Genomic DNA, 140,099 nt, shown 5'->3' on the forward strand with positions numbered 1-140,099 from the left:
GGTAGAACTTTGTTGCCCCAAAAACTGTCCAATAATGAAGTCTCAGTTGAAAAGCAAGAAATTCAACTCCATAACAGCTCCAGATCTCTACATAATTTCTTGCAAATATTTGTGTAGCCAATACGTTTCTCAGGACTGGTTCCTGCAAATGCTGTGATTCAAAGAGAAATCCTCTATATGGAAAAATCTGAATGCTGCTTGTAACAAGTAAGAGGCTGTCCCGGTCAACAAAGACTAACTCTGGGGTATAGAAAGAGCTGTACTTTATCTGAGAAATAAATAAGAGTCTCTGCAGATACAGAATCTTCCTAAGCATTAAATTTCTGTGGTAAGCCCCTCCCTTTCCTCTCCATATCTATCCGACTTCCTGCCTTCATCCCTGCCCTCCTTTGCCTCTCCACACTAGGAGTCTCATCCACGACTGCGCTTGCCTTTGAGCCTCACTGCACCATGGCCTTTTAGCCCATATTAGATCTATAACTTCTGGAAGAATGATTGACCATTCTATTGACTATCTGGCTGCCCCCTCCAGACGAGGTGACTGACGCAGTCTGCCATCTTGCTCACCCCTATCCTCCCAGCTTTAACTGCCTCGTGTCTTGATTTAACTCGTCCGATTTTTTAACTCCAGCTGCGCCTGACACTCCGACCCTCAGATCTCAAGTTTCTGGCGCCTTACTGCACTGTGTCAGAATGCGACATTTGTTGTGACATTAATTCCGTCTTCCGTCTGGCCATTTACACAGAAATTGGACAACTGCTTCCAGTAGATGACTTAACCCCTCCATTCAGAGTGTTATTTTAAGCCTGACCTTTGTTTCGCTTCATTGGGTAGGTACACTCCTACAAAAATAATTTCCTATTTTCTTCTTGAACCAACTGACTCTAAACGTAGTATCTACAAGATAAAAGGCAAATGGTTTCTGCAAATAGAAATACAAAGAAACTTGAACTCTGTGGTTTTTACAGAAATCGCAGGCCAAATCTCCCTTATCAGTGTACATTGTCAAACTTCTTGATGGCAGACAAAGCATAGTTTTTTTTAATGAAAACATACATAGAAAGATAAAAGGTAATTCTATCATAATAAAGTAAAAATGGATCTGCTATGACTATACAAAAGAATAATTCAAAGTAAATTTATCCATTCCATGCACAAAGATTTCTGTAGTGACAGTGCCAGCAGACACTGTAAGCAAACCCTCCTGCTTAATTAAAAGACATGTGCGTATATTGTGCCATGAGATTTCCTCTGAAGCATAGAAAAGTCAGAAGTAGGTCAATCAATGCCATTGGAATACACAACATGGCTGAGACATGACTCCACAGTGAAAAACAAATCCTGACAGTTTCTCAACTATGCATTTACCACAGAGACAATGATTTAGTGCACAGTGAAGGAGGTGTGGAATATCAAAATAAAACAGGCGCAGTTCATTTTCCAGGTTTTGTGCAATCCTAAACAGTGGCACAGATGTGAGACAGTAAATGATAAACCAGTGAAGATGGGATGACACCGAACACTCAGAGCCACAACGTCCCTGCTGCACTCAGTCTTAAGCAACACTCTAACCTTCCCAATATCCCATCAATTTCCCAGGAAAGCAACTGCTGTGTCGAAAAACGAATTAAAAACTAACAACAAATTGAAAATGTTGTTGCATTTTACTCAGTATTACACAAATGAAGTAGAAGAACAAAGATTCCTGCATATGAAAAACTTATAAAGCAGTTTCCACTTTTCATGTCTGGCCAAGATCCATGTATTTAATACTGGAGCTTAACCCTGGCACTCATTGTGCCGTCTCAAAGATCAGGACACATTTGTTAAGGCATGTCAACAATGGGACAAAGCAGGGAGCAGGGTGTAACCAACATGAAAGAAACTCGAGTCAGTGATTTACATTATACAAACTACAACAACTGCATGTCTGACAGTCACTGAGGAAGCCTGGATTTCATGGCTGTGTTTGGGTGTATTTCAGCTGTAACAGGCTTGGGCATTACAAGAGCATACATGGACTAAATCACAGAGATTCCCAATACTCTCTTGGGACCAGAACGGATATAGAATCCAGAAGATTTGAACTGGGCCAGATTCTGACTGTAGGAACTAGGCTTAAACTCAAGAGAGAAAGATATAACACTCTTAAGATGACAAGGTCACTTCAGGTGCTATTTCCAAGTGGCTATAGAAACAGCTTCAGCAGAGAAATGAAGAAACAAATAATGTTTACTGAAATCTCTTAATACCCTTTGAGACTCGTGTCTATAAAAGCCCAGGCTGCAATCACTGCCTTATTTCTTGTATCTATTGATAAAATCTTACATTAGAAACTCCACAAAAGAGTCAACAATCATGATTTAAAAAAATTAATGACCATGCATTCTCTTTTATCATGAAGAGAAATTAATTAAAAGGATGCCACCATTAAGGGTACCTTTTTCTTATCGGTAGTACTTACAGTTACTGTCATGTTATCTCATATCAAGTGATATAATTCCACACAACTCATGCAGAAGCATGTAAAGGCCGTCCAGACAGACACAAAACTATAAACCTACACCCACTATAGAGCAGTTCAGTTCTCTTGCCTGCCTTGGTTCATGGATAAAACTAACAAAAGGAGCTATTTCATTGAGAGTTCTACAGAGAAACTCCACTGCTTAAGCATTGTAAATATTTTATATTCAGATATAACTTATTAATAACAGCAATGATTTCAGTTACAGCTCACCAGAAAAAAGCAAAAGCCGTAGTTCCTTAATGTTGCATCAAAAAGTCACTTCTCATCAGTCACTGTAGTAAATGACCACCAAGTTCAATTCATGTCTCAATCCTTTACAGTATGTCACTTTCAAAGATCCCTCCACTCCCCCATATTGCTTTTTATGTGAATATTTTGAACATTAGTAACAGCAGTTGTCTTAAGTTTCCATTTTACATGTACTAAACCTGAATTTACAGTATAAATATATATTAAAATTGTTTCAATGCCATGGCAAAGGAATGCTGGATAATGCTTTGCTTTTAGCACTGTTTAATAAGGCAAAGTGCAAAAAACACTGGAAGCTAAACATCTCATTTAAAGCTTAGCTGTAGCTATACTTAATAGGAAGATATAAGCTCTTAATTCGATCACATTTTGAATCCTTGTTAATTGCTGAGAATAGTACACACAGATTCTTGCATCATCCAGTTTAAAAAAAGAAATAGACTAAAACATACTAAAAACATCGGCTAAAAGCACTAAAGCTTTATTTCCAGTTTACAAAGCTTTCATAATTGCAATTACCACCTCATGGTTTACCAGTTACAGTTCTACTGTCATACAACAAGAAGGCACCTTGCAGAATTAATAAGCCTTTCTCTTGTTCTGACCCTGTCTTCCATTGCCTAGAACTGCAAAATACCCAGGAAGATATGAGACCCTCCAGCTCTGCTGACACAGGACAATTGTCTTTAAAGGTCCTATTCCATTGGGCACTTAGGAGGAAAGGCTAATGAAATGGAAGTTGTTTTTTTAGACTTTTTAAACCTACAGTCTCTAACATTCCAGAGTCTTAATCCTCTAAACTGCCTGGCACATGCTAATAAAAAACTGTTCAGTCAGATCTAGCCATAATGTAAGGAGCCACAGATTGCATCATCCATCCTAAACTGCTCTTATCCTAAGTACCTATAGGTTGGCACAAATCAGTTAGTATAAGTAAACCTATTCTATTCAGCAGGTTCGTGCATTCACAACTGCATGTCTATGTCCTCAGAGAAAAAGCAAGTTCAGGTGCAGATTAGCCCTCAGTATTAGTAAGCCATATAGAATATAATCAAACGAAGCCATCAAGATGATAGAAAGTAGTATTAAAGATTAAAACTGTTACACTTAATATAATTTGATGTCATATTGATAAACAGGTTTTGCACCCTTGCAGAAGCACCTAAATAAACCCAGTTTCCCACGCTTCATAATGATGATGTAGTAGCCGACAGTAAACTGCCTAACGTCATTCACAAGATGTTATCTTTCACAGGTGCTGGAGGAGAGGGGTGCCACCATGCTCCTGTGCCACAGAAACTACCAGGAAAAACAAAAGAGCAGAGCACTCCTGCTCACTCCAGTTACCCGATCTGTAATTCAGAGCTTGGCAGCCTGATGTCTGGGTTTCTTTGCCTGTTGAATGGTCATCCCAACTGTTAGCAGGTCTGAACAGACACTGGCTGGGGAAAGATGGATTATTGTGCGCGTCGCCAGCTCAACCCACCCCAGACACTGGAGGAATAGCCCAGGCTCCTGACTAAAGCACGGAATGTCATCCATCAGTCCGTGACATCGCAGCGAGCCCACGCTGCACACCCTTTTACAATCTTAACTTTCTGAGCAGCGTACAGTGGCATGACCTGCAGCTGGACTCTTGCTAAATAATGAAATACCACTTAAGTGTTTGTTAGTACAGATAATTAGCATGTGCTTGGACTGGGATTATGTGCTCCGATTTGTAATTCAAAATTTGAAACATGGGTGGAAGACCTGTACACAAAAATACAGTGGATAAAAGATCTGGGATGAGATAACTTTACTTTTATCGTTAAGACCTTTCTAGACCTTTGACATTAACAACTTCAATTAAAACTCCCTAAACAGAACTAGTGGCAATTAAAAATGTTGAGAAATGATTCATACTGTAGATATTAAATGACACAGCTGTGGAAAAGGGGATAAAAAAGAAAATAGGGATGGAAAAAACTGTTATTAAATCGATTCATTTGGTGGCCCCAATAAGTTTCCATGTTCAATCTTAATTTTTAGTTAGACCTCGTTAATGGAGGAGTGAAACAAAACCACTAGCTGGTTGCTGTTTTTCAGCACCTCCCATTCTGGGGAGGACCTGCAGCCCACTGTAAATACAGGGGGTCTTTGGAGGCGTTTAGCACCAGACTGAGTAATGCGCTCTCTGTGGCTGCACTCGCGCTACGTGTCATCCTCCCAGCAGGTCAGAAATCACTCCCAGCAGGGGCCCCTGTGACCGGCCAGCCCATCCATCTCAGCTGGGAAGTGGCCCAGCAGCGCGAACGTGCTCCCCACTGAGAGGCAAGGAGGCAGGATCATTTATCACATTAACAGAGCCCTGGACGACATACGAGAGGCATGGAGAAGTCTTTACTTTGGAGCGGGTGGAGCCCCCTTTCACTCAGAGAAACATGCAACAGAAATTCATTTTATTTACTGGACCGCAGCATAGCATAACATAACATACTACATGAAAAGATGCACGCAAGAGGATGGCATTCAATTCGGACAACTGATCTAAGGGTATTTTCTGGCATAATAAGACTTGGGGGCAGCAGCCATTATTTTTCAGGAGTTCAAACCTTTATTTATGTTCTCTGCATTTCTCCGTTTCTCTGTTCTCTGTTTTTCTTAGTCCTAAGTGGTTAAAAACACAATCTGTCAGTTAGGAAGCAATATGTGAATATCCCAGGTAGACTGGGCAGTCACTTACAGCTTACATCGTATTTCTTCATTACTGAAGGCTTTTAATTCCTCACAGGATGTACAACAGAATAAACAAGTTCAAAGAACGGTTTGAGATATTCGATCTTTTCATCACTGACCAACATTTGGCTCCTGTTCAAAACACATCCTCAAACATCATATGGTCGTTCAGCTCTCACCTGCATGCTTCAGTGTGTCCTTGACTCAGACTGGCTGTGTGGTTTCCTTGGTGCTCCTCTGTTCTCCGTTAACATGGATTGTACTGCTGCCAACAGGCTGTCTCTGTAGCTGCTTGGTTTGCACTGTCTGTACACTGTTTTAGATTTTACCATTTCCATTTGCCTGCTTGTGTTGCTTTATTTTATTTTTCAATTAGATTGCTGTAAGCACAAGATTCTTACTTTTGACTTCACATATAGAAGTGAATCACGAAAGAGCAACTTGCTTCACTAAACAGGAAATGATAAAGAGGCATGGAAAGAGACCAATAACAGAAGGAGCTGAAGAGAGGCCTTAAATAATCCTCAGGAAGGTGTGCAGCCTCACAAAAGAATACAAAAATGTTAACTAAATTTGACTTCGATGTTATTCACTGTAAAGATGCAGTATTTACCTTAATGTGTGATAATTCTAGAAAATGTTCAATATATTGTTTTCACTAAATGCCAGAATATTTTGATTTTTGTAGTTAAAGTTAATCATGGCATTAATCCACCATTATTAAGAGGTAGCATTTTGACCTTTATGAATAATGGTCTAAGGTACTTAATGCTACATATATTCCCCAGGGATTCGGAGAGCAGAACCACTACTGTTTTCAGAAGCTGCGGTCCAGTCTTACTCCCCATCCAGTTCACTAGACCACTGCTGAGCTGTTGATACAGGTATACAGAAAAGACTGTATGCAGAAAGTCACATGCACCAACATAGTGAGGCATTAACAAATTTAGAACAAGGGACAGAGAAACATGCCTATATAAAACGTCTTTCCATGGTTCAGTGGCTAAAAAGCCTGCATTTTAAAATTCCAATTTTACAGTCTCTTTGTTTTCCCACCTTTACTTGTTCTGACAGCTTTGATATGCACACTGCTCTTGTGGCCCTTTGGGAAATTCTGCTTTTATGCGACACATCCTTTAGATCACATATTTCATGCATCCATTTTCTAATCGCTAGTTCCACCTCAGGGTCGCAGGACAGTCAGAGCCTACGCTGGCAAGCATTGGGCTCAAGGCAGGGTACACCCCGGATTTGATGCCAGTCCGTTGCAGGACACACGCAAAGACATACACACTCACACTCAGAGCAGGGCCAATTTTTCCGGAAGCAAATTAACGTACCGCTATGTTTTTGAACTGTGGTAAACATGGAGAGAACATACAAACTCCACACAGATAGCACCCCAAAGACTGGGAAATGAACCCATGGTCCCAGCTTGGGGAGGCAGCAATGCTGACTATCATAAGACTTTATTGGCCATATACAATTTTTTGCACTAGGAATTTGTCTTTTCACATACCCCAGCTTGCTCTCCATGAGACACACAGGCGGGGAGAGAGAAGTGTGGGGGCAGCCATTTATACAGTGCCCCTGAAAGCCCCCTTTCATTATTTCGGAGCAGGGCCTTGCTCAGGGGCCCAACGGAGAAGGATTTGCGGGATTTGAACCAGCACAGATCCTTAGCCACAGAGCCACCGCTCCATGTATTCAGGCCCGGACTTTCTGTCACTCCTGAAGAGATGCATATAAACTATTCATTTTCTTGTTGACCGTGTTAATCCAACTTGGATTGTTTACAGTAAAATGTAGCCATAACAACATAGTATATGTACTCAACTTCACCTGAAAACACATATTGTTCAGGCAAACTTTCTCATGCCTGTGTCAAATGTGTGAAATGGTGTTGGTACCTGACTATGAAGAGCTGGAATGTTACTCTCATCTGAAATCACAGAGGTTTCGATTCATACGGTAAACAAACACTAAAAGGAAGGCGAGTGCTCTTTAAATTGTTTTCCACATTCCGGGACAGTGATGGCAGCTCCCATGATGGCCACGCTGAGCTATCTGTCTGTCATCTGTGACCTCTCTGACAACTGTCATCCCCACTCTGTCTCTCAGCACAGACAGACTGGGCTCTGTCCACTGATATCACATCTCTTCTTCTCACTGTTGTCCATATAGCCAACAATGCTTATATGCCCTGTACCACTACTGATGCTCTCCACTCACAAATGGAAACCCTTGCTTATGAAGTGAAACCCCTCAAAACAGGAAATTCTCTTCACACATGTAGTATTTGACATTTAGTGGCAAGATAAGATATACACATTATTGCCTAAAGGGTACTACATTTAATTCCATCACAGCACTTCTTATCACTACTCTTGCATATATTATAAAAATCTTTGCTTATCCCTCCCCCCACACCCGTACTTGTACTGTACCCACTTCACATCTCAGATGACAAGCACTACTCTGACCAGGTGTCAGCTCGGCAGCAGAAAGCCTTCCTGAAAGATTCCTGAAATGTTACAAGAAGATCTCAGACCTGAGAAATATCTGGGAAATTTAACATCCCATGACCTCACGTGAACACCCCCCCCCCCCCCGTGGCCTGAAAGTCTCACGATGGCACTACGGACACACATGGCTGCCAACTGCCTGCGTTTCTCAACTTTGTCAGCCAGGATTATGCTGCAAGCAAACAGAGGCTTCTGTCTCCAGAGAGAGGGGTTTATAGTCTAAACAGCATTAGGGAAATTAGTTCAGATTGAGCTCACCAGGAGGGGAAGGGTGATTTACATGCAGCCTGGCAGGAAGGAAATGGGAAATTAGCGCCAGGCAGGGCACTGGGAGCCGTCAAGTGCTTCCTGGTCAGTGGAGGGTGTGAAGTCTGCCACCAAGGCACCCATTCGGCCTCATGTCAACACAGACTGGCAGCTGCCTCACACTCTGACCCCAGAATGGGCTCTGGCCATTTCCAAGCCTCATTTCCCACTACATCGTGGTTCGACGGTGATTGGGTATCGTACTGCTGCCAAACCTGGAGACCGACGGTTCTGACTATCTGCACCCTGACAGGAGTTCATGCACAGAATATAAAGATAAAACTTGCAAGATTTAAGGAGATGTGAGGGGGCAACACATTTTAAAGAAGGTTTGAAAGAAGTCTGGTTAAGCTGGACTTAAAATACATACAGTATAATGCAGCCACAGTGCTTCAATTACAAGTATGTTTTATGTATGGTGACATTCACAGAACGGTAGCCTCCCATTTAACACAATGACATCACCAGAAACTGCAGATTTCAGCTGTCCTTCATGTTAAGTTTCCACACTTGTTACATACAGACTGACAAAAGCAGCATTACTACGTGCCTGACATCCGATTTCATCACACGCAACCACATTGCCAGGGTCTATCTCTTCACAAATCGCAGTTATTAATTGAAACCACAGGGTGGAGGAGGGTTGTATACATGCACAAAACCACTGTCTTTTTGGTTTCTTTTGGATATATACAAGCAACTCATGTCACACATAATGTCATGTCAATGGAGCTCCATTTTCATGCAGTTAAAAGGAAACACTTCAAATGAACTCTCAAATCCTTTCTATGCTTCCGCCAAACCTCAGTGTTACATAACACTTTCCAGCTGCAAACAAGGACAGCATGTAAAAGATTTGGTATTCCAAAAAGCAATACAGCCATCGCTCTCATTGCAAACAATCTGTGTGTCAGGTTTGTTGACCACATAGTAAATTTTTCAACTGTAAACTGAAAGCTGTTTAGGAACTGATGCTCTTGTCTCGGCATGGCGCAAACAAAGAGAAGTTAAGCAGACAACAATGCTTTTGGGAACAAATGGAAATGTTTTATGTGTTATGGCAGCAGTGACAACTTTGCATGAGATAATACACCTCAGCACAAACTGCAAATCTGACAGCCCTTGACATTTGTCTTACTCATCATTGCCTTGTGTCTTCAAGTGTAGAAAGTCACAAGATTTTTGCTTTCTTCTCAAAGTGCCAACAGTACGTTTATATACAAGTCAGCATTTTGACATAACAGAAGCTCAGTTTTTACAATCCTCAAAGTAATCACAGGAACAGAAAACCAGACTAACAGGGAACTCGCCAGTCCAGTCATGTTCTTATAGCAAGAAACCGCACATTACAAAAATGAACAGTTGCAAAAAAACATGAAAACACTCCTCACATAAGAATATTTTTTATCCTAAGGCAATTAACCACTGGTTAAAAATACTACCACTTCACATGGTTAGCTTGAATCCAAGTCATGTCACTAGCTAACCAAGAGAGGGACTATTCAGACAGTTATACACAGTCTAAAAAGCACAGTCAAAGTTGGGATAGGATTAGCTGGTCAGGATTGTGTTGGCGTTATGGCAAACAGCAACTTCCTGAGCACCAATAAGGTTGCAGTGATATCAGTGAGAGCAGCACCATTCCTCCATTCAGCACCCACTCTCCTATTGGGCACTATGGAGCTTCCAACATATCCAGTAATGAGTCACCCTGCAGGTGGGGATGTCAGAGGAGCATGTTTGCAACTCATTCTCTTTCACAGGAATCATCATCTCAGATCCACAATTACAGATTGGTTAGGTATATAATAAAAAAAAAATCCATTTAAAAATGCAAGTGAATCAATTCTAGGACAAACTAATTTTTTAATTTGAAAAACAGAGCAGGCATTTCACTGAAAGGGAATTTCAGTTGCTTTCATGTGGTAATTAGTGGGCTCTACCAGTATTTAAAATTCATCCAAGTTAACTATATAAAAGACTTTGGAGCCATGACTGTAAGGTTTGAGTTAATAACCCTCCTGGATTCTGGAGTGACTTGGTGGTGATTTATCCTTTGAAAGGAATGCCATAAAGGGCTGGGATCCCTACTATAACCTTTTACCCTCACCAGATGTTCCCTCCGAAAACACGACAACGCTCATCCCTAAATCCCCATACAAACATATCAAATGGCTACAATCTGGTTGTGACTGGGCTAGTAATGGAAATGAGACAGATTTCATACAAGAGTCACAGCTCTACAAAAGGCTGCTACAACTTTTTTTTTTTAAAGGCCCACAAACAGAGAGACGTGGCCAGTTCTGACTGTACACGCTAATGTGAAATTAGAACAGGAAAGCCTGTTGGTTAACTGGAATTGAAATAAATTGCTTGTCATCTGCAGATCTGGAAGTGTAACTGGCTCCAGCAGCCTCTGAAAGATAGGATATCATTTGATGGACTTTGATAGCATCAGATCTAAGAGGGATAAAGACTGTTTATGAGTATGGCAATTACAGCTGGGCAAAGATGCTTATGCCAGGAATCCAAGACAGCATCACCCCACCCCACCCAAAGCCTCATGTGACCGACAGAATCAGACAGAGCAGTATCAGTAATACAGACTTGGACTGCAGCTCAGGACAGTGGAATCAGATCTGGTTAAATTTGTAAATTATTTTGGAAAAGAGATTTCAAACCCAAAACCTAATAGAGATAGGTCTCCCTCAAACAGATATCACAACAGTCAGCATATGTTACAGTTATTCTTGGGTAGAAGCCCAGCACTAAAGGAAAGGGGGTGTCAACATTAAGAGCAAAGTGAGCTTGCAGAGTTAGAAGAGGAAATTTATGTCATCTTCTGGCATGGGGCCACTCTGTAACACGTCCCACTATCTCTCACCTTTCACAAAACGTGCATTCGCAGCCATCCATCCATTATCAGAAAAACTTAGTGTCACGGCAACCCAGAAAGTCAGAAACACATGTCACAAGGTGGGCCTACATTCAGGATAGGAATGTTCCCAGAACATTGCAGGGCAGATCCACAGGTACACAATGCTACTGTGCATTTCAAGTCTAATTCAAGCTAAAAGCTTGTAAGTTTCCTGACAGAAGACAATTCTAGGTATACTCTAATTACAAAAGAAATATTGGTTCTAATTTTTAATCTATGTTATTTAGGCATCACGTCCATGTTTTTATATTAATACAACACAAACAGACAACTGAGTAATTTGCTTGTTCCATCAAACGTTAACCCAAAATAATTTATTTTCATAACCTAGTTAAAATACAAGATTATAGTGAAGTTTCCTTCACATTGTTCCGAAACCACAGAACAAAATTCTAAATTACATTGCACCGAAGCAAAGCAGTGCAGTAAATACGTTCACATTTACATGTAAATCATTTAAATTGGTACAATTGCCTGTTTCGATGGAATTATCTGACAACTGTTGGGTGCCCAAAAGTTCCTGTCGTAAGAAGAGTACATAAAACATTCAAGTTAAGCTACATGGAGGTCATGATAAACTCGAGAAGGACTTACCGTTTTGCGAAATCGGTCTTTTCACCAAGAGGTCCAACAAACAGCAAAACACAAACCTAGATAAAAGACATAAAAAGTCGATTTAAATTAAGTGTACGCTGTCTTCAAAATTCAGTAATGTTCTGACAAATTGTATCACAAGCGATATTATTTAACTCTATTTTGACATAAACTTGAAAAAGAAAAAAACGTACTAATTTTAACTACGCAGAGGCCACTTTTGCAGTTTGGCGTAATTTTAATGGCAAAAATACATTTTAAGTCATGCGTGGATCAGAGTCCAACAATTCAGCTATATCCGGTTTATTTAGAATATACATTTTCGGCATTTCGTGCTTAATAGGATTCAATTATTTTCTGTCGCATGCTACAATATTGACAAACGGCGTTTACTGTAAACAATTTTGGTAGACGCTGTTTAGTTATTAAACTTTTTTAATTGTTTAAAAGTTACTTTTAAACTAACAAATAGCACAATCCATGTGCGGGGCGTGTGGCGTTATTGTTGTATTGTTTTATTTTTCAAACTAAAGCACCTTATTATTCTAAAACACAAATTTCCTTCGTTCCAGGTGTAACCTACCTTCGAATTAAAATTTGCTGAAACAGGTGAAGAGACTTCGCATGCGCACTGACAGCAAATTGAACGTGGGAAACTAAAAATGGAAGGTTTTGAAGAAGAAGCGACGACCTGTTTAAAGCCTAAAATAGCTGCTGACAGTGAAATAAAACTGAAAGTATCAGCAAATTCAAAGTAGTGATAACCTTTAGATCGTCATATTTTCTCACATCTAAGTTGTATGTGAATTTATTGTTGGGGACGCTTTTAGTCAAAACTTTATGTAAACAACAATAAATTCTACAAGACACCGACACTACATAATAGTTCCAGAGATCAGTTTACATCTGTTAAATTCAACAGAATGCTAGATGTTTTTTTACTGAGACAGTTGACCATTTTTTGTGGTAAAACGTACTGTAGAACCTTAGTCTTTGACAATAGGCATGTTAAAGAATGTGCTTGTGTGGGGGTTCAGAGCCTGTGTGATGGAAATGGTCATCTCTGTACATCCATGTCTGCTTGCACACACATATGGATATTTATAGCATTAGAGAAGTTCTGGTGATTGAAATTAAATAGTGAAATTCATCTCATATTTTTTCCAAGTTGGAAATCTATGATACTCCAAACTGAAAATATTTAAGATCCTGTTTCAAGATAGTGTGCCTGTGATGGACTTGATTAAAGGTGAAGAATCTGTAACCCACTTTCGCATGTCAGGATAGAAACAAAGACTAATGAGAAAGGCAGTGTCTCCAGGAACGGAGCTCAGGACCTCAATCTAAAGAAAGCGAGCCTGTGTCTTTGTGGTAGCTCCCTCAAGTTACCCTCTGAAGTCCTTGCCCGGTCTCTTAGCATGCTGCCTAATGGCATAGAGGCTATGCACTCACTGGGAAAAAAAGCAGGCCATGAACCAGAGGGCATGGTTTCAGCCCAACAGCTTTGACAGTCCCAGCCAATATTTTTCACTGTTTAGCGTGCATGAATTCTTGATTCGATGAGCCTTAATTGATTTCATTCTCTTCAGCACTGGCTGTCTGTCAGCAGGCCACTTTCACTTTTCAGGCAGCCTTGGCTGTTTAGCTTATTACCCTGCTTGTAAGGGAAGTGCAATAGGTGGCACTGTCCTTTTGTTCACCTTTAATATGACGCCGTGGGCTCCACATGGCCACGATGCAAAGCAGAACAACACCCAGAAAAAGTGCCAAATAATTATCACTGGCAGCTGCAGAGAAATGAGAAATGTTTGCAGTAATGGGGTGTGCTGTTGTCTATATAGTACATGTAATTTATTTTTTGCTGTTGATTTCCTTTTTTATCTTAAATCTGCACATCTTTTGGTAGGAATCTGCAGATTTATTGTGTATAGAAGTATTTTTTCTTAAATGTGTCCCTTGCAATGTTCACACAATATTTTTAAAATCACATCTAGCCTGGAAACAGTGCAGATGTGATGTAGATGTAACTTGCAGCCCTTAATACTTCATACTGAAATAGTATATTTCTGGGAGCAGACAATAATGTGAAATGTTTGGTACCACTTGTACAAGCCATACATAAACATGCGCATATACTAACAGGCCAAAAAATAAGTAAACACATCTGTAACATTTTACAGGATCTCATGATACTGGTACAGTATAAAACCAAACTCATTTCCATTTAATATTCCATTTGAATTACAAATATGTTTCTCTCGTGCTTTTCACAAACAAGCTTAAGCAGTGGAACCATATACCAGCTGTTGATCAACCCAGTTGGATTCTCTTTATTCTCTAATTAAGCATGTTTATTCTGCATATTTCAATCTTATTAGAAATCATCAAGAAATAGGAAATCATATGAAATGAGGAAATTGCACACAAAGTTAGAAATGGGGAATTCCACAGTGAGCAGAATTGGATTTTTGGAAGGTGCTATATTGGATTTTAACTAAGATGGGCATCTGATTTAGAAACTAAAAAGGAGACATTTCCTTTACTTGGAGTTTGTCAATGCAGGCAAGAAAACAAGCCAGCACATCAGCAGCAGCATAGAGACATGTTGTGGATATATCATGCATGACCAATGACTGTAATATTAGATGATGTTATTCTGTGAGGCACCACTTTATCAGTCTTTTTTCTGATTTCACCCCTTTTGATTTTGACAAAGCAAGTCCCGAAACACGTTCCAATCCAGACTCAATTCATTCTCATGTCTGAGCTCTCGAGTGATTCATTATGTGAATGTAGCTTTGCAAACATTAGTTGATAAACCTGGGTTCTTAAAAGGTTACAAAGATGGAACTAAAGGAACTCCAAAGATGAATCGTTGTGAATTGGGTTCCTATGCTCACAGAGAGGTGCGTATGCAGTACAGCTTAAGGCCAAGTCTGAGGTCAGTGAATGACTGCAGGTGTGTATGAATTCTATGTGTAACCAATTTAAATTTTGTGTTTTTGGTGGAGAAATACTCACACATTTGCACTGTACAATCACAGGGCTTTATGTTTTTTTTTCAACCTGAGCTTTTAAAATATAAATCAAACCACATGCTTAATTATTTTATACAAATTACTAGTCTAGAAATGGGTAATGCTGCACTTTTAACACATTGTCTAAATGATTAAAAATTAAAAGTTGATTACAGCATAATATGAAGCTGAATAAAATAATTCAAAATAGGACACTGAGTGTTTGACTTCTCATTCAGAATAGCATGATGGCACAGGTGATGCTGTGTAAAACCCAGATTAACAAACCAAAGGTTGTCACACTGTGTTAAGAAACACTTCTGGCCCCTTCTGCTACACAAAAGATGAATGTTCTACTGCTAAATCAATCAGGTGTATTTCAAAATCATCTTCTTACTCATTGAAAACAAGGCCTTCAGTGTGCTCCTTCTTTGCTGCCTTTTAAGGCTCATAGTATGAATTCCAGCCTACTTTTCCTTATGATAACATTCTGTTTCGACTCAGACCGCATATACTGGGAATCACACCATTAACTGAGGTGTGAGGTCAAATATGACTCAACCTATGCAACACATACTAGATCACTTTCTGTGTAAGTGGCTGGGCTTCATGAAATCGGTTTGGTAAAATCTGACCGGTGTTCAGCTCACACCTACAGTACATGCGTGTGATTTTAGTCCCATGAGCTTCAAACTCTATACTAAGGCAATAGGTTCAGCCTTTCTGAAGTTTCACACTTGATCTGTAGCACCATTTAAAGCACCTTAACACATTTTTAAAGACGGTATCGGACCAGGCCCCAGTGAAGAAGGGTTTGTGCTGGCCTGGCCTGTCTGATTTCAAGTCAAATCCTCTTCTGCCTACGGTCTCCTCTCGCTGTTCCTGCACCTCTGTTGCCTAAAGAAGTGATGTTCTATTCTCCTAGTGAAGTAAGTATTCACTTTTCTACCGTTTTGGCTGTGTATTTGGGATGCTGGTATACAATGGGACACCATGTGTCACCCAGGTGGATGCTACACCAATCATTTTGGAATCCATTCCTACATAAATGCAAATACTGTAATTAAGCAACCAGTTCTCAATCTAAAAAAGACTTTTCATTCTTTTAAATTGAAAGACCATATAATATCTTTGTCCTGTATTTTTTTACTGAACATGTTGGTTCTCTAACATAGTCCTCTAACATGTTAAGCACTATCTAGCTTTTCTAAATTAGTGCTGACTGTTCCCTATAATCCTATTGTCATATAAATGACCTTGTTCAGTTTTAATCATTGCTTCCCTAACTTTAAATGTAAACATTAAGACTCATTAAACTATAATTACGCTTTATGTTTTGTCACCCATTTTAGGGATGGGCAATAGATCAGCAATTGTTCAGTCACTGGGTATTCTCCCCAACTAGAGTGCTTGTTGGAAGAATCCAGGAATAATATCTTGTTTACCTAAGTCCAATTGGTAGAACACATCAGGACCGGAAGATTCTTTATCATTATCTTATTTAGCAAAAATAAGATTCTGATTTGTATGTGCCTGTCCAACAAAATTAATATACCTACCGCACAAGATAAATTCTCAGTCTTTAAGAAAAGTATGAAAATGATTCATTTTACACTTTGAACAGAGCGTCAAATCTCATATTGCAAAGTAATTCAAATGTTTGTCACTTCCCTGCCATTTTCAAACAATGTGTAACAATGCCTACAGAAAACAAAAAGGCTTTACAAATATTTTTTTGCCGTGGTTTTTAAACCAAGGTTAATAACTGCAAACCTCGGTGTTGCTGTACTCACGTTTTTCATGGAGAAGTGTATTGTTTTCTTCTTTTTTCTTGTGTTTTTATTATTACTTCTAATAAAAGAGGAGCTGAAGTTGTACCTTGGTCGCATGTCAGGACCTGAAGATTATAAAAGCAGCACACAAACATTTATTTTTTTCATCAACAGTTGGAACAAACATTAAAGAACAAACCTTTTAAAAAGTGATGCCTTGTGTTCCCAATATCTATTGTTACCCAGTTGTAAGTCTAGATAAAACAGACAGGAGAATAAAAGGAAGGTCATATTACCTTTCTCTTTTTCACACTGGAGTGCCATGGGATGATGGAAAATAGCCTTGGTAAATTGCTTTCAGTTTGTGTTAAGCTGACCAACAGCCTATTTCCTGTGGTAATCAATTCTCTCTCATCATCTGTGGGCCATGCTGGCAATATGACTGTTGCCTATTGTTTGTTGTCGTGCATTATTTCCTGTTTCATGACATTATGACTTCAGATGTAAAGGAGGAACAGTTCTGCTAAGAGAAAGTCATCCTCAAGCTGTTCATTTTCCCATTTGTCAACTGTCTATGCTACAAAAGTTCAGCAAAAGACAAACTGTTCTCCATTCTTACCATTGTAGGAAATACACTTTTAGGGAAAAAATAAAAACCTCCAATGCAGCATATAGAACATCTCCTTATTTGCTTAGGAGAATTAAATATAATAAACATGTTGTGATCATGCTATGTGCCTCTCACAGGATAAGTGCATGAGAAAGGCACTCAGAAGTGTCTCAAAATACCAGTTGTAGAAGAATGTGTTCTCTCCCAAGAATTTCTTAAGCAAGCCTTTCCTCTGCATGGAATGCGTGTGGTGATGTCACATTAATTATGCTGTTGTCAAATGGCCTTTGTTTCTGAAACAGCATCTGCCCTTCAGTTGTCTGCTGGGGAAAGTCGGTGTCTCTCTAAAAGTGCCCATTTTCATGTTTGCAGCAACTGTTTGCTCCTTTGTGGATAGCAGCATTTCCCTTGGAGGTTTAAAAAGATCCAATTTTTTGCCATTTTAAGATATTAATTGCCTTTTAATGTTTCTTTTTCTGCTTGCCGTTGTGAACAAACAAATCAATGAATGCATGAGCCTTAGTAATTTCCAGCGGGTTGAGGGCCGTATTAGAAGGGAAAAGGGTACAAACCGAAGCCTAAACATGTTTAATAAAGCATTTGTCAAAGAAACTTGAAATAAAAGGACATCCTCACATCCCTTGGCTCTCACTTTAACCCCCCTCCCACGCCCCCCCCGGCCCCATTCGCGGTGATTTTGATGGATTTCACGCACAAAGAAATAGAAGAGAGGGAAAAAAACCACATTCACTCACAGCTGCTCCAGCAGCCGATTCAGACACTTCTGTCAAGGTTATCTACACCAAAAACAGCACTCTTCTCTTTGTTCTTTTGAGAAGCCTGGCTACTGTTGACAAAATTTTAGGAAAACAGCTCTTTTACCTCTCATTTCTTTCTTTAGTGCTTTCATTTCTTGAGGACTGGGGGAAAGAGTGGGCAAAATGTTTCACCGTTCTCCCACTCACCGTAGGGTAACAGGAAGTTCTCAGAATATGCCCCTTAGCCTGTTGGGAATCATTGCCGAAATCTATCAAAGACTGACTCATTAAAAAAAAAATGAAATGGCTCGACTAGCTTCTTGGATTAATTACTGATTAGCAGCCAAATTAATTAGATGACCTACTTTTGTTTTGTAACCTTTTTTATATTCTAATAAGCTATTTAGTCATGTTATTTAATGTAATCTTTGTTTACTGTCGTTTTTACTTTCAACCCGGTGTGTAACTATTCCGGTGTTTACCCGATTTCAGTCATTAGACTGTGGGCCTGTCTCTCTTGTGTGTCACTTATGCCTGCATTCATTCACGACAATTAAATAAACAATTAAACCAGGGGTGCCCAAGTTCAGTTCTGCAGGTTCCACAGATTTTATTCAGCTTGATCTCTTATAGCCTGCCTAGTTACCGGCTTCACTGGCCCAAATTAACACCTTCCATGAATCGTTTAGGTGCTGGTGACTTACAACTAAGAAACTTTTAAGGAGTGTGACCCTGACTGGAATTGTGCAGCCCTGAGTTAAATGTTAAACAGCGGGGTGTGGGCTGTTGACAGATGTTGAACACACTCGTCCCTCTTGCCCAAATCCAAAAGAAATCACGTCTGTTCATAGTTATGAAATCCGGGCATTACAGGAAGAGCAGCCCAAGGCCTGTCACCTTGCTCTCTCTGACAACAAGCTGGACTGAGCAAGGCCACAAGTGGGAGTGGAGTGGGGGTGGCGTTGAGCTTCAGTTACAGGCCAGCATCTGCCATCCGGCCATCAGACAGTTAGATCCATCATTCTGCAACTCCAAGCACCCCCCCGTCTATAAAAACACCCAGAGGAAATGGAGCCTTTCGGCCAGACAAGAATAAAATTAGCTTGATGACTAAGTTCCTCCCCTGCCCCACTGGGGATTGAACCAACATTTGTTTTCATTATTTCCCCTCTATGGAAGACTGTGTTGGCGCTCATTTCATTGTGTGGCGCTTATGTTGGTGGATTCGGGTTCATGGGATGACAGCTTGAAGTGGGATTCTCGCCTTCACAAAAGTGCCTAACCAGTGGCACTTCTCCCTCTGCAGTCATGGAACAGTACAGCAGTGAGGGAGCATAAATGTCCTTCCAAACTTCCCACAGTAACAGCATGCAGGCATTTCGAAGGACATGGCTGTTCTGGCAGAGGTCTCACAGAAGACACTGGCCTTTGCAAAAGGCAAGTGGCCTGACCGTTTGAACTCTTCATGAAACCCAGTTGTGGACAAAACCTTCACAGGGAGAGCCATGCTATGTAGTGCGGGCATGTGGAGCATGTGAAAATGCTTACTTTTAATACACAAACAAGACTTGCTGCTATAGATCATGTGTAAGTTTTTGTTTCCAAGTTAAAATGGGATTATTATCATCAGAACTAGATGAGTTTGCTCATCCATTTAGATCAACAAAATCTCATTGAAAACTATAGACACTACATAGATTAAAATATATAAAAAATGACTGACATTTGGATATTTGTTGCTTTTTAAAAACCCACAAAATCCCATTTCAACAATAGTAGGTTGAACAACTGATGACGTTAAATTCAGGACTATCCACTATGTCCACTATAAGTGCGCTACCTACAAGAGGTATTACACAGAATAAGGGAACTGTTTAATATTGAAAAGACAGTTTCTGAGTGATAAATTTACTTCAAATGTAATTTCTAATGCCCAGCTTCAGCATTTAGACAAATTGTTAGTTTAAATATAGCTATACAAATTTGTTTCATTATTTGTTTTCAAAATGTCATTTTGTTGCATTCATTATATTGTCTTGTTTCCTTTAAGCTTACAAACTTCAAATAATAAAATAAATATCCATTTACAATAGCATTTTAATACAACAAGTGCAATAAATGTTGTACCAGGAAACAAATACCAAATCTTAATAAAAATTGGACTAAGGCATGATCTCGAAATACTGACGGATTTTCTGGATATCCCATCTACAGCCACAGAGGCAAAAGAAGTGCAATGTCTATCAGCCTGTAGATGGCAGGTTCCATGAGGGAGAGGGAAAACACATCAAATGTTATGACTAAATTAGAGACAGAACATTCACAGCGTGATCTATTAGTGAACCATGAGAAGATGTGTTGGAGACGATAGAACCCATCTGTAGTAATGCTGGCGATGCAAAGTGCAATTCAGGAGAGATCTGAGGACGGTGCATGTCACACATCCACCAGCAGGGGTCAGTGTGAAGGAATACTACATGCATCTAACAGGGAAGCAGATGGCCTGAATCAGAGTGGCCACCCCCAAGACATTTTGAAAGAGCTTGGTGGATCCCAAGAGTGGTTCCAGCTTGTACTTCAGTGATGGGGGAGGCAGTGGCGGGGGGGGGGTGTGGAGAACGCATGTTAAGTTCAAAACATCTTGTACGGCTTTACCGCTTGTAGCATTAACACCTCTGCCCCTTGTGTAAATCTGTGTGCTGACCCAGAGCAAAAAGGCATCTGCAGCTCTTTGTACTGTTGCCATAACCCAGACCTTTTTACAAATGTACTACACGAGAGAGCAGGGCTTTTAAGTCTAACCTTCACAAAGGGGGTTACAGGAGAGAAGGGGTGGATGGGGAGGAGGGGGAGTGTGCATCAGAGAGAGGCCTTGAATCACAAGTGTGAACGAAGAGATCTGCTCAGTGCTCCTGCACATCACCCACACTCTTCTCACCGACTGCTCTCCTGATCCGCGGGCCCTTCCAGCTCTCACACATCTTCACCCTCCGCGTTCCCACGGCTCCGAGCTGCACAGGTTTGCTCCAGACTGCTTACCATGACACGGCTCTTTCCCAGTCCAACTGCTGGACAAACACGTATGTCTCCATGTCTATCATATGTATTGTATCAGAAATTGTTTTATTAACAATTAAAAGAAAATCATACACAGAGAATTTCCCATCTTTGAGTAACCTTCACAGAAACGCAGTGACTTGAAAATAAACATATCAAAGCATCAAAAGTTTAAAATGCCACTTGAGCAGCAGATGGGTGATAATCCCTAATATTCTAATCTAGCATTGGATTAGCCGTAGGTCAGATAACAAAGATGGCCAAAAGCAACTAGGTGGTTTTCTTGTGTTCGTTTTCTGTGAAGCTATCCAAAGTTATGTTTCTCAAACAGGCAGAAAGTTCAAAAGCAAGGAAAGTGTTTTTTTTTTTCCCCAAGATGCCCGGCAAGTGGCGATAGGGTGTAGCACTCCAATAGTTGTCATAACATGAAAGGCCGTTGAAAACGTGGCTGTCAAATAAAGGCAAGGAAGACCACGTTTCCGTCTGTGAAGGCACCCCTGGGACATTAGGAGAAGGAAGGTTGAGAACAGGCCGAGGTTACTGACTGTTTAGGAGAGGCCATCCATTGCCTGAGGAAATACTTGGGCTGCTCATTTCCATAGCCAGTTCAAATAACTGACAGTCACCCTTCAATTTTAGTTTTTTTGTCTCACCTTTCTTATTTGTTATTTCTCTCTTAATAGCCGCAATCACTACTAAATAAATTATTTTACATTTGGGATAAAAATTGCAATTGCTCGTGGTCTCAAACACATTTTTTTTTCTTAATCTTGTGTTTTTCTGACCGTTTAAAGCCTGCAATATCATGGGCCCAGATAAGGTACAGAAAAGAAGATCAATATCACATGGTTTTAGAGTTTTGTTGGAGAGCAGTTTTAGCACCTGTATAATGTCATGTTATTTGTTAATTTATGGTATGTATCAAAATTTTTTCAGAAAGCATACTGTTTTGGTACATAGCATAGATTTCTATAGTGCTCCAAAAGTAAGCTTTCATATTTTATGTATTTCACAATGCACTTAAAATATTAACTACCACTTGCTAGAATCAATTAACTTGTGTTAACATGAATGTTCATTATATGCTTTGATAAGCCTATCTTAGCCAGCAATGAATACAAGGCAGATCACACCCTGGATGGAACACCAGTCCATTACAGGGCAGCAGAAACCAGAGAACCCAGAGGGAAACCTGAGTGAACAAAGGTAGATCATACAAACTCCACAAAGACAGCATTCATCCAGGTCTGGAATTGAACCCAGGGCCCCAGGACTGCAAGGCAGCAATGCTAACCACTGCGCCACAAGGCTGCCCAGAATTTTCCTATTTTCCAACTTGACAGCTAGTTACAAATCGGACAGTTTGCCTCTTTTATGTCGAGAGTACAATCTGCACATGTTATTGCTGTTACCACTCTTGTCACTGTCCGTGGCTTTGGGGAGAGTCTACATTAAAAGGTTTAGAGATATGTAGCTAGCCTCAACAATAATGCAGCCTTTTCAAATTCTTCATGAGCTGACTTTCTTTTCGCTTACTTGGGCCCTGGGGGAAGACCAAGACAGCGAGCACAGTGACAACCTCTCAGCCTAAAAGCAGTCCTTCCTCTTGGGGTGACTGAGAGACCAGGACCTGGAAGCACATTCATGTTTAATTCTAGTTGAATTTCCAGATAAGGCTTCAGAAAAAGCCCATATTCAAGCCAGACTACTTCTGACTTTGGATAGGTCTCAGTATAATTTATTTTTGCACAAGGCTTGAACACAAAACACTGACTATTTTTGCAAGGTTTTCAGATGAACAGAACAGAAACAGCCAGAGACGTTTTGGTGATCAGTGAGTTTGGCTGCTTCTTGGTTGCAGTGGGGCCAATAATACTCCCCAACATGGAGACAAGCCATGCACGTGTATATCTAAAAATAATTCATGGTGTAAACCTATTAAATGCAGCCGTGGTGACAAGCGTCCCTAGGCATGTACTCTTACACATTTGACATTCTACCGAGGTAATGTGACAATGTCTTGTCAATGTCACTGGGTCAACATAATCTGTGTTAACAATATGACTATTGCTTCACAGCTAGCAGGTCTGAGAAGGCAGCAACACACTGTATGCCCTAAGAGTGGAAATACATTTCAGCCAACAAAGACACACAATACTGCAGGAATATTTCAGGAAGAATGTAATTAAAAGTTTTTTGGAAAGCAGTCATTTCATCAGTATGTGCAGCACTTTTTGAGATGTTGATATCATCAAGCTATAGTTTCTCTGATATTTTACTTTACTTTTCATGTTAACTGTTTTCCCAAAAACAGATCAAAATACTCTCATGTAATAATTTCTGTTTATTTATATTTAAAACCCGACAGAATCACCTGGGGAGAATCACTGATGGCTGATACAGGTATTTGTAATAAAATGCCTTATAATAACACTGTTTATTTTTATAAACAGGATCACTTGTTGTGATAGTAGTTTTTTAACACAGGAAACACCCCCACAAACTGGAATAATGGAGATAATTCTAGGTTTACACAAATGTTAGTGTGCAGAATTTATTGCCTGCTACAAGACATGAATATATTTTTTCTTAAATTCACTATTGAATATTTCTTAGGGGGTTCCTCTTTTTCTTTATGTGCTGTCTCTGAATTTGATGTCTGACAAATTTGGTATCCCTAATCCCTAATATCCCTGTATTAGAATGACAAATATAGACCAGGGATATACATGAAAGTCCCACTGCAATTTTAAATCAAGAGATTATAAAGTCTTGAAAATAAGATAACACCAGATGCTGGATGTTTCACGCTGTAACTTAATTTTTGAGCTTGCACAGATATAGCAATAATATATAATAGTATACTGCATTCTGCTTCTTAAGTACACAGTACAATAGCTGGTAAAATATTAAATGGATCGAAACTGCCCTTTAATAAGGGTGCCTGTCAAGTCATTGTAGCATCACAGGAGAGAAACGTTCAGTTTCTATGAATGAACACCAGGAGGAGTGAACATTTGGAGAATTTGGTTGTCAGGTTCAGAGTTAAAAAATGTGTTCACAAAATGAGGTGCAACAAGAGCAGGCAACACATGTGCTTGAGCCACTGTAATGGTAAGTAAAAAAGATTTACCATAACCAGTTTCCTGACTCTCTCTTTCCTGTTTTTAAGTCAGCTTTCAGTGATTCCACACTGTGTTTGGACACATTTGAAATAAGTTACCAGTTTGTGTACTTGTAGTTATCTATACAGGAAGTACACAAACACACTACACATATAGTTTCACACGGAAGGGGGGTTAAAGGAGTCTGGATGTCTGTGTAGATTTTTCTAAGTCATCCAGACCATGTCGGGAAGCAAACAAAAAGAAAACAAAAGTTTGGGAAAATGTGTAAATGTAAAAAACTATAATTACAGGTAGATACTTGTTTAGAATAGAGCGATCATTCTGGTTGCCATACCGCAAAAATGTAGCCTTAGAAAGACGGGAATGAGTCCTGACTCAGCCCATAGTCATATACAGTATGGACTGGCTGGAACCTACATCTCTTGAGTCTAGAACAATGGTCTAGAACAAAAGAGACTTGATCAGATTAAATAAACCACTAAGAGGTTTAAGATGAGGATAAACTAGGGGCCAAGTTCATGCTCAGTAGAGAAGCAAGGACACAGGGTCACAACTGGATACTAAAAGGAAATCCTTTAGGAGAGAGAAATGGAGAACCCTGGAAGTATCTGGAACAGGTTGCTCAGAATCATGGTTGAGGCACTAACTGGTTAAGGAACTTGGGGCTCACTCATGGAACAGCTGGGCAAAATTTTAGGTTCATTAACTTCATATCCTCCTCTTGTCTTAACCTTCTCTGTGCTTTTAATCTGTTGCTCGTCCAGAAGGTCTTGGCTGATCAGGTATTCAGAAACCATGGGTTTTCATACAGAAATTGGGTTCTTAGTTTTAGAGGCATATGATGTAAGAGGAGTTGTTTTATTTTTCACAGAAGAACTATAGAACAGCATACTTTTGTGCTTCCCGTGTAATTGCTTATCTGGTTACTTGTAACTAGATGTAACAAGTCCTCCAAAAATGAGATTATAAAGTTTCACATTTCATTATACCTTCATGTTTCCCCTGTGCAAAAAGTGATCATATATACTACCTACTCCTTTTATGCCACATGAAAACAAACCCTTCTTCTTGTAAAACCATGAGAGTTTGTTGGGTTCCTGTGCTGGCAGCATGAGCTAAAACTGATAAAAGCCTGAGTTCTTTTAAAGCCGGAGTCATTACTCTCACACCTCTTTGTCTGGTTTTAATTAACTCGACCAGTCTGTTATTACCCTCAAATGTGACATGTTCATGCTGCAATGCCTGGCGTTATCGCACTAACAAATGCACCAGTATATAAACACTATAGGTGTCAAGGAGTGAGACAGTTTCTCTGGAGTGGTTATTTTACACAAAGGCAATTGCCTCTTGATGCCAAAGAGCTACGCTGCTTCCACATGCTCCTGTTTGATTTGATTAGGCTGAAGTATGGACTGTGTTTGGGGGGGGAAGATATGCACTTATGCACTTTTAGAGTAAATTCTAAGAGACCTTCCTAGCACAGATTTCAGAAATCGACTACATGCTATGACTTTGTTTTGCAATGTTGGGAAAATTATCTTATACTTCAATGATCAATTAGCATACTGCATGCATATGTTTATTTATTCATATTTATTTGAATAAATAGCTGAGCAAGTTATAACATCTGATGTACAAAATGTGGCTGTTGACAATAATCAGATACAGAACACTATTCACATGCTTATAAACTAGGACTGGCAAAGTGCACCTTTGTGGCAGTAATGTATGTTGTGCATTGTTTATGTGAGTAATTTGCACTATTAAAACTAGTGATACTGTATACTGACTAAAGAACAGCAAAGGGTAAAGCAAAAGGATGTGCAATAAAGCACAGTAAAAATATATTAAATTCAAAACACATCCATCCATATTCACAGAGTACACATCCATTAGTTTAAATTTAGAAGCATAGACTCAGAGATTATCAACTATTAACAAATTCAACAGTTAAGGCCAAGGACATATTCCAGTTTTTTAGTAAACATTTTTTTTATTATTATACCCTCTCAAGCTCTGTCATGTTGTAATAAAACAGCACTCCTGGAGAATGCGATGGGTTCCAGGCAGGTGCTGCAGGTGCCTGAATCTAGACTCAGGCTGGGACACAGCAAGCTAAGACAGCAATGTACTGTAGAGGCTGATGTACATTTCAGTGGCCGAGGAGTATCCAAATACCCAGAGTCGAGGTCCCCAGCTGGGTAATCTCCAAGCAGGGATGATCCGGGGTCATGATTGGGAGGCTAAGCAGGAGATCGGTTCACACCAAGCTGAAAAGATCTTACAAGAAGAAGTAAGCGTAGCACAGCATCATGAGACTAACAGGGAAAAAAGCTACACTGACCCACAGAGCTCTAGAGCATGGCAGTCAGGACTTAAATACTATAGATGTTAATGAAGTAATTGCCCATTAATTAGAGGCAGGTGGTACTGACAGTCACAGATGCTTGGCAAGTCCTAAAGGTCACCGTGACACCTCAATCTGGGGACACCACAGCACCCTGGAGGTGCTTGAACAATTGTACTGCTCCAGAAATCTTGGAGAATTCTGAATCATGAATTGACCACTCATATAGTACAGGCATGAAAAAGCAGGAGCTGAACTGCAGAACTGCAACTCTTAGCTCTGAAGTCTCCTCTCTTATGCCTGTTTCTGATGGGAGAATGACTTTGACCTTTACGTGTAACCTTAACGGATTTTCTGGCAGACTTTTCAACAAATCAGCACAGTTCTTTTTTATGTTTCCACAGTGCCTTTTTTAACACTTTGCAGTGTTAGAGTTTCACCGGAAAATAGGAACAGCTTGTGTGGCAAAATGTCAGCATAAACTCTGTTTTATAATAAAAGGGATACTTCTATGGGATTAACATTTTGTATCCTTAACTTTGCATTTAACTAACTACATACAGACAGGGTTTTACCTGAGCAAGTACTGTAAGGTTACATTAATTATAGGTGTGGCTGGACAATCCACTTTCTAAAACAAGAACTGCAGTAACATGATGCCAGAGGGCTTTTCTGGTAGTACATGGCAACCTGATCTAAACAGATCACAGTGTTCTTGAGTCTCACAGAGCTTCTGTGTTCAGAGCAAGTTGTCTTCTGTAAGTATACTGTACGTTCCATGCCCCTTTGAAGAAATCGGCTATGGATTGCACATGCTCTTTCAGCGGAGCCTTGATATCAGAACCCAATTGACTTGACAAGACTGGCAAAACTGAAAGATTTTCAGAATGCATTCTTCCATTCATCCAGTACCATTTCAGCATTTCACAGGAAATTAAGAAAGTGACATTGATATTACAGTTTATTCCAGATTATTTTCATATTCATGTTTCAGCTGTTACTTAAGGATTTGGTATTATGCTGCAATATATAAATTGTACCTTTTTATACAATGAATAAATTGTATGAATTAAACTGGCAGAAGAAAATAAATGACATAATGTAATTCCGAATAATCATTTAAATACAGGCAGCTCCTTACAACGTTTTGTGCAAAACGTTGGTAATCCCATAAAATGATCTGTCCGTCTTGGGATAGTCCCTCAAAGTGCTACTTCAAGCAAGGTAATGGGCTCTAATAACTACAGTCTCTGAAATATCAGGGGCCATGGCACATTCCTCTCATGAGGAATGAGCCACGGAATGAGGAATGAGCCATGGGGCAGCTGCAAGAGTGAAGATGGGGTGGAGGGAGTGACACCAGAAGGGGTTCTTAGCAAGCGAAATATTTATATGCAGGAGAGTAATAGTGGAGCTTGAACTCTGAGGTATACTTGTCCAAGCTTAGGAAAGTCTTGTTTTAGAGAAGTATACATTTTATATAAGAGTACAGCTTCTTTTTTCATCAAGAGTTTGTGAGGTTTACATTTTGAATGCTTCCACTCTCCCTGAGTATTTACTGTAGACCAAAGCAGTTCTTTCTGAGGATTCCTAGTCCACATAAGATTCCTTGTCTTCTCATTCCCAGCATGGCAAAAAAAATTCCAAGGAGAGAATTCTACCAATCAAGAATTTTCTGCTGCATTCTGGACTTTATTCCTCCCATTAAACAATTAGCTCGTCTCTACAACACATGAAAAAAGTTTGATACCCTCCATTTTCACATGACAACCTTGGTGACAAAATGCCTTTCCCTTCACATGCAGGGATTTCAGCTGGACAATCAAGTGATATTTTTTCCTTTCATGAGGAATCTTTCTCTGTCCTATCATTAAGCATCAAATGGCTGGAAAAAGAAGCAGGATGCCACAACTTATTATAGTTCATTGGTCCTTTCCTTTGAAAAAGGAAAATCTTTACTTATTTACAGATAACTTTACTTCCTATTTGCATTAATGTGGGGAAGAAACAAAATATATTGAAAGCATGGTTTCTTTTCTTCAGCCGTGTGAAAAAACCCATTGCCAACTATCATGAATGTATCAAAAACTTCATTCTTGGGTAAATCATAAAAAGCTTTATTTTCTGGAAAGATCTATACAGTGGATTATGCAGATAAAAAAGGGTAATAAATTCTTAATCTTGACCAGTAATAAGGTCTTTGATGTTGTTCTTTAATTAGAATTAGAATTGGATGTGGATAGTATATAGAGTATACATGTTCCCTCAGCAAAGCTATAACAGTTTTACATTATGAGCTGTTACCCGACAATGTCAAGTTGTGACTGACAGAGAAGCTGTCTGATTAAAGTCAGCCAACAGGGATGAGTTAATAAAACAGTCTAGCAGGGATCACGAGACACTAGCTTTGGAGTCACAATACCATATCTGTGTGTGTGGCCACAGAGAGAAGGAGCAGGGTGTTCTGACAGAGGCTGTCAGCAATGGTCATCCCAAGTACCTGCATGAGAACAGAGAAAACATGTGGAAGACGGGGTCAACAAACTGAGGTCAGGCATACAGAAAGTGCACCACACCTTCCTTGGGGATCAAATTTCTGTATGCCTGACCTCAGTTTCTTGGAGATAAAAAGTTTTTTCTTTGAACAGAAACATCTACATCTGATAGAAACACAAAATGCTGATTATCAGACAGCTAAGATATACCTTGCCCCTTCCCAACATTGCATGTTCAATCCGTTGTCCTACAGTTTGGGAATCAGGCTCCAGTCCAGATGACAGGTTTTAAGAGGTTTATTCTAAGCATTTTCAGGTAAACCATGTATAGTACCAAGTACCATGTATAGGGTGTTTAGCACGCCATATAGACGTAATAGTTAACAAATGTTATGATGTTTGATCATGTAAAACAGGTCACTCCTGTGCTTTGGTTTGGTTTTTGTCTTCATCCAACATAATTTGTATCAATCAAATTGTATTAACATCTTATGATGTTTTTGTTGGTAATATTAAACTTAAATATTGGTTTTCTGAAGAAACCAATAAAACATGAATAAAAGATGTGAACAGACAGATAAGTTTGAAACAGAGGACATAAATTAACTGTTCTCTTCTTTAAAGACATCAGTCTACGTCAGTTCCTACCACAGCAATGAAATGACAGCAGCCACCTTTTAACACAAGACAGTAATTTCATGTGAAAGTTGCAGCACATTAAGGAATAGCATGCACAATGAATGACAAAAATCAGAATGGTGCTAGACAATACCTTCTGAAGGAAATTTGTCTGCTATAAATATTAGGAAATATTGGTCCTCTACAACACAGGTTATCAAGGACTGAAATCTGAAGACCTGTTAGAAGGTGATGGTGCTGCACTGCCTTGCCAACAGGAACCTCACACGTTTCAACTCTTTAAGAAGAAAGTGCATGACTTCATGTGTGCTGGTCCATCAACCTGTTCACTGACCCCACTCGTTCTGTTTCATTCTTAGTGCATCTTTTCTTTCTCTGACAGTTCATGCTCTGGAACCATCAGTAACGTGAGAAGTGCTTCAGATTCCCCTCCTCGAGTTTCTGCACTGCTCCAGAGGGAGGGATCTCTTCACTTATTTCACGTGGTTATTGGAAACAGATGGAGGGAGATTACAACATAATGTCATCACTCACACGTGCTGACATTTTGAGCCTGACCCCTCTTCTGCTTTCCTGGACCTTTTCTGAAGCCGAAGCTGTGAATTTCCAAAGGCTCAGGCTCCTTCTACTGTATTCAGGCAGACGAAACTCCGAATGGGCTTACCTGGATTTCCCACAAAAGCAGATAGATTTTCCTACATCGTTTTAGAAGCGCTAATGGCAAATCATTCACAAACACACCTTTGTAAAAAGATGTACCCTAACGCTGCTTGACAGTTGATTGGAGGAAAGACGGAAGCTAATCATAGATATTTTTGACTACAAAAACTGAACTACTATACCTTAATATTTAGTTTGATTTTCCATCTTTTCATTGACATTTTATTATGTTGTTTTATTAAATAATTCCAGTATCCTTTCTTCATCACATTTCATTTGCCTTTACATTCAAAAACTGATGATTATACTTACAGACATTTAGAGTCTCTCTTTCTTCTCTGCCACCTATGTACGCAGGTAGTTTTCTAAAAGACGTTCAAGAATTTCATGCTTCTTCTGCATGCTGATTATCATCAGTGGTTTTAGTGGGAATGAAAGAAGAAAACTACTGATTCTATCATTCCAAAATATAGAGCCGTTTCTTTAAGTGACAATACCTGTTTTCCTGCACTAGTAGAAGGGCAGAGGTGCCAATATTGGGCCTCCTCAACAGGTGATTATCTGGAATAGAGTACTATTTATTAGCACTGCAGCTTTGTATCTTACTCTATTCTGACAGCAAGCTCATTTTTATTCTACTTTCATGCAGACATCAAAGATGGACGGTCTATTTTTTTATTTGTAAACACAGTACATTATTGCAATTGACCTTTTCATAACTATTAGCCCTTAGAGTTTTGTTGGTTCTACTGATTCCATGCATCACTGAGGATGCACAAACTGCAAGCCTTCAACATTACATTGACAGGTGTAGAGCTACACAAGATAAGTTAGATTGAAGTTCACCTTTGGCAGCCTTAAGAGGGAGTACAGTTGGGATTATATTTTGCTCAGTCAACTCAGGAACATAGAACAAAAACATGCATGGACAATGGGGATAAAGGAATCAACACAAGCAAGAGAAACTGCGTCTTCATTTTTAAATTTCTGCTCTTCAAACAACCAGACACAACACTTTCTTTGCCTGTGCGTTTGACCTTAGATACCCCTCTATGTTTTCAGCCCTGGGCCCTAAAAAGTCTGTAAATTGTGACAAATTATGTGACGTGGGGCTGCTGACCTCCATGGGCTTACTTCAGACAAGCAAATTAATTTCACTTGTGAACTAAGCAGGATTGGAAGTGGGGCCTATGAGAGGTGAAAGGCCAGAGCATTAACCCTGCTAAACCAAAGAGCCCCTGCAATTTCTGAGCAGTGACAAATCCTTCAGGGAAGAAGAGAATCACAGTATGCTACAGCCATCTTCACAATATGTCCACCACTTTGTTGAGGCAGAAAAGCTTCGCATTCGGAATGGGAGTAAATAAAAACAAGTGCTCACAGGACAGGCTTTTGTCTGGCGGTGACATGGCTAAAATTCACCGCTTATTGCTAGTGACAGGCTTCACACTCGGGCAGTGACAAAACTCTCAGCTTGTAAATAACAACCGGGCTTTGCCCATGGAACATGAGGAGGGGGTAAGAAAAGCTCAGACTCCTCAAATCCGATTCTGAAGAAAAATAGCTCAGACAATAAAGAGAAAAGGGATTTATCTGTATTTCTCCAGAGAGGCGGCAATGGAGCATAATCTATTCTTAAAATATAGCCAAAAGCTCTGGCTATGCGTTTTGATGAACCTCCATGAAGGGTGTTGGAGAAACATTTCCTAAAGAGACAGACGATTCTCTCAATTGTAAATAGTCACGAAATATTTCTCTGGTTCCTAGTGACAGGTGCCAAAAAAAACGTTAAAAAGGCAATTATATTATACTCCTATCACAAAGCTATAAGATTTATTATTCTTCATTTCAGGTGTTTTCTCCAGTCTGTTGTGTACCATCTCTTTAATTTTTTTTTTTTAATGACCACATTCTTTGCATTTATAAAATGCTGCTATGATCTCACGGGATAATTGTAAACAGAAATATTTAGTTTTCTAACAACAGACCATTGAACATGAAAGCCTCAGAATAAATTATTTAATTAGATCCTCTTATGAACTGAAAAATAACAACAATTTTAACAAATGCAAAATTAAATAGCACATAAAATAAACCCTAGCAAGTATCAAGTAGCAGAGACAATTATATACAGTATATAAAGAGGAGAAACACTAACCTTTCAGAAGGTTGGCATGGAAAAGTCTTAGGTGTCTTCGTCAACACAAATAGGGAAAATAAAAAAGACAAGCAATATTAAGGCTGTTACATTTCAGTTGCACAAACACAGGTATGACCTATTGTAGAATAATATGTACAGTTTTGGTCTCTGAGTTAAAAAAACATAATCATACTCTAAAATCAATCCAGAAAAGAGTGACCAGTTCCTTTCCCAGGAATACCCAACGCTGAGAGGCCAAAAGCACTGAAATTATTAGTGTTGAACGGAGAAGGCTACAAGAATGGTAGGAGTGTGGAATAAGCTACTCTGCCATGTATGTCTAAAGCTGATATCCCAGCATCTTTCATGGAGCTACTGGATGAAATCTCCAGAATTTCAGAAACACTAACAATCTGGATCATATGTATGGTCTCCTTGCAGTCTTCTCTGATCAACACTTAAAGAGCTCAGATCATTTAGCCTGACAGTGCACAACATTACTTTAAGCCCCAACATGCATCTATCTGCTCTTTTCTGTTACTGATTCCTGATCACCAATTTCTTTTTATAATGTGGTGGCCAAAAATGTGTACAGTGGTCTATATGAAAACTTAATAGTATACAGTACTTTTAAAATAAATCCATAGACATGGGTTTACATGAATAGAATAAATAAGCAATTAAAACATTTCTATATAATAGAGAAGTTCCAGAAATAGAGAAGGCTTCCAATGCAGTGCTTTTTTATCCATTTCAGATTTTACAGCTTCAGGACAGTGATATGAACCAGATATGTGGTGTTGGTACTTCAAGATTTCTATTTTCAGTAATGTTACATAGGCTTGCAAAACTATACCAACTACACTGTTGTTTCTGTTTCACTGATACAATTGGTATACGAGGTCAAAGGTTCACAAATACTGAAATGAATCATCTCTCAAGGAACCTTGCCTTTTTCTCCAAGCTTGTACAACTGGTGAACAGAATTTCTTTAAATTCCACAAGAATTGAGGACCAAGATCAGAAAAGGCTTCAAGTTTAAAGTATGAGTAAATGGCATTATGTCTTTATCATGAGGCTATTCTAGTCTCTATCTTTCCTCCTCTCTATTATCTGCTCTTGCTGTACAGTAGTGCTCTCCTCTTTTTGCATTTCTTATTGATCTCAAGTGCTTTCCAAGAACAACCAAAGGGCTTATTTGCCATTATCTCAAGCATTCGTCTCAGTGTTCTTGACTCACAAGAGGAAGAATTGGTGAGAGAAGACATGCACTTTGAAACACCATTGTTAGCAAAGCCTGGGTTTGCATTTCCATGGAATACAGACACCTGTTCGGGGCAGGCAATTAACAAACCCCTTTCACTCTGAAATGTATTTTTGTTATTATTTCACCTAAAGGGGGTATAATAACAGTTAACAGCTGTTAGTTTTTTATATCAAAATATATCAAATTGAAGTTGTCTGGTTGAAAAAAAACATAATCCTCCATAATTTATCAGCTCTTACTAAATGAATAGCTATTGAAAGTGATATTGTTTTCTTTTCAGATAATATATAATTGAATGTTCTATGTGTGAAACTGATAAACATAAGCTGAAGAAAATAGAACCGTATCCACCTGTATAAATTAGTCGTGTAATTGCCTTATTTTAGAATTAACATGTTTCCGTAATGATTTGTTTTTGTATTTTACTTTGTATCAAATATTATCATGTAATTAAGATTAGCTCCACAGAATTGCCTACTGCTAGCATTCTTTTAGACATCCATCCATCCATCCATTTTCTCATTCGGTTATCTAGTAGAGGGTCAATGGGGGGAGCTGGAGCCTATCCTGGTAAGCTATGGGCACAAGGAGGGATACACCCTGGGTGGGATGCCAATCTATCGCAGAGCAGACCCACAGACACACACTCTCATCAGGGTAAGCTTTCCCAGAAGCCAATTAACCCGAAACGACTGGGGGGAAACCCAATTGAACACAGGGAAACCATACAAACTCCATGCGGGCAGCATCCCCAAAACTGAACCCCAGTGCTAACCACTGCACCACCACGCCGCACTCTTCCAGACATTTCTGTGTTATTATTTTTGCAATTATCACACGTCATTGTAAGGTTTTCATTTATTTCGTAAATTGCGTGTTTCAAGTTTTTACGGTGCTTTAAAAGCATGAAAATAAAATGGCTACATTTTATTTTAAATTCTATTGGTATGATGATCAGTACATTTCGCATAACTTTCTGCCATTTCATTTCTTTTATGCATATGAGTCCAATCTGTGCACCTGATCCAAGAATCAAGTCTAAAAATGTACCTTCTCCTTTGTTTCGGGCAATGGTTTTGATGGAGGAGTGTGTGCTTGTCTAAGTTCATGCCAGAGAGATTCTAGATTCTGAACAACAGAAAGATACATGATAGAGGATTTTCCTATCATCATGCTCATAGCTTTAAAGGCATGATGTTCAAGACATCTTATTTTAAGTTAGTGATCAGGAGGTGTTTGTAACACAGTGTAGAATCACTGTTTACAGTTAAGGAATATTGCTTGTTACCAGGGTGTTACTGTTTAGTGCTCGGCGGCTACTATGTATTATGTCATTGTGCAAAATATATAGTTTTTACAGTATTTGTTATGTTCTTTAGATATAATATAAATCTGAACTCCTATTATAAGTCTCTACAGTGTGCTCTTGTTTACAACACATCATTAAATTTAAATACTGTAGCTTTAGATATATGCATCTTCTAAATAAATAATTGTGATTATAATACATAATTACATGTACTTCTGCTGCTCTGTGAACTAATGACAGCTCTTTTGTTTTTCTGTGTCACCTTATCCACCATTTTCAACATCAAAAACTGATAACAGAATCTCTTTTAAAGTGCCCTTCATCCAACATGTCAGCTGTAAATGCAGAAAGCATGTGACAAACCCTCTCAGACACTCTCCGGTTCATTTTTACATGCAAATAAAAAAAGACCCTACCTAGCTAAGATTGCAACACCCACTTAGGTCAATTAAATGCAGTACTTCAAAATGTTACATTATAGAGGACACTGCTCCACTGTAAGACCCTTTAAAACAAAGATCCCTGAATTGTTAAGAGAGAGCCCCCCTAAGCATTAATTTTGCTGAAATAGAGTGAGGCCCAAGTTATGTCACCTTTCTTTTATAGAGCTCTCATTCAACAGTTTGTGCCAGGTTGCTGATTAAGGTTGAAAGGTTATATTTAATGGCTTACTTTTTCTCTCTCATCCAAGCCTTTTCTCTTCCTAAATCTATCTTTGACATCTGGCCTTTATGTGATTAACCTTGATGAAATTGGGAACACTATCTTTTCAATTCAGCCCCCCTCTCCCTCCCCATGCTGTTTACTCCTTCAATGTTACTTTTCACCAGTTGAAATCAGGGTAATGACTCTGAAAGAAAAAAGAATGTTCTTTCAATAGATAATTAGGGAGATTGGTTTACCGGGGCTACTCAAGGTCCATTCAGGGATTGAGACCAGGCTGTTATCCAAAGACCTAAAGGGTTCCCAAGAGAGACATTTCCCCCAGTTTAATTTCTCAGAGCAGGTGCCTGGCAGGTAGTCAATGGAAGAGTTCTGGCTAAACATAAGAGGCCTTGCAAAGAGGTCAACATCAGAGGTCGTAGGTTAGGATCTTGGGGTCAGTAGGTCAATGGCCACTACAGTGACAGATTATTTGAAATGCAGCTTGTACCTGCTTTGTGTTGATGAGACCTTTTTTTTTAAGAAAATAAAGTCAAGTCATTGCATCATTGACAACAACACCAAAGACCTTACGATTCTCTTCTCCCTCCTCTGCACGGAGCCTAGTTTGGAACAAGAAGTCCTTTTGTTAACATTGGACTGTCTTTTTCAAAAGAAGAGACACCTGCTAATTTGAAATCATCAAAGCCCTGCATCTCATTATGAGTTTGAAAGCTTCCAGGCTGACGCAATAACTGGTCTCCACATTAGGTGAAAGACATCCAGCTGAATGTGAGTGACGTTTAGCTCCAAATCTACATTAGTGAGAATCACAGGCCATTACAATTTCTTGTATGGTTTAGAAGTGGATAGGGAAGGTCTTAAGTACAGTACTGAACTGTAGCAGCAAAGACCACCGTGGAAAATCACATCACATCAAGTGAAAAAGGATGTCAAGATTCACTTTTGAGCTGAACTCGCGCTGTTTGCACAACTCAGACTTTTCTTTTCTAAGGTCATGTGTTACAACACTAATTTGGAATCTCTGTACTTTTGAAACAGGTGAGTATTTCATGTTGTTGAGAGGATCTAAGTACTCTGGTCATAAGGTAACTTGATTCACTTCACCTTGAAACTAATTAAAGGCTCCAGAGTGTCTAGTGGAGTCCATCCGGTCCTATCTAGAGATAAGAGCCAGTGCTTTGGACAACAAGGAAGAATTAAAAAAAGATTTAAATTAAAAAAGTAGAAGTCTAATAACACAAAGAACAAGTACAGCTATCCTTTTGGAAAGTGCTTTGTGAATAATCTTTAACATAAATATTCTTTATAAACATTATGGCCATTCCCTGCTTCTCCCATTCATACCCAAGTACAGGGAATTTCTATTTGTAAATATGAAACCCAGAGTGTTTCAGTTCAAATATGAAACTAGCATTGGTCGCGCATGGGTCAGAGGTTATGCACCCACCCATTTCTAATTGAATTTGCACCAGGGTAATTGATATGTCACTGGACAGAGTGGACATGTTATTGAAAGGTCCCAGAGAATAAAACACTGCCCAAGTCCATTGGAGTGTGCATAGAAAACTACACCACAGCTGCATGGGACTCCTCCCAGGGGAAAATAGTAGAAATGTCAATGAATTAAGGAGGCCGAATAAGCAAGAGACTGAAGAGTGCAGAGAAGTGTCCCTAAGGTATTCTGTGACGTGATCGGTAGAGTTCTATGTGTTCTGATTTCAGACTTCTTACAGGACTGGTACCCTGGTTTATACAGCACACCGTGGTGGGTCTTAAAGGGCATTGTGAGAAATGTGATGGTGGTATTCTACAACAGCTTTCCAAAGTCTCAAGAGCACCAGGAAATCAAACATCTCATAACGACACTTAGCTCACTTTTCCTCATCTATTTTCCGCATTTATTATGTGTCATATACTGTATCTCTTGTGTTATTCTGCCCAGGTGCTAACAGAGGTATCAGTCTGCCCTGTGAGAGCTCTGTGAATGTCACCTGGCCTAAAGCCTAAACTATTTAAACAGTCCCTTTTCAGACAAATTAATTTGGTTGCCATTCAGAACCAAGTTCTGTAAGGGAAATGCTCTTTTGAAATGTCTGTGGGATTACATATGAACTCTAAATTAAAATAAAAGGTAAACCATATCAAATTTGTCTTCCAAAAGTTCTAACCAAAGTTTTCTTCACAAAGTGTAACTGACCCTGTCTAGTTGCTATTAGACCATGAACATTTGTGCCTGCTTTGTCACTTGGTTTTGTGGGAATATCCAGATGTGAAGAAGACATTTTGCAAAAAAGACTTATTTTGTGTCCACTGCTCCAAACAGTAGTCCCTGTTCCCCACATGTTATTTTTCTAAATGACAATATGGATCTTGACCTTATACAGATGCAGAAACAAGTTTACGTGGCTGGAATCAAAGTACTTAAATTGATCTTGATGCAGTGTTGGAAGATTTACATCCCATCCACTGGCATCAGTGGATTACAGTGTATGGAGCTGTAGAGGTGGTCTCGGAATGCTGTAGCTGATACAGTAACGTAGTTACTTGCATCAAGGCCCTTTGGGTGGAAACTTGGATGTGCTACCACAGAGAGCAGTAATGTATGGTGGAGCCGCATATTATTATCTTATTATTTTGTTCTATTTTAAAAAGAAGCAAAAACCGGTCCACAAAAAAAAGCTCAAAAGCTTGATGGCCTCCAAACACCACAACACAGCTCCCTGTACAGGAGGAAAGTCCAGCTTCAATCTAAACAGAAAAAAAGGGTTGTTTTGGCAGTCGCTTGCCATCATCTTCAGTGAGCCTCTCTTATGAAAACACAGCCCTCTCCACTACGGAGTGCTTTAGGGATGGACACAAGAGTGGAATGCATGCATACGTGTGCAGACAGGGCCAGCTGAAATCCGTCATTAAAAAGGAAATATTTGCTTTATTTAATTGAACCCAAAGTGGTTCCTTTAAGGTCTTACTTTGTCCCTTCTGACTTTCCACTGTACCCCCAGGCAGTGGCGGCAATGTAGCACAATAACAAGCCTGTAGCTCAATTAGCATTAGTCTTCTCCGTTGGCAGAACTGGATACAAGAGTAATTGAAGCGTGCATCATTCTCGGATAACTTAAATAATTGGGTTCATTGGAGTAAAGTTTCATGTTCCTTTTAATTCACATATTACAAACTTAAATCTTATCTCCCGATACATTCTGTCCTTCGTCTTTGAAACGCATTCTCCTGAAGGGTCCTCTCCTACATGCTTTACTTTCAATATATTTGTCTTTTCATGGATGGATTTTTGTTGTAGATTATTGGAATTTTTTTTTCTTTATTTATAAATTGACAGAAAAATTACCCTTTAAATCTCAGAAGTTATGGCAAGCAGGTCATGGTCAGTCATGCAATAGGAGACCTCCAGAACCATTTGATTATTGGTAAGAAGGTGTCACAGAAGATATCATGTCATGTACTGCACAATACAACCATGGCAAGTTCTCTTCCATACTCCTGTTTTACTTTCGCATTCTAATATCTTTGGGTCTCAAAGTGATGGCCTCCTTCTTTCTCAGCCTGGTTTGGTTAAGGGTCATAATCTCCCAGGAGTCAAAATTAATGTTGTACTTCTTTCGTGTTGGCTATTACCACCTTATTGTCAAGAGGCAATTTCTCTCTTCATAGGACCTGCTGCATAGTTGGGCAGCAGTCACAGAACGGCCTTCATGGTTCACTCAAGTGTGTGCTACACTTCAGCGGAAATGGGGTCCTTTATCTAAACTGCTTTGGTATAAAAAGAACTAAAAAATATTTTTTTTTAAATAATGTAATATTTTCTTTAGTTTCTTTTATTGTCTGTTAGTTGATAGCATTCCAATAACAGCATAATACAGGAGCAGTGAAACATTATATTCTCAGCAGCTACCACTCCAATACAATACGACACGGTGTCTCTGTTGACTGCTGATCATATATACGGAAAGAACACTGGAAGAATAAAAACAGAAACAACAGGACAGAAGAGAAAACGAAAAACAAAGAAATGTAAGGAGCAGCAAAACGAAAAGACAAAACAAGGAAGGAATGATTAGAATCTTCACAAATGGGTCGTTTCTGGTACAGTGGATTGTCCTTGAGTTGCAATGTGTTTGTCTCTCCAAGAAGTGCCACTGGCAAGTCCCTGGAGTGGGTTACCGGTCTCACACAGCAAAAGCTAAATGCCCCGAGCATCTGTCTGCTAACCTGCAATCTGCACGCAGCGAGCGGTACACAGCTTTGCTTTCAGTTCCTGAGTTGATAGTGGGGACAAGCAAATTGTGGCAAAGACAGGACAACTCCTTTTTAGGGTTCAAATGTGTGTCAAGATTTCTAGGGGACATATACTCTCCTGGGGCATGTGGTGGTCTCTTTTCACTGACGGAAGCAGAGGTTGAACTAAGCCTTAAATAAAGCAGGCATAGCCAAATTATTTTATAAGCTTATAGAAGACACAAAGATCTTTAAGAAAATCAAAACAACTGGAAAATAAAATTTAGACTGTCCATTTAACTCCCTGAAAGTCTGTTCTGCTACTACCTGTGTTACATTTGTCATAACAGTATAAAATAATGCTCAGTTTTGTAAATGTCAATTTCGAAATTGTCTAAAACAATAGGAAACACGGTTTTGTCTGTTTTTTAACTTTCTGTTACAATGTCAAATTTCTTTAATAACTGACACTTTAACAAACACATCAACATGTTTATTAAACTCTCGGCTGGCTCAGACAAAAACCACTTGTAATTATTTACTAAGACTCTGTGGTTGAAAGGGAGGCAGGGAGGTTGTCTTATTCAGAGAAGCCTTCAAATTTGACGAACAAGAGAATCAGACTTGACACTGTCATCCTTCATTTTCCATCGGTTTCATGAATAAAGGCTTCATTGATCATATCAGAGTGAAATGAATTTCTTTCCACATAGCTGACCTGCCAACACATAACAATAATTAAGAAATCCAAAGGAATGCCCTCTGTTGCTAGCTGAGGTTAAAGGTTAGAATGTCATTGCTCTTTCTTCATTAAATGCACTGAGATACTTGCTTTGTCCACTAATGGAGGCCATGGAGAACCCACTGACCATGTCTCCACCATATGCTAGCAGATTTATGTCTGTGATTTATCAGGACCCTATAACACAGATAAGTTCACCTGTTGCTCTCAGTGCGCCAGTGCACCTGATCTAAGTATTTTTGAAGAAATACAGGGGTGTCAGCATTACAGCAGCAAAACAGTAAAGAATGAAGTAAGGTGTCACAAAAATAGAAAGTGAAAGTGAAATGCCTAATGTATTAAATAAATATTTCAATTCACTTAGGTGTTGACCAAAAACATAGAATACACAACATGCCCTTGACTGAGAAGGGATATAGTTACATGTTAAATGGTATTAACAGAGAAAGACAGGAGTATTGCAGGCATCAGAACCACTTAGGATCAATCTCCAGGGCCCGATCATATTCTACCAGTTGTACTTAAAGAAACCAAAGATGTTACACATAGACTGATAACAAAACTTCTCCAACACTCAACTCGCTTGGCAAACAGGCCAATACCATTGACTGGGAAATGCCCACGTCATACCCATCCATTAAAGAGCAACAAAACAGAACCAAGTAATTGTGGACCAATAAGTCCAATGTCTATTAGATATACAGATAAGGAAAAAACTAACTAATTAGAAGGGTCACCTGTATGCAACAGAATTCGGGGGTGTAGTCAATGTGGATTTAGGCAGGCCTTGCTCTGCTAACTTGTTAGAGCTCCTTGAACAAGCAGCAGTATTGGATAGAAACTGTGCATCTTACAAATATATTAGATATTTTATATAAATAAGGTTTTCACAAAGCTTTTGATAAAATTCCTCATTAAATAGTATTAATTCAAAGTATTATATGAGAACTTGCTATGGGATAGAAAACAGTACACAGATAAGTGGTGAAGACTCATACTGGACTGATGTGATTAGTGGAGTACCACAGCATTTCTTAATTTACATTCACAATTTGGTTTCTGGTATAGTTAGTAAGGTAGTCAATTTCAAAGATGAGTACAAAATTGAAGGGTCTATATACAGATACAACTATAGAAACTGAAAAAGATTTAAACAAAATAAAGACTGGGTATAAACCTATCTTAAAAACATGTCTTCTGAAACATGATGGGAAGCAATAAAAACAATGTGAGGATATATTGTATAACGTAGAACTTAAAGGGATGTTATGTTAAAATGTTAACTTCAAAACATTTGAAAAAAATGTTTTAATGTCTCTTTTCTGTTTGCCTGTTAAATTGCCTGTTAAACTGGAAATCATTAGCAAGGTTACCCAAAACTGACAATTTCCTCAGATTTTGCTACATAAGGAACTCATTAATACTGATAAAATTGATATGCTCCCCCAAAAAAATCATTTTCAATATTTAGTCATTCAGAATTTCTTCTGCTCTAATATTTACAAACTCTTCAAGATCCTGTTTCCTCTAGCAAGAGAGTGACAGCAATGAAGGAGATTTTTTATGAGGTCGTTTTGCAAGCTAGTTTAGGCACTGGGTCCAAGCTGAAAGCCAGCAAGCCTGTTTGTTTCCAATGGCAGTAGACCGTGATCAATTAAGCCTCCATTAGCCCCAAAGAGTATTGAAGTCTGAAGTCTGTGTCTACGGACACAGAGAAGTGACCTAACCGGTTCTCAATGAGACATTAGAATCTGATATGGTCTAAAGCATAAACACTCATTTGTTTTCAAAGCCTTTCACAAACAATTAAATAAGCAGCAGACCCTCTGCCCTATGAAAACAAACACGGAACCATAAATATTTGTGCCTTGCTTTGGTTTTGACTTATTTCCAGGCTCTGTGCAAACATGGGAGGACATCCTCTTCCACTCAGATGAATGCAGCAGTGGTCAACACGTCAGGGTTATTTTTACCATCACAGAAGAGGAACACTGGAGCTTTTGATCAATTAAGTCTGCCTGCTGCATAAGACATAACATATTTTCACTTTCCAAATCATGAAATAGAAATAATTACAAGCTTTTTAATGGATAAAATAGAGAAGCCGTGGGTATATGGTCATGACTGAAATTCGTTTGAAGAACATGTAAAAATATAAATAACTGATACATAAGGGTTTCGGTCCGTATGCTGTCCTTACACTAGAACTTTAGAAGACCAGAAATCAAACATTTGACACCAAGCTTATTGGACTATTTGCAATTTACTTGTTTATTTTATCCACCAAGAGGTACAGACCTCAGAAACGTACATACTCAAAACCGTTCCCTGCTTTATAACTCCATATCCACAAGTCAAGACCTCCAACTTGAACCCCAACTTGAACCTGCTGCTCTCACTCAGCAAGACATAAATCATTCCGTTCCAAGCACCGACGCCTGCCTGCCACTGAGTGCCGAACTTGACTCCATGGCAATAAAGTCCGTAACAGGATACAGAAACTAATCCTCACTGAACAATTGCTCACATACTTCAGCCTGCAGTACAGAAGCTGAGAGACAGTCCCGGCCACTATTATCGAGTTCACAACGATCCGCTGTGAAAGTTCAGGAAACTGGGGGAGGGGGATTATTAAGACACAACTGTCAATTCCTTGTTTTCACAAACTGGCTCTGGGTACAGACTCCATACACCATCCTGCCAAGGCAACAGATTCGCTTTACAGCTGTGCGACCTCATGATTCTATTCCATTTTGCTAATTGTTGATTTAGCAGATCTGACAGAATAATCTCACAGTACTAGAATGCACAACCACAGAGCTGTATGGGTTTTCCCACTGTCATTTCACATGACTGTTCAACATCAGTGTTCTGTATGACCTGCTGTATTGGAGTGCTCCAACACAGTCATCAGATGTGCATGCATGCACGCGTACAAACATATTAACTCTGGGTCAAGAGTGCTCATTTTAATGCGGCAGGCCTCTGTATATATACAATAATTTAATATCAGTATAGTACAAGAAAATCATCAATTTGATTAACAGCTGTGCTACAGGTTGTCTTTAATCAATCGATCAGCAATGTGGTTTTGGCAAATGTTATATTTGTTTTCCCCATTGGCAACACAAAAAGTGGCCATGCTGATGATCAGGCAAGAAGCAGACAGCTCTCATATGCTTTCAAAAACAATTTTCAATGGTAATGGTGTGATCGTACAATGTTAAGAAATTTCTCTGGTCGGTAAAGTGTGATATTCACTATCTTAGGTGGAAGGCCTGTGACGTTACACCCTATCCAGACTGCAGTCCTTATTACACATTACTCCTGTGTCACAAATGTAATTATCCCATATGGACAAAGCCCATTCAAGAATACCATTCACCACGACATCTACCTACATGGACCAAGTTGTTAAGAAGATGTCTGCAATCTCAATTTGACAAAATGTGATTGCAGATTTTGGACCATATCTATGTGAAGTCTTCTCTTCATGTCCACACCCTGCCCATGGTGCTGTGCTTCCTTCAGGACAGCAATTTCCTCCCACAATCCAAAGCCATGCTGTTGAGGATAATTACCATCTCTCACATTTTCCCCAGTAAGTGTGAGTGCCTTCAGACCCTGTGGCTGCTAGGTTAGGGCTCAGCTCATTGCATCCCAGGAAAGATAAAGCACAGAGACTAATGTTAGTTAGTTTAATCTCACCTCATCTGTACCGCATGTATTAAAAGCTGTGTTGATTTATCAGTGGGGACAATTGAGAATTGTTATGTTACCTTGGGACAAAAAAGGTAAAGAGGGTGAGTTCCAGCATCCAAAGAAGAGTAAAGCAGCAGAATTAGTTTTCTTAGCATTAATGGATGGAAATAACACAGTGTTGTTGTGTTATTAACCTCAGGAAACGTACCAGAGAAAAACATCAGGTAATGATGTGCATGAATTCCGTATTGTATTAGATTTACCTGTTACGTAATAAGTGCGGTGGATGTAGGCTAAGAATTGGTCTTACACTTAAAGACTGCCAGGACCTCCGACACCAAGCTCTTACGATTCCAGTTATTATACTTAAAGTTATTACAGTCAAATGTCCTGATTCCTCAAAGTCCAAGAAGCATGTGGAATGTGACTGAAACAACGAACAAAACACTCACAAGGGACTCAGAATGGCTCACAGTACAGCAGAAGACACTTGTGTTTCCAACAAACTGGAGGATTCTGTGCCCTTGGTTTCCCGGTAGGTGATTGCACTTTTTTATAAATTGTCAGCACTTTGAAAACAAGAAAAGGGGAGAAAGAAATTAACTGAGTCCTCAGCAGGACAGAGCTAATAAAATCACAATTGCAATGCGGGACAGGCAGGATTATACCTCTATAGAATGGGCTTTTGGCATCCTTTTCTGTTTTAGCTGGAGCAGCAGATTTCTTTGATGGCTGGCCACCTTTATGGAGGGGCAGTGCGGCACATTACAGCGCTCTTTAGATTAACGCGACTGCAGCAGAAGTACATTACTGGCGGTGGCTGGAGCCTGGATTGTCCTCCCATGTTAATATTCCCCTAACAGTGCTTTTGATTTTATTTTCATTTTTCTTTTCCTCGTCCCGGGATCAAATTAGGATCGATCGCTGCGCTGGGGCGTGCGAGGGGAATTGTGTTGTGCGCGATTGTGTGGGCCCGCCTTTGTGAGCATTCAGGCGACTAAATAGAATGATTTGCCCTTAGATGTCAAATTTCCTCGGAGACATGGATGTCAATACCAATTAGATTGTCTACAGTTGCCTTGGTCACTCAAGACCCCTCTTAGTCCTCTGTCTACCAAGGTGGGAGGAGGGGTATCTCTCTCCTTCCAAACCCATGGCTCCAAATCAGGTTTATGACTTGCACAGCACAGACATTACACTAACCCCATTAGGATCTCTGGGGGAGAGAGAGCTGGGAGGAGGCGGAGGGCGTGAGGGAGACCAAGGCGCTGCCTAAGAACGTCTTTTGGCATCTGTTGAAAGGTCAGAGTCTACTGGTTAAAGGTCTGCCAGAGAAAATAGAAGAGGAAAAAACACAAACAACCAGGGGGAAAGAAGAACAAATGAACAAATGAAATTAGGAAAGCAAGAAGCCTGAAAGGAGGTCTGGCTCCAGCCAGTGGCATTGTTACTGCCGGTCTAACATGATAACGCGACAGACAGATGTGGCCGAGTGTTTGACAGCAGGATAGGGTTTGCCACTGGGAGGGGGGCAGAAGAACATATATGGTATATCTCTAGGAACTGAAGTAGAATACCTCTTAATTAAAAATAAAATAATAATAATTTCTGGGCACAACTGACTCTTAATAAAAAAAATCCCAATAAGGTCTTATGGTCACCCAGCACATAAAAATAGAAAAACCCTTACTTATAATTCATGCCAACTGTTTTTTTTTAATACTGTCTGTTATTCCCGTAAGATGTAATATTAGCAGACTGCATTTGAGCAAGATGACATAGAAACATGCTACTATTTCAGGCTAGCCCTCTCCCTGCAAGGTTGTACCCCAGCACAGACCTTCATTTCTGACCATGGTTTATACACAAATTAAATGTCTGTTACAAAATCTGGCAAAAAAAATTAGCAGCAAAGATACTGACTAGCAAAGACAGAGCAGTACCTTGCACATCAAAGTGGGTGGTCAGGGTACTCCTGTAAAAATGTTCGATTTGACCACAACATTACAGTCCAGACTTTCCCTTCTGAAGGTTTGCTGAATGTGAATGTGCATGTTTTTTTTGCAGATTTTCGATGGATCTACTTTGTTTTTCCTTTGTTTCCCCAGGAATGACATAATTTTCCCTGGGTAACTGTGCTTTACCAAAGGCTTCACTGTAGTTTGCAACAGGTCCATGTGCTTTCATTGTGACTTACCAAGGTCAACATTTACAGGCGTCGCTGGTTAATGACTGAATTATGTCATTAGCCAGCTGTGACTGGGATTCCCAAAGCAATGGCCCATGGTTAGTTAGATGTTACCAGGAGTTGCTGAAGCATCCTCAGAATAACTGCTAATTCTAATTTTTCAGAAATGTTTCCTAAATATTTGTCTATGTTTTCCCAGTCCTGAAGAACCCAATTTCTACCAAATTTCAATCTAGCTGGGCTCTTGATTGATTAATTAACCTAATTACATTAGTGATTAGATCATTATCATTTATTTATATTCTATACCTATGAACTACTCTGGAAAGTTTCAAACTAGATAGACACTTTATTGTCCACTACTTTGGAAATTGGTCTATAGTGCAGAAAACAATCTAAAAATGTCAAAATAAATAGTCAATTACAAATGATGATCCATTCATCCATTTTCTACCCACTTTATCCAATACTGGGTCACAGGAGAGCCAGAGACTATCCCAGCAAGCAATGAGCTTAAGGTGGGATACACCCAGGACAGGATGCCAGTCCATCACAGGCCATGCACAGACACACATCAGGGCCAATTTTCCCAAAAGCCAATTAACCTACCAGAATGGCAAACAAACATAATTATGCATGAATAATTATAATAATACATTAATTTAATTAAAGGGAAACTTTAGGGAAGCCAGGTTGTGTAGCGTTGAATTTAGCCAGGGTTGAGACCTCCTACTTCAGCATGATCCTTCAATGTTCTGTTTAAAGAAGTCCAGACCTTGTTTTTTTTGTCTTAGCCCAGGGACAGCACCATCTACACCACACTGGTGTGGAGGTTCTGGGCCACGGGGAGGAGTGCCACCTACTGGTCCACTCTCACCACTAGCAGCAGGATCCCCATTTTCCTTCGAGTCCTCCCATCTCAGTACTGTTCAAACCCCGTGTTCCTTTACTTCTGATTAAGCAACCAGATCAGGCTACAAGGCAGTAGATTTGCTGCCACACTGACCTTGTTATAATGTTTACCATATCAGAGTAAAGAAGAAATATTTCATTTAGTGCTAAAAAATTAATTTAATTTTCTTGTATCCCCTGCACAGTAAAAACTGAGATTGTATTATAAACTCATTTGTGAAGTGCCTGTACTGCAGTTCTCTGTTAATTACAAGTAATCTGTAATTACAAGTTAATTACAAGTAATTATTTGCATCATATTTGTTGTTCCTGACCAGCTGAGAGTAGGCACTGTCTTCATTAGTGGAATAATGAAGCTAGGTGGAATGGGAGATGCTCATGAGATGGTGAGGTGGAAGTTCTGGGATATTGACTACGGGGACAGTCTGGAATTACATGAGGCTTTTGTCTCTTGAAATAGGAGGTAACACTCCTTCGGAAGCTTTGAATGACAGCTGTGAAGTTACTCTCTGCGCTATCAGCAAACTTTTGTTAGATGTCTTGGTTTCCTGCTGAAAAAAAGGACAAAATAAATTTTGCCCAGTACAGAACATTAGTATTTCAAATATCCCAAAGGCTGCATTAGAATTCCGGTATTTACCAGTCTTTACTATTTCTTTCTTTATAAAAGAAAGTGGATACTAGCTGCTAGCAGTCCTGTGTGTTTTTTTAAGTCCTTGCTGCCTCAGAGCCCATTACCTAATATACGGTATATTATATACTGTGTGGGCACAGTTTAGCAAACCACGATTTAAATCGGGAGATACATTTTTATGCGGCTTTCTTATGTGTCCAGTGTCAGGTGGACACTTTATCTGAAAAGAAAAAATTGATTTGCAAAAAATCGTAACTGCTCCACTGTACAGGACTTTGTCACAGCTCAAGAGCTATGTCTCAAAACTTAATCTTTGCACACCTTAACTTTATCTTTGGCCTATAGACAATTTGAATTCTATATGAAAACATGTATTTGTAACTGCTGTAATTATAAGCAAACATATTATCCAGTAGTCCCCTATAATTAAAATCTGTACACAGCCCTGGCAGAGATTTCTTTCCTTCCTTTGCAGGGTGCATGTAGATGTTTCCTTTAAGGCACTTTGAATTTGCTCTCATCCATAACACAACACGGGTCAGATGACACTTTACAAGCACTTTCAAAATACATTGATCTCTATCTAGTAAGAGGACTAACTAATGTCAAACAGCATTCTTTTTGCTTCCACTTGATTCAGAGCTATTTTTCATCCCTTAGGGTAAATTTATCAGAGTGCAATAGGAAGAGACAAATAAAAACTGCTTACCCTTTGTACATTTTTTAGAAGTATGCATTTTCCTACTTTATTTTGTACTGCTTTTCTTGTTTTCCAAGACATGGAGAACTACTGTAAGGGATGGTGTACTGTGGACATGGGTATTAAACCTCACGTCTCTCAAATTATTCAGGTTCATTTTTGGAGAGAAGATTTATGTGGAAAAGGCTACTGCTTCCTCTGACTGTGTTTCTATACAAATTTAGGGTATAGAATTTCCATTTTAGTGTAATTTGAATGAAGTAATGAAAGACCATTTTAGCATCAGGAGCCAAATAAGGATATACAGTAGTAAGAAAGAGTTTTAGAGTTATAATGGCTCACAGACACTCTGCTGTTTTTTTAAAGGTTAGACTGTCATGTAAAGGATATATATTTTGTTGTGTAATAGTTTTACTTCTTTATACTGCCTTCTGATATTGGGAGGGCCTACAATATAAAATGTCATCTATTAGAACAGGATTTATATCAACAACTCCTTTTAAATGTTCCTTTGCCAGTTCAAAGTTCTGTGTCAAATCATTATAAATAGTTCCTCCACCTCCATTAAGTCTGTGGTATTAAAAGAATCTCACCATTCTCCATAGCCCTGTGAAAGTCCATGTTTTGTACATGTATTTCAATAGCAGCTGCATGAGACAGGGAAACACTTGAATTCAAGGAATTCATTGCAAGAGTGAAAGCAGGACCTAAGACAATTGAGTTATAGATTTGGGCATTTCTCAATGAAAGGATTTTCTTGTGCCTAAATAGTCCATTAGATACCGTATGCTATGTCAAAAACATTATGGGACAGAGTATTAACTCTGACTTTTTCCATACCCCAAACTATTTAGGGACAAAACAATGCCAGCTCTTCATTCAACCCATTCCATCTCCACAAATTTTGATTGCTGTCAGCGCTGTAAGTCTCACCCAAAGATCATCTATCTCCTTCACTGGTATCATATTTCCATAACCTTTTTTTCATTGCAGACACTGGCCGGTGACCTGTGAAGACAATATTTAGATAAGAAGCAAGGGTTCCTTTATGGTTCAGGAGCCCCCACCCCCATCTGACAACTGCATCCCTTTATATAACTAACCTTTCTCAGCTTTTTCTTAAACATCCTGCCTAGGCTAGACCTGAATGGCTTTTATTAAAGGTAAAATGAGAATAGTAGACTGTCCATTGAAGAGGAGAGATTGTTTTTTTCGTTTGTTTCATTTGCCTGTCAAGAGGCTAGGCCCGTGATACGCCTGTAATCAAAGGGTACTTTTTAAGAAGGTGAATTTAAAACGGCCGGAGAGCACAATAGCTGACATTATCATCCGATGAAACAGCAGTCTCTGTCAACACAACCTGCCAAGGAAACTATGCTAGGACTGAGAAAAATCTGAGGCGAACAGTTTCTGCTGTATGTTTCCAATCCTGACAAGTTCAATCAGGTAATAACTAGGGTCATTCTCTTAGCCCCCCAAAAATGATAAAGATATGAACATACTCTAACTGGATAAAATTAAACGCATGCAAGAGTACAAAAAATGTATGTTTTGAGGTTCTGCCAGTCTGAATTCTGTTAAACAGAACAGAGATCTGATGGATAGAAGGAAGTTTGTCAGTTTCCTTTTTTTTCACTCTTCAAATTGCATTTTTGGCCGGATTTCTCAACAGGCTTTTCACCAAGATGGAGCAGCTGTAAAACTGCGGAATGGTTTTGGAATGATCAAAATCTTTCTGTTTTCAGTGTTTTGAATTTTAATTTTGAACAGCACATATTTGCATACTTGAGCATAATAGTTTATTTTGGTGGGTGACATTCAAGTATTCCAAGGCGACCTTTATTAGGCATAACAAAGAAGAAGAGAGATTATTTATAAACATTCATCCTCAATTAAACATTCATTTTAATCATCTTATTAAAATTCAACCCATCCTCCAGCAAAAAAAATATGTGTTTATACCTGAACTATGTGCTATTAAATAAAATACAAAATTCAGTGTTCTGACAGTTTTCTTGGAAATGCTTTTCTTATCATATTATTTTAGTTTATTGTAATGTAGCAAACACAACAGCAGACAACAGACTTTCAAAGACTTTCTGAAAACTGTAGAGTTTGTCCAAAGCCTAATTCCCAAGAAACGTAAGCAGAAAAAACACTAAAAACATCAAGTAAACATATTTAACCTATTAATCATGTTACCGTTTTCAAAACTGGCACAATAAAATTTCCCAGATTTCCCAAAACATGGTTTTGTTTTGGTGCTTTCCACCTTTCTTCAAGTCTACACTGTATATATAGTATATCATCATTACTTTTTTATGTGGTTGTATTTTAGGACTGTGCTTCAGATGAGTCTACTTCCTTTAACTTCCAACAGCAACATTTAATAAAACAAAGTCTAAATAAAATCCAATTAACAAAGATAAGTTAATCATAAATAACCCAGTTAATATCCAGCTTTGGAGTCTCTACAGAAAACTGTAGGCTACGCTCATGAGCCAATGCAGTCCATATGCCAGCAGAAGCTCAGCAATGTCAATCGTGAATACTTAGCAAATACTAACCCTTTGTATTAAAAAAGCATGCGATCAAAACAGAACTTTTTATTGTAAGAAAAAGAAACAAAGCTTCCATTTGCAAGCTGGCTTAACCTAGCAGTGACACCTATTGTAGAGCCTTTGAAATGGTCATTCAGAATAGTTTCCGCGTGGTGCGCTCTGCAATTAGGCGGCACATCTGCAAAAAGACCTCCACTCCTGGAAGCTCTAGGCTGGTTCAAAGCCAAGAAAAACATTTCCAACCACCGCACTGCAAATTCTCTTATTTGAGCAATTAGACGGATTTCAACTGTGAATTTCAGAGTGGATTACACCTCCCACCCTCTGCTGCATGCCTCCAGAAAAACACAATAAAAAAAGATCAAGAATACAACTCCCTATAAACCTATGATTTACAACCATGTCATCTTCTTTCTTAAACCTCCCTCTGATCAACTCTGAGTTCAGGCAATTAAAACAACATTTGTCTTCAACTGCACTCAAGTAAACATTTTAACTGTGCAGAAGTTTCACTCAGTTTCGGAACAGCAACAGATGAGGTAAAGGGTTAAAAATAAAAACTCAAATGAAAGAAAAACTTCAAACTTTAAAGATATTCTCTTAAAATAATAAAGTTAAGTTTCATTTACCAAAAAAATAATGTAGAAAATCTTATTATTTCTTCATCGGGTTCATAGTACACGGCAAGGTACAACTGTTCTCAGTCAGAGGTCACTAATCCTCTGTATTATAATACAAGGAGAAGAACTGTAAGATGAACTTTAATAGTGTTCTTTGAGCACTGGGTCAGTTTAGTTTGCCATTAGTGAAATGCAAATGGTATATATAGTATCATGTAGTAATTATATATATGTACTACTACAGTATATCAATATATACTGTGCATGTCATAAATGCAGAGACACTTAACACTTTCTAGCAAAGTGAAAACCACAACTGAGCATAATAAATGTGATGCATTTACAGTACTTGGGAGGACCATGAATTACTTAAAGAAGTCTGTACATTTTCTGACACACATTTTACAGCCTGTGTTATGTTTACCAGAAAAGGCAATACCATCTCGGTGACCAACAAAATACACTTCACAATCTATTTATTTGTGCACATGGCTACAAAAATATTTTTATTGTAATAAACTAGTTTTATTATATGTGTTACCAGGGAATGGTTGTCAATCTACTGAAAAGACTTGAAATAAGAGCTTGGTATTTTTTTTTCTGTTTTATTTTCTTTAATGCTGCATTGGAAATTCATGACAGTCACATTATTGTGATGCATTACTAAATAGAGGAACAGTGACAGAGGATTAATCTCAGGTTAATCAGCGGCCAGCCTCTCAGATTTAATACAGTATCTCACAGGTTTCAATGCTGTGTTTAAGACCGCCTACTCTTACAGATACAACAAAGGTAGAGGCAGCTTATATCACCAGCATGTTACTTTTTGCTAAGAACTGAAGTCAGTGCATTCCAATATACTCTCCAATACACATGATGGGAGTAAATAGCATTTTCTAGGAATATCTTAATGGTGAAATACCTGAAAATAGGAGTAAGGTGTTCTGGTGGCTCTCGTGAAGAGCTGCTGTCTAGATGTATTGTCATGTATGGTCAAAAAGCAGTAGGTTGCAAAAACTGAAATCTGAAGTTTCTTATATGTTCTGGACTTCTTTATAGATTGTTATTACATCACAACGCAGAATACTTGCAATCACTTGGCAAATTGACAATAAATTCCACTAATACATTGTGTAGGTATTGCAGAGTTGGAGATCAGTAGTTGTTCAAAAATTGTAGATATGTATGTAGTATACACTTACGAATGTTAAAATGATGTTTTGAATAAATCTTTCACAAAGGTATATAGTAAAAAATAATTTTGGAATATGTGACAAAAAAGACAATAATATACATTATGACATTTTATACAGCCATCACTGGTTACTGCTTCAACGAACATCTACCAGTATTTGACTGCTGATCAGTTTTTGAATTTAAATGTGCCACCACTAAGTAATGACTAAACAACTTTTTACACTACATTGGTACCATGAGGAATAGAGTGTCAATAGCAGTAAGAATATCACTGAGTTTTTCAGCCAGTCATTCAGATAAGCACGTTTTCTGGAGACAGTAGTTTTGGCATGTCAAAAACAAAGACATGGGAGGAATTAAGATGAAAACATCTTGAAGCATGGTCAAGCAGATTTCTGTTTAATGACTTGGGCCTGGTTAATCAAAGATTTGAACTTAGGTGTCAATTAATAACCACAAAAACCTAGGCAGAGTTTTGTTTGTCAAAGGCTTGTGACAAACCCAGTGGAAAAGTGACATCAGCTTGGCTTGCTTAATGTGTGAGGTGATCAAAGTTTCGATTCAGTAAGGTTCCTAGCTGCCAAACAGCAGAAAGTTAGCTGACTGCTAGGCAGAAAGAGCAAAATGTGTCACTGGAACTGCAGTCAAAAAAACTTGGATGCAGTTTTCATAAAGCCTAGGGGTGGTATATTCCATTTCATACAAAAAAACCCAACTCTGTTTTGGATCAGTGGTTCACTGCAGTCTCCAGTCAGGAGGGTGAGGACTGGAGAACTTCCCAAATGTGCCTTTCTTTTTGGAAGAGGAAGGAAATCCGCAAGGAGGGATATGTTTGGAAGCAGCTCATAGATTTCAATGTTTAGTTTTACGGAAGTGACTCTGAAAGGAGAAACAATTACAGTGATTGTATAACCTGCTATGAATTATTAAATCCCTAGAGTATGACAATTTCCAATAAATCTTTTCTTTTTCCTATTATGGTTTGTTTAAACCCCTGTAACCTTTTGGAAATTAATGATCATAAAGGGCATTTTCTTTGTTAAAACTAGATTTCCTTTTCAACATCAGAGAGGCAGCAACATGCTGTTTTTTTTTCTTGTCATTGGGTCAGTTAAATAGGAATTGTTTGGGTTTTGCGTGCAACTGCTCCTGTATTTTGACTGCATTCTGAAATCAAAGGCTGCCACCGACCAAAGGTACAAAAATAGCACCTATCCTTGAAAGGTAGTGATTCTTTTGCTCAGGGTAAGATTCTTACTGATTGTGTGTGTTCCTGTGACAAACAATTTTTTTTTACAAAGATTTTGTTTCTAGAAACAAGAAGCCACGTATCAAAATATTTTAGAATGGAATGATCCGTAGGAATTACCCATCTTCTCAAAACTAGTGGGAATGGCTCGTTTTGTGCCATCCAATTAGGATTGTAATCTAGTAACCCACCGGGTCTTTTCATCAGTGGGAAAAGATGTCTGACCTTGAAAGAGTCAGGATTTGTTTTTCTTTCGCTGGCCTGTATACAGTGCAATGCTCAATGCAGACCTGGGTGTTGTGTCCATTTTGACAGCCTCACATGTTCACATTACTCTGATCTCAACCCTGTTGAACTAATTTGCAATGTCTGATTGTAAAGGCAACCAAAGATTGACTGATATGTTTGCTAAAAAAACACTGCATAAATCAGTGAACAATTCTCAAATCTAAATCTGAATAATAGGGCTAACTTGGCTTCACTTTCATTCATAAATTGAGACTTGGCAGCTCCAAATCTTTAAAAGGAGGGGCTATATTAAACGGAATTGTCTTGCATAACTAAATATGTTTTACCACATGTTATAGGACTCGTGTGTTTTTACTGAGTTGGCTATTGGGCTAATATTTTGTTTTTGTTTGGCTGATTCCCATTTCAAAAGTGGCTCTGTTTATTGGAGGGGCATGTTTTGGTGAAAATGGCAGGTTACATGAGATCTGTTTTCAACTGCTATTTCCAGATAAAACCACGCATTCTGTCTCCTGCTCGGGCTCATTAATATCAGAAAGGAAGGTCAGTAAATCGTGTTGAAAGCTGTGGTTCTCCCTCAGATTCAAGTCTTCTGAAAACAAACCACACAGTTTTGCTTCACATTAACAAAAATGAGGAATAGTGAAACTCTAAACTGAAGTTATGGGAAACAAATCTACAATATTGTTATTGCTGTTTAAATACATCACTTAGAGGCCCTGTCTCTTCCAGGTGAGTGACTTTCTTTAGTTTATCACAACAAAAAGAGACTAATAACTATCCTGGTATTCCACCAGGAATTTCAAAACTGTGGTACAGTAAATACAAATACAAGACACACTGTTACTCTAAATGTACCGTAACTCCTGTTGAAAACTAAGTATGAGTGTAACTCTATCAGTACCTTTATTTTAGAAAGCTACAAATACATTTATTTTACATATTACATACATATTTATTTGCAGAATTTCTTACTAATTTAAAGAAAAAATACTAGTACTATTAATTACATTATGTGAGCTACAAATGCTAGAAAAATACACAATATAAAACAGTCAAACGAAATAAATTAGCACTTTTTTAAGTTGTTGAATTACACTATTCTACTCCAGTGGTTTTTTTTTGGATACCAGTTTTTGCTTATGTGTTATGCTTTTATGCTGGAAGAAAGCCAGCACTTGTTTGGTAGCACATGCAGATTTCTCTGGTGAAATTCACATAGCCACATGGCATCAGAAATTAAACAATATTGTCTGTGCATCATTATAACAATTTAATACAGAGAATGTTTTAACAACTGTAGTTTTGCAGCACTGCATGATCTTGTAAATGTAGAAATCAGGCTAAGTAAAAGCGAATTCAGTAATTCAGATCTGGTTTACCAGAAGGAACTAAAAAATATTTCCATGTGTTCAGGTCTTTGGTTATTCCAGTTATAGCAATCAAGTCAAAATGACATTTTGAATAGTTTTGAATTTTATTCATAGCAATGAACCCAACCTGAAAACATGGGCGTGTCTGAAGAATTCCCGTCTGCTCTTGCCAGGAGAATCACTTTCATCTCTTCTCCCAAACAGCTGGTTAATCAATACAATGTTTAACAGCTGTTCTTCAATTTTAAGTGTTGATCACTTCAGCCAGCATCATTTTGACTTCTAGAAAACAGAAAGTCCTTTAAAAAGAACTGCCCCACGTGCCGGTGGCAGAAATGTGTAAATGGCAGGAGAAGGGCCCAGGGGAAGTCTATCCTTTGTGGGCCTCATGCTGAGGTTTGGGTTGTGGCTCACATTGTGACCAGCTGGGGCAGCTGGGTAAGGACTGGGCATCTGTCATATCTCCCAGCAAGCCCTTTACATGTATTCTACAGACATTTGTTTTAATATTGTTTAAGATCCACTTCTTGGTCCATAAAGCTAGTAGGTTCTCCTCAGCAATTTACAAAGCTTTACAAAGCACAAGACTTGTACTGACCTGTGTTTCTTCCAGCTTCAATGTACAATGTAATCAAAAGCAGTAGGGCCACATAAAACTCAGTCCCCCGGATTTCATGTCTCTTTGGAGACAAGTACAGAACAGGCAGACGTCACATTATATCTTGGGCTGGTTGATGGAAGGGAGACTGACTGCACTGGAGGCCATATGTGTGCACAAGCAGCCCAGGTGTCCATACCGATGAATTTACCTTCTCACGAAATACAACAGGGTCGTCTTTCTCCCCCCCTCTTTCAGTGAAGGAAAACGACAGGGTCAGAGTGTTAAACAAAAGGCAGAGGACAGCGCCAGAGCGGGGCCAGAGACTGTTTGTCAAAGGAAACACACAAATCTATAAAACGAAAGGCCAGAGACTGCACAGACAGTAAAAACTGTATGTTTTTACAAGACGTTTGACAAAGAAGATATGTGTGAATTGAGTGAGAGGCGTGGAATCGTGTGCCATGACGAACATCGGCAGCTGATAAACGTGGCTTGATGAAGACAGCAACCAGACTCTGTAATGTTTGTTCAGAGGAAAAATAAGCGCTGGTGGAAATGGTCATGCTGTCGTGGGAACAATCCAGAGAATAAAATAAAATGAACTTCTTAACAACGAAAATAAAAAGAAATAAACCTTCAACCTCGGTCGAAAGAAAAATCAGGCCTTTTTCAGCACATTTGCAGCCGGTTATGTGGCACACTCTTTGCTAAAATCAGCTCCAATAATTTCTTCCATCCTTTCTCGTGTGCCATGGGTGTGAGACGCCAGACTGCATTTTAAAAATCAGGAAGAGGGTCTTTTGGATGTGGTCATCAGAGTCTTGGCCCATGGCCAACAAACCGCAATTTCAAACTGTGTTCAGGATGGCCTCTGCTTTTCATGAAGATGATTGCCTTTTTCTGCGTTTGCCAAAAACTAAAGGCAACAAAGCAGTGTGAGAGGTTGCTTGTGATACCAAGAATGTGACTCAACCTTACACTTCAGAGAAGGGCTACATGTGGCGTGTGCACCCACGTAGTTATCTTTTTACTTCCTGAATGTGTTGCTGTTTCACATCCAAAAAACTAGTCAAAACTGAGCTGTGCTCATGCATTAATGAGTGGAGAAAAACACATTCGTTCTTGAAAAGTGATATTGCAAACTTACATCCAATAAAGCCATATTCTCAGACACATGTGTTTACAATAAAAATTCGGCTTCAGCCTGCCAGCCTGTTTTTCCTTGAGACGATAAGGCATCTATCTCCTGCTGCTGTTTCTTGGTATCTCTGGCTTGGGTGTATCTATCAAGTGTAGTATGTAGAAGTCAAGTATATGTGCGAAGAGAGCTGAAAAACTGTCTGCACTAAAATCTCAGATCATTCACAGAATACTTCTATGATTTACTGCAGAATTTGTGCTCAGGACTGCGTTGTTAGCAAGTTCCACTTCTGACTTTCCAGAAAAACACTCAGTGAAGCAACACAAACCAGAAGAGAGATGATGCTGGAGGAGGGACACACAGAGACAGCCCTGGAGAGCTTCTGTCCAGCGTGTCTTAATGGATCTTGTTCTCTCTCCAGCACCAGATGTCCAGGGGAAAGTAGATGCTTTTGTCCACTGAGGTCAATCAGATCAATAAGGTAGTTAAGAGACTCAGGTGGAATGAAATCCTATAGAGCCTCAGATCCTCTTGCCTACAAGTTGCGCATCCCTGCAAGAGGCAACCTGCGAACATCTCAATGAGCACCATGCTGTTTTGCGCCTATCATTCTGACTATTAGATACTTCATTGATCCCATGAAGGAAATTGCGGAAAAAAAGTTGTGATCACAAATCTAGTCACAGGCAAAGATAAGAAAGCAAGACACTAACTCACTAACACTAACTGAAACAAATGAAAGACAACAAAAAGACACAACTGCTGTGACAGGCTGCCACTAGCACGGCCCATCTTGAAAAGCTCATTTCAGAACGCAGAAGCTTTGTTTCACTTGGACTAGGTTTGCATGTCTCTGATAGACTGTCTCAGGGCAAGTTCTAAGCGATCTTGAAGACTTGTGAATGTAAAAGCGCATTTTATTGTATTATTATATTATTCATTTATTTTGCTGATGACTTTAACCTGGGTGACATTCATGTAACTCAAATAGTGAATTGTCAACATAAAGCAGGGTAAAAGAGCATAGTGGTGTCCCATCCTGGGGGTAACCTGTCTTGTGCTCGTTGCTTGTAGGGATAGGCTCCAGCTCCAGTCCAGTGCTGAACTGGAAGAAGCAGGTAAGAAATGGATGGATGAAAGAGTGAAGTGAAGCACTACAAGTTACCCCAGGAGTACAGGGATGAATTACGTGATTTTCAGGTTTTATTGTGCCGCCCGATGCTTCAGACTAACTGATTTCATCACGTGGGCAGAAGGAAGGAGAATGAGCAGCAGGAGAGGAAAGAGAAACAATGACAAAGTGACCATCAGAAGGTGAGCAGAGAAGACAAGAGGGGAGTGAAAAATGCAATGGAAAAGGCAGAAAGTGAGGAAAAGCATTCTTAGATGAACATCATTTTTGCATAGCTACAAAATATTCAAAATTATATCCTATATCATATTGCTTTGCAAAGGCAATGTGTGTAGCAACTACATCTTTAAATACATGGGTTCTGGGATCTAGACTGAAGCACACTTTAATGCCTGTTTATCTCAAAACATGTGTATGAAGATTCAGGATTCACTGTCTTTCCTGCACATGGTTTCAGTTTGCATGTGTTTGTGCATATGCTGTCAGAACATGAGTAATGACACCTGCTTGAACCTCTTCCAGTCAGGCTATAAATTGCTAGCTCTTATTGAGTACAGATTTCTAATTAAGATGCATAATTGTCATGATTCATCTGAGGTTAAGTAAACAGACTCTTTCTCTTTACTGACAGCAGGAATATGAACAATAGTTCAATCTGAACTAGAAGAACAGGCACAAACCCAATCCACTGCAGCAAGTTTAGTACCAACCCCAGGTCTCATGCTGCTCATGGGAAGTCAATTAGCTAATATTAAAGTTTTGGGTCAAAGTAAAGATTTATTTTTTTATATGACCTCTAAATACCTGACGGCTGTCATTATTATTGAGCTACTTTACACAATTTTAATCACCTCTCAAAAAATAGATTTGTCTCAAGTTTCCTACAATTGCACCCATAGAATAGACACCAGCCATCTACACGATGGCACATTTTGCTTTAGGCCCCATGTGATGCACAGGACCAAGTTCAGTTTTTCTGCTATGTGCATACTTGTTTTTCGTGTTATGGCTGTTCTCTTTAAACTCAGAAGGTCTCTGTCATTGGTGTAAGTCTTTTTACGTGATTTGTTTGTTGAACACTCCCCTCTACCCCACCTCAGCATTCCAGGGTTTGTGCTTGCTTACATTTTTTGGCGATTCCAAAGTATTTTGAATCATGCATGGAACCAACACTTCAATTAATAGCATTCAACTTGAGAAACTCCAGTGCATCATCCCATAGCAAACAACAGCACAATGCATGTTTAGTCAGCAGCTAAAAAGAAAAATTGACATCCTTTACCTTTCAACTTCTTATTATATCCTGTGCTGAAAATGACAAATGTCTGCAGAAGTGCAACCTATTCGATGCAGGGAGGAGAAATGCAAGCATTTCTAGCTGATCCTTTAATGCATTAAATTGTCTATTAAAAAAAACGTTTCAGCATACAAGCCTGTAGTCCCATTTTTAATTTTGTTTTTTAGAAACCTACTAATGTATCTGTCACAGGAATATTTCACTTCAGCCACTCTGGAGGCAAAATATCTTCAGAAAACAAGTGAAACAAAGAACTGAAGTGGAATTTTCTTTGTTCTAAAACAATAAAGCTCACTTGTTTGCACCACTATATCTGCTAGTGGGTCAGTCTCACTGCAGCAACATCTGTAATAAAGACAATAATACAGTTTCAATTATACTGTACTAGTACGCTGTGTACTTCCTGATCTTGAGATGCAAGTCCATTGCAAATGCTCCCCTTCGTAATCAAGTGCTAGTATCATCACAAGATATATTTATTACAACAGATAAACAGGATTTAGGGGTTCTACAAACAGATACATACAGTCATCAAAAATGGAATAAAGACATAATGCTGAAACCAGGTTTATATAATGAACCCTAAAGCAATTACTGACACTTTAAAAAAAATCCTAATATAACAAACAGCCTTTATATGAGGTTTGCCTGATTTATGCCAGAATAGATTGTTCATAAACACGTCCAACAGTTACCTATTTTAAGTCAATATTTCACCTCATCATTCATGTTTTTCCTTTAATTTGATTAGGTTCAAAGTGTGAGTTTTTATTTTTGTAGCCTACATTATATAAACTGTGTCCGACCATGCGGGTTCTCTGCATCTAAATTTGTAAAGCTCAGTGATATTTTTGTTTTCAACACTGCCTTGAATTTTAAAGCAGCAGGAAACCTGTTCAGGGGGTTTCTGTAACATAATTAGCATTACAGTTTAAGCATGTTCCTTCCCTCTCTCTCAAAGAATGGTGCACTAATGAGCAAACACACAAATGGCGCTCTTTCAAAACTTCCCAAGAATAATGTGTCCCAGTTGTTTTCATTACAGAGTTGCCCTTTTCGCAGGCTGAGAGAAACACGCATGCACTTAGATGTTTAATCAGAAAAATGAATAATAAAAAATGTTTGGTATTATTCCTGGTGGTCTTTTTTAAATACATCACTAGGGTCAGGTATCATCAAAAAGATGTGAAATGGCAATCTTAGCTTCAGGGCTTGCGAGTTCCCAGATGCGTCATGGGACTGTCCAAGTTCATTTATTGCCATTCCTTGGCACACAGACATATACACAGACAAAAAGAGAATCAAACTGTTCCTCATCTGCTTTATTTGCCCATCAATAGTACTTTGTGTATTACCCACCCCCGATACTCTTACATACAAACTGCAGTGCAGGCTGTTATTGCCTCTTACTTCATGTGGTAGGTTTTGGTAGATACTTAAGACATATATTGCTTGGTAGTAGTAATAATTACAGTTGCAATATTAAAGGTCAAGAAAGGCAAAATGACACACAGAAATGAAAATCGTGTAGTTGTCGTAGAAATTGCTGTATGTGATGTTGCTCTTCAGTTAGTATGTGTATGCAGAATGAAAAAAAGGCTGTTCTCGAAGTTCCAAGTTCAAGATTCCACACATTGATAACTCAGGCTTGAACTACCAGTGAACTTATGAACCCTAACCTCCACCTGACGAAATTTGTTATTTGCCCTGACACATAGACTTAAATAACTTGTTGCGAGCACTGTGGAATGCGATCTGGAGATTAGATAGGGTTTTCAACATGCTTGAAAAATGAATATTTCTTTCTAGAAAAAAAGGTTTTCCTGATTTAATATCAAGGTTAGGCCTATTTTGAGCACACTTTAATGGTATTGACCTCATATTTGTACCATAAAAAAATAAAAGGTGGATAGATTAAGACAGCTAGCTGTTTTTTTATGAACTTATTCATCCTTGGATACCATTAAAAAGGTGAAGTGCCACCTCTTTACAGTGTATGCTTAGAATTACCGAAATGCACAATTTCATCTAGGTTTTTTCATTTTAGGGACAGAATCAGATCCAAGGTTCAAAGGCATTAACCGCCTTTTTGTAAAATAATGTTAATGCTATTAGTCCTTTGGTTTTATAGGTGCTGTATATGTTGACCCTTGTGTTGTATGAAGAACTCTGTTTATTTGATTGTAACCAAGAGAAATTCAGTATTCTTTAAACCACTGGACATACAGCAGTTTTAATTCTGTTGGACAACATGGAAAAGGAGCACATTTTTCAAAGCAGTAAAGCTTTAGATTGAATGTGGAAGTGCAGGGCATTTTCTTCAGCCTTGTAATCTGAAGAGATCTTTGTCAGGCTCAGCAAGGTCAACTATAATACAGCAAGGTCAACTATAATATCTTCATTTTCTAGCACAGTTATTCTTTCAGAACGAAGTAACTGCATTGCAGAAAAAGCATGGAAATCCACCAAAAAACATATTTATTCAACTGGAGCTGTCAGTTTACATATATCTGATTAATGTTTATCAGATATAAATGTTTTTGAGATAAGAGACATTCATTGACTTACTGTGAGCACGAGAGGGAATTAAGAATAAAGAAACAACTACCAACAGCCACAATAAAATAGTCTACCTGGGCATATTTCTGTTATTGTGTGTAATGAAACTAATGAAATGTAAAAAGTATCCTTAATCTTTTTAACTGCAGAAATAATAATAATTTCATCACAGAATGATGGAAATTATGCAAAACTGATTTAGGATTTCCGGGGACTTAATTCAAGTTTTCAAATCCTGGAAGACATTGACCAAGTCAACACAAGAGGCTCTTCAAGATCAACAGCCCAAGGATTGGGGGATATTCATAGAAACTAAATTAAGTGATCCCAGACAGGAAATAGAAGATACTTCTTTACAGAGAGGATTCTCAAGGGAAATCTGGAACAAGCCTTTAAAATATGTGGTTGAAACTGACTCAGAAAGATCCTTTCAAAAAGGGCTAGACTGAATTTTTAAAACATTAGGCTACTGTAACCCCTTTTATCTTTCAAGCTTAATTGCGTGTGTATGAGACTGTCGAGTCCAAAAGCACTGCCTATGTGAATAATATTTTTCCTCTGCAAATAAAGCTCTAATTTAAGCCTGAAAATCCTACTTACTTTTTAATCAGCAGAAAGATTGACAAAAGTGACAAAATTCTTTTTTCCAGATCCCACAGCCAATTAATGTAAAGGTTTCTCGTTGAAACTCTGAAATGAATGCTGAAACACAGGGTGAATGCACAAACCCAGAGCTCTGTATTGTATAGATGCATATTTCAGTAAGTTACTGAATAGTCTATTAAAGTATATTCCTGTGAAATAAGTTGAAACCATTTGACAGGCACTAGCCACAGTTAAAATTGGAATGTTTTGGAAATTTTGTTTATCCACTAAAATTGGAAAATGGTTGTCAAATGCTTATTATGGGTCTTTTGAGAGTTGATTTAAAACAGAGAGGATTTTTGGCAGCTGCATGTCAGTCTATATCCTATAAATCATAATGGTCAATCTGTGGTCCAGTCACTGTTGTTAAAGTATCTGGCAGAGGGAGCTTTTGCCATTAAGGAAATGTTGGTTATGTGATTGTGTGGAAATCAATGTAACTTAGCGATGAAAGTGCGATGGATCCATACCTCCCAGTATGTCTGCACCCTGCAGTCTGGGTTTTCAAACTCTCCTTCCATCTGCAATGTACACAAATAAACTTCTTGCCAAGAACAAAATGCCTTTTTACACTTAAATAAAACTGTCATAACGTTAGCTGACGTAAGAACATTATGGAAAAAAAATGCATTTTTCTATCCATTTTTAAGGCTATATCATTTTTTAGCATCCAGGATATTTTAATACAGACACAATGTTGTCACAAATTTGAGCCACTTCTGAAGTTCAATTATCCTATTAGAATTACTACATATTAGAATTAATACCAACATTGACAACTTCATTTTATTTTTTACCTCTGGATTTTAGTGGGCATACATTTTTAGCTTTGTACACAAAAATAAATAGTCGTGCACTTTTTCTTGGACAACACCATTTATTTCAGTGATCATGGAAGAAATGCATCTAGCATTTGGCATAATTTTAGATATATACAGTTACACTTTGCAATAGACAGCTATATGTGCAAAATAACAACCATAACAGTGCACCTGACAGGGAAGTGCTTGCTTGTCTATTTTGGCATTTGTGCTGGACTTACCTTTTGTGCGAGTTCGCTCACCGAGTAATTAACACTCAGCAGGCAGTGAAACACTATCACAGCCGTGCTGTGATTCATGTGGTATTCGCCAGGCACGAAGGGAAGAGCCGATATCTTCACAGGCACGGCTGAGGTTTTTTGGGAAAGACATGGGCTTGGATTTCTCTGCCGGTTGGATTACCCCCGAGGGCTATCAGATCAGTGTTCCATAAATTGCACTCCATTGTTGAGATGTCTCTCTTTGTCAGTTACAGGTTTCAAGTGTCAGTGTCCCTGTCTGATCCCTGTAACATCTGCATAAGGATGGATAGGGAGACAGACAGACGTTTTTTAGGGAGAGAAATGATATAGATAGGACATTTCTTATTCATAGTTCTTATTAGGTCAGTTACCTATTTAACAATTGCTTATGTGCCTGCAAACATTACCTCTCTATTGGCAATTCCAATTTAATGTGTGTCAAACAGGGTTCTTTCTATGTATTGTCACCCAATGTTGTACTTTACAAAGCTGTACTTTTTTAGTGTTTCTGGGGAGCAGGCTGGATCAAGCCAATCCTGAGTTCTCCGTCTGTATCTGAGCTAAGGCACTTGTTTCCCTTTTTCAAGCCTGTTCACATGCCTAAGCCATGAAGTTACAGACTCCCTGCCAGATTCCACCCCCGAGGTGGCAGTGTGCAGCACAGAAGCACAGCAGGGACTTAACATATTTGTGAAATACAGTCCAGAAGGGTTGTATGTCTGTTGTGCCACACCTTTCTCAAATAAATCACAGTAATGAAAAGATTTGGATTGTTAGATTTAGTTTATGATCAATCATGCAGTACATGCTAATGAGCATTTGCCGGACATTTTAGAAGTGGCCAATACCTTCTGTTTATCTGAATGTTGTGCAGCATTTTGGTGGTGAAGTGACTTTTCTCTTCCTGACAAAATGAATGAACAATGCTGCCAAGTTGATTACCTCCTAAGCAAGAATGTTCCATTTTACCTTGTGATCTAAAAAGGTTACATCGGACTGTAACCTTGAATAAATATGTAGCCTTCTGTTAACATGCATATATTCCTTCACTCAATAAGAAAGAAGTGAAATACACTCTGGACTACAACAAATAGAACATATGATTTGAAAGTTGTTTTACTTTACTTTAAAACACTGTCTTTCTTCCCCACTCTTGATCTTCTGTTCAGATTATCGCTTTGTTTTCTCTTCACTATCTCCAATCTCCTAATATATATGCCATTCCATTATATTTCACGTAGAGGGTTCCTTCCTGATTTAAGAGGCTGTGATATTAAAATTAAATTGAAACTACCAAGTTTCATGGGATCATCTTTCTAACATGTCACATAGTAATCAGAGCAATGGTGTTAATATTTTCTACTTTGGTCGTGCAGACACAGGTACAGGCAGTTTTAAAAACTTTCTAACTCAGAGGGATAGCATGGAAACTATGGCTGTAGCAGCCATCTGTACTACATGTTGAAGTATGTTCAACCACCGGGTCACTGCGTTCTAATGAACATCGTATTGTTTTATTTCTTATGTGCTGTACCTCTCACACGTAGATCATCACAGCTCCTGAGATCCAAAGCTTGACATGCTGACTCCTCATCAACATGTCATTTCCTGCCACAGATTCTGAACCAAATTCCCTTTGGTTCAGAGCAAAGATGAAAACCTTGGTGCCAACATGATGCTTTAAAGTTCTTTTTATTTTCAGCCCACAGAACAGCAATTTCTGACGTGTGCCGTTTGAGCACACTCAATAACGATGGGCAACAGCTGCCACAGCAACAGACTCTTGCTTTTGTCTGGAGGGTCAGAATTTTTCGACCCACACTTGTACACTCCACCAGTCCACTTAGAGTTTGTAAAATGCTTTAAGATTCTTTAACATGTTGAAAATGTCTTCAGAAATATAAGGTATTTTGGCTGATACTGGTATTGTGCCACACCTATCTCAAATAAATCATAAGAAAGAAAAGATTTGGATTTTTAAATGCAGTTTATGATCAATCATACTCTGCTTTCTGACAATTATAGATCAGAATTTCTTCACTTGTATGCAGTGAAAAACACAGCGTGTCTGCATGGCTCAGCGTGTGAGTATATGCCTGCTAACATGCGTGTGTGTTGCTTTGTTTGTCTATTTGTGTGGCCGTAGGGAGAGGAGGTGAAAGGGTTTGGGGGGAGGGCTTGAGTCTGATGAGAGAAAGGCTGGAGGAGGGCGAGGACACAGACAAGCTGTTCAGCGCTGACACGAAAGCAGCGCAGTGTGTGACCTCTGATTCACTCCCTCCTCCCACGCTGATCAGAGGTGCTCAGGCCTGACCTAGAGACGGAGCCTTCCCAAGGCAGACAAGGTGGAGAAAGTGACTGGCAGGGGCTGGAGAAGCCCAGCCTGAGGATTCCCTCATTTGGGAGTGCCCATCTAATGATCCCGCAGGTCATGTCTTGCTGTGTGTGAGGGGGCATCGTTAGCATGTGATCTTATACTCTCTGTATTCTAGATGACAAAACCAACACTTAGAATTTGTATGCCATCCTGCCATACTAAGGAACTAGTAAATCGCTAGTTATCAAGTTAGTCCATATCCACACTTGAGATTCGGGAACCTAAACTGATTTTTAGATTAAAGGAATCTATATGAATCTATATTTATAATGTCATTTATAGCATTTTTATGGAGTATAAAAAATGACTACATATAGAGAAATTATGGATAATTCTATATATTTTCAATGCTTTTCAAATATTAGAACAAAATTTAAACTATACTTCCTATCTGAGCCCCCAAAATGTTGAGAAACATTTCCAGGACAGCAAAAATGTCACCTTGAAAAATGTTGAAAAATTGCAGCATCCTTCACCAGCTAAATAATTTATACATCTAAATGATTGTGAAATTGGTGCAGGAGATGATTAACGCTTTGCAGATTTATATTTTCCAAGATACAGAGGATTGTTGAGAAAACACATAAGTGCTCTTAGTAGCTCTCAAGCTGTGCCTTCCTTCCTGTTTAGCTGTATCTCGAAGACATCGATGTTCTACTTTTTAATGTTTTCAAATGATCGTATCTGTTACAGAAAGGCCATTCAGACTTTCCATTTCTTTTATATTATACACAGTTTCTACCGCCCATGGTTAACAATGTTTTTATAGTTACGTAAAATAAACTGCTGATGAAATTAGACATGTCCTATATAGTTCTTTGATTATACATGGGTCACTCTGTAGGTCATATTTAAGCCAGTTTGTCTTTTAAAACTGATATATACTACCGCTTGCAGTAAAATCACCCTTGATCCAAGCCTGAATATTTATATGACAACTCGTTAGCTGCAATTCTGACTGTTTTCAAGCTGCAGAACAGACATGGTTTAAACTTTCATTCTATTTTAACATCCTGCACCAAAACGTTCTTATGAATATTATTAACGCTGTAGAGAGAGGTTTTGTGTTGGTTCAGATTTTAATAGTTTATTTTAGCCTACAGGAAGGATATCTAATTTAATTACAATTCTTGAACAGCAGATGACTAACTAAGCCACTCCTCTACTGTTATAAATAGTCACACAGGCCTAAAAGTTGTAATCATTTGGTATTGCTGTTGAAGGATACAGATGTGACAAAGTAAACAGTCAAAATTAGAAGAATGCATAGCCTTAATAATTTTCTTTTGCATGTTAGATCACAGATGGAATAACTTTGACAAAAAGGAAAGATGTTTCATTTTGCTAAAGCGGAGAAAATGGGGAAAAGCCCTGAAGTCTTTGATTAAGATCTTGGCTTTATTTTTAATGACTATATTCATTTTTAAATGGCATCTTTTCAAAGTCTGTAGAACAGGGACTACACCTTGTGAGCTATGGCAAACAACACAAGTGTACAGCCTGAGCTCAAGACGGTGGTGCCAACAATTGTGTGTGTTACTCCATCGAAAAGGAGTAAGAAACTTTATTGCAGATACAAATGGTCTTATGTCAACTGAAACCATGCACAATAAAACAGCAATTTCAGTTAACACCACTTAAGACATCTATTTTAAAAATTGAATTGCCAATTGTTTAATTACTCGGTTCTCCAGCAACAGCTCCCAGAATCAATTAGAACATAAAGAGGCACATCCCTCATCTCAAACTCCGACATGAGAGTCAGTACTTAATGCACTAATATCACTGCAAGCCTGCAGGTGCCTGGTAAGTTTCCATCGCATGGGAGAGGCAAGGTGATGCAGGCCAACTAGCACCCTCTCCACTCTGCTATGTATGTTACTGCTTGGGAAATTGCTTTCATGGTCTGATAGAGACCTGGCACATGGTCCAACTAGCAATATCTGGATCCTGGAGTTCAACGTTATATGAAGTTGTGAGGAATAGCTTGGCTGACTCACTCCACGCAGATACCCACAACTCATATTTCTACAGAAAGGATCTTCTGGTGGTGAGAAGATCCTTACGTAAATGTTTAGTTGGCCTACACATTTACGGAAGAAAAAACAGGTCTCGAAAATGTGTTTAAATTTCAAGCAACAAATGAACAGCAACACAAGCTGAGCTTGCCGTGCAAGCAAACAAGTGCTTACAATTCTGTCTGCTTCAACATCTACTAACCCACAGTGGACACGAGAAATGGGAAGCAGTGACAGAATATTTAACAGGACGAAGAAATCAGTTTACCAGAGCCAGGGCTATCAGCTCCTATCCCTCTAGACTCTGCTTTATAGTTTCTTTCAGTGCTATGCTTAATTGGAGAAAAGCAAATCTTTTTTTCCAGGTCTACAGCCATCAATGATTTATAGATACCAATAAAGCCTGCAGAGGTGCAGGCCTGCAGAGGCAGAGCTGGCCAGTGCAGATATGTACTGTACATGTGTCCTGAAACACCAGACAACAGCATGCGTCAGCCTGATTGCTCAGCCTGGAAACTGTCAGACAGCAGGGGAGGATGCCAGGAGATCAGAATGGTGTTCGGCCTGTGCTTCACTGGGTTTATCCTCTATACCTGAGAAATGAGACGATGAACTCTTATCCTCTCCAGATGCTGCTGGCGCTCTCTGGGGACTCCTGGGAGTGGACGAAGGCTCTGAAAGCAGGCCGCTGTGAAGCCATCGAGCCATCTGCTGCATTAGACACATGACTCGCGGCATCTTCAAATTGTTTCTCTGCTCTGCCTCTCTGCTGCATATTTTTCTCACATTTTTAAGTTTGATAGATTGGGTTCATTACTAAATCCATCTAAGCAATTGCAAAAAATAATGTTACTAGTATATTACTACCAGAATTATGCCTTGATGTATGTAGCAGTTCTGTAACTCTTTTCAGCTCACAGCCATTCTTTCTACACTGCCTCTCTGGTCATAGATAAACTCTACATTCCATTCTTACTGAAGTCTCAGGTATTGCCATTAATCTTTTTCTTAATGACATCTTTGTTTGTTTTTGGTTCACTTTATGTCACTTTTTCTTTTCTCCAATTTAATCCATATTAAGATATACAATGACGTATTCTACCAGAATAACTTCAGAAAATGAGCATCTACAAAGTATTTGTAATATTTTTTTCCTTTTCTTCAAAAATAAAATGTCGAATTTCTGTGTAGACTTATTGTAGAAGTTGCTCACAGACCACAAATTGTCTGGAAACAAGGACTGGACCCTGATTTGTACATAAACCACAAATTTCTCTTACAGGGCTTTTAGCTTTTACAAGTCAGGAATGTTTGAAACAAAACACCATATTACAGATACAAAATGATACATACAATCACATTGGAAAGAAACAGTTATCTAAATAAATGCTTGTCTTCACTGCAATGAAATGCATAATGGTACTCATCTCTAATGCTCAACAAATTGAGCGCAAGAAAGCTCTGATAGATGGTTGCAGACTGCTCCTTTATTCAGTTTATTCAGCTTCAATGATTGTTTTAGCAAACTATAATTTCAGTTGAATTTGGCTTAAAAAGACTTATTTCCTGACACAAATGTGATGCAAATGTGGGCAACTTTTTTTTTGCAAACCACAATCAGTAGGTTATCCTACTAATACCTCCTATTGCTTTTGAAAACACCTTCATTTATACTCTCTCACCTGCTATTGATCTTTACAGTTAAAGCTTTACTCTGTGTGTCTTTTAAAGAGGAAGAAAGAAATTGTCCGTGATTACTACTTAAAGAATCCAAAAAGGCAGGAACTTTGCAGATCAAATACACTGAGTTTAAATACTGACATCTTGAAGCAATTGAGATTGCCAAGAAGAGTAAGAGACTGTAGTTCTAAATCTGTCCTGAAGGACACCCAGCTAACCTATGGAAACATGAAAGGGGCCCAGAGAATCTCTTCATTTAAATGTATCCACTGACAGCAGTTTGCAGAAGATGGCGTTTGACTTCAATCTGAAAGACCCCGACTGAACCCAATTAATCAACACCAGGATGGTCTGAATCATGGTGCACGCTTGGTCACCTCTCTGATATTCTATCCACAGAGAAGACAGGGGTGTAGAGTGATTAATGTGTGCTGTGTGCCAAATTGTTAAGGCAGCACTTGGTCACTTCTGTAAGAGGGGAGTGGGGGGGTGTGCTGTTAAAGAGAATCCCAACTTGAGATCAGCAGATCAATTTTCAGTTCAACCTTAAATATTTTATGCATTAGAACTCCTTAGGGTGACATACAGATGGACTCAACAAATGGCACATGATCTTCCCAAAAGACAAACACAAAGATTTCCAGTTGGTAAAACAAAGTCTTCTTTTCTCAAATTGACATCAGAGAAAAAAGATTATCTGTAAAATAAGGAGACATGACTTTGTTGGCTGATATTATACGTTACGATATAAGAATTGCTTATACACATTCTAAAAACATACATTACTGTATTGTATGCTCTAGCTACAGCAGTGTCATATTTGTGTATAGATAGACATGCACAACCATTTTCTACAGCATAAGAGCATAAGAAAGATTGCAAATTAGAAAAGGACATTTGGCCCACCTAACTCGTTTGATTGCTAGTCGCTAATTGATAAGGTTTTCAACCAGTCATTTCTATTAAGAAGCCAGAATATCAACTTCAGCAACATGGCTGAATAGCTTTTCCAAACGACCATACTGTCCAGTGATCCATCCAATTTTTAACCACATCTTCTAATTCAGGCCCACAGGAGAGCCAGAGCCCGTCCCTGCAAGCAATAGGCACAAGGCAGCAGACGCCCTGGATGGGAACCCAGCCCATCGCAGGACACACACACAGACGCGCACACACTCATACCGGGGTCAGTCTTCCCATCAATTCAGCCATCAGTATGTCTTTGGGCTGTGGAAGAAAACCAGAGCACCTGGAGGAATCCCATGTGCACATGAGGAAAACATACAGACTCCTCACAGACAGCACACCAGGTCTGGAACTGAACCCAGGCCGCAATGCTAACCACTCTGCCACCATGCTGCTCTATCACCCTATGACATTTACAATATGTGGTGAATGCTCATTCTAGAACGTACAATATGAATTACTCGCCCAAACCTTTCTCGTCCATTTTGAAGAAAAGCTGGGAAATTCAAAGAAACATAAATTAATTTGTAAAGTGCACAAATGTAGAGAGTTTCCTTTGACTTTACTTTTGTTCATTCATCTTTTCTCTTTGATCAATACGGCACACTGGATCTGTAGTGCTGCAATTCCCTCATAAGGCAGAGCCCTGCAGTGCAAAAGTAAGCACCTCCCTCCCCTAAAAGAATGTGGAACTGCCTGTTTTGTCCAACCTACTTCCATCTCTTGGTTTAAAGAAGCAGATTTCTGCTCAGACAGCTTGCAGGCCCTGAACAGAGCACAAGGCCAAGCTACCAGACCCCGGCTGTGTGTGTCACTTCCTTTGTGTAAATCTCAGCATTGCCTAGATGCAATTCTCTTACTCGTCAAGCTCTTTTTATAACAGGAGGTTTTCTGTATGTTATTTCTTAGAAAAGCTGAAATCCTAAAGGTTCTGTATGGTAGCCTGTTCTTGTACTATTTATTCTGGTTGCAACGTTGTGACTCCCATTTGAATCAAACAAGGATGAAGAGGACTTAATCTCCTAATGTTACAGCATTAGGAAACGATAGCAGACTTGTACATTGTAAACACTGCTCTAAATAACAATATATGTCCTGTATTAATTCAAGGCAATATGCTATTAAATATGCTCCATCCATGCATCTGTATTTCCAGATTTGGGCATTTTAACACAATGACACAGCCTTTCTGCCCTGCGATGGGCATGTGTCCCATTTAGGGTGAATCCTGCCTTGCACCCGACACTGTCCAGGTCAGGCTCCATTTCCACCCGACCCTGTACCGGAAAATTGGATTAGAAAATGTATAGATGGAAGGACAGGTGGATAGACAAAGCCTAGATCTGTCCCAAATGCAAATCAAGGGGATGGGGAAAAATAAAATCCAGATGACTGCATTCCCTCACTTTACCCTTCTTTTTACACCTGTGTTTACGTCTTACTCTGGAAAAACTCAGACCAGTTTGCCGAGTGGTATAAACTTCATATAAAATTGAAGGGCCTGTATAAAATCAAATCGTGGGCGCCAGCATGACCCTTCAGAATATGACTAAGTCTTCACAGCGTTTGACTTAATGGGAGTCTGGGTTAGACCTTGCTCTGTTGCAACTGCATGCTGGTGGGAGAATTACCTTATTAGCTCTTTTTGTGGGCCTGTTATTTTATGCCTGTGTTCTACCCAGTCATGTGGTGTAACTGTAATGCGGGCTGCAGTTTCTGTCTAAAATAATCATTAGAGAGAAAATAATTAATTTTCCCCGCGCCTCAGTATGTCAACCCATCAAATATTCCATCAGTCTCTCTGAGGTTTATAGGCTTTTCCAGCACCAAAACAATTATAGTCTAAAAATGTCATTCTCAAAACCAAAAGAAGAAAGATCACTACAGAACCCAATAAGGAGCACCGTAGTGGATAAGCAAACACTTGACTTTTAACATTTACCTAAGAAGAACGCAGAAATTACGACACGAAAACAGAGCACAAAACGGATGCCGAATCCAGCAGCTCCACCAAAGAGAAATAGCTTGTCAGGACCTGGTTAGCTAATACACGCTGGGCAGTTAGTATTTCTGTATGAGTCATAAATAAAAAAAGATGACTTAAACAAAGGAAGACTTAAGGGAAGTTATCATTTAAACGATAAAACGTGTAGAGAGATACAAACTAGATCAAACAGAAATATACAAACATGTTCACCTCTTTTATCACCTTTTTATCCCCGTCGTTGTATTATACTGTACTTTCGAGGTTATGCCTATACCTTTCTCTGTCCATTACAGCACTTATCCAGGACAATACTATGGTGAAATACCTGTAAACTTTCATTAAAAGCCTCTCGTGTTATTACATTGGTTCATAGTTCTACAATACGGTGAAAGAATGCTTATACGATCTTACAATCATAGACAAAATGTGTTGAAACAAATATGTTATAAACAAGAAAATGTTTAACAAAACATTTATGATGAGAAACGTTCCTGAGGCATTTAGTTTCTAGATTTCAGATAGCACTGCGATGGTGCCAGCTAATTATTTTATATACACGGACAGCTAAAGACATAACAGTATACCCTTCGGAATTCGTATTTACGAAAGGGGTATTTATATAGGTATGCAAATATTTATCAGAAATTCGAATAATAGTCTGCACAAACTAAGCAAGCACTATGCTATTGCGTGAGCGGTAGGAGAAGCAGCTCTTTGAAATTGGAGCCCGAGTCTGTTTATGATGTTTGGCCCTGCTGGCTTGCTCCCAAAGCGGGTGTAGCCGAAAGATTTGTTCGTGTTGGGCATTAGCAGCAGCTGCCCATGGTGAATAATTGATTGTAAAAACTGTGCTTTCGGAGACAGATGAGGAAATGGAGGAAGGGGGCATTTTTCACATTAAGGCATTTGGCAGACCGTACTGTAAGAAATGCGGGCGAAGAATGTGACGATGAACCGACCGCGCTTCCTCGTCTTTTGGCTTGGTCGTGTCAAAGATGTCAGCGATGTACAGTGTTTACTTTTCAGTTTTGAAAACTAGTGTTTACTTTTCTTTTTTTGAAAAGTGAAAAAATGTTGAAATATTGAGATAGTGCAAAGGGGCACTGTTTTTTCCTACTTTTGTATTTGTAGTCTTTTGCCGTATTTTTCTGACAAAAAGAAGCGATACAAAGAGGCATTCTGTCAGAATACTCCACCTTTCAATATGGTTACAGTATTCCTTTATTTTTATTAACTACATTTCTGCTGAGGTTGTTTTCAATAGATGGTTATTGCTCAGTGCGACTACTAAAATTACGTAGAATACCAAAACCTTTGTCAGCAATCGGCGAGAAAAGTAAGAATTCTATGGCAAACGCGTTTGTCTGAACACACAAGGGGGTGGAGTAGACTAGTATATACAGTATGAGGTTCTTGATCCTGTAAGCAGTAGGTATTGTCTACTGAGCCGCGGTTTTTAAACAACTCTTGAATTAAAGCTTATATTGTTGTGAGCAGTTATGTCAATTCAAACTGAAAAAGATACTGCTCCATATAAATGTCTTCGATTAGGGTGACCACAACATTGATTCGGCTGAAAAAAAAAAGACTGAGATTTACCTTGAACTTTTTTGTAAAACGGTAAGAAGTAAAATACAATAATGAATAATGACAAGATTTTGTATACATAGCCTAAAGTATTTGGTTATCCATGTACGCGATATAAAAAACGAAGTTTTGTACTTCCGTAAATTGCTTGTTAATTCTAACTCTACAGTCTTCGTTCTGTGTTCATTTATGATGTGGTATCACAAAGGATTAAGGCTTTATTTCTACAATTTAGGTTTTATATTATTCAATTAACCAGTCTAGTCGGAATAAAAAATAACAGTTGAGACTATAATTCTACGAATAAGGTACAACCGCAGATGAACTGTGACACGACAGTTTTATAATCTGTGTTCTCTTCAACTGTCGGTATTTGAATAAATTGAACAGCAGACTATATACATGTTCACACTGTACACCCTCGTCTGATAAATCCTCTTGAAAAAACGGTCAGTTCATTCCACAATGGCAGTAGTGCCTATCAAGACCCTAGGGCAGCGAGAGGAGATGTCACTACCTTGGAGAGCGACTCGATAAATTGGGAAAACGTCAATATGAATGCGAAGAAAAGACAACGAAATTCAGTTGCATTAATTACTGTGTACGGTTAGGTGCAGCGGACCGATATTTTTTATCACCGTTGTTTTTGATAAATATCACGAACATTAGTTATATAAGCCTTGAAGTTCGACCAGAGACTTTTATCAGAAAACGTTATATCATTAGCAGTATAAGACGTATTTTACTCCTTTCTTCTTATATCTAGCTTGCACATCTCTTACATTGATTGGATAGAGTATTCACGAGCCGTATGAAATCATAGGCCTCATGTTTTACTGTTGCGGATAAATCTGGCGTTGGTATCTTAGCGTGAACTGGCACCTTTCGCATTCTCCCACTGAGCTAATGTGTTAATGCAGAGTTAGTATGTTGCATACGCAAATACAGAGGACGGAGTTCAACCGCAATGTGAGTTATCCTAACGACTGACACCCAGGACATCAACGTGAATGTGTTATATAGGATTGCATTGACATGACGTGCAACGCTTTATAACAGCCAAAACGTCGGTGACCATCGTAATATTGCTTAATACGACAAGTGAAAGTGATAACCCCATGATCTGGAGCCTACTGTATGTAGCCGCATGAAACCCTGCTACTCCCAGGAATAGCTCCAGTGCTTTTCGGACTTCCTAAAACATCCCAGGGCAGTCAGAGAGAGAGAGAGCACAAAGGCTTCCCAATCCCCAGCAAGCAGAAATGAATTTAGCATCGACTTCCCTTCCTGCCAGATTCGACAACAAATCACATTTGCTGATTTTCTTTTTTCTTAACGTTTTTAGCTGCGGCTGCAGGGCCTGGTCATTGTCCGTCAACGGCAGGCCGCTTTTTGCAATCTGTACTTTCTTTGTGTTGCCTCAGCTCGCTCTCCTTAATTGTATTCCCCGATGAATTTTCGTTGATGGATTTACTTCCTTTTATAATTTCTATGTTATGTATCCTGCTTTTGGCTTTCCATCGCATAATGTGGAAAAAATGATGATTCTTTTGCAAAAACGAGCTTCGCCCGGGCCTTAAGGCTGTGCTTGAATCTTCTCAGTTATGGGATTTTCCCCAATACAGTGTTTTTCAACAACAATACCTTTAATATTAACACTGCTAATATTAATAACAGTTATTGCTGCTTCTACTACACTTATTAGTAGGTTTATGATATTCTAGTGCCACTACGACGGATAGGTTGTGATTCTGTCTGAAACCTACTCAGTTGTTCGGAATAAGCACACATTCTTCCCGTTTATTTAATCTCTATTCATCACTTTATCCATCCTTTCTTATGAAGTACTGGAGCAGCTCCTGTTTAACGCTGGCTACAAATGTAATAAAGACATAGATACGCTCCTCTCGTCTTGTCGTCATTAGGGCGTATCGGAAAAATCTTGTACCCTGGTGTCCACGTCTTATAGAGGGAATTACCTAATAGAAACTATGAATCCCGTTTTACAAAAGAAATCTGTGCTTACTTGCTGTGCTTGAATCCTACATTTACTTTCTAGTTTTCCTTACATAATACATTTGTGCACATGTGATTAATTTGAGAAGTATATACCATTAGTTCACGTCCAAGTATACAGACATTTAAAAAGCTGTTAGAACGTGTAAAAGAACGAACTCGAATGCGCTTTGATTTATGAAATGTACGTCATACGTTAAGCAACATTAAAGACACCATTCCTATCAACACTGTTCCCATTTGCTGTGCTCTAGTCCTGTTTGTTGCCATGAAACATGGTAATACAATATTTCTGTTTTCTCTGAAAGAGATTTGAAAAAATGTAAATACGTTATGTATGTTCAACATGACCAGACAAAGAGTATCCTATACCTAGATCTAAACCTTCCTTTATGTTTCCTGAAAACACCTCACAAATCGTATTATCTGTGGTTGAATATACAGTGTAGACAACGTATTTACAGGACACAGGGAAAGTAAATGTTGTGGTCGAGTGACATCATTTCGTTCCAAATGGCCCTGTATTTGAAATATTTATTAAGAAAACAACGACAAATGGGCAGAAAGGCAGCAAACAGATAAAGGGAACCTATTTATTTTACAAGCCTGAGAGTGTAATAGCGACATTGGGATATGCTGTCATCTTAATTATTTAGCGTGGCCTGAATCATTGCACATTTTATCTCGATGAATAATACAGCGTTACAAGAGTTTTAAGTGGTGGCCCTGTACACAACCGCTACCCTGGCAGGGAAACACGCCATCAAAACTTTATGTCATGTTTTTCCCACGTCCTGTCATTGCGGCTTGGAACTTGGAAGTTTTCTGGGGGGGGGGGGACCAGAGGGAAAGCATTTTGCAGTGAAGGGGTGGCAGAGCTGGGGGAGGAGTGGAGATTTTAAATTGGCCTGGGTATTACCTCTGCACGCGCGCGCGCGCACAGTACGCAGCCTTCACGCAAAAGAAACGGTTCAACACGGTGTGCAGGTTTTCATAGAGACATACAGTACCTCCCGAGAGCCTGGCTAATTCACACGCATGTATGACTGAATAATAACCAGATCACTCTATAGATGGAGAAGCTATGAGGCTGCATCCTAAATTAAAAATACCCAAGTTTCCTAATATGCACACTTTTTAGCATTGAAGCTTAATCTGTTCCATTTTCGGTTTTAAGAAGCACTGGAATCTTGTGTAACAGACAGCTACTATTAATTATGCTTCTACAGTCACTCCTAGAGAGGATAATTAAGATATGTGCATGCTTGCCATTATTGTTATTATTGACATGTATACAACATACTACATTAAGCATAAAACTATTGTTTGTCGAAAACCCCAAGCTCGGACGGTTACCACAGGGACGAACACTTCGAACCCACTGGAACAACAGCCCTGCTTCCCTCGTGATCAACTCCCACGGATCTGGAGATACAGAAAGCAGACGAGGCAGAATGACACTACCCTGGCTGTGTACCACCTCCACCCACACTATTTTGGGCAATTCTTGCGATTTAGCATTAAGTATGGCAGCCCAAAGGACGGCTGTAGATTTACGAAGGATCGCATATTCTTACTCTCGGGCAAAAACTGAGAGAAATCCCCCCCCCCCCCCCATCGCAAATTCAAATACAGTTTGTCCAAAATGGAAATCTCGGCCAAACTGTGCCCTCTTCGGCACACTAACCGCTAACATAGGATATAAGAAGGCCTAGCTTCCTCTAGTTTTAGAATAAATATTATATTTCTCAATGTTTGTGTTTTTAAGATTGCGGTTTGGAATAAGGCTAAAATAATTAGACTGTATTCTTAGGCAACCGAGTAGGCTAGTAGAGGTATTGACAACCGCAGATCATAAACCATAACTTATTCTCAGACATTTTCTGAAAACAACAGCACGATTCCAACTCTGTTCGTTTAAACAAGTAATAATGCAGTCACTGTTAAAATACCACGCAGATTTTAACGATAATAAGAACTCAATAAAAACCACAAAACAATTTTAACTCACGTTATAATTACCCAACAGTCATCAATTAATACAAACAAGCGTATAAGAAGACTCAACTACGCAGACATTCACTCTTCATTCATAATTTAGCAACTGGGGGGGCTCGACTGTGTTGCGGTGAATTAATCGGTCTGGAAATATTTTAATCTCGAGTTGTTTCCATTTATTTGGCGTGTGAAAAGGGACAGCGGTATGACAGTGGAAATTGTACTATATATTGAATGATACTCAGACGCAAAATGAAGCGTTTTTGAATGTTTTAATTTTGTGATAGCGTTGGCTCAGTTTGAACACATTTGTTTAGGAAGTGAACTGATCAAAATATGCGAGCTTCAAGTACAATTACAATACTCAACCAGCGGGACTGGGTTTATCTTATTTTCAGACGCTGATGATTTCATAACCGATAACACATCTTCTGTCATGACTTCTTTCCCTGTTTATGTCCAAATTATTAAATTGTCTTTTTTTCCTCTTTTTTTGATAACCTGGGAGGACGAGTGAACTGCTGTGAGTTTTCAGACTAGACGTCGTGAAATGCATTGTGCTAGAATTTATTGACCTCTTGAAGGATTAAGACCGTGGCCGTGTAATGACCTAATGAAGTCGTCCGTAATCCTGTTAATTGTGTTTACCAAGGTTAAGGACGTGGCCAATAGGCTGATAAGGCCCTTCTGCCAGTGTCTACCAGAACAGGCGATCGCGCAGAGAGCACTGGACATAGGGAGCTTCTTTAGAAGATGACGTGTGTTGACGTGTGGTAAGGTATCCACAACTCCAACATGCGCTCCAGACAGGCACTGCTTAAAGTTACTTTATCAGCTTTGAAGGGTGTGCAGCTGCTGACAGCCATGTCTTATCTACCAGTGGAGAGACGCGGGTTCTTGCTTCTTTACTGAAAGACTGAAGTGATCCCTCCAAATAAACAAGAGCCTGTCGGTAACTACCGAAAGGCTTCGCTCAGGAGAAACTGCTCTTTAGTCCTGGGATGACGAAGAACCCGTGGTTTGACGATTCTTGGTGTCCTTTACGAAATGATAGCAAAATAAGAGAAATGGGGAACGCATCAGAAAGTAATACAGTAAAATTAAGATGTCTTGATTCTGCGAGAGGCGGAGTCTGTGTCATATTTGTGTAAATATGTTGTATCTAGACACATACAAAAGAACGTGCTGTTGCCACGACTCTAAATGGTGTTCAATTTTTAATGAGGCACGATATCACATCATTTATATAAATGGTCATAGGAATTTCACTCTATTTTGCGACCAAAAAGAGACAACAAAACTAGGCATCACCACAAAAACACATTTACGTATGTTCTTGAAGTGTGAGGAAAAAACGCATTTTGCGCTAGCTCTTCTTTCCCCGTTTCAAAAGGGGAACTATGTTGTCCTTGTCTGTCCACAAGCGCAGGGCTACATTGAAAACACGTGTAGGTGGGTTATGGAGCAGAGTTTCTTAATGACTGCCAGAACAGAAGTTATTCAAAACGGATAAAACAGAATTGTGTTCATTGTAGTCCGGTAATGTTGTACAGGTATCCTAATATGTTGATTGAATACGTCAGTTGCCTTTAGCGCGTCCTTTGAAACTTCAAGCGTGGGTCATTTGGTATACGGATGAGTACTCCCACTCTCGGTGGTCAGCATTAATTTATTACTAGATGGTAGTTTGGTACTTTATCTATGGAGTAACACGCGGAATAAGGGATTTTAAATACTATTTACAAACAAGTTAAAAATCCGAGACTAAACAGCAGTGTTTACAGAATCACAGTTAAACACTGCTGTTAGGCAATCGAGTCTGTGTTTCCCATATATTTACGTCATTTAACGTTTTAACTCTTCTTAGTTTTTTTTTCTTTGGATTAACACTGTAGATATTCGTATTGGAAGCGTTCAGTAGTTAAAGCTTTTATACATAAACTATATTGGCAATGCCTGATCACGTACCAAATACGTAAAAACACTTAGTGGTTGGTCACAAATATAAGTTCCTTATCTTACTTGACAGTGGCAACTGAATCCAATTGGTGGACTATCCTAGTTTAGGGATTCAGCATAAAAGTTTTAAATTAATTTAAAGAAAAAAGCACTGAAAGAAAGGGGTACAGTTTTTCAGCTTGCAACACTCTGAAACAGGACTGCAATTTCAGATTAAAACTAATTTGTTAAAAAATCTTGGTGTAAGTACACTATGATGGGTTTTTAAATATCAAAACCTGTCTAGCTCTCAATGAATATCTTATTTAGTTATTAAATTATGAATTCCGCCTTATATATCAAGTCATTACTCGTACCTCTCAACTATTAGAATGTAAAAGTTTTATTTTTAAAACTCGATTTCTAAGCACCATAAAGATGGATGAATGTGCAGTGAAGCAGAACCACCAGCAATAACTGAGATAATTAATATTATTTATTCAATTTCTTATAATTAAAAGGAGTCGTGTTCGTGGTATCAGGTTTTTGAGGCAGCTGTTTTACCGTCAACGAGCCGTTTTAAAATGACACTTTTTATGGTAAAGGAAGATCGGAGATTCTTTCACTTTCTTCTTTAGAATCATGTTTTTTCAATTAAAAACCGGTTTAGTTCAAAAGTACAATCGTTAAATCAACATATTCTGTCAGTTCCTGGACACAGAACTGAGACAGGAAAGACAATCATCCTTCATTGCCCCCAAAATTGAAGTCCGCTCCTTTTATTATTGCTGATGTGTGGTAAGACATTATAAATTCAACATTTATTTCTCTGTTTTCGGGGGAATGTTTTCTCTGGAGACAATCACAAGTTTGAATAATGAAATTAACATTTTCTCAGTTTTTCTTTTACGTTTAGAAGACAGATTTGGACGAACCCCTGTGATGATAAAACCCGGAATGATAACCTAACTTTAAAACAAATGTCACGCATTAAACACAATAATAACATTCCCTTTAAGAGTTCTAAGAACGTGATCAACATTAGCTGATCATCTATTTTACTAAAAAATATGGTTAAGTTGAAGATACTGGACCTTGTTTACTTTTCTGTGATGAACTCCGAGCTTATAAAGTTAGAAATATTTTTTTCGAATTAAAAAATAAACTTCTAAGATTACATTTAACCACATTTATTATGGTTTTACGATATGCGCAACTTATTATAAATTCTGTATTATAGTACCTTATTACTATTGTGGAAATGGACTCTTAAAATCTATTGGATAGGTTTTAAAATACATGTTTACCCTTAACCACTACTGTCTCTTTTTATCAATACTTACAAATTTCTAGAGCTTTCTATGCTATTTTAGATTCGATTTCACAGTGTTTAATTCGGGTCAAGTCTTCCAAAATACCTCATAAACCGTTTACGTTTATGGTCTTTGGAGTGCTCCAAAACATGAACTCACGAAATCCTCCTAGTAATATGTAGTTTCAAAGCTGCATCTAAATGCTTATGTGGAAAAGCCGAACTTAAAAAAAAAAGCTGGCTTTGTCTTTTCAGAAACAGACTTTTGTTTAAATCTATTGTTATTTTACTACTAGAACTACTACTAACGCTATGACAAACCTTTTTGGCTGAATTACATTCACATCGCGTTGTAAGTAGAAGTATTGCAGAGACACTCGTGCTGTTTGTAAATGAAATTCGATATACAGTTGGAGATAGTCGCTGTCTGGTGAGCTACATGTTTTACCTTTGGTTTATGCATCTTACTTACTACGTAATTATTGAAATCTTTTCATCTGTATCTCGACAAGTTTGATTTATGTAGATGCAGAAGAAAAGGCTTTTTTCACGATTATCTTCAGTCGCATAATGAAAGACTTGCACCGGCCCCTTCTGACGTTGTTTTATGTACACGTTTTTTATACATTTTCTTTTTTTTCCACATGCAAAGTTGCTTTTTTATGACTTATAAGGCCTATGGATTCCATTAGTTTCCGTGTAGCTTTCATGTTTTCAGCTGCACTCATTAAACACGTTGAATATTAACTTTCAATTAGTCAATGGATAATTGCAACGAAAACAGATTTTGGTTGAACATAAATGCAAAGTATTTTGCGTCACGTCACTGGATTAGGAAGTCAGCCTTCATTTTATCAAACAAACAAATTAATACGTTTTACCTTCATTTAGACCAGGTTTGTCGACCTACAGATGTCGCTTCCCAACTTGTTGAAAAGGTTTATGAGCTATAGAGGTCCAAATTCAATTTAGAGATTCCTCATTAATCTTGCATTTGTCACAGATGCAGTTTCGGGCTCGGCACCACTGTCTGCCTTGGCCTTTAACTCTCTCATCCAAGGTCTAGCCGCGAAAACAAGAAATTGGGGCTTGTTGTCAAGACTGCTGATCCCAGCAGTTTCCTCCTATACTATTATCTTGCCCGCAGCCTTTTATTAATTTCGTAAATGGGAAAGCGCTAAGATCCTCAATCAATCGCAGTTCGTGTTCAGTTTAGCTGAGCCATGATTTTGTTTTTCGCATTTTGTGCCACCAAGAATATATGAAAGCTGAAGTTTTACCCACCAGAAAAACCTCCTACCTGACAACAGTAGTTAAACATGAAGGCCTTTTTCTTTTCCGCTATGCAAAGATCTGATTTACAAATCAGTCTTTCACGACTGACTGTTTTTAAGAAATAAGAAATACTTCTTCTAATAATAATATACACAAATACGTAGATTTCGAGAGTAATCGTGTTATAAACCCATTAAGTTTATACCTCGACTTCTGGAATCACACACCGACCCTTTAGAACTCCAAAGATGAATTATTCATAAATGCAAATGTAAGCACCTCTCTTGCAAACGTGAAAACAGAAAATATCAATTACAGTTAAAGTACTTAATGATGTAATCAAAACAAGTTTATTATTACTGCACTAATATTATTGTAGTATAACAACAACATTTTCGAGATGTTTTCTTTGAACCTATCTAACGGGCTTCTTCTTTAGCTTCAAAACAATTTCAAATGGTGATATGTCATCTTGTTTTGTTCTTAATCTTTACTTAGATTCTATTGAAATGTATCGTGGAATTGTTCCCATTTTAAGCCAAGGTCTTAAAACCTAAAAATTTCGAAACTTCAAAATCTTCCAAATAGACAACTTTTCTCACATTACTGCAGAACAGCGCCACTAAAATATTACAAACACACACATTAATAGCTCAAAATTATAATCCCGTGTTCTGTGCGCTGTTACTGAAGGGTTTTGCAAATAACGCCAGAAAGCGATAAAAGAGGAGACTGGACGACATTCACCTTGCCTTTCACAACGAAATGTGTACTACCGACATAAAAATCGGTCACTGTGGTGTTTTAACCATAATCTGTGATGAACACATGGAGGATATATCAGAATTCAAACAGTTTCTTCTTTGTCTAACTGATGTAATATACAGTAAGTGCTGTTAAGCACTGTGCTACACTTCTCTAAATTATGAGGACCAATGTACAAATAAATTATAACGAAAAGATATGTAAAGAAAGATGTAAACCAACTTGTGGCACAGAAGAGGGCAATTGGATTACATGAAATAGGAAAAAGTTTGAATAGAAGCACATTATTCTCAATTATCCGTGGCATATGGTCCAGACAGATGTGATAATGGATGTCTAATGCAGAACTGTCCACAGTCAGACTCTCCCGCAGCTGACCAATAAGTTGTATAACATGGCGTAATAAAAGACTCGTATTAAATCCAGCCTTTAAGAATCAGTAACGCCTGAGTAACACTAGCGAAGGGGTTTGGTTGCTTTTGTGAGCTGACTAGTGGTGGAGAGCAGAGTGGTGCCAACGCGATTTGACGTTTCACCAACATGTGAGCGGTCCCCATGAGGAAATCTCTGGGCTATGATAGAGCTACACCTGTGCTTATCATGGGATACAGCGCTGCCTTCCAAAATCAGTACAGCACTGACCTTACAAAATGGGGATGACATCCTGTTATTTACGTCCCCATTTACGGCTTGTAGGTTTTTTTTTTGTCATTCTCTATTTTATTTATTACCGATGACAGGGCTCGTAGCGCCGTGTCAGTGTTGAAGGAGCACAAAACTGGAACTCTTCGAGGATTGCGGGTAGTTCTCCGGGGGGAATTACTGCACCACTTAAGACACTGATCCGTGCACTGAGAGCACAGAGCGAAGGAGAATCGCGCAAGGAATTATCATTATATAGGAGCCTATACACAGCACATACCCCCTCTCCTGCTGCCGAGGCAGGTTCGCGGTTCTGCTGTCGAGTGTGGAGTGATAGCAGCACTGTGGAGAAGTGGTGAGCCGTGCTGGCTCACAGAGATAGGGCACTGGGTTCCATTCCGGACCTGATGTGCTGTGTGGAGTTTGCATGTTCTCCCCAGGTTTGCTTCGGGTTCTCCTAAGTCTAAATACATTGGATTCTGGAAAAACTGAATCCCCCCGGTGTGAGTATGTGCCCTGGCGTCCTGTCCGGGATCTGTACTGTTTTGCGCCGGTTGCTGGATACCTATTATATTTTGTCTCAGTTTCCTACCCCTTAATGAAGGTTGTATACACGCAATCTGTTATGACATTTTTAGGGGAAAATGAAGATTCGGAATTAAAATGTACGTGGATTTTCATTTCAGACAAAAAATACATGACACTCACCTTATTTTTTCAGTTTTGTGGTTTTATCAACGACGTGTAAGGTTTTATGACATTAGACAGTCGCGACTCCTAGGCTACAACATGAGAATACATTGATGCATGCTGTGGAAAACGGCTGCTGTAAAATTGATCTTTACATTTTCAATAACAATAATCTCGGTTTACCCGCATTTATGTTAGATTCGGAAATAGTCTTTTACCAGCCCATTGTGAAAAACTTGTTAAAAAATTAAATCATTTAAACAGTAAAGCGTTGAGGGCGTTTTGTCGTTGCACTAATGATAAGATTTTTAATGTAGCTATACTGTGAGACAGCCAAGACATAATACAAAAACTATTACCTTCACTGCTGTGACATTTCCCACGTTTCGTGCTGTATACTAATTTGTAAATGAACACACACCTTACTTTATCAATCCGTCCCTTTAAAGTCTCGAGTCAATATTATATTGCTTTCGGATGTGATCTTTTATTAAATTGTATATTTTGTGTATTTGTGTTTACTTCTTGGATATTCTGAGTCCGTGTACTTACTTTTGACAGCGTTTCAGATTTGTTTCTGCTTTGTAATATTCCCTGAAAGACTGGCGAGCAACCTGAGTTTCAATGAGTATTTCTGCTTAAAAACATAATAAATAGTATTATGCCCCCCGCCATACTTCGAATGACGTTATATAATTTAGAATAACGTCAATATAAAGGAACAAGGTGTAAGCCACTCACAATGAAAGCGCTGACGCGAAAGGCTATCTTTCTCGTTTTCAGCCTGGGAAGTGGAAAAAACAGTCATATCACAGCCCGAGCGCATGCGCAACTCCCCACTCGACTCTAAATGCTCATTACAGCATTTATGGAATATATATACATACAACATTAGATTGTTAAAGGACAGCTGCTCAATGGGGGAGATAGTCAAGGTTTAGAGCAGATGCAATACCGCAAGGGAACGGTCACAGGCTACCATAGCTATCACCAAGAAGAGCAAGGCTCGATTGTGGGTCCAGGTTTTTAATCGAGATATAGAACGGAGTCAATAATACATATGAAGGTAAAGTAAAATACCTTTCACAGCACAGCCTATCTTAGTGCGGAGCCAAACTGCTTTGGGAGTCTTACAGGGATTTAGGTTCCTACCCTGTGCTTCTGAAGTCATCACATGCATTGTGTATACTACACGTACACGATCAATCTGTACGATTTAAAGACAGACAGATACCCCCCTTGCAAAATTAGATCTGAAGTATGGATTTCTAAATAAAACAAAGGTTTACATAGCAAAAGCATGATCGAGACACACTCTGTTCACCTCGAACACACAGCATTAATAACTGATCACTATAATTATATATCATTGATAAAGATATGCATAATGGTAGGGGAATGACATGGCTGCTTAAAATCGCAAAAATGTTGATTCCTAATATTTTATTAGTATTTCGTTTTTCATTCAGAAACTCCTGGCCTTTGTGTTTCTAAGTATATGAATCATACTTGATAGACCTACCTTTACAGTGTTTTCTTAAATGTAAATTCATCGATAAAGTTAATGTCGTTTAAGTATAGGATAGAATATTAGGTGATTCTACTGACAAGGCGTTTAAACAGTAGCGAGAAATCTGTGTTAAAATCAATAAACATCAGCATAGGCTTTCTTAACTCAGACGTGTTTACAAAATACCAGCCTGTTTTAGCATAAACATATGCAGTTTCTAATCAGGTGTTGAAATGGCGACAAACGCAATCTTGTTTATGAAACAATATGGTATGTTTTTCTTAGGATAAGGCTGTCAATATACAATGCGTTAGACAAACATAATGTTGTTACTGTCCTATATTATACCACAGAAGTGTCTTTGTTTGAACATAAGTTACCACTATTATGTGTGGAGTAACATTTTTAACAATATAGACTCTTCCTGCGTTATTATTCAGGTGAGAATGCCTTCACGGCTGATTTTATCTATTGGGATGGGCGTATATGCTTTCTTATCCAGCTAAACGTGTCTCCTAATATGAGCTGATATGATACCATACATTTTTCACCACGCAGCTCGCACTCGCAATATAAAACGCGCTTGTTAATAGGATTTACTTGTGTCCTCCGCCAAGTGGAAAATGAACTGGGGTTGGGGGAGGTGGATAGCGGTCTGTCATCACCATTATCCACGTTTTTACAAAAAAAAACTGTTTTGCCTCGCAAGCTTAAAAACCCTAAAATAAAAGGTGCTAGTTAAGAAATAATGCCGCCTCTTCAGGCTCTCCTGTGACAAGTGACCCGGAGCCGGTTGGGTCTCGCTTAATGGAGTCAGTCTCCGAAGCTTGTTAGGCCGTGGCGGGGTCGTCGGGATCTCTTCTGTTTACTCTGTAGAGGGGCGACTGTATAAGCGGTGAAGTGTACGTTTTTCCAACAGCTCCATAAATGGCAACAACCCATGGCTGGAAGGAATTTACCTTTTACGTCGGAATTGAGCAACAGGTAAGGCACAACTGTTGTATATGAAGCTTGGAAATGTGCAGGACTCTGTGGGCGTCTGGTTGGTAAGGGTCGTCGGACTGCGCTATGGGCAGGACGCCTTTCGAAGCACCAAAAGCTCAACATATTTGGGACTGCGGCAGCGCACAAGTTGAACTCTATCGCACCAAAGCAACGGTGCAGTCCGTTGTGTATCAAAACAGAGGCTCCTTCGGTTTTACCTAACACCCGCTCAGCGTTAGCTGAACAGGAGCTGTGGGAGGAGGCAGGGGGCGGGCGAACCCACTGTCATTTTGCGCTGGTGCGGCCGTTAGCGCCTTCCCGAGATTGGTGGCGTCTGCGCAAGTCTAAGGATCTCTTTGTGCGTCACGTTTGTTTGCAGAGTGTGTGCGTTGATGGTCATTTTTGATAATGTCGTGTGATGTAAGGTTAAAGGTTCGAGCCGGGTAGATCCCAGACAGACCGGCTCCACGGAGCATCACTGTAGGCTATGAGACTGTCGATTGTAAGTGCAGTACAGGTGTAAATCTCCTTGACATGTTTTACCAACTCGGCGAGCGCCCCTTACCTGAAGCAAAATCTTTTATTGTTTTCTGCAAATGAACTGCCAATTGACTCATTCTGCAGAAGCAAAAAAAAAACATACGTAGACGAACATTGATCACAGGACGTCTGTCATTTTATGTGTTTGGTTAAGTAAACGTGTCGGGGGCAGTAAACTAAAGCAAACAGCTGCTTATTTTCCTGACAAGTACTCATATATATATGCAATCACTCACACCTCTGGTGCATCTGTTAGGTATTCTTTTCAAAGCTGTTAAGCTTTCACTGTATGCGTTTTAGGGAGGAATTATTCTTAAGAATATCTTGAACTGAATTTGATTGATTTTTATAAAACTGGAGCGGAAGCAAACGTTTATTATTTGGACATGAAGATGATATTTTTCTTACTGCTCCGGCGAAACCAGCGTCGTTTAGAAAATAATTTAAAGTTACCATTCCACCAAAATCTACAGTGTGCAGAACAACCTGAACAAATAGAGTTATGCTTTGTAATACAAAATTAAAAATACAAAACTCAACAGACACAATTATTACTTTTATGAGTAGCAGTAACACGGTTGTTTGGATATAAAATATTTTGGGGCTATAGATTTACCCAACACAGACCTATGTCTGAGAACAGAGCCTAAGGTAATAAAAACGCATTTAAGCGAAATAAAGCAAAAGTACGGAAATTAAGTAATACGCCTCTGTATAAATAATACAATTGCTCTACGTTTGTGTACATTTAGCCTCTCCTGGAGCACATTTGTTCAGGTCAAGGGTTTCTTAATCCCTTATTATAATTCTCCAATCTTAACACCAATGACATAAAATCGCACTATTTAATTCACCCGGATTCCCTACAAACCGTCATTAAAATCAAACATAACCCTTCAAGGAGTTCCTTCTTACATCCCAAGGGTAGGACATTCACGCAGCCATTTACAGAACTTAGCGGAGAGTTAGAATTATTTTTTGACATTTATAGCATGTAAAAGAAAATTTAAAGGCACGGCAGCATTTTGTAGAAACAAGCTGGCCAGATAGCATTCAGACCTGAATCAAGTTTTATGACACAGAGAGACAGCAACGTTATTCTAACGCAATTAATATACATTTCTAGTCATTACAAAACAAAACAACAGAACATATTAAAATTGTATGTAAGGGGTTTGTTTCCAGACTCACCTTAAGCCCATCTTGTTGTACTTAACTCCACATGGGGCAAAAAAACGGGAGAACCGTTTCTTCGTCTTGGGTAAACCTGATAGTTTTCATCAATGCATTTTCAATTAACAGGGAAGCTCTAAGGTTTTTACGGGAAAATTTATTTAACCAGAGTAATTAAAATCGGACGTCAATTAACCTTAAATGTTGTTGTTTTTTTTCCATTCTGAGTGAATAGTTGTTTGGTGGACTGAATTGTTTCCCCTTGTTTTCATTAAGAAATCCAACGTTTTTAAGTTTTTTTTTAATGGATATGCCGTTCAACGTATATTGTTATGGTAAGACACTCAAATCGTATTAAGAATTTGTTTTCCGGACTGAAAAGGTGAAGTGTGCTTTGTTGTCACAGGGCCTGAAACTTTCATGAACATAAAGCCATATTATTTCCCATTCATTGTACCGTAGAATTTATAACAAGCAATGCAGCGGAAATGAGAGCTCGGGCTGGCTCCATTCATATTACCTAGACTCAACTGAAGTGCCTTATAATGATTCCGAACACAAAGACCAGGAGAAAGCGAACCTTGCCAAGCTCTGGACGGAGACCTGAAACAACTGTGCGTAATGCGAACGCACACACACACACACAAAAGACGACAGAAAAACAAACGGGGGAAAATTAAAGGAACCCGCAAACACACGATGCGCCATTGTACTACTCAACAAGGACATATATGGGGAGTTAAAAAGGAAAACCTAACTGGATAAACGCTCTACCCACGTAGGGGGCCAGACGGGGAAATAACTTTCAACTCATCGAACATGAAGCTTTCCCTCGCTTCTCTGGAATTAGACATTTGACTTAGTTTCGAACTTCCTCTCCTGGATTAGCATGTCTCCACCCCGGCACACTTTTGAATAAAATCACCTTCAGTTTTATAACAAGTCGGAGAGAAGTGACAGACCATATGGAGCTGCAGTTTCTTTTGCAAAGCTCCGGTGTGATTTTTTTGTTTTGTTTCCCCTTGACTCAGTAAGCGTATGGCATGCGTCATCGGCCATGGGCTCTCATCTATCTATATAGGTCTGTGTCACTATATTATGTTAGCCACTATGTAGGAGGCTATCAGATACTGATACCATGCCATCACGGCAGGCTTGACTGAGAATCGACATTTTCAGGAGCAATAATTTGCCAGATTGTGTTGAGATCATCTCCCTACCACTGGCAGTTGCTAAACGCATAGAGCTGCGGAAAACAGTAAACCAAACGGTCAGAATGAAAATTTTCTGAACTATTTTCACTGCTGTGTACGCTGCAACATCTCCGGGAGAACCGTATTGGTTTTCAAGCAGGACTGTTTGAGACCGATTCCTGAGCCCACTTGATTTTGCACAGTCTAAGTCAAGTAAAACCCCGACTGACAATACCATGTTGAAGCGTCATTATTTTAGTCACAAGACATTCTATCTGCTCAGAGAGCCTAGGATGGACATCTCTTTTGTCTCGGGTGGTAAAAACCGTTTCATTTTATTTTCTCGTAGTTTACACAATCTGTGGAATCAAAGTTTAAAATGCGCGTTAATAAACCTAAATCCCAGAGCCACATTACAAACTCGAGTGGCAGATTGCAGTTCGGTTTCTTTACTTTTCTTTACGGTTCGGTAACCTTTCTTTGCTTTTAACTTTTTCTTTGCCCACAGTTGCTTCGAGTCAGTCTGCGGTGGGTGGCTCCATACAGTTTCTTCCCAATCTTCATGTCTTTCATGTACAACTTCCCTAAAAAACAAACATTCCAGAAAGGTGACCGTGCCTTGTAAATCTGTGTACGCTCGTCAATTTGTGGCTGGAGGCTCCGGAGAATTGTGTGTGCCGTTGTTGATTAGCGATTGTTCCTGAAAGATGGCTACAGACATGAGATAATGAGGTCCTGTGATAACGCGGGTCTCCTTTAAGTTTTTCCCATGGACTGAAGCTGTCGCCAGTTCACAAAACGACACTGTAAATCGGCACCACGCTACTCACATCCAATTTGTGGTTCACAAAAGCTGATCTCCCCCAAATCCCCACTAACAAACCAGGGCTCGGAGACAAATCATATAATGTTCAGTTTTATTCATTTCTCGACTAATTAACTGGAATCCCACCTTCCTCTCTGTACAGTGCCCAATTAATTTGCAATGTATGTCAAAGGTCCTCAGGCCACAGCCGGCTGCCCTAAACCTTTGTAAAAGGTCCATGCCTGCTCTATAGGCTATTGATCTTATTAGGGCATTCCTGCATTCTTCATGTAGAAAATGGTCGTGGGCTTTTCACTGCTTTGGTCTGAAAACTAAGGATGTTTGCTTATAGGATTTTATTGGTGTGTGCGTGATTACGCGCGGAAGGGGTCTGAAGGTTTAAACAGAAACTGGAGTCTCCTCTGAAAACCACAACCGAGGCGCTTCTCGATCCTCCAGCAAGCGGCCAAAATGCGAGCTGAAAGCCTTATAACGCTGGTTACACGGCCTGTATGCATCTTGGGTACATTCAGCAGAGTCTTCACAAAAGAGTTAACCATAACAATCTCCGAAAATGTAAAGGACGTTGTGCGTTTCTAAATGTACATATACATTTTTTGTAGTAAACAGACTTCGGTTTCGTTCCCCTTTTAGTTACTTCTGTTATGAATCTTCATTATTTTTAATGTCATTTTAACGCTTTCACTCGTGCGACTTTTTGGCAGACACAGTAATAGGCCCGCAGTATGATTTGCACACAGACAGGCTGTTCGTCGGGTTCTGCTCACAACATGCATGAAGATTTGAGCTGTGGAGCGATCTTGGGTAAGATCCAGTTATGAGAAGACTTTGGAAGAGCGAAAGTGTACTGTAGGAGTTATCTCGGTAACTCCTGCCGAGCAGCCAGCGGGTATACCAGCCCTATCTTTCACCGTGATTGGCACATATAGGTAAGAAGCTGGAAATAATGTGACGCAGGACAAGAAAAAAAATCTTAGCACTGCAGCGGGAAGGCCTACAGGCAAGCAAATAATAATCGATTGCTCTGGTCAGCGCTGACGTGAACCACACAGTAGCGAACCAGGCTGTAACGAGGAAGTGGGAAACATCTGCAAAGAAATATCTAAAATAGAATTGACAGGCTGAAAAAAGACGCTAAATGAGAGGATCAGTTTTTTTTTTAATTACAGAAAATCCTCAAATAAATAATCTCAGGAAACGTTTAGTCAACAAATAATGAAGCGAGGCAACAGAATCTGCCTTTACTGTCCATCGTTAATAATTAAAAGTTACGGTCCTGGTAACCATTTTACTGGTGAGGCAAGATTATTGTGAGTTTAATGTTTAAATTAAATACAAAGTATAAATTCTAAAATAATTTCATTTAAAGCCCTATCCTAAGATTTTTTACATGCCCAGTATTCCAAAATAACTGGCCAGTCCATACACTTTCGAGTTCAGATGTTAAGATATGATCTAAAAGACTTTGTTCAATGAAATCTGGTTCACTTCCTGACCAAGGCCTAAAAGCAGCAGGGCTGATTCTATAGTTCCTGCGCTTGAAAGCGAACTGTTCGCGGTTCATTGCGATCTCTGTTTACAGAAAAAAAAGTACAAGCTACAGAAGTACACATGCAAATTATTTTTTTTGCAAACGTCCGACATGTGAAATATTCTCCCTTTTCTCAAGCTTCCAGGCTTGATCTTGATCTTGCTGTCACGATAATCATTCATGTGTATGGTTAGGCGATAACTGTCTTATTAAATATCCCTATGTAATAATTATAATGGGAATATACAATAGGTCGTATTTTACGTATATTTGAATTACTGATTGAGCTGATGTATACTGTCTTCATTAGAACAGGTCATGATCAGTGTTGGATATCGTGTTGTAAAAAGCCTAGGGTGTTAATTTTCATATTGCTACGACTTTCTAATGGGCGATGTGAAGTCGTTAGTATACGAAAGAACAGACCATACGTACCTTCAGAGAAACCCCGCTGTATTTTACTTTTCATAATGAAATCAGAGAGTAGCATTGCAAAAGATTGTGTGTGTGTGAGAGAGAGAGAGAAGGGAGAGATCAACCCCTTTTCTCAAAAACTGGGTTTGCGGTTTCAGATTTAATTTATTAGCTTTTTTTAATCACAGCAGGGAGCAACACAATATGGCTCGGAAAGGATGAGAAGTGCATGGCTGTTTCTGAAGTTTGCAGACTGTGGATGAACAGACGGAGTTTTTTTTTTTTTTTTGGGGGGGGGGTTAAGCTATTTTGGTATGAACTAGGCAAAGCAGGTTTTTAAAACTGTAAGACCTAAGCTAAAGTTACACGTACAACGTGTATAAAGGTGTACGCGGGCGCCCGTGTGGTTTTCTTGAGGGAGTTACAGGCTCAGAGCTACGCAAAAATGGAAGTCATAGTCGAGAGGCCGGAACACCCCCTCAGTCTTATTAGGATTTTCTCCCTCAGTCCAACCAGGTTCAACTAACGTTCAAACACTCCCCCTCATTAAAACCGAGCATGGCTTTATGCAAAACATCTGTAAAGGGAACCAGAATAAATGACAACACTTCTCCCCACAGCTTCCTACGTATTTTTCTTTCATGTGGCTTTCTTGTATTTTCCATGTCTTTGTAAAGTTTGGAGGCCTTGTTTATGTTTCAAATGTCATAGCGTTTTGACAATTTTAACTCTTAGCATATGTGATCAAAACATATATCGTAGTCCACATAGGAAACAACGCTTTCCTTCTGTGAAGTACACTTGCTCGTTCGTGAAAACTTTTTTCTGTCTTTTCCTTCAGGGTTTATTTTTATTCTTATTTAGGCAAGTTACCCGTTTCAGAAGTGCAATTTGCAAATGCAGGGCAGATCCAAGCAGGTAAACATCGCTTCCTCCATTTAACCTCGATGTGTGTAGCAGACGATTGAATCCTTATGGAAAATAAATGTGTTCTATAATTTACAGGAATAAATTATGGAATTCGAACCAGTATAAATAACACATTTGCACTTACTGCTATAAACACTGTTACTAGTCCGTGTAGTTGCATGATTAATATACGAAAAACAGATCTGAAATCTATTTTTGTCCTAATCTACCGTGTCATGTCTTGTTTTTCAATAATAACAACGCAAAACAATGTCAATGAGGTACCCAGTGAACAACTTTAATCCTGACACATACATGTTACCGAAATTCATATCGAAACAGCCACCTCAAAGCTGAAACGTATTAACTTGTATCTAAAATATATAGCTTTGACTAATTGCAGGCTACCATTTTATCATTTTCACACACTAACTTTGCTTTAATTTACCCTAATCACGCGAAACAAATAACACGTCGGTACACCACAATATTCCGAGGGGATATTTATCTACTTTAAAAAAACACTACTTTCCAGTCTTAAAACTACAATTTTAAACTAAACCAACAAAATAGCGCGGTAAATATTATCGAGCAGGTTTACTGACGAATCGGACAGCTGATTGTCACGGTCGTTACCTGCATATGAAAACTTCAATCTGAACAGCCGATCTGGAAAACAGTAGATGTGTTTCTATCGGATTGAAGACATCACTAATACCACTACCTTTACTGGTTCTACTGCTAATATTAATAATTCCCCCAGTATAGCACCGGTGGCCTGATACTTTCTCATACCTCGCGTCCTCCATGATCAAGTGCTATTTTATAGCAAACCGGAGAATAAAATCCTACCATAGTATTGAGACCAACACGACCGACAAAAGCGCGAATGAGTTTACTATATTTAAATATTTCAGAGGTATCTAGTCGCCTAGTGGACGTTTGTAAATTGCGATGACGGTGAATAGGCAACACATTTTTGAATTAATGGAAAGAAGAAATAAAAATGTTCTGTAGACTTTGTTATGGAACTGTGGTTATCATTCTCCGTTTAGTATGTATAATATTGTGCTTAAAGTATATATTTTAATAATCAAATGAAATCTTATATTCTTCACATATACACTTGTATATTCAGCATTCAAGTATAATATTATAAAGTTATATTTCTGGAACCGTCCAGCGAACAAGTTGCAAAGTTGTGAGGCAGTACAACCAAGAGTAACAACATTGACCGCACCATATTTAAACTTAATGGTATTCAAACTGTATGTAAAAGGAAAGGCGTGTTTGCAAATGAAGTAGCTGCTAAACGAAAATGATTCAATTACAATGTAACTCTTAAAACACACAATTTTTATTTCAAGGATGAAACGTCCATATTTTTTAAAAAACTGAAAAAAATAATCAAAGGAATGTGTATTATTTTATTTATCTGTGCTTTCGTGTTTTAAGATGCTGAATTGCTAGATCACGGTATGTTTTGGTTAATGTATTAGCATTTTAATGGAACTGCTTATCAAGAATGAGGAAAAATGTTGAACGGAGAAGAATGCAAGAATTCTCTCACTCTATATATAGAGACTATTTTTAATTAAAACGAGCTTAAATGTTATATGAGCCAACCATGACAGCAGTATTTTACAGTTTAATTTAGCCTATTGATTTAATCACGCACAAAGTTAGATCAAAGACAAGTTTTGTCTTCTGAGTGTCGGTAGAGTCACAATCAGGTCAAATAACTGCTGGTAACTATCCAGTCAAATCCAGATTTAATTAACGGGAAACGTCAAGTGAAACGTTAATAAAGCAATAATAACAACAACTATTATTATTATTGTTGTTGTTGTTGTTGGTGGTGGTGGTGGTGTTGTTATAGCTTTACTTTGGTGTTTGTATGGCGTTTTCGGACTATTTCAACTTTAAAACATTTTTTTACTTTTACCTTATTGTTATTTACTGTCTTTGCTGGACTTGTATACAAAAAAGGCACACAAGCCACATGATTCGGATTGCTTTCGCTTTGCTGAACTTGACTGAAACTAGTTATGCTGTTTAGCATAAAACTACCCGAAAGTAAGCAGAACTCGTTAAAGAACAGTAAAATGGAACAAGCTTGTAAAGTGTGCTTGTAATTGTAGTATAGTGGCTTAAGTTATTTACGTATGTTCAAGAATTTCAAAGTACTGATATCCGAGCGAGATCAGGGTGTAATCGAGTGTAATAAGACCTCTCCGTTTTGAAAGAAGAATTTTTCGGATTCCTTAGTTGCAATGGAAGTGTGGCCTCCCCATCAAATTGCCATTTGAAGAACCCACCAACCTCCACTCATCCAGCTCAAATCGATTCTTAAAGAAAGATCTACCTAATGTCTGTATGATGTCGAACGGAATTGATTTTTTCTTCCTGAGATTTATTCCGTTTTCCTTCAGTAGCCAACTACTCAGCTACACATTGTATTGATCTTTATAAATCAGGGGCTGTGTGAAAAAGGAGTGCCTGTCCAGTTTAAATTATGGGTAGTCATAACATTGAACGTGCTGTTTTTCAGCAAGTACTTGAATTAAATAAGTGCAGCTAAGGACTGATAAGCACAAATAATAAGATCTTCCATTTATTAGAAAGACAGTGCCTACACCTCACAGAGGAAGCACGCTCATTGGCTTTTTTTAAATAACGAACAGTTAATGAGAGCTGTCTGAGGTACCTGCGAGTAACGCTGACACATCCTTTCATACGATCTCAATATAATATTCTGTACCTCCAATACCATCGTTATTTTAATTCTTGTGGGACACAGTTATTACCTTTTAGTTCTTTGATAATGATAATTAGCATCATTCTGATCAAACGATCAATCTGTAATATGTAAGGGAATAGTTTCATATTATAGAACAAACTATTCCAACTTCCGTTTTTACCATCATCACTCTGCGCCAAGAAAAATTGATGCACCGATCGATACTTAAAGAGCTCTCGCATCTGTTAGGCATTTGCCTCCCAGGCAATAACTTATGTCAGCGAGAAAAGGATCCAATGCCACATTTCTCAGAGCCAGCACGATTGCTGAGAGATTAAACCCTACTGTTTGGAAATATTTCAAAGAGCGATTGCGTTTTGTCCCTTGACAGCGGATCGGAGTCGAAAAACTCGACCTTAAACGCGAGAACTTGCACCCATTTCCTCGGCTCACTTCTTTCGCACCCACGTTCACAATTAATCCCGTTCCGAATATTCGGTTGTTTTACGTTTAAGTGTTGGATTGATAGATAGTTCCACATTTTCAATAAAAAACGCAGTAGCCTAATAGATGATTGATAACTTAGAATGCTGCTTCATACACGCACACCGCCTCTTGAATTCATAGAATAAGAAACATGAGAACATTATTTACTTGGGTAAGACCCTTACAACCTATTTCCGGCGACTATGATTTGAGAAGTAAGTATCTTAATCATAGAAAACATCTTTAAGACGTAAAGACCTCAACTTCTTACTACTTAAAGTGCTCTCACCATTACTCTTTTCCAGGCAAGAGGCGGTACTCAGGGAAGACACAGAACACTCATATTAGTTAAAGAGTGGATTTAGGCGTCGTCGTTTCGCGCAAATCCTCACAGTCTACGGGCGCCACGCAACACCACGAGTCTTTATCACAGAAAACTATTCGCACCGTCACTGAACACTGCCAGTCTTTAACTTTAAGGGAGGGAAAACAGGCTTTAGTTGATCTTATCAGTTATTCACACCACCCTGTTAACCGATATCTAAAAGAAAGGCGGTATGAAGTTCCGTATTTTATAATGTTGCAATCCGAAACAAAACACTGAAAAAGGATTTACGAGCGCAGCAAAAATAATCTGCAGTAACCTATATAATAAAAAGTGACAAGATGGACCATTGATCCTACAGAAGTTAACAAGTCTGTTTTCTACATTGTCAACATTCTTCTTCAATTCGAAAGTTTAAAACTATATCTAACAAATTGCAGTGGTTTTAGTCTTCAAAGCAAAAATATCCCATGCACTATTTCCAGAGTGTGAGCACCTTGCGAGTCTTCAAAAAGAAAAGAAAATAACTCGTTAACAAAATGTTGCTAAAACGCATGCCCGTTTGACTAATTGGCATTTTTTTTAAAAAGTTACAGTGACGCAATGTCAAGGAAGGGCTAGCCTTTTACTTCGCTGTATCGAATTATGTTCTTTCCTCAAAATCGGATTGTAACAGCGTCTTCAACCAACAAAAACAGCAAATACCAGTTTGCTGGTTTTCTTCCCAGCTGAACTCCGAGTCTCCAGTGCTAATTGATGACTTTAATTGATCCGATTCCGTGTTAAACGTCTTTCTGCACAGTCCCGACTATGAGAAAACACTCTGACTTTAAGGGTACCGTTTCCAACAAGCAGAAATATAAGCACATTCCCTCGGGTTGCTTGCCTTTATTGGCATCTATTCATCTCCAAACAGGTGATCAATTTATGATGATTAGACAGGTGGAAATGACACTGTATCAGATACTCCCACAATGAGATGAGCTTTGCTTTCTTCTGCAGAGATCCGTCTGGCGAAATTTCAGAAAACACACCTGACTGAGGGCAGTTCTGTAATTGTGAAATAGGTTCAAGGTTGGTAACAGTTACAAATCCCATTTGACCTGTTAAGAGCTCAAAGCAAAATTACAAATTTGCTCCAGACAGAAAACTGAAGTCAATTAAACTGTGATTAGGAATAAAGCCCAAGTGAAAATAAACACAGTAGTCCCCCAGTACAGCAGTTTGGAACCATTGGTTTTGATTATGCAGTTAAAGAAACAGTCATCTTCAACAATTAAGCAAATATGTTTAATTGATTAGTCGATCTGTAACTAAATGCCTTTTGGGTTGTTCTAACCAACACATTTGCACTTATTTGCACCTCATTGATTTTTATAGAGCTAGAACACACTTATAATAAAACATCAACCCTATTTATAACATAGTCTTAAAATCTGGAACCACAAGTAAAAAAATACTAGTAAAGATTTCATTTCACCACCTAGTGTTTCTCAGAAGCAAACACACATCCAAATTGTCCATTCCTGGCACATAAGAAGGGACTGCAGCTGGCTAGTTAAGGCAGATTGATTTTGAAGGGACTGAACAATCCACACATTCTCATGTTTTGACGGTCTGAACCAAATATGATTTTTATATATAGAAAACAGGATCTGAACTTGGTGTCAATGAAAATCAAACACTTTAAGAGAGTTAGAGCCATGCAATACCCCAGCTAGTCATGAGACATGTGACCAATGCCCACACAAGTGTCCCAATACACCCACCTCACAAGAATTCCATAATATAAACTTTGTTTCAGAAACAGGGTGTGAACCAGGCTTTCTGATGCTTACCACTGAATGTGCTAGTGGGATAATCTTGCAGCCGGTCAACTTTAACTCAGACTTCCTCAGTGAGAAAGCTGATCAAATTTGGATCAATAAATACTTGAAGCAGTCAAACAGCTTAACATTCCAGGTTGTTAGATCAGTTACACAGCCACTGTGTAAGTGTGAAGGGGATTAGTACAGCCAAGAGTGACAATTAGACCACCTCCAGGTAAGCCTTGATTATGATCTCCATCATTAGAAAAAGCTCCCGAAGGCTATGGATCACACTTCATTTAATACCACATTCACCAGCCACAGGTGTCTAACAATGTTCAATCTTAACAACGTGATACTATCTAAAGACTATGCATTCATTGTAAGAAGAGGATAGGCTAAAACTGTACAATGAACTGGTAAGACCTCATTATGTATACTGTGTGAAATTTTAATCACGATGTTACAAAAAAAAAACAATATGGCTGGAATCGGAAGAGCAACCAGATGCATAGGTGGTGATATTCCAGTCATTTAAAGACTTAAAAAGACATTACAATTCAACTCCATTGACTTCTTCAGAATCAACAATGAAACATGAGCCAGAAGATACAGACCGAAGCTACAAGGAAGTACGCTGGAAACGCACAGGTGACAGATTTTTTTTGCACAGAGAGTGGTAGGACGCTGCTATGATGTCGAAGCCGATATCTTCCTATCCTGGTATCTTTCAAGAAAAGGCTGGATGAGATCTCCAGATCCGTTAGTAAGCAGCAGCCACAGAAGCTGGATGGCCTGAATGGCTCTTGTCTGTAACATTCCATCTGTTCTTATGAGTATGGATTAGAGGCCAAGTGTCTCAAGCCAGTGAGATCATGAATTCCTGATGAAATCACTTCATACAGCAGATAAGGACTTCAGGCTTGAAATACAAAACACAAATATTTCCTTTTTACATAGACGTCCATGCTTTGGTAAATATTTCCAGCTATATGTGACCTTATGCAGTTTGATAAAACAGGCAGATAGGCTTTACAATCCACAGACCTGTGTGTGATCAAGAAATGTTGCCTAGAACTGTTGATGTAGTTTCTATTGCCCTCTCTAAAATGCAAATGATTCATTACCAGGGGTGGCAGGTTCAACACCCATTTTATTATCCTAGATGGCATTTATCAGCAATTAGATGTCTATTTGTCATTAATTTACTTGCAGTTGCTATTTTCATCACATCAGAAATATACGTCTTAAATGCATTAATTAAAATTATCATCTGTTGGTGTAGAAGGAATATTTAATAGTTTTGCCAGATAAAGTTAAATATAGGAACAAGTAAAGTTTATTACATGTTGGAAAGAGAAGAAAGGAAACAACGTTTCGGCTGTGGAGCCTTCTTTTGGTGTGAAATATAGTTAAATACATGCAATTTAGGATCATGATACCTCTTGTATTGGAATTTGACATTCCAACGTCAAATTCGCTTCTAGTGAAGAGTACCACTTCATTTCCTAGGTAAGGAACAATTTCATGATAGCTTTAATGTTTACAGTTACATAATTCATCATTTTAAAATAATCAATAAAAGGAATCTCTGGAAAAATTGTCCCAGACCATCTCTTTCCACTCAGGCACCACAACGTATTGATTTCATTTTGTTTCCTTCAAGGCAAAAAATGTTATTTTAAGTATAAAGGGGCCAAAAATTAAAAGGCTGGTTGAGATAAATCGTGGATAAAATGAAATAGTTTAGCATTTTTTAATTCTTAGGTAAATAATATCCGCCCTAGCTTCAGCCAGTACAACGAATTATAAAAATGATAACACACTGCATAAAGTGCTTCGTTAAACAATGGCGTTTAACCTCCAGTGTTGCGGTTTTGAGGTTTAGATTATACTACTTGAAACTGATTGTGAAAAGTTACATTTCTAGCTGTCACGGTTAAAAAAAGGTTTGCTCACTGTTGTGCGGTATGTCAGTACTTCCCTTCCGAGTGGGATGATCACTATTGCAGTGAACACACCACGCAGGAGTCAAGTTTAGAATTTTCCAAAATATATGACTCTTTGATGGCGATATTCGTCCTTGTTGTTAATATAAAACCTTTCCTATAGTGAACTAGCCATCAATCAGCAGTGTCAGGTCTGCATTTTACTGCCACTGCGAGTCCCTCAGAGCACTAACCCTGTAAAAGTTTATATAGTGTATTGACTATTCTCTGAGGGTAGCTTACTTAATTAAGACCGGTGGCCTTTGAGAATGAAAGGGTACCGCTGTGTCAACAGTGCTTCCTATTTGGTGACACCTTCTGCTAAATTAAAATGTGCTGCAAACAGAGGTGAAAGTTTAAAGAAGAATGAGCGTGTAATCGGCCCACGCCAGACCTCACACGTGCAAAAGAGAATATTTACACCAAACTTGTCAAAGTAAACGAGCCCGCCCCCCTCCATACAGATGCTTACCCGTCGAACGGTGCCTCCTAAGAGGATTCAACGTCCTTCGGGCTCAAACGCAACACTGAGCGATCGTTATTCGCAGGGGAAAGTGTGTTTATCCACTATTCAAATTCTAAGATATAAAATAGGTTAACAACAGCTACTACTACTCCAAATTTCATATCTTTCTGAGAAATAGTCGGTAACATCGGAGTAATATTATTAATAACCACCGTCGTTTAAGAACGCACGTTAGCCTCACTCATGCGTTAAAAAGAGTTGAAAGAGATGCGATCTTCCTATGATCTCCAAGCAAAACACCAATTCACCATATCCTACAAAACAACTTTGGGAACCGGACCAGTTCAGTAGGTTCCTGTCACAACAGCATACCAGATTGGGAGACTGAAAAAAAGCCATTAGCCAAAGGCATGCCTTCAATCAGAACAGGCTCGGCTAATAAAAAATGTTAAAAATGAAAATACACACCATGAAGTCTTTTAACAAGATTATCCGCTCTAATCTTTAAGGTTAATGTGTATTTCTCCTCTAGGCGAAACTTTAACACATTAAAGGCGAACACTACCCCTCCCAAGCAACATGCATTGAAAGAGAAGCTGTGCGGCTTTTTAATAAGAAAGTTACTCTTCAGGGCTTGTTTCCTCAATTTGTTCGTCTCGCTTCACGTTTCTGGGTCAAACTGGAACAATATCAAGCGATCGAGCGCCTGGCTCGGTCTGAAACCATTGCACGGAGTGTCACCTTCAAAGAACACGGAAGGCCGAGATGAAAGATTGAGAAAGAAATCCAATTTAACGTCTCTGTCATGACTTTTAAGGACCGAACAAGCGTGAAAGACCAGGCAAATGCGTGTGACTGGAGAAATCGGGAAATTGAGCAAATGTAAACAAATCTGGGATTGCTACTGAAACGCAAAATTAAAAAAAGGCCGGGTAAATATTAACATTAACCATTTCAGGTCTTGCACTTGATGTATGGACTTTGTTCAGATGTCGAACATTTCATAAGCATTTCTGTGGTTCGGAAAAAAGAAACCTCGTTCTCGAGCGAAGGCCCGGCGTGTCTGCAGGTTGCGGACAGGTTACGTGATGAACAGTTCGCAGTCAATGTTTAACCAAGATGGCTGACCACCATTCAGTCCCTGATGTTTACTTGCAAATTAATCATCCAGTGCGTAGTCGGCGCCAGTGTAGATTTATCACTCACATGAGGCGGCCGGGGAGAGACTAAAAGACTTCACACCTTACTGCGTTTGATCCTAAGATTAGCTCAGCCTCCCACATAACACGAGTCTCCAGGGGTTTTACTTAGGAGGTCACTTATAATCGGCGGAAGTTTGTACATCATTAACAGAACGTTAAATTAAAATAACTAATAAGCATTATTATTTTGCTGCAGATGCTGATTGGCGTTCTCGTAGTCCCCCCTACCACAGTTTTTCGGGACGAGAGAGCTTTCAAAAACGATGCGAGATTCTCGAGGCAGAAGATTGATTCCTTCAATGGCTTAACAAATCAACAAGTCCTAGCTAACACAGGAGACGTTTTAGAAGGAAAAATCAAATTTGTACAACAGAAGAGGGTAAGCGGGGCGTATTGTACTTTAGTAATATATACCGATTTACATGTCCCGCTCTTCAAAATATAATGTGAGACCTTAAGACACCTGAAAACGCCAAGCACAGTATTTGCAAATTCTTAAAGATCGGAGATTAGTATTTGACAGTAAATCAAAAACTATGAAATATTTTACTTTCCACCGCTAGTGATCTATTATTACGAGTGTGGCTGTTATGACTTGTGATTAATAATAGATCTATGCATTACTCTTTTTTTTCCACCAGTGCTACGAATCCTTGTTGATTAAAATGTATTACCAATACAGGTTATATTATAACCGGCATTATCTGAATACGAACCTCTCTCTCTTGCTGCAGGGGTCGGAGGTGGCGATTTCTGGTGAATGGAAAGTGATATAGATGTTAGTTACGAAATGGACGTCACCGGGCCGGCGCCAAGCTCTCTTAAAAATGTGCGTCGAAAAATGCAACGCTAGAAGAGCTAATCACTTTAAATGTTCCGCTCCTATCTCCAGCCATTTAGATCCGGCTTTTTTTTTCCAGCACTATCTCGCGTAAATACACACAAGCACAGCCTACAAGCCCCACTCTCGCCGTCTCTTTCGCTCTCATCGTTTTAAGCTGCTTTAGGCTTAGCGTAGAAAAAGTGCTTTCCCTCAGAAGCGCCGAGGACACCGCGTCCATCAGGCGCCACTGCCAGATAATTAAATCACCTCATTAAATTCATTTCTCTCCGGCTCCCACCCTATTGAAGAGGGACACGGGGAATGATATAGACTTAGACAGCAATCTCTGAACGCTTCACGGTTTGCTTGATACGTTAAACCCCGACGTTCTGTACGACAGGACTCTCTGGGTGACGAAAGGGTGAATACTGGCACAAAACAACGCGCTCCTAAGATTAGATATATTCCATATGGAAATGTGACCGGTATCTCAAACACGGACAAGCCGAGCGAAGGAGACAGGGCTGTCCTGCAGACTGGGTGTAGCTAGAAGACATATGCAAGTTGTATGATCGTTAAATTTTCAAAAGCAAACAATGCGATACATATATGATGTTAGCCATGAATAAATGATTATGCCCGTTTTTAATAATGACTTGAACTGCAATTGGTCTTCCACTGATTTATAAGAACCTGCGTGTCTGCCTCTACTCTTTTTAAACGACTGAAACGACTTTGTAGCAAGTGTTAGAAGCTACTGCACATGTATCCATCTTTCTCGGACACAGTCCGATCCCTACCTTCAACACTATGCAATTTAAAGCCATCGGCAAACGTGTGATTGGAACTGCACTAGTCGCGTTGAAGGCGAGCTTCCCAGCTATGCGCACAGATAGTGATTTCCTATGAACAAAGCCACCTAGAGGAGGCTCGAGCTAGTTTTCCTCGCTGGGTCCGACGAGAACGACCCTCCCCAGTCTAATGATGTTGACATATTCACACTGCATGGAGTGGAGTAGTGATGCTTCGCTGTAGCGTTACAGCTTCCGACACCTTCTTTTTATAACTCAAGACTGTCCCCTCCACCCGACCTGTCAAAACCACGCCTACGAAGCCACACAATTGGTCCAAAAGCGTCAAGTAGCCAATCAACAGGGATCAGCTCCTTGCAACACACAACACATCCATACAATCTGGAACCTACAGAGCACAGAAGCGCAGGGTATTTCTTGGTGCTGAGATCTCGCCTTCTCTCTGCCTTCAACGGGAGTCCTTCTTTCTCTTATTTCTCTTTTTTGAAGTGTGTGTGTGTGAGAAAAAGAGAGAAAGAAAGTGTGTCTGTACGTGCGTGTGTCTGTGTGGAAAAGGGGGAGAGAAATGAATTGTTCTGCGCAAACGATCAATCTCAATACGTATCCACCGAAGCAAGACTGAAGCCTGTGAGAGATTTCTAAATCATTTTTTAAGGAATACCGACATATTCGAGACAAACGTAACATCAAAATTACGTTGTTTCTGTACATTTTTACGCACAGCCGACCAGCAAGACGACAGCGTAAAAAATACAGAGAACAAGCAACGCGTTAATCCTTGAAAAAGCAAGCCATCTACAGCACTCGAGAAGATAAAAGGAATCATATTTCTAAAGTTTTCATGGCAGACATTTGGATGGAATTTCAGAAGCGGCAATAAAGAGAATTCCCGCTGTTCCAAATCAGTTCTTGCTGGGATGCATCTTCTAGTTCTGATACGATAGTAAAGAAAAGTCGAAACTTCATGACTAAGAAATGCGCAGCTAAAACATTTTCCCTCTTCTGAACAAAAGTGAACCACCATAACACATAACTGGAAATCCTGTGGTAAAGTAGGTGAGCTTACCGATGAGAGATCCAGTTGTACCAGGAACGAGTATGGCATACCACCCGTTTTTACCTCACCGGGCTCCGGACTTTGCCATGAGTGCGATGTTGGGACACCAGCCTCCCTTCTTCCCGGCGCTGGCTCTCCCACCCAACGGTGCTCTGTCTCTGCCGGGAGCTCTGGGGAAGCCCATCATGGATCAGCTGGTTGGCGCCGCGGAGACCGGCCTCCACTTCTCCTCGATAGGTCACCAGGCAGCCGCTGCCCATCTCCGGCCTCTTAAAACATTGGAACCCGAAGAAGAAGTGGAAGACGATCCCAAAGTTCACCTGGAAGCCAAGGAACTTTGGGAGCAGTTCCACAAGCGCGGCACTGAAATGGTCATCACGAAATCTGGAAGGTAAACCTCACCTCCCACTTCTTTTTTATTCTCTCTCTCCCTCTACCATCCCTGACAACCCCGAATTCTCATGAAAACGCGTTTTTTATTTGTATTACTGAGTGCCGCAAACAGCACCTCGCCGTCTTTTTAAAGGCCGACTATATATACACATATTTTTTGGAAATACTGCGGATCACGATTTGTTTAAAGATGCCAGTATTAAAAACAAAAAAAGATATACATCAACCCCTTTGAAGCCGACCATTTTCTCCCATAAGTTTGTTCTGTTGCTTGCATCGGTCAGATACAATTTACAACTGTTAGGTTATTAAAATATATCTAATCATAAAGTACTATTTCTAGGATCGCCCATTTGATCTTTTCCCGTGTTCACCGTAATCGGACGCGGAAAAAAAATGCAAACCTTAGCAGACCTATAAATTGATCGAACGACACCTTTCTTGGTAACAGTTTAACCTGGACTCATTTTTTACGATTCCAATCGGCGATTATAAAATCATAAAACTGCAGCTTGCGGGGAGCTAGGCAGAGGGTTAAATGATCTCATTATTACGGTATCATTCATTTTCCCTCCATTTGCGTCTTGGTCAAAGCCTTTTCTTCCTGCTAGATTCAATAATAAAATGGCACAGACACCGACAGAGGTATATACTAGGAACAAAAATATCGGGAGCGAAAAATACGACTTCTAGGCCTGGTAGTTTAGTTCAGTATATTCCATAAAGCTGCAGTAGGGCAGCATACACTCCGCACGGACAGTAAGCCCAGTTTGTCCGTGTCAGATAATATACGTTCCTAAGTTTATCGTCATGTGTTTCCTCTGAGGCAAAATGTTATTTTATGCCAGTAGCCTGGTATTATAAAAACACAAATTTGTGGCATCCTGTTGTAATTCAACACAATGTAGCTGCAAAGCGTTTTGGAGATATGCTATCATAATGCAATGCTGACTGCCATTATGTTCGTAAATCATGTATGCGTGGCGGTGAAGAGTGTTGTAAAATATTATCTAAAAGATTAAAATAGTTGAAACATAAATAATTTCCACACACGCAAACACACTCTTGTAGGAAGTTACATTTAGAGTTAAGGGCCAGACAACTCGGTGCAAACTCCAAAATTATCCCAAATTACAAACTCGCCTTTATTAAATGAAAAGGGAGGAAACTGATCTATGAAGAAACCTAGAAAGGGACAAAATAACATCTTATGGTCTTTAAAGTAGGAAAAAAAACATGTATATTAAAACACGACGTTCTTCTCTTCCTCAAGGCGAATGTTTCCCCCGTTCAAAGTGAGATGCACCGGCTTGGATAAAAAAGCCAAATACATTTTGTTGATGGATATTGTAGCAGCCGACGACTGCAGGTACAAATTCCACAACTCTCGCTGGATGGTCGCGGGAAAGGCCGACCCCGAGATGCCGAAGAGAATGTATATCCACCCGGACAGCCCGGCCACTGGCGAGCAGTGGATGTCAAAAGTCGTCAATTTTCACAAACTTAAACTGACTAACAACATCTCCGACAAACATGGATTTGTAAGTTTAATCCATTCCTTATTTTTTTTCTGTTATGCATAGGAAATCTTCCAATTGCTATTAGAAAATATGATAGTGATATTGAAGGCTAATATGACTTTCCCTCAAAACTGTAGAGCAAGAAATTTGAGGAGAATATTTGGAATGAATGTAAAGGCTTTCTAAGAACAAGAAAAGGTTTCGCCAGCATGAAGGCCCACAAGTCCTATGACTTAGGCCAAGACAACGGTTGCAGTAGTATTATTTCTTGTTCAAATTGTAAAAGCCATTTTAACGCATAAAAGCGATAGAACACTGAAATATTTCACCGTGTTTAACTCTCGTAAACTGTAAAATGAGAGCAAGGCTTTTGCTTTTTAAATAAGAAACAAGACGCATTTAAACTTACAGATGGATTCGCAAGTTATAATTCTTAGAAACTACTTCTGAATTGTGAAAACAAAGCTGAATTCAATTTAGATGCGTAGACTGATTTTGCGTAATACAGAGAAAATTGTTACAGATTAATCAGACTCTCTCGGGGTGATATATTCCTATATATATATTATATGACAGATGAAGTGATAACATTTCTTTGTTTTACTGAAGAATGACTGGAAATTATAACATAATAGTTACGCGCTGTAGCAATCTCATTTTGAATTCGTGGTACCGCGAACATAGAACAGGTACCACTTTCTACCAATAACAATGGTTTTGTTATGCAGTTAGGTTAAAGAATAAGAGGTCTTAAACGTCACATTAAATTCCTAATAATTCTAAAACTTTTTGAAGCCCCGGGTGAATAAATGTGTACATTTATAGTTTAATCCCATTTTGATCATGTGTGAGTTTTATTTTATTATTTTTTTCTGTCCTTGTCTATGAATACGTGATTATGTCTTGAAATCCTTAATTGTTTTCCTGCTGCAGACAATTCTGAACTCCATGCACAAATACCAGCCCAGGTTTCACATCGTCAGAGCCAACGATATTTTAAAGCTTCCTTATAGCACTTTCAGGACTTACGTCTTTCCTGAAACAGAGTTCATTGCTGTAACAGCCTACCAAAATGATAAGGTAAGATTATCGGTATATTATTCATAGTCCTTGCCGCCGTTGTCTGCTACCAGTGTAGAAAGTGCCGTTTTAGATTTTAAAGTAGTTTATGATTGGATGTTTCCACATGTGCATACTTATACGTTGCCTAGTAATAAAGTAAATACAAAAATAAACGAAGAGATAAGGTATTATGCCTTGCCTTGCACGCCTAGCTCCAGGGAAATTCTTGCTTGTATTACAATTCTGTAAAGAAATGTATGTTCGGTTTTGGGGAAAGACAAAGTTACATGTAATTTTGTTATGCTGGAATCTGTAGGCCACCTGTACCAGTTAAAATAAAGTATCTACCAAGTTCACTCGTGTTTTGCAGCATTTGTAGAATAGGGTGGGTATCTCCGCGGTTAGTCGATCATAAAAATACGTTATCTTTCATCGTTAGAATTGGATTTTTATATCAATTGCATAAACGTTTGGAATTGTTGGTGAGTGTGCTTGTGAGTTTGTGGAGATGAAAATTAATAGATGCAAGACTATTTTCCTCCGTGTCTTACTGGGCCGAGGCGCTTTCTGTGTTCCTTAATTTTGTTCACAACCAGGTGCTAATCAAAATGGAGACTTCATTTTTGGCACTCCTACACATTAGGATATTAAAAGTAACAGTGAAAAAAACACAAAGGTTGGAAGAGGGGTCAAGCATGAATTGTAATAGTTATTAAGCACATATGCTGGATTTTCTTTTTCATTCTGCCAATCCGAACATAAAACATTCAACCAGTGTGTCTTTTATAGACTTAGAAAGGTGCGGAGGCTGTGTGTGTTAATATGTGAAAAAGTATTTTATGTTTAAAATTTTGGGGATTGTTGATATCTTAACAGTGCCGAATTTAAATAAACAAAACACTTAGACTGTCTTCCATGCTAATTATATAATAATGTACCTATATGTGGTTTACCTTCTTGAAGTAATTAATACAGGAGGTAACTATGTTTTCTTAACCGTCTATTACAGAAAATCTGAAGAATGTGTTTTTTTTTTAACTAGAGGCCTATGACAGGCATAGTTCCAAACTAGCGGAGCATCAAAACGATAGATCTCGCGTGTGTGTGTGTGTTTGCGCGTAAAGCAACGCTCATTAAAATTAACATCTGAAGGGGGCTCGTATCGGATTAAAATTAATATTACGCATTTAAAATGCTAATATACCATGTAGCCTATTAGGTTCAATCACACTCTTTAAATACAAGTTTTCAGGTTGAAATAGCGGTTTAAATAGCAGCCAAAAAACTAAAATAGTATCGATATTAATTGTAATTGCAGATAAAATGGCGTCATAACGTCAGTCCCATGACCTTGAGTCAGTGTTTCATCGTAAAATTCATTTTTTAAAGATTGTGCTCTGTACCCTACCCAGTGCATCGACCTGACAACGAATTTAGAAATACGAGATACATTCTGTTGTCACGCTTTAATGCTATAAGAAGTCCAATAACAAAATGTATAACACAAATTGTCGATGTGTCTATAAGATATACGTCTCTAAATGACAAATAAGGCTTGACAGGGGAAATAGTTCCGAAATAACACGAAGTTTCCTCTCTCCAACCTTAAAATAAACGGTTGTGCTAAAGTAGTCCCAAGATTGGACACCGAGCCCTTAGCAAGATCAACAGGAGTACAGAAAAATAAGTAAGAATGATACATACAACTTTTCACCCCCTTATTCGAATTAATTTGAAGATCACGCAGGTAGTATTGACTGGTTTTAATTGTACTAATAATAATTCTAATGTTTTATCAAAAACAGTTAAATGCCAGTGTTACGGACAACTCCCCTCATCTTAATTATTGTCCGTATAAGAATAATAAATAATAATGTATTTTTAGTCTGTTCCTTACACTTTTGATGGAGTATATAGGAGTACTTGAGTGATTATCAACGAAAAAAAAGCGATGCATTAAATGCATATATATTAATTCCCAGATAATGTAAGTTACATTATTGATATATGCTCGATTTCTTTTTCATTATTCTTACTACAACTTTAAAACCCTCTATAAAGAACTCTATAGCGAAATGGCCGCGTGTAAGCAGTGTACACTATGCAGACGTCAACTATGAAGTATCAATGCACCAGGGTCCACGCAATTACTAGATCCAATTGAAAAGGCCCATGTAAAATCCCGTGAAATAAAAGGACAAAAACAAGATTAAGTGCATTTCCCATATTTATTTTGCAAATGCTACATATATTTTATTTCCTTTCCAGATCACGCAGTTAAAAATCGATAATAATCCGTTTGCCAAAGGATTCCGGGACACCGGTAACGGCAGGAGAGAAAAGAGGTAGGACTGCTCACAAATCTCTTCCCCGCTATGGCCTTTCTCCGTTTTGCAAAATTAAAGAAATCGCTTTGATTCCAGAAGAAAAGCCAAAGAGCTTAAACGTATCGGAAACACGACACCACGAGTCTCTTTAAATTATTGCTGGTATTACGGTTTAGGTACTACACACAAGAATGTTAAAAAGCACGCTTCATTTTGGCTCAACCTGGAATTCAATATTCCACTTGCCATTTCTGTTCTGTATATATTCGCGACTCGGTTGCAAAGGGCTGAAGATTATACTGCATTTAAGAACGGGTACACTTCAAAGACTGCTGCATTAAAAAATCATTTTGACCTGTACTGTACGTTGTACTTTGAGATGATGGGTATATACTTCTAAAATGGACGGTTTATTTGGCCAAACGGGTCCGGAGACTAAAGAACATAAATAGATACAAGCCTGGGTTGTAAAAGTCCACTGATTAGTCGATGACGTAGAGTAACATCGCAGTGCCAGTAATGTGAAATCTATGGGCTGCTCAGCGTTATATTAAAAACGCAGCTAGAATTGAGTGGGATATGTCAATATATTTTACATATTGATATTTCCCCTGGCTCTTTATTATAACACTTTATTGAATGACTGTTATAGGCATTTATTTGAGAATGTTCTTAGATGCATATACAATACCTGTGTAAAGAAAAATGGGTGCTTTTACCAAAAGTAGGATTAGTCCAATACTTCAAAAATCAGATTTACAAAGTCCTCCATAACGGAGAAAGCGTAGTAAAATGTCTATGGTGCATTTTGCAAATATATGTAAAATACGATAATCAGGTTGATAAAACTTCGGACAAAATGTTTTTGAATGGACAGGAAACAGTTGGCTTTGCAATCCATGAGGTCTTACGAGGAACAGAAGAAAGACACCGGAACATCAGACGAATCCTCCGGCGAACAGGCGGCGTTCAAGCGCTTCGGACAGGCCTTATCACCCGCGGTGTCAGCGGTCGGTCCTTCCAACCTCAAAAGTAAGAGCGCTTTCTTCTCCCTCTCTGTACACTTACTGATACTCAACTGACGTGAAGGACTTGTGAATACCAGTATTTTCTTGTCTATATAATGAGGCAGGCACAGCTGAAATAAAACAGGGTGAGTTTAAAAGGGAAACTTCGACCTTTGCTTTAGAAAGTAATCTTTAGTTTTAATCAAACTGAATGGCTTCACCAGGGCAGCCTCATTTCTTATTAAGCATCTGGTGCATTAATTGCCATAACTCTGCAGCAGACCAGTTGGCTAATAAGACTTACATTTTATTTCTTTCCACTGTAACAAACTGCTGTTTAGGCTGCCTTGCAAACCTCGTTGTTTGCTGAAGTCCACGTTCATGTATGCTGTCTTAAAGTGGCGTTATACTGCGCTTTTGCGCTATTGGTTTTTGACTAAATGGGTGATTCAACTTTGCTGTGGGGTTTAGTTCTCTCTGGGACAGCTTCTAACACGTATTTCCCAAAAAGACCAGAGATCTGTCTGTTACTCATGTTTTTAAAGTGATATTGAAAAAATAAACTTGTCAGAAAATCCTTCTGTCGTATGTAACATCCACACAACACGCCGGTAATATATTTGAAATTTGTCTGCTGTAAATTGCGCTTTTAGAAGACTTGAAGCTTGCCTCTTGTTTTTTTTCTTCCTACTAGACAATTGTTGTATGAACGTTTTTTAGCAATTACCTTTATGACGTATAAACAATAACTATTCCCGGGTGTTGTTTGTTCTGCTTTAAATTCCGCGGTCTTTCGTGGAAAAACAACGCCAATATCCTTTGAAATTAAAAGGAATCAAAAGGTGACGCTAACGTTTGTCTGATTTCAACTGCATGTGAATCACGCTCTGTATTGTTTTAATTAGACGCCTGCGAGAGCGATGAAGACAGCGACGAAGAGAGCAAAGATGAAAATCCACAGGACGGGCAGGAATCCAATAAAATTTCTACGACCACTGAGGAGGGAAAGGACACTGACAGAAGCCCCACTAAAGCCCACCTGTTTGCTAGCAGTGACTCCGCAAGCAGGGCTAGGACCGAAGACCCAGCACGGACCGACAAAAGCCCGGCGGACTCCAGGCAAAGCCCGGTCACTATTATCTCCAGCACCACAAGATCGTTAAGTGGCGAAGACCTGAAGCCCTCAATACGTGACCCATCCAAACAGGACGAGTGCAGGCCTATGAGCAAAGAGAATTACGTGCCCTTGACTGTTCAAACGGACAGCAGCGCTCACATGAGCCAGGGTCATTTACATAATTTTGGATTTCCACCTGGTCTGGCAGGACAGCAGTTTTTCAACCCCCTGGGTGGGGCTCATCCTTTTCTTTTACACCCCAGTCAGTTTAACATGGGAGGCGCCTTCTCCAATATGGCGGCGGCAGGCATGGGTCCTTTGCTGGCTGCCGTGTCTTCTGCGGGGGTTAGCACCATGGACACGGCCAGCATCGCCTCCCCGCAAGGGCTCACGGGAGCGTCGGGCCTGCCCTTTCACCTACAGCAGCACGTGCTAGCATCGCAGGTAACAACCTTATCTCGGCTCGGGGTGCGCGGAGACCCTACCGTTTGCCATCTTTACCTCCTACTTCGCAACCAGTTTCTAATTTGCAAGCCGTTGATGAAGAAAGGGCATTTTGTTGGGTCAGTATGATAGTTCGTAGCTGGATTGAAATATTAATGGGTGTGTGCAATAGGGAAGAATGTTAAAAGATATTAAACATCCGTGTATTTTTAAATGAACTCCACAAAAGGTTAGAGATTTGAGTGCACTTCGAAAATTAAAATTAAGAAGTGCAATGCGGTGAAAGGGACAGGTCCCCCCTTGGGATTTTAGTCTTTTTGTTTTTTGCTCGTCACTTGTGTTTGCTTTACAAATGGCTCCTTACACTATCGCGAGCCGTGAGCATGTACAGCAATATTACACGGAACATCCATGTAACGTCTTAGAATCCCACTATTAAATGTTATGTGTTGAAACCAACAGACTGCGGGGGTATCAACAGTTCGATTCTAATTTATCGAGGCTTGTAAGGTCACAGGTTAATTCAGACCGTATTTCGAGGAAAGGAAAGTGGTCATTAAAAGGACTTACACCCAGCATGCATTATGTGAAAGGTCTTTGTTCGTAAAACGAGGTTCTCCCTTTACAAAATGTTACTCAAAATACACTAGGTGCAAATTCATACGCGATTTCTAGTTCTGGCCAAAAGTATTAATAGCTCCACCGGTTGAACAGCAAACAGTAACGATCTATATCTAATTACATGTGACTTTAATGGAAATATTTAAACATGGCACGTCACCGCTAATATGTTATTCTTTATGTATAGTTTATAAGTGAGAGATCTCTGCTTTTTATGGGTTATAGCATGTCAACGTTCTGAGAAAGATAACTGTTCCTCCCTATGCTAAGGTGTTGCTGAACATCTTTTTGCAGATATGTTGGTTTTGACTTTCGTGGAAACGAAAACAGCATCTTTTTCTTCACACACAGCAATAACCTCAAATCCTTATAAGCTATTTTTTTAAAATTATTTAAAAGAAGAGTATATTTTTGACACGTCTGGGCTATTTGTGAAAAGGCCTATGGGTGTATTTACAATCATTTGCTGACTGGGTGAATTAGATCATTGATACATGTCCCTACAAAAATCCAGAGAAAAGTGGTGCATATTTCAGAGATATTTGAATGTGTTTTAACTGGGGTTGGTTCCACAGGCTGGCTAAGAAACGACAACATTAGTAAATAAGTTATCCCCCAAGAGTGGAAGATAACAGCTATAAGCTGTAGGACTGCAGGGATCGCTGCCTGCTTGCGTAATTCGCGCGTGTAAGATCACGGTGATGTCAGGTTCCCGCTGTCATTCCGTCAGGCGTTTAACTGCCTTGTTTTGTTTGCAGGGCCTGGCGATGTCTCCCTTTGGAAGCCTTTTCCCCTATCCTTACACCTATATGGCGGCTGCTGCCGCCGCCTCCTCCGCCGCTGCCTCTTCCTCCGTGCATCGCCACCCGTTTCTGAACGCGGTGCGCCCGCGTCTCCGGTACAGCCCCTATTCGATCCCCATGAGTATACCGGACAGCAGTACTTTGCTGACTACAGCTCTCCCTACTATGTCCAACAGCGCCATCGAGATCAAAGCCAACAGTATGGCAACAAGTCCAGTTTCGGCCACCATGGACTCTACTTCGGAGGTGAATGGTAGATCCTCCACGATATCTTCAGGCTCAGTCTCTCTGTCCCCAAAAACGTGTCCTGAGAAGGATTCCACCAACGAACTGCAAAGCATTCAACGCTTGGTCAGCGGACTAGACTCGAAACAAGACAGGGCAAGAAGTGTCTCACCTTAGCGAAAGAAAATAATAATAATAATAATAATAAACGTACATTTCTAGCTAATGCGGGTTTGTTTTTGCAAATCTATCCAACTGTTGTTGTTTTTTTCAATGCACTTTGTTAGAAGAAAACGTAAAAGTATATTTCTTGTGTTAACAGAAAACACAGACTTTGATTTTTTTCCCCCTGTATTTTTGACTACCACATAAGTATTGGAACGAAAAAGGTTTAGTAAGAATTCTGATAATCAATCGATAAAGTTGCTGCTACGCCATATCTATATTTTACATGTCGGATGCTGGGAGAACGAAATAAAAAAAATGTCGCTAAATTGGTTAGGATGGTTTGTAAACCTGTTTCTGGTATAACTTGTAAAGTGCTGTGTTTGATAGGAAAAATGACAAATGTATATGAGAATGATTATGTCCGGAACAAAAGAAAGGCTTTGCATGTCCTACATGACCATGTCTCGTTTGCTGATTGCCACTGATTTATTTTAAGGCGACAAAAAAGAAAATATATTATATGTTGGTGTAGGCCTCCCCTCTCCAAACAGATTTGCAAGACAGTTTTTAGAATACCCTTTTACTTTCCCCGTGCATTTGAATACACAGTGATTTTGTATGTAACCGAAAATAGAATCCGAAAAGAGAAATTAAAACGGGAAGCTTGGACTATAAATATATTAAAAAATATTTATGTAATTATTTGATATTTCTTGTAAATATAGGCTACCGGATTAGAGTTCTCAAGAATCTGCCCTTAATTTATTGGCGTTGTACATATTTTTTGTAAATATTGTCTGCCAGTTGGTTTGATCGTTTCCGTCTTTTCAGTCAGGATGGAGAAACCTGTCCAGGATCTCCGCCATCCCACCTTTTTAGCTGTCTGTATAGTTGACTGCAAAGACAATGATGTGTCATCGTAGTTTTTCCCATGGTCTCTGTGTTAAGATTGCTACTGTTCAGAATAATTACAAGTGACAACAGCGCACCAGTGGCTTGAAACGTGTTGAAGATTTCCTTTAGAAATTTTGTTTGTGTGTCAAAACGAATGGATTAAAAAAAATCCGTTTTGCAGCTTGAAAGTAAAAGTGCCGAAACTTTATTACAATATGATGAAGGTTTAATTTGTGTTTCTAAAGTTGTCATTGGATTTCTGTAGTTTAAAGATTTTTGTTTTGTTAACAAATGTTTCCTGAAAGTTTCAATAAAATATTGAATTGCACCACAACTTGTGCTGATTTGCCCTGCGACATCTCAGAACTTGGTGTAACGTTACTCATGTGTAATATTAGTCATTTCGTTCTAGAATTAATTTTCCTTGATTTGGTTTCGGGATATTTGCAGATCACTTTTCTGGAGTAGACTTAGTCTTTTGAGTAAAATTCCATCTGTTTGGAACTCACAATCTGTTCACGAAAACGTCACTAAAATGTTCTAGATGCCGTGATTTGATTTCATACGTTAATGTAAATTAAAAAAATCTCATGGCAAATAGTGACAACACACTAGACAATGTTGAATATCTGAACAGGCTGTTTATTGTGGTCATTTAATTGCAAAATAAGCTGTTAGGTGTACCAGGCTTTTGAAGATAGACTCCTGCAGAACATAAAAAACCGTGTCAGCACTTGTAAGCGTTGCAAATAAAGACATCTATTCTGCGGTTTCCACTAAAAGTATTACACATAACAAAATCGCAATTGTAGAACACATAGAGAGATCTTGGAAACTGATTTTTAGTTTGAAATAGATTACATACTAATAACATATAAATAGCAAAACCCTACACTAAAATGTAAAATACGGGTAATGTTGTGTACATACAGTGATAGAATATCTTGTGTTAAAAATAACACTAACGCAGTGTTGAATTTATCACATTGTGTGTTCACAATAAGGGTTGTCTGATTTTTTATTTTAGCACAGGGGTTTGTTATTTGAGTGCAGGTTTCGGCAAAATGAGCTTTACGAAACTCTGGTGCTTGTAAACCTTGCAAATCAAAAAGTTAATTAATCTTTGATTAAAATAATCTAGAGTCTTTGGTTTTGAATTAAATCAGCTTTAACTGGAAAACAACAATAACACGTCTTGGGCGACAGTGATACTCTTAACACAGAGCTCCCAATATCTGAAAACATTTACTAAACTCTGTAAAGGCTGTGCTAGTGAAGTTGAGTGGAAATACAGGGTGGAATATATTGATTTCTGAACAACACAAGTGGACGTATAAAGAATGCAAAATAACTAGATTATCGAGTTCATTCCGCCTTGAGACATGTCTTTATCAACTACATATCTTTATTTGTGTGTAGTGAGGTTAATATGTAACAAGTGTGGCGCTTGGAAATTGGAGTAAACATCGTGCAATCTATCTGTATTGCTCTTTCTATTGCTCACCTGGCGCCTTCGTTGATCTCTTCGTTGATTTTATGACAAGGAAGGCGGCTGCATATCTGCTTTCTGTCTCATTACTGTGCCTCGTCGACCGCCACCTCGTGGCAAACAGAGGCAGTGCGCTTGTAAAAGTCCCCTTTTTAAAAGGAAGGAAAGTGTTTTACAGGGCACTTTTCAATATTAGTGTTTTAATGGACCTATGAAGAGAATAAAATACAAATCAAAAAGACCAAATTGGACATTGGTGTTGGCGCCTGGCATAAAAAGATAACTGGACTGTCATTAACAAGGCATTTAGCAAGACGCGACAGAAGACGTTGGACTCAATAGGGAAAGGTGCTCTGACGTTATCTACGATGTTTGCGCTGCAATTAAAAGATAGATACCTTTTTCACCAGGTCAGGGAAAACACAAACGAACCGTAAAATACCTGTTTTGTGGGTGTCAGCCGTGTTACTGTATTCAATAAGGTCCAAAGTAAAACAACAGATAAAGACAATAATAAGATTTACTTATCCATGCTTAAATTAGCTCGAATGTGCTATAATTGTACTGAATACGTAAAATGCCGTCCTGTACATTTCTCAATTCAATAGCCCTTTCCAATTCGCTCATGCACACAAAGCCCACTTCTGCTCATACGATCCGTCAATTTTGCGCCAGTAATCGTTCATTTAAATTTTGCACCAATACAACAAATGAGTTACCCTCATTCTAATTAATATCCGACTCCGCTAAAGCCCGGGTGAATCAGAAAGATAAAGGTAAATGTAGCTCGACCTCTGAACTGTAATTCACCGCTTGGTGCCGTATACTGTAGTACACATTACGAAGCGCGATGTGTGCTGTACAATCTACGGGAACACTGTGAAATGGAAGATCTCATTCTAGTTTTGGCAAACTAGAAACTACATTTGAGATGTTATTTTAAAATTACATTTTAATATTATTACACCAACACTATCAGTCCCTACGGAGTACTTTTATTAAACGTACCTTTATGAAATGCAGGTCCTGTGTGACGTATTTGTCAGTTTTAAGCTTACTTGTACATTACGTCAAAACCCCCTAGTCCACATATATATATATTCGCGTGAATAACATCTGCAGTTGTCTGACAGTTGCGTTCATTCCAACATGACAATTTTCCTAGTTTATTCATAGCTCGGGATATTAAACTCTAGTACTAAACACCATTTAGCTTCAACGCAACGCATTGATTCTTATTATTAGTTAAAGGAATTACCAAAGTCGGGGGGGGGAACCTTGAGAAATCTTGTCTGATGACCTGTGAAACGTGATTGAAGCAGACCCGGGTGAAGCGAGGGCTTTTCATTTCGACCGGTACTCGAACTGTGGCCGTAAGATTGATCACATCTTGGGACAATTCAATTCTGCCGCCCTAAAATGTCACCTACGAATTTATTTTAAAAAAACGTGTAAAGGGGAATGCACTCTTATTAATAGGAACCAGAACAAAACATTTTCTCCATTTTGTTCTCCGGGTTGTGGGCTGAATTAAAAGCAGACAGAAATATGGACGAAAATATAAAAAAACTTAAGATCTTGCACTATGTTTACTGGGTTCCTAAGGCTTAGCCGAATTGTTATTTTATTGTAATAATATTGCAAGAGAAATACGCATCATACTGCAGCTCTGTGAAACTGGATTTATGGAAAAGTATTCCTTTTGTATGTCAGGAATATAGCAGAAGATTAATAAAACTGACCATAGTGCGACCATAGCGGAGTGGTTTCAAGAGCGCAGTTAAGGCACTGGTAAATACTCTGCGTAATAATTAATAAAGCGATACCCAATATATAATTACATCACGTATTATTTAACCGGTAACAGCGATCTCAAACGTTACAGTTGTATTTAAAAGTATGCAATGCCTACAAAAACTAATCTTATTTTGACATGGTTTAAATTTCAACCCTGTTCAGCCTACTGTCACGTGTAACACATTTTAGACTTTGCCTTTGAAGATAAAATAATAATATTGGATTTTCTGGGGCTTCTTTCGCACTCAGCTGTCTCTGCCACGTAAGTGAACAAACATAAGGATTTGATCATGTTGAATAGTTCAGAACTGAATACCTGGTTTCCTATAAAACGAATAACATTCATGGGGCATCAATAAACGTGAATGTTTTGAAAAAAGCTCAACCATTCAAATACTATAAATACGCCAATTATTGCTCATCATTTCATGATTTACCTCCGTACAATTTGACGGCTCAGATGGGTGACCATCAGGTGCTGTACTGCGGCAAACGCCTTGTCATTTTTATGGGCGTGTAGTCTGCGGCGAGCCGTAACTGACAGTGTATCAAACTCCAGAACAGATTTTAGAAGCTGAAAATGAAAAGGTATTTATTACCTTTTGTTCTGAATTATGAAAAGGGCAACTGCCTTCAGAAACCGTGCTCTTTCATCTCCAAACGGGGTCAAGGAACCGGAGAGAACCCGCTGTGACAGCCTGGTTTGACACAGAATAGGCCTTTAACATTCATATTTTCAACTGCATTACGTCTGCCCTTTGGAGTGTGTCTGTACGGCTCACAGAATTCGAGAACAGGGTTTCCCAGCGTCCGAATGAAGCGAGACAAGTATCAGTACAGCACTATCCATAGCGCGGAGATGGTGCTCTTATATGATGGGTTGTTACGCGTTCTCCAAGCAAGGCTATGCTGGGCTTCACAAGCGGATATCATATCTTAGCCCAGGGCTCCGGGGCTCAAGTACAAAAGGTTTTGACTGCACTAGCCGCGCAGCTGGCATGAAAATCAGCTTTAATATTCTGAAAATATGGTTAAAACTATATGTTGTCTTTTTATAATACGCGGTTTGCATCGGAATAGCTGACTGGTTTTCAACTTCTAGACAGCCCACATTACATTAGGTTCGCTTCTGACGGTTTCTTTACTTTTGCCAGCTATTGTATTGTTATGGAATTTCACATAATTTTCGTGTAGACACCGAACACTCCAACACATCAGACTATACGTGAAATGAATAAAAATGTCACCTATTAAAAACAAAAAAATCAATTGGAATCCTGGCTTGAGCAGACTTTAACTGGAAATACTGTCCATCTGGGCACTTTTCTGAGGGTTTTACTCTCAAACTGCTATTGGCCGAAGTAAAGGAATATTTTCACACTTTTTTAGAAAAAGAGCACAACCATTTTCACGTCAAACTCTAAATATAGAACGTGATTCTGTGTAACATCGTATTAAGAAAGCCTTTTCAGAAAAAAAAACAATTTGTCCGTTTTAATACACGTGCTATTGAACCGGTTTGGTGTAAATTTGTAGCACGAATATTCTTTTGTTAATGTAAGATTATATAATTCGCGGTATTGGCTTTTCCATGTCATATTGCTGTGTATTGTATACTAATTATTATTTTAATTACCGTCTTAAAGAATCTCATGATGATCTTAAAAGACTAGAATCTATCTTAATGGGCCAAATGTGACATATTAAAATACCTTTAATAAATTACAGATACATTTAGGCTATATAATTGACAGAATTCTGTAAAAATAGAAAATATTTCGGAATTCAGCAATATACGTAAACGAACCAAAAAACTCATATTTATAGTATACCAACATTTAAATATTCAGAAATGGATTTGATCGACTCGTGTTAATCAGTAACAACGATCAAATCTGACCGGTGCCGTCGGTTGTCATGATGTTTTCTGTTATTATCGTGAATCATGGAAAGCTTGTGAAAAGCGTCAGACGAAAGCATTTCAATTAAGCTTTCAAACTTTCAATTTCAAAAGGACAATTCTCCATGAATAACAGCTGTTCTTCAATAAATTGTATGATAGAAACACGTGATCACAATTCGCTTTTCCAGCCTGCACTCTATACGTCTTTACTATCTGCTTTAAAAAGGAAAAACTCTAACAAACCATATGCTATTTATGAATTACTTTTCAAGAACGGTTTTCTCAATTAGGAACATCAACGATCTTAGTATAATCTTGCGTTTCCTTTTCATTGTATTAATGATTGATACGTACACATCTATCCGCTTACTTAAAGGTACACATTTCCATTACAAATACCTGCTCAGGTAAGTTTATTTTCGTCGTGTTTATAAACCATTTTAAGATAAGGTTTTTCATCAGTTCTAACAATTCTCTGGTTTTTTAAAGAATATTCTATCAAGATTATTTATGAATGATTTAAAAAGGGAAACGGTTACTTAAATTTTGATTTACATACTATATGCACTAGCATCCTATGCTGATATTAAACTGTGAAAACCAAACTTAAGAATAACCTCAAAGTCGCTCTTTCATATTCTGGATATTTACAACTTATTTTTTATGTTTTATACCGACACCAGGATTTTGCCATGTAACTGTTAGCAAGCTATCTGGAATTTTAAGAGGAAGAAAAGATGCACGGTGCTGTAGCACGTGGTTATAGCGCCACCTTGTGGGCACTGCAAAACAACCCGCCGTGGGTGGACGGTCAGTTCATAGACACGAAATAGTCAAAAGTATGAAAAGTCCTCTGCCCGATTTTGCATTTTTTCTAGATTCTTTAAACAGTTACCATTAATTGCTCCCCCCCATCCTCTGTATTTGGTTAAAATGTCATCTATATATAGGGATGATTAATGAAACACAAATTACACAAAGTGAACAAAATAACCTATTTTACTTAATAATCATAATACTCCTCTTTAATCTTACGATACTGTACCATATCTTGTTTTTAGAATAGATTAAGCATTTCTGTATTTTCTAAACTTGAGAATGTCAATATCCCAGGCACAATTTGAATGCTCAAGCCCTACTTCAATTTGAAATGATCAAGTGATTATGGCAAAAGTAAAATCAATTTAACAAAGAAGGTAAGGTGGTCATCGGGTCAAGTGATTGCTTGTTCAGATTGCTCCCATCTTGAGGACGCAGAAACAGGGGTTCAGGCATTAGAGATCAGACGCCATCGGAATGAAAAGATGTAACTCACTACTGCCCAGGCCAGAGTCTTATTGCAGTGATTGATTACAGTGCGCTCCGTGATCCAGTATAAACCTGCCACAAAGCTAGTCCGCACGTTGATTGGGCTCATCAAGCTATCAGTTACATCATCTACGAAGTACAAAGTAAAAGGGCTTTAGACAGGGGCCTGACTGATGAGAGGGTCACTAAGGTAATTATACAGAGAGAAGAGTGGACACATGCAGGGTAATGGCTGGACATACACATACAGTACAAGTACAATCTTCCCTTATATCAGAAAGTTGTGGAAACAATACCATTCTCAAAAACAGGCTGTGGAGGTACAATGCAAAGTCCATAAACATCTAGTAAAATAAAGTTAAGAGGCTAGTAATAATTATAAGGAACAAGTAATAGGTGTATTCCATGCTGAAAAAAAGAAGAAAGAAAACACAACGTTTCGGCCGTGGAGCCTTCTGAATGGAGTGTCCAGAAAAGCGCTCTATAAGTGTAAGCAATTATTATTATTATTATTATAATTATTTCAAGTGGGTAGCTGCGTATAATTGCATCATTGTTCGCGGTGTAGCGGAGCTAGTTTGGGCACTGTGACGCCATCGCCCTCAGCCGCCTGGCGTCGGTTTTACTGCCCCTGATGAGACCCAAGGCGCCATCTGTAGGAAGACCTGGAAGGTTTCGTCGCTCAATGGAGGACGGGCTTTTGTGTTTCCACTTGATGCCTGACGCCTTGATGACCCCTTTGCCAGGAATCCCTACACCTCCCAACAGACAGAAAGGTTATCGCTCGTGTAGATAACCGATTATCTCTCCACAAACATCAATTAGTGTTTACCTCACCAGTCGCAAGATGTCCGGGCTCTTACAACACGCGCAGCGCACGGACATGAATGATCTTTGCCCACACAGAAAACAGTAGTTTTAAAAGGAAAAGTCCGGAGAAATGCCCACAGTTTAATTTTTATGAAGAAAAGAAAAGGTCTATAACTTTTAAATCGTCATACCTGTGTATATTTTTAGGTACTATGTCTCGGTTCTCAAAATCATACTCAACCACTCTGATTAACACGCAACCAAATAAGAGTTTTTCAGACGTGTGTCGGTAAGTAATATAAACAGAGATGCATTAAAAAAACAACAACAAATGAGTACTGGAACAAATTATAAATTGATGCGATTGAAAACGTTTTCTTTTATCTAAAATATATTATATTTGAATAATTTCATATTGAAAAATTCCACAATTTCACCCTCGGTGTTTTCATACGCGCTAGATAATACCTTTATTCATTCATCCCAAATTTGAGATGTTACAGGTTGCAGCCAGAAGAAAGTCAAGTTAACGATTAAATACAATTATTTCAAACATTCCCAAGACATGATACAAAAAAATCGGTACTTTTTGTTAACCGCGTCAGAGCCAACTATTTTTACCCTCTCAAATCCACCAGATGACTGCTAAATCATTTCCCTAATTTTAATACGCAATTAATTAGATGAAAGTCTCCGCCCTGCCCGAAACTGACGTGAGCTGAGGGTCGGAATTCAACCGGACTTTAATCAGAAAAGCTTTCAAATATACAATTTCAAACACACTTTAATGAACCCCCAAAGGCACCGATGCTACTAAAATTAAACAAACCAGTATTATTAGTTATCATTTATCATGATAACCGTATCGGCCAATCAGGCAAATGTCAAATTCTTAACATTTAATTTTACATCCAGACAGTTTCTCTACAGGGCGAGAAATATAAAAGGCAGTAAACATCGCCACCTATTGGCATTAATGTTTCGATGGTTTGTTTTTGACGGGTAAGAAAAACCAAAGAGTATTAATAAGAATATTATAGTACCAGAACCAAATATTTAAACAAATCTTCTCCGAGATGCGCTTTTTTATGTTATTAAATCATTCGGATAAGGGGATGTCCAACTTTGATCCTAGATAGATATATAATGATATAATATCCTGCTAGTTCTACTGGCTTTGCCATCTTTCACCGTTTTTAAATATTCACATTGAAGCTCAAATGGGACACAAAAAGAAAATGAAGTCCAGCACTGGGATCATCCATTACACTTTGATGAAGGTAGAATTTTTTTTTCTGTTCACCCAGAGAAAAGAGGTGTTTCAGATTTACTTCTGTACATTTTTGCTCTCAATATGCCTTTCTGCCTAATTAAAAAAGGAGCACCCGACATACACACTCCAAATAACTACTGGGCGCACAAATAATAATAATATGGGCATAAGGAAGACATTTCGAGCATCAGCTGCACAACGTCAGAGGGCGCAAATGAAAGTGTCGAAATAGAACCAGTCTCTGGATGCCCAAAATTCACTGTTGATTTTTTTCTTTTTAGATGGGGGAGAATTTAAGACAAAATTCCACTCTCAGTGGACAATAAATGTAATTTAATCTAATCGAATAATCTCTAGGTTATTCCAAAAAAGGAGAACACTGAAAGCGATATCAAACTAAGGTTCTGTGCAACACATTGGAGACTGGAGTCCTGGCATGTCCAGGACAGGATAACTGATGAACACACAACACATAACCCCACATCCCAACAGGTACCCCACTGTTTAAACACATACTGGCGCCCCAACACAGGCAGCCACACGCTTTTCAGTTACATGGAACAGCTGTCTATAGAGAAAGCAATGACTCGTGCTGTAGCAGGGTTAGACACCTTGGGATGTTTTCTTAAAGGATTAAGCGCTGGAAAAACACATTTGCTGAGTGACAAAACCCCCAAGTTCAAAACTACAGCTGTGAACTCTTGGTTATGTTTTTGTTTTGTTTTTTCAGATTTTTGACACACTGATTAGTGGGCATCTAGGAGAAGACACAAAGCATGATGTAAAATAGGATAAGGGTCTCTACTATAAAAAATAACCCCCAAACTTTTTTTCAGAACACATTTACAGTGGTGTTTCAAACCACAAGAGATCAGTATTTCTTGTGTCATGTAATATGATAAAAAGAACTGAATACCATCAGTAGTACACTGAACTGCCATTCCATTATTTACTCAGTGAATGTAAAAAAATCTATTTTCTGCGTGATCTTAAGCATATACAATCACCGTGAAAAACGTAAATGATACATCAATATATGTTGTTGGGGAGTGGATTAAACACATGAAAATGATAAACTTAGCATCTCATGGAAAACAGAAATTGCAGCCGACAACATACGATGTCTGTTTATTCAGATTATATATTGTTCAAAGTAAAAATTTAGAAATTTGAAAAACCCTCGGGCTTTCTGATCGCTCCGCCCCAGCAGCAGGGAAATATACTGATTACTGAATTCAAGTTCCGCTTGCTCTAAACGTAAAACAGATTTTCGGTTTAGCGGATGTGACGTTAGGGGTCACATGGAATGGGCAAATTCACCTGATTCCAGAGCTCTGCAAGCGCCGTGAGGAACATCGCCAGAAAACAGGGCGCTGGATGGCACGAAAAGGACGTCATCAACAGGCCTTTCGCTGACTGACATCCACAGACGCAAAGCAGTTGTACGCACCTTGTAAATAGTACTAGAACTGCGTGTAATTGTGCGACGAATTGATTATTACTGCCCTGGACTGTGCATTGTCTGTATTTTTCTGGGCTTTCTCTCTTTGGTCTTGTTGTATTCATCTCTGCGTTGATGCTAGTCTTTCTCCATTAAGGGCCGATGTATACTCTGGTCAGGTGTCATTTGTCTCTGTTTAATTGAATGGGCGGAGCTCTAAAACAGGTGTGGGAGTCGTTGTGGATGTTGGTTGGAAAATGACAGAGATTAGGAGAGCTGTGGTAGAGTTATTTACAGTGTGAGTGTTCTGTTTTGAGGTGAGTCGTGTAATTACAGCCTTTAAAACTCGGTGGAAGGTGTAGATTTGTGTGTTTGTTCTTGTTCATTGCTTAACCTCCGCTGTATCACACCTCCTGTTACTTCATTAGAGTGTCGAGTTTTTTTTTAATTTACGCTCGCCACCGGAATTTCTTCATCCATTTTTAAAAACCTGTTGGACACCAGGTGGAGCCAAAGAAAACCATCACAGTGCTTTTATTACCTCCAGGAGTTTCAATGAAGTTTTTTCAGCAATACATTCCCGACACAGCCTTAACTCAGCTGAATGTTAACTCTCTACTATGTCTGTAGCTTTTCCTCATCAGCTAAATTGAAACTGTTGCAATCAATGTGTTAACTCCAGGGTCATAAGTTATCCTTCATTTTTATGAATACACACTCTAATGATCTCTAGTACAAAAGAGTAATTTAATATTAATCAGAAAAACTTGTATATAACAGATTAACAAACGAAGAGAATAAAGGGCGTCTAAAGTATATATTTTAAGCATCATTAGATTAAAAGTTCGGGACCTATGTTTAGGTGAGTGACGTTTGGGTTTATTTGGAAAATGTTTTTTTGTTTTTACTCCGGAAGTATTCATTTGTGCATGGGGGGTTTTCACAGAGGTACAACTACAGCAATGCAATTGGGGGTTGAATTCAAAGCCTTCTAGTCCGGAGCCCTGACCACTTGTTGACACTTTTGCCTTTTAATCTACTGTCAATCTCAGCAGTAAATCTTATATTTGCAAATGCAGTCCATATCATAATTCAGAATTTCATTAGTTGGTTTGGTTATAATTTCTGCGCTATTTGATCAGTATTTTTAATCAACTCCCAAACTTTTACAGTGTGAACGGACTATCAGAAAAATACCCACGAGCACACAGATCGTGCAACTCGAATTTTGTTCGCAGAGCAAACGAAGCATTTCTGAAAATAAATCTAACAATATACCTAACGGTTTCCGCCGGCAGCTCGTACGAACACTCAGATTAGCTCGATTGCTTGATACGACATTAATCTGCACACCCAGTCTGAAGCGTTTGCTTTGGGTATCGTGCACTCTCTAGTATTGTAGCAGGTGTGTATGTCGTACCGTTGGGAAAGATGAATTGCTTGTCTTGGCAGCACACCGCGTTTCTTTGCTTAGGCCCACAAACATTTTACCTCCCTGCAGTAACCTGTGTACTTTGCCTTTACTCACGTCCTGACTCCGCGTTGACATATTTAATGTGTTCATCTCGTGCTTAACTGTAAAAGAGGGCCGAGCAAGATTGCACTGCGTCATACCCCTACGAGCGAAACGACTCCAAGATCCATTTTTCTTGTACGTAGGTGACACTTCTGTGTTGGAGCGCCTTGCGCCAAAACCACCCTGCAAACAAAAGGCACGCATTGCAGATAGACGATAGATGATAGATGGATCAGCGCATCGACAAAGGCCCCTTCTTGCCGGGTGAATCACAGCAGTGATTCACCGTGCCAGGAGGAGCCTGGCTGCGCACACTGTCGGCTCAGCCCAGAGCTGTGCGTTCCCGTTTGGCGGGTCAAGATGCGCCCCCTCTGCTTTCTGTGTTCGTCCTGTGAGATTGGCGGATTCTGTAGAGCACGCAGTCTTAGGTGACCCCGATCTCCTTCAAATTTAAAGCAAACTTGGCGGGTCTTGAAGAAGTAACACCTATAATAAAGTAGTTCAAGTAGCGTACCTGCGTCCGCATGCGTAAAGAAACAAGTTTTATTCCATGCTGAAAAGTGAATAAAAGACGCACCTATTATTATTATTATTATTATTATTATTATTATTATTATTACAAAACACATTCAACAGGGAAATTAGTCCCCGAAAAGTCTTTGCATGTAATTTTTTATTGTGAGTAGTAGAAGAAGCAGCAGAACGCAAAACGGGTTAGTGTTGTAATGGTATTGATGGGCCGGAAGATGGCGCTCTTCCCTCTTCTCCTGAATACCGAAGCCTATGACGAAGGGAGGCGACTGATGGTGGTGTTCTTCAGAACAACTTCAGAGCCAACAGGAGCGACAGGATTATGAAGGCCGAGGAGGAGGTGCGCCAATTGACAGTCATGGCGGCAGGTCATATTGGAGTGCAAGTGGCTGAAACATGATGGCCCTTGTATAATTAATTATTATTATGAAACTCGTAACTTACCCAGATACGTTAGTTGAGAACACAAAGTTCCTCATTCACAATGATAACTTACCCTTTCGAGCTCAGACAAGTGTTACACAAAAGACAGAACGGAGAAACAAAATGGCCTGTTCCTCACACAATAAATGACATTTTCTGAAGTCACTCCTTGAACCTGAATGTGACGTCAGGAAAATAATAAATATACTAGCTTCCAGAATGATTCTCCACTTTGCATACAGTCAAAACCCTAAGAATAAACGGTAATACCGCCAAAATCACCAGCAGGGGACGCCAGGAAACACACGAACATTATAACACGATACGACCATTTCAGCATCGAAGTCCATGTTGGTGATCAGTAGCTTTCAGTAAGGCCCACCACGTCATTACAAGCACGCTCTTTCAATCTGAAAAATAAATACTATTATTATCAATTGCGTTATCAAAATAATGTAATTCCTGCCAAAGCTTCTCCTACCCGTCTTACACTGTATGACCGGAGAGAGTCTCCAGCCCTGTGCCTGGAAAGGCCTTGTCCAGTTCGTTTTATAGCTCATCCCAAATCGCCTATTTTTTTTAAAGATGATAAGCACTTGTAAGTTTTGTATTAATGTGTTTAAAATAGGGGAACTTTGGTTCTTGATGTACAGTCTTAGATGTTTTAAAATAATCACATAACTATAAAACTCTTCCGTGTGTCTGATCACAGTCAAACTGCTTCATGTCTTTAGAAATGGCTGATTTGATTTGAACAAGTAAAGGTTATTTTCAGTGTGGAATTAACCTTTAATTGTTCCTCGCTCCCAACTCGAACATATGCCAAAATGAGCATCGTGCTGATGTAATGTCTGGTTGGGGTTGGGGCTGAATGAGCGGGGTTAGAGACCCTAATTTTAGGTTTTCCGTAGAGGCTCTCGGAGTGAACCAAACACCCTTTAAATTAGCTAGACTGAAATAGAAAAGTATTGTTTACCTCAATTAGATTACTCACCTCCATTCATATTTCAATGTGCCTTAATCTGCACGGATGATACAAACGAAGCTAATTTTTTCTGACTCATGTTCATCTGTTGCCAAAGGAAAATACCCCAGACAAGTGCTCTTAAAGATCTCGGAGAAATATGGTGGTATTTATCCACAAAGTGTGTTTTTAAGCTTTTTTTGTACCGCGTCCTTCAGATGAGGGCTCGGAAGGTCAGTTTGAAGCAGTATATAGCATTATCGGCTGCTGTTTGCTCATAAATACAGTACTTGCAAGACGGAGGTTAAGTGTAATGTAAACATTAGAGGCTTCCCCTTTAATCAATGATAAATGTAGAAGGGACTATATATATTTTTAATTACAAAGATAGCTTCCCATTCCTGTAAATCTGATTCTTGAAAGTGCGATCGCGCCCTGCAGAGGGGATGTTGGACATTGTATATCGCTTTCCAACCGGGCCAGCTGAATGCCAGTTAATGGGAGTAACAAAGATTCTTCATCTCTGGTTATCAACGTTTGCATATGGAGACAAGAAAATCTGTAAAGTCACTCAAGAAGGCTTCTTTTGTAGCGCACTTCAAACGAAACACATACGGCAAAGTTTCCGCCGTTCATAATGTTCTATAAAGATCTTATATGTTTAAAGGCGAACACTTTAAGTTTTATAACTGTTTCCCCAGCTTCTACAAAGCCTTGATGTTTCATTATTTTGGAAAACGTATGCTGATATATGTAACATTCTTAAAAGCCCTTCACAGGCGCATTTGCCGATAGGTGTTTGGGAATTGAGATTTTTATGGCTTGTTAACGTTCTCTTTTTAATAAAGTGGTAAACAGAAAATCTGTCCTCGAATCTCGTTAAATTAATAAAGCTGTGGTAATTGCGCACAATTTATTCGCGTCCTGAAGCGAGTCGCTTTTAATGTGCTCTGCCCTCTTATATAATTCCTGCTCGTGGCCACACGGGGGCGACTAAAACTCAGCAGTTTTATTTTAACTGTTTTTCGTTAACTGGCAGATCTGTGGACTGTAAATATATAGGGACATAAAAACAATATATGCTTCTAAAGACAATACAGCAACATCTGTTTTCAAAGCATGATGTTGTTACACATATTTCTTAAATAGTTAATATTTCTAAATTAAATGTGTAGAAAAACTTTGAATGTTAAAGATTTATTCTTTCAAAGTGTATAAACATTGCACTGCATGTTTACACGATTGCAGCTTCTTTACTCAAATGTGGACCAATTGTTAATACAATATATTTACTAATCGCCATTTTAAAAGTATCAAACATGTATATTAACATATCTTCAAGTAACATAATGTCATATTAGACAATCACTTTTGGACATTTAAAAGGACGATAAAGGTCAAAAGAGTTAATTAAAATATTAACACTTACTGTTACATTATTCTCGTATATGAGCACATTGTGATAGATTTAGAACGGTGCTAAAGGACCAGCCAATTAGTTGCATTAATTTTCCCAGACAAATAAAAAGGAAAACGTTTAAATCGATATTTATAATGATTGTAGTGCGAGAGTTGTAGGATAAATGTATATTGAATTATATATAAAGCATACAGACTTATAAAACCACAAGATGCAGCCTCCTACAGAATAATGTATGGGCTCCTAGTACGTACATTTAGAGACCTCAAACTACAGCATCGAAGCCTAAATAATTAATTAATACTTCAGTGTCTACGACAGTAATTAAAACATTCCCTTACATTTTTCATCACAATATCTGATGTATTTGTAAACGGATTCTTCTTGAATCTTTTTTTCATTAGTTCAAAAACCTGTAATTTTCCAATATTATTTAAAGTCTGAAAACCACACTATCGACATAACTTTCTACTTCTACCAAAAACAAAAACTTTTTTTACCTTTTGGCTCTCTTCTTTGGAACGGTTCCTTATTTTCTGGGGGAAGGAGGGGGAGCCACAGACCGAGAAAACAGATGGTCTTATATAATTAGTTCAACATCAAAGAAAAGTAAGAAAGTTCGACACAGAATCATTAATCCCGGGCTTCATACAAGCAGTAGACTTAATAGGGAATTCGTGGACTCTAAAACATGCATAACCTTCAAGTTGGACATTTCTCTCAAATTGACTGAAGACAACATTTGGGTCTTATTTGCACAACCGTCTTTTCAACTTCTAACATAGTCTGAACTAATTCTTTGTTAGCCTACCTCTGTTTTTGTCACGTAAACTTGAGCTAGAGTTTGTTTCATTATCAAATTCACAAAGTCATCATGATATGAGTGCTGGTTAAAAAAATATTCATTTTTTATGTCAAACGATTTAAAAGACCGGATAAATAACACGGTGATTGATTTGATATGGTATGATCGATTTTGTGAAATAAGCTTTGCTTAATAACATGCCACAATTTTTTTATTTTATATAGCCAAATCGGGGACTGACTGACGAGACAAACTTTGGACAAAGACGTTTACAAATTAAAAAAAAAAGAATGGATACACGTGCACATTACACCAACTCCGCTTTACATTAACTAGTGAAGTAGGAGCATTTTAACAGCATGTCTTTTACACAGCGTTGAAACGTAACTTAATAAAACAATTTAAAGGCAAATAATATAAAAAGGGTTATTTCCAATTATTTGTTAATTACTTTTAAATACATAGTGAAGGCGTTTTATGTTAATCTATGATGGTATATTTAGTAGTATTATGTACTAATTAAAATGTAGCAATATCAGAGAAAATAGACATATTTTAGGCGAAAGGGGATTTTATCCGACATGAACCTTGCAAGAAACACGTACGAAATTAATTAAAAACCGGAAAATGTGCTTTCATTGTTTTTTTTTCTCTCCCAATATGAGTAGGTTTTAAATTAATTAGAAATACGATTACTGTGAACGTGTTTCCATATCCTGCGGAAAGAAATAACAATAACACAATTATTGATAATAATTCAAGAAACTGCCATTTTCAAAGGTCTAGTGGAATCCAGAATTCTAAGAGAAGTGAAAATAAAATCGAACACCGAAGGAAACCCCCATTGTAAAGCCGATCCAGCCGGCTGGATCATACCTGTCCTGAAGCCGACTTCGATACATTGATCTTGCAGGGCGCAGCGCTAATGTCCACAATTTTGACACTTCCGTTTCTATAAAATGGCGAGGACAGGGGGATAGATGTCGCAGTTACTTAGATGCACAGCACCGTAGTCCATGTTTTCATCATCAATCATGGTACCTGCAGAGGACAAAGCATACATTAAAAAGCGAAATATCCAAATGTAAGGGGAGCTCTTGACCGGACTCACCATGGAGTTAAAACAGCTACCGAAGTCCTACTCTACGTAGTTTCTCTCTGTCGGTGCAAAGGTTTCGAAATTCTTTAGAGTCTAGTCCAGATTCGCTCGCACTTATTCGTCATCTTCCATTGGGATCCTCACACAGTCGCTACAGTATATACCTGGACTAGAGAAAAAGGCCAACCGGGGTGATCATCAAAGACTTCTGTAAATGAGTTCTGCCTGACCTTTAGCTTCAATGCTTTATTACACAGAGCAAAAATACAGGAATAATTTAATTATTCCGATTATTATAATTCCTTATTATATATTGTTCCTTCATTGTTTTCTTTTTTTTATTGATGATGGTGATGATATTGGGACAGTTGATTCTAGAAGTATGGAAGAATCCATTTAGTGCCTGGTAATACTGAATGTGACCATACAAAACCTGGCATCTTATCAATGTATTCCTTTCCCTTGCCTTTATCGGGACATTAACAGGCGATTAGATAGTAAGATGACTTCCAAAGTCATCAATTAATGCTTGAGAGATGGCCCTAGGTTCAGTGAGCCCTAACGCATGCTGATTTTGCTAATCTATCACTGAGCCCGAGCAGGCCTGTGCAGACTCTGGGAACTCTAGCTTGGTGCCGGGGTCGGTGGATGTGAGGAGGTCAGAGTCTCGTCCAATTTACAGGTTTGCTCTTCATAGGCTGTGAAAGGAAGTGCCATGTCACCTCCATCAGAAATAGATCCTGTTGAGCAGATATGTGTCAGAGAGATGGCTGCTGGTGCATCCATCAATCACCCAGGCTGCCTCTAAATGTCGAGGTAAATCCTAAACTATAGTGAGCCATACGTCTGCGATCCCTAGAACTTAAAACATGACAGGAGGCTAACACGCTGGTCTGTCTCCAGCAGGACGAGGAAAAAAAGGCTTCGCAAAAAGAACAAAAAATAAATGACAGGCCAGAATGTTAAAAGTCAGCCATTGCTACATAGAATACTAGGTCTTGGATTTATCTACACAGGAGGGAACTCCATGCCATTTAAAAATATTGCAATGTAAAGCAATATAAATATTTCTGAAAGACTGGATAAATTAATATATTTCAAGATTAGATTTGACCCTTGAGTCTACAACAAAAAAAAACAAAAAAAAAACAAACAAAAACAAATATATTTGGTTTAAAAAAATTCCTTTATAATGTCCTAAAATTCTGTCCTATAATATCGGTGTTCATTCATGGATTTATAGGTACACACTTTTAGGTGAGAAGACTAAATCCAATTTGTATGTGAAAAATAAACTAAAGAAATAAAACAAACTACTCAAAACATTCTGGAGAGAAAAGTTCATTTGCTGTGACAGCTCTGAAAGAATGCACCAAAAAAGACTACCTGTTAATTGGAGATATTCAAAATAATAAAGGATGCTCTTCTTATAAATGAGAAAAGAATACTTTTACTTACAGTTCTAGCTTTTAGGGTTTAAATAAAATACAAACAACAACTTTTTCTCTATATGCGTTTTCTGCTAAAGGAAAAATAAATATAAAATTGTAAAACTTAATGCAAAACAAACCAACTACTGTAGTCTTTTAAATATATGATCATTTGTTTATTTTGACTTTGTTTATAACGGTTTGGCAATGTTGTATGAATCAAAGAAAACAATAGGTACTATTATGATAATACAAAAAACAATTGTGTGGCACTTCCAAATGAATTAACAACTAAAATATAAATTAAATAATAAGTACCATAAAAAAGCAAGATTGGCAGTTAGTGTAGACACATTGTATGTTACAAGAAAAGAAAATTCAAACAATAAGTGCAACAATTATCAAACTGAAAATCAAATACTGTATATTTAGTATAATTCTAGAGTGGCTGAAGTTACTGAAGGATGCAGCTGAGAGATATTTGTTTTCATTCTTACTTTTCCAAAAACTAGGCATGAATTCACTCACACTTAATTTCTTTTCATAATCTGAGGACACCTGAATAGTATTTTACTTTATTGTTGAAGCTGGAATTAATATACTTGAGAGGGGTTGTTTCTCCAACTTCAAACTAATAGAACAAGCTTGAGATAAAAGGCTCTGCTAAATTCAAGAGCATTTACAGGTGTTAGATTGTTTAAGATTTAACTCCAATCGGCATCATCTGGAGCTCTGGAGAGCATTGAAAATCTCTCTACTCTCCTTTTGGTGGGCCCGTGATCGGGAGCCAAGCACAAAACAGTGTGGGTAATCCATGAGTGAATGACTCCGTTATCAGACATGACGTCATCACCCATTCGAAGCCTAACTGTCCAGAAATATTCCTTATTCCTGTCTAAAGGGTAAGGACTCAAAGGTGGATAAAACGTAATGAAGATTTGACAGGTCATACTGAAAGACCAAGGAATTTTCTTGACCGTGTTTCACCAAAGACATGCGTTTCAAAGTTTATTTGCTGTGGTAATTCCGATCCACTCTTCGTATGAACTGTTAAACCAAGAGGTTCGGATTGCTTATGGGTATTGAAGATCCCAAAGCATGAGGCATATGAGTAAATAACTCTGGTGCCTTGTCTAAAATCCTGTCTATCTTGTAGAGTGAGTTGGTGCACCATGACCATAAGGTGCAGCACTTGAATGTGTCCCTTCCGATACTGCCTAAAAACCTGAAATGATTGGATGCCCGGAAAAAATAAGGACTGAAGAATACTGAGCAGGTACAGTGAGGAAGATGAGTGCTGCTCTTTCAGCTGCTCCTGACTTTTCAACCCACCCCTCACTATCCTTGTCCTGCAGCTCTGCTAAAGGCTGCATAACCTTGTGCAAACATTCACAGCCAAATCCAAAACAGAACGGAGCCAATCTTGGTTATTTGCTATTTTAAAAAATGAAAGAACCAAAAGACCCCTTTTATTTTTTTCCTATCCACTTCTGGCTTTAAAGTCTGTGCTCCTTTTAACCACAGGTCTAATGAGAAATGGCTTGCATTAGTCTCCAGTACAGCTTTGTCCTCATGCCAAAAGGAAGCCTGTTTTTATGAGCTGAGAGAGTATTTAATCTTCCATAATCGGCCAGTTTTAGGGAATATTTAAAAAGATCTAAGCAAGTCCACTAGGGCTAACTATGACTGCACCCAACCTGAAAAGTTGAAATCCAGACCTGGTCAAATCTCTCTCTGTGACTCAAACCTAACCTGGATGATGCATCATTTTTAATAGCCTTGTTCATAGCAATTCTATGAATAAGTAGTAGTAAGATTACATAAATGTACAATTATCTATAAAAGTATTTCAGTTTATTTGATGTCTTCACTAATCAAAAATCAATTTTCATTATCTAGTTTTCATCAAACCTTTATAATATGGGGTATGATTTCCACTGGCATTTGTCTTAAATATTCCTTACCCCTGGGGAATAAGGAATACAGCAAGATGTAAGTAGCAAGGCACTATTAAAATGTCTGCAAAACTGACCTAAGATGTGGCATAGATACATCTCACACACAAACATTTCCAGTTTCCAATTTGTCTATAGTTACCTCAATCCTGTAATCCTCAGGGCACTATGAGAAACAACAAGTTTTTACAAGTGCTCCATGACTGCAGGTACTAAATGGACAACTTTACCTGAGTTTTACCAGTTGATTTTGGGGCCTCACAGGTATTAAAATAGACTAGATTTAAGTAAAATGCAAAATATGAAAAATATTTTACATGTTTATTTCCATTATATATTGATATATTTATTTTAAGATTTTTATATTAATTTTAAATCAATTGATATTAAGTCCTCATTTCTACAAATGCCATCTTCACCTGGTAAACAGTCAGTGAAAGGAGTCAGTTTTAGTTTTTTGATAGTAATATCTATACAAATTAAGTTGACAGTACATTAACCACAGGTTTAACTGAAAAAGACAAAAAAGACAAAGGAGCAAGATGAATAACAAGGCTGTTAAATTACACCGCTGTGTGAAGTATGATCCAAAACCAGATTAGGGTTGCTTTACCACTGATTTCTGGGTTGATTTCTTTCAGGTTGTAATATCTATTTTTTTTTATTCTAATATATTTCATCTATGTCAAGGTGTCCCCATAATTATGGAAAATTGTAGTCACTTAACATTGCTACCAGTGGTTCAGTCCAGGGAAGCTTGCCATGGTCTTGACTGATCCAAATGGATCCTGCACCACTGTTGTTGTGCTGGTCCTAACAATTGTCAGTTCAAGGAATGATATGAAATATGAGGTAAACCAAATGGTCTAAAAGAACTGTTTTTGCAGTATTCCCTGACTGTGGCATGGAGAGCCCATTGATTGAGTAGCTCTAAGGGAACTATTCTGTTTCACCCAGTCCCAGAACCATGTGTCATTACTCACCAAATACTCTGCATTGTAACAAGAATGCAGTAATCATCAGATTTTCAATCTGCTCCTCTCAAAATGGATTTATGTTCCCTTTCAACAAGCAATATGTTTTATTAGGGGTCCCAAATCCCCATCCCCAAGGGCCACAAACACTGTAAACTACTGTGATAGTGAACAATATTTCCCTTTAGGCTTCAGTGAAATATTTTTTTCTGCCTTTTGTCCATTTAAATATTCTGTTTTACCCATACTTGGATAATGGATTTCCAGTTATTTCTATAATTCTATAAATTATTCTATAACATATTTTCTGTTACTTTCCATCATTTTAAAAATGCTTGCCTTTAGCCTTATGATTTATTTAAACATTTGGCTTTCTTGGCTGTGATTAACTTGTGGGATTACCCTGTTCTGTGTTTCAAACACAGTATATTTCTTCACTGATTTCATATCTAATCTCTGCTACATTCCTTAAGTCTCCATTTCTAAAATTATATTCCTGTGTTTTGAACTCTACCTGTATAGTTTCAGAAGAATCTGTTTTTGTTGTTGCGAAAGACTAGATCAATGCAAACATTCCATCCAACAAGTGGTCCGGAGTAAGAAAGCAGTCATGAGCCATGCGCACCATTTCGGTTTCAGCTGCTGACATCTGTGTTGGCTTTTCCCAGCGTAGATGGGGAAATTTTATTCTCCCATGATAACCACTTCTTGTTTTAGAAATATGCTCCTGATATCCACGTTTAAAACTGCATTGCAATCAAACAGTTTATAATCTATGCAACACAGTTAAACAGTTAAAATCCCAATTAACCCTTAATTGGATTACCTCAACCCCTTTTCTCAGGTATTATGCTGTAAGTGATTTAAAGCAATAGCCTGCTGGCCCTCAAAGGGCTGAGCTAAGGACCCCAGACTTGGATAAGCAGGGCAAACACATTTTCTGAACTACGGGATGCATAAAGTGACATTGTCGGAGTCAGCCAGTTAAAATAATATTTTAAGACTTTAGAAAGATTGATTTCCTAGTCTTTTACCATGCTAAAACAATGCAAATGATCCCATATTGGCAGAGCAGGAGAGGTTGAGGACACTCAAGGCAGGTTGGATGTCTGCAGTTCCTCTGCCACAGAGTGGGTAGTCGAGCAACAGAGTTACACAGACACTCACATTCCTAAGGCAATTACAGATTGAACTGACCAGTCCAGTTCCACAGAGCAGGTCCCTCTAGTTCTGGACAGATGAAACACCAACAATAAGTTTTTTTTCTAAGAAAGATCATGGCTGTAAGAGGAATAGGTCAATAGTGTTCATTAAAAACTTCCCGGGGTTCGCTCATGAACTGGATTACTGAAGGAAAAGACTACTGTACTGTCCACTTTATAAGAGATACCCCACAAAGGCAGTCTATGCAAATTAATTCCCCTTCAACTCTTTTCAACCTCCAGGAACACAATAAAAACATTGTTGCTCTAGTTATATATTGTGCTGTGATGTATTTCGAGGGTTGTGGGTGTCTGTTACACAGTGCACAGATATATTATTGAAGCAAACTTCCTGGCATCCTTTAGGTCTCAGAAGGACTAAGGTCCCTGGATCAATGAGTTACAGTACTACACTATCAAAAGACCAAAGGGGGTCAAATAACGTCCACTCTCTGTGACTGTTCTCATGGTTTTGTGTTCTCATCCGCAAAACAAACTCGGATAATGGAAAATCTTTTAATGCACTGGGATCCACACTACTATGTTAAAAACAAAACTGGAATGCTTTAAAATGTTGAACAATCATTTAGTATTCTTCTTCAACTGATACATTTGTCTA

General features: G+C 38.8%; 1 protein-coding gene and 2 long non-coding RNA genes across 4 annotated transcripts in view; 1 reads left to right on the forward strand and 2 right to left on the reverse strand.

The window, feature by feature from the left end:
- The window catches only part of LOC107079752 (uncharacterized), a 196,206-nt gene extending 183,700 nt beyond the window's left edge, over positions 1-12,506 (reverse strand). For both annotated transcript variants that reach the window (XR_001480666.2, XR_011182979.1), the window contains exons 1-2: positions 12,442-12,506; positions 11,859-11,914 (exon numbers count right to left, since the gene is read on the reverse strand). This is a non-coding gene — a long non-coding RNA (uncharacterized lncRNA). The remainder of the gene's footprint in view (positions 1-11,858; positions 11,915-12,441) is intronic.
- Positions 12,507-30,856: 18,350 nt separating this feature from the next.
- LOC138224496 (uncharacterized) lies at positions 30,857-106,652 on the reverse strand. The gene is made up of 3 exons (XR_011182991.1): positions 106,569-106,652; positions 32,500-32,534; positions 30,857-30,902 (listed from the first exon to the last, which is right to left on the reverse strand). It is a non-coding gene; the product is annotated as an uncharacterized lncRNA (long non-coding RNA).
- On the forward strand, positions 105,803-117,493 carry tbx3a (T-box transcription factor 3a). Its single transcript, XM_006640275.3, has 7 exons — positions 105,803-106,950; positions 108,226-108,493; positions 109,406-109,552; positions 111,803-111,879; positions 112,739-112,893; positions 113,774-114,429; positions 115,809-117,493. The coding sequence occupies exons 1-7, from the start codon at positions 106,571-106,573 to the stop codon at positions 116,253-116,255; spliced, it is 2,130 nt and encodes a 709-aa protein (XP_006640338.1). The 5' UTR covers positions 105,803-106,570; the 3' UTR covers positions 116,256-117,493.
- Positions 117,494-140,099: the final 22,606 nt, after the last annotated feature.

This window comes from Lepisosteus oculatus, chromosome 22 (assembly GCF_040954835.1).
Source record: "Lepisosteus oculatus isolate fLepOcu1 chromosome 22, fLepOcu1.hap2, whole genome shotgun sequence".
Classification (NCBI taxonomy): Eukaryota; Metazoa; Chordata; class Actinopteri; order Semionotiformes; family Lepisosteidae; genus Lepisosteus; species Lepisosteus oculatus.

What these genes read in the sequence shown, in the direction of transcription:
- tbx3a (XM_006640275.3), top strand. Translation starts at nt 106,571, where the DNA reads ATGAGAGATCCAGTTGTACCAGGAACGAGTATGGCATACCACCCGTTT. An exon ending in TCTCCGACAAACATGGATTT is followed by an intron (nt 108,494 to 109,405) that starts GTAAGTTTAATC and finishes TTCCTGCTGCAG; the next exon opens with ACAATTCTGAACTCCATGCA. An exon ending in CAGCCTACCAAAATGATAAG is followed by an intron (nt 109,553 to 111,802) that starts GTAAGATTATCG and finishes TTTCCTTTCCAG; the next exon opens with ATCACGCAGTTAAAAATCGA.